Genomic DNA, 124,674 nt, shown 5'->3' on the forward strand with positions numbered 1-124,674 from the left:
TAGAGTGCACGTCTATACGCGCACACCCTGAGTTGGAGACAATATCTTTTTCTTATTTTATAGTTTTATTGCTTTTTGATTTAATAAAATATCCTAATTTGGGTGATGAAGACTGGAATGACAGGAGAGTTAGTAATTAATGTCTTTTTTAATAAATTTTGGGGTTAACTAAAAAAAAAAAAAATATATATATATATATATATATATATATATATATATATATATATATATATTCTGTTTCAATGAGAATGTTATACTCAAAAAACGTTATTTATTTAAATAATAGTTGAGTTAAAAATATTTTTGTTGCATTGTTGGGTTATTTTTAAGCTTTATTGGGTTATTTATTAATAACTCAACCAGTTGGGTTAAAAACTTAGAATTTCAACAGTCAACTGATTTAACTGACACAGAAGAGCTGTATTATTATGTGTACATAATGTTTTTTTCACGTTATAAAGTATATTTAAGCTCTAACGCAATGATGTTTTTTTTATCAAATGATCTCTTCATGTCGTGTTTTTTATATATTTTTTAACCAGCTACAAATGCGCGCTTCATAGCCGATCTAAATTAAACCGATAACACGCTTAAGTTTTCGGAACTTAAAATGTAATGGAAATAAAGCATTTTCAATATTTTTGAATACTGTATGTTCTTTTTTACACAGCCATAATTATAAAATGATTAGTAGTTCTAGTAATAATAGCAATAGTAACACAAGAATGGAAAAAATAACATTTAATCAAAATAACCCAATGTATTGGGATAAATTTTAAAAACCCAATGCATTGTGTTAAAATAACCCATAGTTGGGAAGGTGCTATAATAACCTGGTTGGGTTATATGTTGGGGTATTTTTAACGGAAGTATATTAACTGAGTAGATTTAGACTACAAAGAATGTTTCCAATTTCATTGGTTCCATATTGGACCATCTAGCCTACTAACGTTCTGGGAACGTTCTGTCTCTATTCGCTGGGATATCATGTCAGGTCTGCTTCAACACATCCTGATTGTTCAATCAGTTTAGTTCGTTCAAAGAGAAGATGAGCTTTTTCAGAACAGCGACTCATTCAGTACAGGGGCGTGTTCGCTCAGACGCGTGCTTCAAAATAACGGAACAAATAATGTAGAATTAGAAAGGGCAGTTTCCTATTTCATCCGCTAAATTGGTCTACCAGGCGAACAGCACTAATTGAGAGCGTGTTTGTGTAGGAGTGTGAAAATGAATCAGCCTCAGTTTAAGCTGCTGGACACATTTTTCACATAATCTCCGTTTACAGACGTTGAAGTGCCACAATTGATGACTCACTAGTCACTATAGCCTAGTCTCTCTCTCTCTCTCTCTCTCTCTCTCTCTCTCTCTCTCTCTCTCTCTCTCTCTCTCTCTCCTCTCCCCCCCCACCCCCCCCCCCCCCCCCCCCCCCCCCCCCCCTCTCTCTCTCTCTCTCTCTCTGTATCTCTATATCTCTGTGGTCCACCCAGGGTCGTCGTTTTTGCTAAATAGTGCTCGGCTGTTGAAAGGCGTTCTCGGAATACGCTTGCGCTGTAGGCATTACCAACCAGCTTTCCTGCCAAATACATGTCCTAGATGCAGACTCATTGCGCGGCGTCGGATGCTGTGCAGGTGGGAGAGCAAAACACGCGTGAAAACAGATAGGAGCGGGCGAAATGACATGGACAGGTCTTGCAGAGGGATGCAAAAGAAAAGCCATCGGTAGACCTCTCCGTACATATTCTTACGTGCCACATCCATCCGCAATATCACACCTTTACTCTCTCCGGCTGATGCTGCTGCTGATGTCTCTGCAGGTAGGGCTGCGAAAACACGCAGTTTACGCATTGCATTCATGTTGTGATTGGTAGGGGGTATTTTTCAACTGAACTTTATAATGCTCCAGTGTTATGTTTTGTTTTGACGGATTGGTGTACTTTTAATGCCTTTAGGAAAAAAAATGTGGCGGTTTATGTCGCAGTACGCTGCTTTTAAGGACGTCAGTGAGCCGTGAGGGAACAGTAACGACCCGCCCTTTGCAAATATCATAGCAGAAAGTCTTTAAGTGTGCCTCTGTGACAAATGTGTCTAAATGCTCTGTTTTGAGCAGGTATAGATTAGGAAGTGTTTACACAAGACTCAGCTTCTCACGTATCAAGGCATGACTGAGCAAATAACAGCAATAACATCACAGGGGAGGTTTGGCATCTGTGCATTAGCCCTGTTCTTGGCTGTAAATTATGAAATCTTGGTAAGGTGAACATGGCTATTTTTGTGTGATCTAGCTATGATTGAAACTACGATTAGCCTAACTATGATTATTGTTGAGCACTGCACTGTCTGGTAGCCTATTTAATATTGAATGAATGAATAGGCTACACTCAAAAATATATATAATTTTGCTCGTTCAAACTACTTATTTAAAATGAGCTTAAACAACACAATTCTTGAGATTTCGTTGGGACAACTTATTTTTGTATGTTTAATCCACATAAATTTGTTAAAAGTGTTAAGTTAACTTAATTTGTGTGATGTGTGGAACCCTGCATTTTTTACAATGTACAATATTTGTATATATATATATATATATATATATATATATATATATATATATATATATATATATATATATATATATATATAATATATATATTCAGAGATATAGTCAGAGATCAAGATATATGCATATATATATAGTACACTGATTTATAATATAGGCTACTTGTTTACTGATATAATGGCATGACTGCTTGTTAAAAATGCTACTGCTTTAAAGAAGTTGTATGCCAAACAAAGCACACTATTTGTACTTATGCACTACTATCTCAATCTTCTTGTGTGTATGAACTTTCTAAAGACATTTTTTTCCATTCACCACTAGAGTCAGGGTTTATACTGTCATGGAAAACCTTGAAAAATAATGGGAATTTGACATGGCATTTTCCCGGCCTGGAAAAATTTTGGAAAAACAAATAGGTCATTAAGATTTGACAAATTTAACTGATATCTTGTATATATTTTAATAGACAATATTGGTTTATTATTATTATTATTTAATTTCAAATATAGTCTATCTTTTCATGTGATGTTCTTTGCATGGGGTAAAATGGAAAGAACAAAGATAATTATACAAAATAATTATAAAAAAAAAATTAATTATTAATTATTATAATTATAATTATTAACAAAATAATTATTTCAAATAATTTTTACAAAATAATGGCAAATCTTTAAATAAAATTTTTACATGATGAGTTAATGCTGACCAATAGTATCTTGATGCAGCCTTTATGATGCAAACTGAGATTGCATGTCTCAGAGATGCAACGTCAGACACAATACACTCATTGGAGCTGGTGACGTCACTGTGAGGGGTAGGGTTAGTGGTGGGGTTAGGTGAGCCCATTAAAAAGCATTGCATGCAGCTCAGATTGCACTGCACCAAGTCTGCAGCCAGACCCATCTCATGCTAATGGCACTGCACATGTGAGTGGCGTCCTCTAATGAAGCTCCTGAGTCCACATTATTCTTCAGTCTTTACCAGACACTTGTTTTTGATGTTAAGTTTTTTGGATGAAATAGCATTTCTAATGTAATGTAGTGTTGTGATTCCATTTGTTAATCAAATTAATTTCAGCTTTTAAAACTAAAATCGACAGTCAGAATTGAGTAATTGTAGTACTTTGTATATTTCATTTTGCTTGTGTGAAACTTTCATTTAAAAAAAATAGTTGCTTAATGGTCAACCTCCTTCCAAGTGTTGTTTGTCATGTTTCATCTGTCATTTTGTCAAAGGAATGACTTACAGGTCTTCAAGCCATTTAAATCTATCATTTGTTTTCAGTGATTTCCCAGCATTAATGTTCTAATATTTTTGTGTATAAATTGCGCTTAAGGGTAGGCTTAGTTGTTTTTACTGTTTTCTGTCCTTGGCCAATCACACGCTCTCAGATTATTTGATCTGTGTAAGCATTATCAATACATTTTACATAGATCTAAAAATCAATATAAACTCAATGCTCAAGCATAATTGAGTACAGCCCATTTTGAAAATGAATAGTTTTTATTAATTTCTCAGTGAATATAGGCAATGTATTTTGGTGCATTTAAACAAAACAGATTTATTATACAGATATATTTATTAAACTAATATTTTAGTCCCCATACATATTTAGAAATTGAAAGATAATTGAATAAATAAGAATTAAATTCAAGCAAAATATTGCAAAAAAAAAATAAAAAATAAAAATACAACCTACAAAATTTTTCAACAGAATTTTTTATTTCAATTTTTTTTTGCTTCTCTTTATTTTTCCTCTTTTTTAAAATTTGTATGTAACATTTTTCTATTACATACATTTGGGTGTACTAGTTTTTGGACAGTTATTGTAAGTTATTTTGTTAGATAAGCTCCAGATTTGGCTTCAGTACTGACTAATCTATTGAACAGTTGAAATCAGAATTATTAGCCCCTCTTTGATTTATTAATTTATTTTGTTCCCCAAATGATGTTTAACAGAGCAAGGAAATTTTCCACAGTACATCTGATAATATTTTTTTTCTTCTGGAGAAAGTCTTATTTGTTTTATTTTGGCTAAAATATAAGCAGTTTTAAATTTTTTAAAAACCATTTAAATTTATCAAAATTATTAGCCCTTTTAAGCTATATCTATTGTTTTCGATAGTCTACAGAACAAACCAACGTTATACAATAACGTTTTACCCTATCCTGCCTAGTTAACCTAATTAATCTACTTAAGCCTTTAAATGTCACTTTAAGCTGTATAGAAGTGTCTTGAAAAATATCTGTTAAAATATTATTTACTGTCATCATAGAAAAGATAAAATAAATCAGTTATAAGAAATTAGTTGTTAAAACTATTGTGTTTAGAAGTGTGTTGAAAAAATCTTCTCTCCATTAAATAGAAATTAGGGAAAAAATAAACAGGGGGGGGGATAATTCAAGTGGTTCAATAATTCTGACTTCAACTGTAAATGCACAAACATACTATTGTATAATGCTGAGCACTGTAGATTGTCATGTATTTTACGTGTGCTGTGCATAAACAGAATTTATCTCTGCAGAGTTTAACTTACTGCTTTGTTTTCTACTGCAAATTAAATTATCCATATGCTTTAGGTCCACATTTCTTAGAGTTCAGATTAATCACAGTACAAATGCATATCTCATTAAGGGTGGCAAATGGAGCCTTTTATACAATCACAGCCCTATTGTAAATATTGCAGATTTTATTGATTGTGAAAAAACTCTGTTTATAGTTCTGTTATAGACATTAGCATCTATATGTAAATCTGTTCACAATCAGTGTAGAATCATTTAAGTTAAATGACAGTATCAGGGCCCTATCATACACTCAGTGTAATAACGTGCAAGGGGTGTATGGAGTGATTTGTTGCTATTTTCAGACCAGCCCAACTGTAATTTTCATGTTTTGTATTGCGCTGTTTAAATAGCAGATCCATTTGTGCCACTCTGTAGACTCATGGGCGTGCTGGTCTAAAAAGGAGGTGTGTTAAGGTGCATTGTTGGCACGTTGCTATTTTGAGGAACTGAACAGCACCATTGACCAACTAAAAGCCTGTCTAGCGCAGTCCAGTGCAGAGCACGTTAGTTATGCGCCTATGCAGGTCCAAATGCTTTTACATTGCTTAATACGCACATGATGTACAGCAATACACAAATATCTTTACATATGAAAACAATTAAAGGATTAAAATGTTAAAAAAAAAAATTATTTTCTGCTAAAATATATAAACCACTGTCTCCGTGCCTTCACCTCGAGGAGCTTTTTTCAGTTCATTCATGACAATTTGAATTTGTATAATGTTATTATTATTAGCAGTAGTATTTATTATTTGCATATTTATGTTTGTTTTAATAAAAACAAGTTTAGATTTGTCCACCTGTCGGGTTTTGGAGACGTCTGCATCACCATATGGGGCATAAGAATAGGACGTGTGTTTGGATCTAACTCATCTTTTTGTTTTTGACCACACTTCATTATTATTATTGTTCATTTATTTGTTTGCTGGAAATTATAACTGAATTTAGAAATAGTTTTGAAACAAATCTTTGCAGTTAACAAACTAAATTAAATATGTAGGCTAATGGATGTCTTCAGTGGGGTGTGTACAACACTGTTTCCTTACTCCACAACAGTAAAGGAGTAAAGTAAGGAGTAAAGTAAAGAGGTCCAATGGAGGAGGCTCGTTCTTTATCCTCGCTGCAGATGGTCTGTTTAACTGTTCTCTCACTAGTGAAGTGTTCAGTTTTTCCACCAGTCTGCCATGTAAATAGCAACAGACTTTTGGTTTATGCATAAAACACAACCATAACTCATTAAGAGAATAAGCACAACCCTGTTAGACCATGTGCTGTGGCACAAACTGTTAATTTTCCATCCTTAAAATATCAAAAGTGGATTCGGACATGTCCTTAATGCTTTTGCGCCATTCGCTTTAGACTTCGTGCCTAGATGGTTAAAATTAAGTCCATAGTGTTTAAAAAAATATATTTATGAAACAACTTCAAAAGCAGATCTGTCAACATATTTTGCAACCAACTTTTAAGCTCCAGTTGAGCCAGCTAAAAAGACAGTGGGAAGGATCCAAAACCCCATCCAGTGACAGTCATGAAACCCAGGACTGGTCAATAAGCCAGTTCTTCTGTGGACCTCTGTGCAATGAGTCTGGTCAAGGTTCAGATAGTTGCACTGAATCTGATTCCAATGAAACAGATTACATTGAAACAGATTGCTGTACAGTTTATTTGCAGTTTTGATTACTATTACTATCTTATTATTGTTTATAGATTTGCATATTGATTATGGCATCTGCTGTATCAACATATTGATCTAAATGGGTCTGAAGTGTTATCATTTTTCTCGGCTAAAGGCATCATAGCAGCATTGCATGCACTGTTGCAGAATAATAGCAGGATAAACAAAGAAAGCTGCATTTCAAGACAATACTGTGGATGTTTTTGTATGTAAGTACTAAAGGAATCACATACAGATGCTTTGTGCTGGCTGTTGGACTAGCTTTGTACAGTTTGATTAAACAGCAGAGTTAAAATGGGAAAAATACAGCATGCACAATTTTTATGTTGCTAGAATCATAGAAATCTGGTTCATACTTTAAAACAAATCTAAGTTAAGGTGATTTAGCTCAGATGTCATTCTTTCCTGTCATAGCTCATCTGCATATTTTTACTAATGTTAAGATGCTGATGTGTCTGTGGTTTAAAAGATGGACCTTTGAGGGTCATTTGCTATAGATTCATCCAGACACACATGGATTGTTGTGTCCATGCACAGAGAGCAGAGATCAAAGGTGATTCTAAACTGAATTTCCCTAGAGGCACTGAGGGATTTTTTTTTTCTACTCTTTTTCTGACTGTTGCAGGCCATTTTTTTTAAATAGGCTCTTGTTTGAGAGCAGAGTGAAGCCTCGTCCCAGTCTTTTTAGGCAAATGTGTGGAGAAGCTGAAATGGAAAATGTACCTCCCTGAAGTGTTCTTTGACCTGCAGTATTATTGGTTTACTTTGATTACTGCTCTTTCTGTATGGACATCACGCACTTTCTAGCTTGCTTCCTTGGGGGTTTTATTGTATGTTATGTTATATTATATATATTTTTTACACATATGTCCTTTTTAAGAAGGACATTCATCTTTGTGAATAGCTTTTTCCATATTTTATTATGCACAATAATAACCATTATTTGTTATTTGCTTACTGCAAGGTGGTAATAACCACCAAAATCAATACCACCAATAGAACAAAACTATATTTCATAGTATCAGGAATTTGTATTCACAGTAATGTTTAAGTACATTTTAAAATAGATATTATTCCAGAAGATTGATGAAAAGAGTCATAACAAATACAGAAAAACAAATACAGACCATTTTTTAAAATTATTTGGACCTTGTGGAATATAGTACAGGGATGCACGATATTGGATTTTTGTCAGCATTTTTTTATCCTTTCGACTGAGTTTATGCTGATATTTTTTCTGGTTGCCTGTTTTTAAGAAGTGTTAGTGTTTAGTTTAATTTACAGAGTCAGATTTATTCCCCATAAGTGTTAGCTTCTTACAATAAATTAAAATCTGACTCATGATTTTACGCAAATTGGTGCTTTGTTTATAGATACAACTAAAATTTGTTTATTAGGCTAGTGTTTCCCAATCCTGTTCTTGGAGGCACACCTACAGTTCATATTTTGTCTTATCTGACCGATTAATTTCAGGTTTTGGAATCTCTTCTAATTACTGATTAGTTGATTCATGTGTGTTTGATTAGGATGATTTAAAAAAAATGTTGGAGTGCCTCCAGGAATAGGGTTGGAAACACTGCAGGCACTAGGACGCAGTGGCAAAGTCCCTTTAAGGCAAGCAATTTCACTCAGCAGCCATCTCTAAAATGCCTGCTCAGGCATTCTGTCAAATTTTCCAAAACTGTTGGCCAAGCCTACGATTACACTACATATTTGGAACCACCAATAAAATTAAACAATAACTCTCTCACAAGTTTCATTTCTAAACATCCGAATCAAACAAAATCTGCATATCTTCAGGTTGCCCAAACTAATGCGCATGTGCACTCAAAAGGAACAAGATCACAACACCAACCTCATTTATGGCTGTTCTACACATGATCATCCTCTGGATAATGATCATCAGATCGTGCTGCTTTTCTGAGGTAATTCACAACTTGTTCTTGATAGTGAATCTCCTCCAGAAATGACAGTGACTCTTTTTACAAGTTTGTGGGCGTTTAAGTATTTGCTGTCATGTGATGTGTGTTTGACAGGACGGAGTGTACCTCGTGTTCATTTCATGCAGATCACAAAACCAATAAAAAAGAAGCAAGTATTCGCTGAGATTCCAGTGCGTTTGTTGACCACCAAACTGTCGTAAAAGCACACGTCTGATCCAAGCGTCTCCATGGAGAAACATTAGCGACCGATGATTGGCTCCTGTACTAGTAGGCGGGGCTTAATTCCCAATATTGACAGTTAAACTGTTCCCTATATTCAAAACTATATGAGTGAGACGTCTTGTGTATTCTATAGTCTTTGGCAGAGGGAAACTGCTCAAGAGCCATGTTTTAAGAAAAAGGATACTTAATTCATCCAATAGGCCAATCCTTTTTCATATATTTTGATTAATATATAGAGCAAGCATATTATTACATAACATCATGGTATTTGTGTATTTTACTTTCAGTTTTCTAATCTAGGGTTTACAATGAGATTCAGTCATGTGACTGGGCAGGCATTAGGACCTGGGGGTGGCTGTTAGTCAACAGAGGCTGTAGCATTACATACAGTATGACTGTTTACCTTATTGAGGGATATGCTATTCTGTTTTTGCATTCGCAGTTTCAAATGGGTAATCAAAAACCGTTGACCTAAATCATGATTAGATCGCTGACCTGATCTTACTACAACTCAGCGCTTCTCAGGAACATCTTACTCAGACTCATGCACTCTGCGTGTGAGTTTGCCATGCCCACTTGATGATGCAGTATACATGGAATATTTAACTTTTTATTCAGTGATGGTATACAGTAGTCAACATTTGAAGTGGATAAAAAAAAGTTTTTCTAAGATAAATAAGTGTGTTGTTGAATAGTTTTATGATAACTTTGATGAAAGATTTTGAACCAATGTTGACTAATATATATATATCGCTATACTCCACAGCCCTGGTGTTCAACCATGACTAGATAATGCAAGGTAGTATATATGAAGTCTGTTTTACTTTTTTTTTTACAAATGTTTTTCACTGTACTCACAATTCTGCTGTATAGAGCAGTGTTTCCCAACCCTGTTCCTGGAGGCACACCAACAGTTCATGTTTTGGATGTCTGCCTCATCTGACCCATTAACTTCAGGTTTTGGAGTTTCTTCTAATGCAGAGTTTCCCAACCCTGTTCCTGAAGGCAAGCCAACAGTACACATTTTCATTCTCTCCCTAATCAAACACACCTGAAACAACTCATCAGAACATTAGAAGAGACTCCAAAACCTGAAGTTAATGGGTCAGATGAGGGAGACATCCAAAACATGAACTGTTGGTGTGCCTCCAGGAACAGGGTTGGAAACACTGGTATAGAGGAATATATTTCTGTTACAATCTCTTCAAGTTAAACTGAAATTTCATTTTTGCGATGAAGACAAAAAAAGTGCCAATAAGAATTCAAATATGGATATCCCTAGATATAGCTTATTAATAACAGTATAGCATGTGGAAATGGCATGCTGTGAGCCTCAAACACCTTTATTTCCTAGTTCTTATGTAAATTCTGTGAGTGTACAATCCTAGTAAAAAAAAACTAATCTAAAACAAATGCTCACCCTGGTAAGATTACAAATATATATATAGGCAGTAGGTTTTTATGTTCCTCTGTGTCGAGTTTTTGTTCACGGATGTTTTGTTTTTTCTAAACGCTACCTAAATGTTCAAGTAGCTAAAACTCGATCATTCAGAGGCAGGAGCCGGCGGATGTGCTACAACTTCAATTCAGCTCCTTCACGGGACTCGACACTTGTAAACATTCGCTCCATTGAGCTCGTGGCTCTCAGCAACCCACACTCGTCACCCCTACCAAGCGGACAAATCACTGTGCGGCGAGGGGTATGCGACCGTGCGTAGGATGCGCCAGACCATATTCGTGTGCTTGATGTAGAGATATAAATCAACCTTAAGCAGGCAGCCACTGAGGAACAGCATCACATCTGCTTATAGCTTGTCAGAATGCAAAATGCAGGATATATGGATTAAATAAATGTATCCTGCATTTTGCATAATGACAAACTATATACAGATGTTATATTGTTCCTCAATGGCTGCCTGCTTACTACACTTCAATGCTACACCTAATAGGCACATGTTCTGTTTAAATCTATTTTTTGTTAGTTTATATTGCACATTGTAAAATTTGCTGTGTATATCTGTGATGAGGCAACAGACCCAGGTTTCTTTGTAATGAGGAAACAAACAGATGCACACTGCTAAATATAAGGGTTTAATACATATTTTTGTTTTTATGTACATGAAAACTACAAAATACAGCTGTGTGCCCAAATGAGACAATTTGTAGGGTTAGAAATGTACATGTAAAAGTGTTTCTTGATTGCTTTTGCACTTATCTAACCACGTCTCTACTGTTTATATATTAGAGAACCATATAACACACTGTACCAATGCATTCTTTGGTACCTTTACGTAGTTATGCTATTTAATTTTCACACAGTTCACACAGTGCTACTTGTGATTTGTTTATCTATTAACATTTGTTTATGTATTGTGATTCTAGTATTTTTACATGCACACAAAATTCAAGCTATAATTTTGTGACCAATTCAAAATTTAATTAAAGAAATTTACCATCAGTAAGATAACTGAAAAAAGAAAATGCTCATTTTTATTCATCAAGAATGCATTAATTGCTCAAAATAGCACATTTTGTACAGTCATGCTGTTTAGTAAACCAAAGTTTACCTGTTTTAATCAGTGTGTTTAAAGAACTGAAGGTCTTCTCAGATGAAGCCGATTCCAGGGTTTGGAACTGTAGTTTTTAGGCAGTGTGTGCTGAGTTTTGTTTGATGGTTGTGTGATATCTTGAAAGTGAAGCAGATTCACACATACTAGGAGTCCAACATGGCCTTGGGCGGTTATCCTCATGCATTATTTTTCTTGTGTGGCCTTTCAAGTCAGCAAATTTTTATCCCTACAAGCAGAGTAAATTTTAAACTTCTTTCACAGCCTTTTTTTCCATCAGTTCTTACAGATCTCAAGGTTACTGGAATATTTTAACCATTCAATTCTGAAGTTGTACAGCAAAATTTTGTTTATTCGAACCGTCAACATGCATGCAGAGGTCATGTTCTTGTTTTTTTACACACCTTTTACTCTACTAAAATGATCAGTAGTCATATTCAGACGAAACAACTCTTTGTTTAGGTGGAAGCATTGAGAGTGATTTAATGGATTAAAGACGTACAGAAATGTTACAACTAATTAAGTGCTTTGACAAGATTTAAATGTCGATTATGACAGGCTGTAATAAAGGACAATCCACTTGCCCTTTGCAGCTGATGTATGATATGACTTTTCAAGATCATTTTGACCAAAAAATGTGCATTGTGCGTGCAAGAACTAACGTGGGATTGATATTATGTGACATTATGAGGTTTGCTTTGCCATTTTTTTATTTAGTCTGTACTAAAGATTAACCGATCTGTTTTTTATTTTATATAATTTATTTTCATTATATTTGAGCATGTTATGTTACCATTTAAACAATATTTACAACACCTAAATCTCCAGGCTTGCATATATGCAAAGGTGATAGACACTTTTGAGCTTTTCTTGCAGAGCTCATCAGTTAAATATACAGTTGAAGTCAGAATTATTAGTATCTCTCTTTTTTTTCTTTATTAACTTTTTCCCAAATGATGTCTAAAAGAGCATGGAAATTTTCGCAGTATGTCTGATAATATTTTTTCCTCTGGAGAAAGTTTTGTTTGTTTTATTTTGGCTAGAATAAAAGCAGTTTTTAATTTTATAAAAACCATTTAAAGGTCAAAATTATTAGCCCCTTTAAGCAAATTTTTTTTGACTGTCTACAGAACAAACCATCGTTATACAATAGCTTTCCTAATTACCCTAACCTACCTAGTTAACCTAATTAACCGAGTTAAGCCTTTAAATGTCACTTTAAGCTGTATACTATTATGTTTATAAATGTGTTGAAAATATCTTCTCTCTGTTAAACAGAAATTAGGGGAATAAATAAACAGGGGGGCTAATAATTCTGACCCCTTGAATTATTAGGCCCCCTGTTTATTTTCCCCCAATTTCTGTTTAACAGAGATTTGTTTCAACACATTTCTAAACATAATAGTTTTAATAACTCATTTCTAATAACTGATTAACTGATAACAAAGGCATTTTTTTGCTTCAATACTGTTAAAACCGCCAAATATAGTGTTATTCAACTATCTTGTGAAACTGTATTTATATCGCAATATTTATTGCAGAAAAATTAAATATCGCGATATCAGTTTTTCCAATATTGTGCTGCCATACCTGCATATATGAATAAGCATTCTAAACATATTTTATGTTTTTTAAACAGGAAAATTTGCTTGTATTCTCAGCAAGCTCACCATAGTGAATCAGACTACAGTTGTCACCAAAATGCTGCGTTCATCGTTAAATATCTTTTAGTGCATTTTGGCTTTAATAAGATTTCTTTAAGGAAATGGCAGCTTTATTCCACAAACATTAAAAACAGTGAGGTCCATGCCCTTTTTCTTGCTCTGTCCTCCAGTTGTTAAATTCACACACCTGACTTACACCTAGGGATGTGCTGATTTGGAAAATTTGACCCAATCATTTTAGCCAATAATGATAACCTTTTTATTTTGAGTCTGATAACAGATTAAATATAATTCTTGTTGCATTTTTTTCTGAGCCTGATGTGACTCTAAATCATCATACTGGCAAAAATGTACTTTAATAATGACCACACTGATGTGATCTTATTGCTAGCACTTCATGCAACACATGAGTTATTACAGCTGTGTAATTACAGGTCATCTTATCTGCAGGACACATCACTCTGATTTTTCCATATCAGATCAATGCAGATAATTGCATGTTTAGCTTTGATATGTCTGTGACATTCAGATAATATTGTCCATCCTCAAAATATATACATATAAAATCTGCAGTGTTTATGTCAATGATTCACAAAGGCTCACCAAAATTGGACAATAGAAGATTGAAAAAATTTTGCCTGGTCTGATAAGTCTTAACATTTGGATGGTAGGGTCAGGATTTGACGTCAACAATATGAAAGCATGAATCCATCCTGCCTTGTATCAACGGTGTAATGGTGGGGGATATTTTGGCACACTTTAGGCCTATTAGTACTATTTGTGCATCGTGCCAATGCCACAGCCTACCTGAGTATTGTTGCTGATCATGTCCTTCCCTTTATGACCTCAGTGTACCCATCTTCTGGCTACTTCCAGCAGGATAATGCACCATGTCATAAAGCGCGAATCATCTCCGACTGGTTTCTTGAACATGACAATGACTTCACTGTAATCAAATGGCCTCCACAATCACCATAACTAAATCCAATAGAGCACCTTTAGGATGTGGTGGAACGGGAGATTTACATCATAGATGTGCAGCCAACAAATCTGCAGCAACTGCATTATGCTATCATGTCAATGTGGACCAAAATCTCTGAGGAATCTTACCAGTAGCTTGTTGAATCTATCCCACGAAGGATTAAAGCAGTTCTAAAGGCAAAATAGGGTCCAACCCGCTACTAGTAAGGTGTACCTAATAGTGGCCGCTGAATGTATATTAGCTTCTATAGCGATATTTAGTGTTTTCACTGATTATTTATTAGCAAATTAGTTCTAAAATCTCAAGCTGTTCAACATCAAGTGATTATGTCAAATAATTACAATGTACCTGAATGACATGAATGACATTTTTTGGGGTCAACTATCCCTTTAACGAAGTTCAAAGAACAGGTTTAGCCCTGAATAACTAATCTGTTTACTGTAGATGCTTGAATGTTAATGACCTGGATGGAAGTTTTCAGTTTCCGTCTTGTGCTTACTTTAATTGTAAAAGATAAAAGGTTTCTTTTATCAAGCCAAAACATTCTTTACACTTGTTTTGAAGCATATAGCAGTGGTTTGTTTGCTCTCTTTGTTGTTTATCAAGGAGTCATTAACTTATAGAGGCTGCTGTAAAAGAGGTTTGGCCATAATTAGATTCAAAATAGTCTTGCATAGAATTATAATGAAGGTTCTGTAAGAAACTGCAGAAAAAATAATAGAAAGAATCAGGCTGAAAGAAAAGTGCTTGTTGTAACAATCTGGAGCTAGGCAAAGTTTTTAGAAGTTGTAATTAATTTGGGGGAATTTGCAGGACTAGGTCATGTTTCCAATATGAATACATTTTAATAGACATAATCCTCTGAGCTGGGTTGCTGAGCTGGGTTGAGAAAGCAAAGCTGGCAGAATATTAATACAGGGAAAACTGACAACAGAGACTTGAACTGACCATGCATAATAGGCTTTGCTGAATGACTATATTAATAATCATTAATATCCCAATCTGCTCTGTAATTGCAAAGCTGATGGTGTGATGTTGACTTTGCTGTGCTGTTTGTTTTTATTATTGTGAGTAGAAGATTCATCAGGATGAGAGATCTTTGAACGTCACAGTTCATTTCAAATCTCAACAGGATATGTATTACACGATATTTAATGGCAAAACGATATTTCATGACAAACTGCAGTTAATTTCAAAAATCTGAGGTGCAATATGATAGACATATTTATAAAGAGTTGTGTTGTGCAAACTTAAAAGTGCCATTGAGAACATCAGCACTGCTACATCAGGCTTCAAACTACTTATTCACAGAGATGTCTGTGTTCTTCACTAAATTCAAATGATATTCTTAGAGGTGATTGCGGGGTTGATTCGAAACCTATCCACATATAATCAATCCTACACTAACACTGCACATGAATAGATAAACAGTGCATGTTTTGCTTCACTTTGAAGCATTATATCCAACATTCATCAAACATGTTATAGATGTATTGATAAAAAAAATTATGTCTCCCTAAATATCATTGTCATTTCAACACCCAGTCCTATGGGTCATCTTTATCTTTACTCATTTGGTTTAACAAAGGCTAGCTAATTAGCTGTTTGAGTAAAGCTCCCTTGTTTGTCTTTAGACTTGTTGGTTTACATCCTATGCTGGAGTCTGTTGTGAATTTGCAGAAGATACAAAACCAGGAGGATTTTCGGATATCTTTAAAGCAGAATCCTTTAATAAGAACTTACCATCGCTGTGGTGTTCATCGAAAAATCTCTGTACTACTGCAGCTAGCACTCAGTTAAATACACAATATAGTGGGCAGTGCTTATTAGTGGAAACAGAAACTGCCATCACCGGTTTAGTACATTAATCTTGTTTTCCAATCCTTGCCTGTAAGTATCACCTGGGAATTTGTTAGACAAAAGACACAGTCATGCCTGGAACTGACAATATTTTAACAATAATTTTAACAGATTTATGTGTGTTCAGCATCAGATAAGACAACGTTAGAATCTGTTAGATTTCATTGTTGGGAAAACTGGGATTGAAATCGGTGACATAGCGCTGCAAGTGGAGTGATGACATGTCAGTGCCTCATTATTATTCAGCGACTGAGTTTTCTTATCCTATGAGAAGACCATGCTTCTTAATTATTCACGAGAGCATGTGATGCTTTCCAGCGACAGCTGTGAGACCCAGGAGTAGTTAAGCTTTTATGAATAGGGCTAGACTCTGGCTGCGGCCGGCCGTTTGGTTGGCCATCAGCTTCCGAGACAACCAAGCTGTTTGTGTGTAGCAAGCATTTTTGTTGGAAGAGTTATGAGAATTGGAGAATGGTGGAGTTCATGTCTTATCAGTTCGTTACAATTCTGACACATTACAAGACTGGACAAAAGTGAAGCAAATGCAGAGAGAGCATGATGGATGCCCAACTTCTGTGAGAGAAGTCATGTGTGTCAAAGAAAGCGAGAGACCAAACGTTCTTCACACTCTCTCTGCTTACGGTTCATTTTTGTCCAGTCCGATGCCTAATAATTCGTCCATGTTTTCTTCCAGAGTACCAACAGAGCTAATAGTTGGAATACATGTGCAAGTGCAAGGGACCTGCTCCACCGCTGACCACTGTGTCTGCATTTAGACCCAGGAATTAAGGAGGATATAGGTCTGATTTTTAGTCTGGGTTGCTGTGTGAGTCAGCTGACAGTTACTCGCGCCCCTGCTTTCCTGGTCGCGCCCAGTCTCCTCCCTTTGGTCCACACCAAATTATGAAGCATTTTTTTTTAATTTTCTGAGGTTGACCTGAACTGAAAGAGGGGTGGGCAGGGGTTATGACCCTTTAAAAGAGTTTGGTCATTTTATTAGGCTATCACTTTCTTAATGTATTAAAACATAGCCCTATATAGCTGCCAACTCTCACGCATTCGGCGTGAGAGCAACGCTATTGACAGTTTTCTCACGCTCTCACGCCACACATCCATTTTCTCATGCAGAGAGCAATTTTTTTTCCTTTATAATAAAGATGGTTTTAAATACTTTTTTTTGTTATATAAAGATGTTATTCTCTGTGTGCAACCGAACCAAACACTGGTGAAAGCAATGTAATCAAAAACAAACTGACACCCATCATACTGATGCGAAGACCTACCTTGCTTGATGCTGATGCGCTGCTCGCGTTCCTGCTCCGGGTGTGAATCCCAATTGTAAACATTCATGCCAAAAAAAATATGCGCTGCTCACGCGACGCTCATTTACCTTAGCTTGAGGATCCCGACTGGAATGTCCACAAACATAAGAATCAAATAACATACAATTGAAGTCAGAATTATTAGCCCCCCTTTGAATTTCTTTCCCTTTTTTAAATATTTCCCAAATGATGTTTAACAGAACAAGGAAATGTTCACAGTATGTCTGATAATATTTCTTCATCTGAAGAAAGTCTTATTTGTTTTATTTTGGCTAGAATATAAGCAGTTTTTAATTTTTTAAAAGTCATTTTAAGGTCAAAATTATTAGCTAATTTTTTTTCAATAGTCTACAGAACAAACCATCATTATACAATAACGTGCCTAATTACCCTAACCTGCCTAGTTAACCTAATTAACCTAGTTAAGCCTTTAAATGTCACTTTAAGCTTTATAGAAGTTTCTTGAAAAATATCTAGTCAAATATTACTTACTGTCATCATGGCAAAGATGAAATAAATCAGTTGTTAGAAAGGAGTTATTAAAACTATTATGTTTAGAAATGTGCCGTTAAACAGAAACTGGGGAAAAAAATAAACGGGGGGCTAATAATTCTGACTTCAACTGTATGTTTATGCTACTTTGTATGTTTATTTTATATTGCATTTGCATGTAGGTAATAACAGGCATTGGTGTAATGTTCATCATGAAATTGTTTGCTTGAAACTTGAACCTACTATTTGTCAGCTTCCATATTCGCTCACCCATTTTCGTTCGCTCTTTGCTGACGTAGTTTGCTTATGTTATTGATGTATCACCTTTTTCTTTGTAAATATTTACTCTTGTAATACTTGTTTACCTGAATTGTTTTTATGCAAATGCAGCTGTAATTCATTATTTTTGTGTATAATTGTTTTAATTGTCAATGTTTGATGTCTTCTGACTGCTTTGTTTGGTCATTTTTTAAAATGAATGTGAATGATATGTCAAGTGAATGATCACAAAGCATCTGGGAGTGATATCATTGTATTATTAGCAATCCAGCTTTCACCCTGCAGATTATAAAGCTATAAGCCTTGTGTCCTGGTTTATTCTAGGAAAGAAATCTTTCTCTGCGTTGTTGCTCCGTCAGCTCAGGGCTGATGTGAAGAGAGAGAGAAATCAGTCGCTGTGTGAACGGTCTGTTTGCTGTTCGCTTTGATTGTATATTTGGCTCATTTTCTGCTTGTCATTGCCATCTCATGAGAGAATTACTAATGTTTGGCAAACTGATCTCAGTTTAGGCCAGCTGACAGACACATTATTGTATATGTTTTGTACAAGACCTACAAAAGCTTAGATTGTGTGAGAATTACACAAAAGATGGGCCTTTCCTTTGTTGTGATTCTGCATGGCCTCTCCAAGTTCTCACGATCCACAGTTCATTGTCTCAGCGTTGAGCATGAAGCTATGACTATGGCGTGTGTGTATGGGTTTGTGTATTCAGCCTGCTGTGTTAATTCATGAGCACTTGAAGGTCGCTCCACATGAGAGCTGCTCTGTCTGGGATTCAGAGCTCATGCTCAGTAGATTTTGGGGATGTGTGCTGGTTAAACCAGCCTCTGGCAGAGATTAGCCAACTGTAATGTAAGCCAGCTTAATGCAGGGAGCCTTGAGACGATAACCCCTGCCGCTTCAAACAAAACAAACATGTTCTGCCGCTTAAATGCCCAAAAATTCTATTTAATGTTTGATTGATACTAGGACTGCACAATATATTATTTCAGCATCAATATCGCAATGTGAGCATTTGCAGTAAACACACACTTTGTAGTAACTTCAAAAACTTATCAAAATTTTTTATCATTTGCATATACAGTGCATCTAGAAAGTATTCATAACGCTTCACTTTTTCCACATTTTTTATGTTACAGCCTTATTCCAAAATGGATTAATTCAGTATATTTCCTCATAATTCTACACACAATACCCCATAATGACAATGTGAAAAAAAAAAATTTAAATAGATTTTTTAAACCTGAAAAACCACATGTACACATGTACAAAAATCACATGTACACAAGTATTCACAGCCTTTGCTCAATACTTTGTTGATGCACCTTTGGCAGCAATTACAGTCTCAAGTCTTTTTGAATATGATGCCACAAGCTTGGCACACCTGTCTTTGGGAGTTTTTTCCAATTCCTCTTTGCAGTACCTCTCAAGCTCTATCAGGTTGGATGGGAAGCGATGGTGTACAGCCATTTTCAGATCTCTCCAGAGATGTTCAATAGGTTTTAGGTCTGGGCTCTGGCTGAACCACTCAAGGACATTCACTGAGTGTTGTTTTGCCACTCCATTGATATTTTGGCGGTGTGCTTTGGGTCATTGTCCTGCTGGAAGATGAACCGTCGCTCCAGACTGCGGTCAAGAGCACTCTGAAGCAGGTTTTCATTTAGGATGTCTTTGTACATTGCTGCATTCATCTTTCCCTCTATCCTGACTAGTCTTCCAGTTCCTGCTGCTAAAAAATATCCCCACTGCATGGTGCTGCCACCACCATGCTTCACTGATGGTATTAGCCTGGTGATGAGCAATATGTTTTTTTTCCAAGCGTAAGACCTGTCATTCACTCCATAGAGTTCAATTTGAGTCTCATCAGACCAGAGAATTTTGTTTCTTGTAGTCTGAGAGTCCTTCAGATGCCTTTTGGCAAATTCCAGATGGGTAGTGGCTTCCGGCTGGACACTTTACAATACAGGCCTTATTGGTGGATTGCTGCAAAGATGGTTGTCCTGCTGCAAGGTTATCCTCTCTCCACAGATGAACGCTGGAGCTCAGACAGAGTGACCATCGGGTTATTGATGGTCAGCTTAGATGGCCGACTAGCTCTGGTGGTTCCAAACATCTTCCACTTACGGATGATGGAGGCCACTGTGCTCATTGGAAATTTCAGAACAGCAGAAATTTTTCTGTAACCTTCCCCAGCCTTTTGCCTCAAGACAATCCTATGCCGGAGGTCTACAGACAATTCCTTTGTCTTCATGCTTTGTTTGTGCTTTGACATATACTATCAACCCTGGGACCTTATATAGACAGGTGTATGCCTTTTTAAATCATGTCCAATCAACTGGATTTACCACAGGTGAACTCCAATTAGGCTGCTGAAACATCTCTGGTCTGTGGAAACAGAATGTATCTGAGCTGAATTTAGATCTTCATGGCAAAGGCTGTGAATACTTATGTATATGTGATTTTTCAGGTTTTTTTACTTTTAATAAATTTGCAACAATTAAAAAAAATCTTTTTTTCACATTGTCTGTTTTAAGTATTCATGCTCAACAATCAGGGCCGGATTAACCAATGGGCATTATGAGCACAGGCCCATGGGCCCGTGTGCACTTGGGGCCCCATGCGAGGGAATGCTGATTTCTATTTATAATTCTATTCTATTTATAATGCCGAGTGTCTATTTAGGCTGCAAGTGTCTATTTAGTGCAAATAGCGCACCTCCTTGAAATAAATTATTTAAGCAATTTTTACCTATCAGGATTTGATTGACAGAAACAAGATAACTAAAGAGCGCCACTATTAACAGCTTGAGTGGCATAGTTTTTAAAGCACATGGCGACTTGTTTTGATGCGCTCGATCATCAACCCGGTTTGAATCCAGCGTCTGATGAACTCATTCTTCTTTTTTCCCATTACATATCAGATTGGAAATACATTTTTAATAGAAAGAAAATATTTTTAAAAAAAAATAATGAGCAGTGTATTGAAAAAGTCACAAGTGCCTTGTGGGTATTTAATAAAGTTTAGCCTATTTTATGTGCATAAACAGCATCTAAATAGTCATTTTAAATATTCCATAAACAGTTATTGTCCACCTGGTGTTAAATGTTAGCGACATCTTAATATAACTAATTTGTATTTACAATGTTAGTCGCCCTGCTTCACCCATATTCTTCGACCTCATGGCTCCATTCTAGAACATTTAACTGGATGGCACATGCCTTAATAAAGGTGCCTCCCTCTCTGTTAAAAAGCACATTTTGCTTAGACAACTATATATTTTCCTCTTACCAAATAGTCGCCACCTTATATGAGGATTATTAGTATCATTATATTTAAAGCTCTGTCAGGTTGGATGGGAAGCAATGGTGTACAGCCATTTTCACATCTCTCCAGATATGTTCAATAGGATTTAGGTCTGGGCTCTAATTTAATAAGATTTAAGTGAGTGTGTGATACTGTATAAGCTATTATGTTAATGAAAAAATACTATAGTAAATACTATAGTGTTTGGAAGCATAGATAATTACTTGAATTAATTTTAAACTAGGGGGTCATGGTGGTGTAGTGGGTTGCATGATCACCTCACAGCAAGAAGGTCGCTGGTTCGAGTCTTGGCTGGGTCAGTTGGCAGTTCTATGTGGAGTTTGCATGTTCTCCCCGTGTTTGCGTGGGTTTCCTCCGGGTGCTCCGGTTTCCCCCACAGTCCAAAGACATGTGGTACAGGTAAATTGGATAAGCTAAATTGTCCGTAGTGTACTGTATGTGTGTGAATAAGTGTGTATAAGTGTTCGCCAGTGATGTGTTGCAGCTGGAAGGGCATTCACTGTGTAAAACATATGCTCGATAAGTTGGCGGTTCATTCCGCTGTGGCATCCCCTGATTAATAAAGGGACTAAGCCGAAAAGAAAATAAATGAATGAAATTTAAATTAGTAATTATATTGTTGCTGTGGTACAACACAACTGAAGCAATTACAAATTCAATCGGCTTCAGTTTTCTACGCCATAATTAAACACCATCACAATGCAGCAGTTTACACTAACGTTACAGTATTTATTAGAGTTTATCAGTTTACAATGCTACGATATTCTGTAGCATTCATTAACAAAGAGTTTTACACATTATACACTACTATGTGGTTTAAAAAACTTGTTTATTATAAATTAATATTGTTTTTCACCATGCGGATATCTTCCAGACATCACACAACACATGAAAGCATACAAAAGTGTGGACACATAATCTACGTTATTATTTAATTATTTTTTTTAGGTGGGAAAGAACTGCTCTACAGTAATAACAGTCTAGTTTTGTTAATTTTTTCACCCAGTTTCTTGAACTTTCTTCCCTTTATAGGCAAAATCTTTTGGAAGTCTATAAAAAAGCTGTTCAGCGTTTCTTATTTTTGGCCGATTTAAAGCATTATAAACAACATAAAACAGAAACATTTTGACATTCTGATAGTGACTCCTATGTAGAAGAATCACTTCCTGCCCTCCATCTGAAATTCAAGCTATACAGTGTTATTTTACATTTGATAATTATGTATGTACCGGATTACTTTTAGAATTCGGGAAAACCATAAAGCACTGTTTATTTTTATTATTATGTTATTATTATTATTTATTTTATTATTATGTTTTTATTGTGTTTAATTTGTTATGATTTGAAAGGTGCATTCATGTGGTCAAAATGGAACCGTTTTTCAGAAATCAAATTGAGTATTTTTTTAATCAAAAAAAAATAAACAAATGAATGACGTGACCAGGTGTAAACAGACCCAAAGTGTCCAATCCTGCTTCTGGAGTGCCACTGTTCTACAAAATGTAGCTCCTACCCCAATTAAACACACCTGAACCAGGTAATCAAGGCAATATTAGGAATACTGGAAATTTCCAGACAGGTGTGGTGAAGCAAGTTGGAATTAAAATTTGCAGTTTATAATTACTACACTATATAGTTCCGGTGAGAATATGTTGTCCGCCTTTTAAAAGGGAAGTCAAAGGAGCAGAAAGGATACAATAGTTCTTTATGAACCGTCTGTAGAAGTTGGCAAAGCCCAGAAATCATTGTAGTTCTTTGAGGGTCTTCGAAGTTTCCCATTGAGAGATGGCATCCGCTTTGCCTTGCTCCATACTGACCCCTTCGGCTGTGATAATGTATCCGAGGAAGAGTTCAGCCTTGAGTAAGAGTTGATTTTCTCAAAGATGTTGAAGGACTTGTTGAACATGATATTGATGTTCTTTTAGGTTATGGGAATAGATCAGGATATTATCGATATAAACTATCGTGAAATGATGGAGGAAGTCTCTGAAGATTTCATTCATGAAATTTTGGAAGATGGAAGGACTGTTTGCTAGGCCATAGAGCATGACCTGATAATTATAATGGCCGGAAGGGGTGAGGAAAGCCGTTTTACATTCTTCCTCTTCTCGGACACGGATTAAATTATAGGCACTTCAGAGATCGAGTTTGCTGAAGATGCACGCTTCTCTTAGCTCTTCTAGAGCAGCAGGAACCAGTGGTAATGGGTAAGCAAACTTTACAGTTGCAGAGTTCAGCACTCGATAATCGATACAGGGCCTTAATCCTCCGTCTTTCTTGGGCATGAAGAAGAAGCTGAATGCAGCTGGAGAGGTGGATGGTCTGATGAACCCTTGATGGAGAGCCTCGTCGATGTATGAATTCATCACCTCGTGCTCAGGACGGGAAAGAGGATATATTTTTCCGTGCGGTAGTATGGTATTTGGCAGCAGGTCAATGCTACAATTCCAGGACTGGTAAGGGGTTAACTGGGTGACTCGTTCCTTGCTGAAGACGTCAATGAAAGAGTGATATACGGAGGGAATAGTGAGGCTGGATGAAGAATTAGGAGCTTCAAGCAGTGACACAAGCAGTACTCTATTCCAGGATCTCGCCTGTATCTCAGTTGATGTGGGACTGATGTCGTTTAAGCCACAGCCTGCCCAGGATAGCATCAACGTTGGCATGAAGGAGGATAAGTAAGGTAAGCTTCTCTTGATGTTCGAGGGGAGAGAGAATAATCACTTCGTTCGTATGTCAGAATTTCTGGCCATCACCTAATGGTGAGCTCTGAATGGTGGTAATTTGGTACTGAATCTCATTTTGAACAGAGGGAATACGATGTTTGAAGATTAGGTTGGAAGAAATAAAGTTTCCGGCTGCTCCAGAATCCACCAGCACATGTATGGGCAGAGTACAGGAGTTCACAATTAATTCTGCTTACATACAGTATGTGGTATATGAGATACAGAGGGTGTGAGCATAACCTTACACACCATTAGGCGAGGCAGACAAACTAGGCAGACTGTGGGTGAGTGGATTCTCCACAGTACAGGCAGAGCTGGTTACGAAATCGCCTTTGACGTTCGAAGGATTCCAGATGGTATGCGTCCGTAATCATTGGCTCTTCAGTTTCCGGCGCTGGTGATGGAACACTGGGAGGTAACATTGGGTTAACAGACAGGCAGATAAATGTTGTGATACGCTGATAGTTTTCTTGATGAAGGTTTCTAAATTGGAGGTTTTAATCCCTTATGATAAGCCGCTAGCAGGGCCACTTAATTCCACCCACTACTGGCAGCAAGTGATCTGAACTGCAGTGTATACTCATGGATGGTGAGGTTTCCTTGATGAAGGTTAATCAGTTCGTCGTGTACTGACAGAGAAGTGAGTGGGAATGCAAATACCTCTTTGAAATTGCTTATGAACGTTTGTGAAGTGACCATCACCGGACTGCTGGCATTCCATAAAGCATCTGCCCACTGTAGAGCTCGACCTGAAAGCAGGAATATCATGAAAGCAACTTTCAAAATTTTGTTAGGAAATTGGAGAGCATTAGCTTCCATATACCGTGAACATTGAAGGAGAAAACCATTGCAGGTGCTCGGTTCGCCCGGGTAAGTCATGGGTCGAAGTGGGGTGCTCGTGATGACCACTGCGTTGGAAGTGGCGCTCAAGGGAGCGGAAGGCAGCGTTTTGCCGCATGGTATGGACTATACCAGCGAATGAGTCTGAAGGGCTTCTGGTTAGCACAGCGCTAGCTTCCATGACTGCATTGTTTTCTTCTTGGCCTGTATTCTGTCACGTTTTTTTTTTAGGGGTTTTCACCTTTAATGGACAGGACAGTAGAGAGTATTGACAGAAAAGCGTGGGGAGCAGAGAGAGGGGAAGGACCGGCATAGGACCACGAGGCAGGAATCGAACTCGGGTCGCCGTCAGCACCGGAGTTCACGTGTCGAAACACTAACCACTACACCACTGGCCCCAACTCTTTTATCAGTTTTATTCAAAACAAGTCACTCAATCAAAGCGAGTAAGTGGGAGAGTGATGTCAGAGCTGTTAGCGATCTTCTTCACAGCTTCTAATGTAAACATCTGATGTTAGCGATCTCACATATAGTTCATTCTTGGGAACATCAGCAGGTGAGTATACAGACACACAGGTCATCAGGTAAATGGCAGATCTTCTAGTAAACACCATATGAGAGTAATCACTTCCCTTGATCACTGTGAAGGATCTGAAGGCACATAAGGAACATCCATGGAAGAAGAGGAGAAGACGATGGAGCGAAGGTGAGGACAACCATCCGACTTCAATACCGGCTGATGAGTGGAAAAATGAGGTGCGTTTATTTGGTGTCCTTTATGATAGGGAACAGGTGTAGGTGAATAGAAGGCCAGTGATGGTTCGCGGGACTGGATAGAGGTGGTTTGTGAGGGAGAGCGGTGATTGGGTGATTTGCTGATCCATATTGATTGAAGCATGAAACTATAAGTTAGTATGCATATCTTCTAAATTTGACTTTATCATTGTTTTTGACCATATTATCTTAGATAAAGGATTCTCAATGTCGGTCCTGGAGGTGCGATGTCATGCAGATTTCAGCTCCAACCCCAATCAGACACACCTGGGCTAGCTATAATCAAGCTCTTACTAAGTTTTCTAGAAACATCCTTGCAGGTGTGTTGAGACAAGTTCAAGCTAAAATTTGCCGAACACCAGACCTCCAGGACCAAGTTTGAGAAGCCCTATCTTTGATTATTGTAAATAAACATGTTGACAGAACCTCATATTGATTTCATGGGAACTTTAAGGTAGTCTGCACAATACTGGAAACACACGCTAAGCGATATTGTTGTTGAGCATTGCTAAAACATTGCTATAGCTGTTTTGATATAATTTATTTAATGGATGATTTTAAAATAAAAAGGTAAATATATTTTTCAGATAAAATTTTTTGTAATTCAGACATAAAAACTAGAGCTTTAAAACACTATGGGTGTATGAAAACCTTAGCAGACTTTGATTGGCTGTTGTCATCTTCCTCTCTTGCCTTGACCTCCACCATAATTATTGATTTTAAGCTCTGGGTTCAAATTTAGGCTGCTCTAGCCAACAGCAGAACAGCAACTGGAGGTTATAAAGATAGTAAGGCCCTATCTGATTGGTCAAATTTAGATTAACAACCAATGTATATAATAAATGTAATTTATGACACAAGTTAGCATTATCATGATAACAATACTCTTGTGCATTCTCTGATGAGATGTTGTTGATGTGAGCATTGACTTGTCAGTAAATTCAACTGAATCACCAACTGTTCTATAGGCTGAGGACTTGAATGTCATCTATTCATTGTTTGAAGTTAGACGTAATATGTGTCAGGTAATTTGTGCGCGCTGTGATTTTAGCTTGTGGAAAGGTCATCTCTCTTCACCTGGAGTTCCAGAGGGAGTAATTACAGACCGATGTGACCACCCACGTCTCTCTCTCTCTCTCTCTCTCTCTCTCTCTCTCTCTCTCTCTCTCCAAACACATGCTCAGCTGAGACGCATGGGTCCCTGCCCTTGTTTATCGATTTTTATCCTAACATTTTTTAAATCATACCAGTAACTTTTCTGCTCTGCAGTGGTTCTGTCTCTCTGAAGTCCTGAATCTGTGAAGCTTTTTAAAAACATAGTTCACTTTACTTGCCTTAAACCTGTATGGATTTCTTTCATTACTTTCAATGTTTCATTAACATTATCGTATGGCTATCCACATGTTATTTCACAAACGAGACATAATCAGGTTGATGTACAGATAATCAGATCCATGTACAGTAAAGCTGCTCTCCTGCTTTAAACCTGAGAAAGACAACAGGATGGATATGCATCCGACTTATGAGCATGTCTTAGAGCTGTATTCCGCCTCTATTATCAGCTGGTGTCATATGGGAAGAGAGGGAACAGGAAGCAACGGGAAAGGCCTTTTTGAAGTTAGTTATGAAAGATGTTTCATTTCACCTATAATGACAGTAATCACAGAGCCTGCCTTGTAAATATTTGTAATGTTTTACTTGTAGGACAAAGCCGGATGCTGAACATGATATACAGTTGAAGTCAGAATTATTAACCCCCCTGAATTATTAGCCCCTCTGTTTATTTTTTCCCCAATTTCTGTTTAACGGAGAGAATATTTTTTTCAACACATTTCTAAACACAATAGTTTTAATAACTCATTTTTAATAACTGATTTATTTTATCTTTGCCATGATGACAGTAAATAATATTTTACTAGATATCTTTCAAGACACTTCTATGCAGCTTAAAGTGACATTTAAAGGCTTAACTAGATTAATTAGGTTAACTAGGCAGGTTAGGGTAAATAGGCAAGTTATTGTATAATGATGGTTTGTTCTGCAGACTATTGAAAAGGGGCTAATAATTTTGACCTTAAAATGTTTTTTTTTTTTTTATTAAAAACTGCTTTTATTCTAGCTGAAATAAAACCAGTAGAAAAAATATTATCAGACACACTGTGAAAATTTCCTTGCTCTGTTAAACATCATTTGGGAAATATTTAAAAATGAAAAAAAAAGAGGGGCTTATAATTCTGACGTCAACTGTATTACATTTCTGTTAAAAAAAATGAATGAAATAAAATGCAGTGAATAGTCAACATAAAACGATTCAATTTGCATTTACTGTAATGTGGGATTGGAATTGGGATTGGACGTGAAGATTGGAATCATATCCCTTTACTTTGGCCATTTAAATGTGTCTCAGCTAAAGTAATACAAATGCTCAAATACTGTAACAGTAGTTTTTCCTCAGGAATTTACTTTTGCTTAGTATTTTTTTTTTTTGGAAATGTGTACTTTTACTTAAGTATATTTTAGTTCTGTATCTGTAGTTTTACTCCACTATTTTCCATGAACTCACAGTCACTACTTTATTTTTTCTTGTCTACAGTGACTGGCTAAGTAGCATAACCTAATGCATAACCTAAGCATCACAGCTAGATTTTTTTTCCCCCACAGGTTACACAGATTTAAAAATCTATTGGTGATCAGTGCATCACTAATCAAAATAAACTATTTGGCTCGTAAAACTGCTTATAACATTCAGCTGAAATACAAAAAAAAAATTAATGTAACTTGTATCTACTATCCTTAAGTTTTTTAGAAGAGCACTTTGTACTTAAGTACTTTTCTGACATAGTATTTTTATTTGTAGTTGAGTTTTATTTTAGCCAACACAGGCTCATTTTGAAAACGTAGCTCTATTTCTAGAGATCGTGAATTATGTAGCCAGAAGTATGTATGGCTTCGTTTAATATGGGGGGGTATCTTTTAATATGGAGGGGTTTCTTTTCACGCTTACCAGCTGAGCACTTGCCTCCAAATGGATGGCTTTCCTGCTGTTTGTCGAGTAGCTTCATAGGTATGTCGGCGGACTTGAGATGCAGAGTAGAGTGGACCGCGACGATGGGGTTTGAGTGCAGTGAAAAACAGTTCAAGAAACCAGACGAGACAAAAACAAAAGCTAAAAAATAAAATAAACAAGTAAATAACATGGTGAGAATGTGGTAAAGTCTAAAAATGTGGTAAAAATCAGGCGAGGGCTTTTCTTTTGCTGGATTACTTTTTAAAACACTGTCGGTTGGATTTTGGGACGGGGGTGGGTGGGTCAATCAGTGCTTTTAAAATACTACTGGTTGGGTTTAGGGTAGGGAGAGGGTGACGGGGATCAGTCAGTTGGTCGGTCAGTAAGTCTGCTTGTCGACAGCAGCCTCTGGTGGATTTACGTGAGGACAGCAGGTGCGAATGGCACTCACGAGAGAAATTTGAGATCTGAAAAATTATTCAAAGATGATTCCTTGCATGGATAAATATAATTGAAATAATTATTTCTTCACCAATAAATCTCTCAATGAGAATGCTACAAAAGGTTGCAAACTGGTACTTTTCAAAGTATGTGTTTTTTTACTTAAAAGTTCTGAATAAGAATGCATGTTTGTCAGTTTATGAGGTAAACAGTGTATGGATACCTAAAGTGTATCCACTGGTACCTAAAACATAAAAGAAAAAATCATAATTGTACCATTTGAAGCCATTTAAAAGGAATTGCCCTGGTAACGATCTTTGTGTGTTTGTAGATTACAAATGTTTTAAATGACTTAAAAAATATAATTGATTTTTAAATGAATGATTTTACATTATTGCTATATTTTTAGTTTAATAAAATACTCTTAAAATCAAATAGCAACTGTTAGTATAGACCAGGGCTGTCCAAACTTGGTCCTGGAGGGCCAGTATCCTGGAGAGTTTAGCTCCAACCCTAATCAAACACACCTTAACCAGCTAATCAAGCTCTAACTAGATATACTAGAAACCTCCTGGCAGGTGTGTTGAAGTTGGATCTAAACTCTCCAAGACACCGGCCCTCCAGGACTGAGTTTGGACACCCCTGGTAAAGACAGTCAGTATCACTTTTGCTCAAAATAATACAACAATCTAATGTGTTTATATGAAATGAACTGCCCCTGAATCAGTTTGGGATTTGAAATTTGAAATTTAGTTTGAAATTTACTGTCACCTGTTGTAATCTTCATACACTTTTTATTACTGTTTCAATTAATCTAGAATGTAATTATTATGCTGTAACACTTCTAGAAGCTAATTAGGAAAAGGCATTCCTTTAAAAATGACTGTGTAAAACATATGCCAGAGTATTTCGCGGTTCATTCCGAAGTAGTTACAGTTTTTTCCAACTGTATATATTTATTATATTTATAGTATAATTTCACCAGATGACATAAATAGTCTATTTGGAAAGAATTCGTAACTTTAGATACAGTCAGGGGCGGATATAGCAATTTGGGGGCCCCAAGCAACTCCAGCTATGGGGCCCAAATCCTGAAATGCACCCTTTCCACTTTTATTTTTTGCAGTTTTTTTTTTTTATATCACTCAATCTTCTTTTTCTAATCCTAATCTAAATCTTTTACCTTCTAATCTAATCCTTACAGATTGCTGGTAAACTCACAGATCGCTAACGGACTACAAATCTGCCATTATGGACTACAAGATCCAGTCATGCACCACACACACTCACAACCGGTTCCTGATCATGACTGATTGCATGCACACAGCCTGAGGATTGTAAAAGACTGGTTACATGGACTATTTATATAGCGCACACACACACACACACATCAGTGCTGAGTCTCTTTGAACTGTATAGTTAAAATTACGATGCGTTTTTCCTTGCGTTGCCCTGCTGTGTTTTAGACCCTTCCTTGTTTTGTTTGTTTACCTTGCCTGCTGCCTGCCTATTCTGACTATCTGCCTGTTTATCGACCACGAATCTGAATTTCCTGTATTCCTGCATAGTGTGTATTAAATTATATTTAATTATGCAAAAATGTGTTTGTTTGACTCTCAATATACAAAATATGATAGAAAATGATGTTACATATTTTCTATATGTTTATAGGTATAATTTATACTTCTAAATATATTTATTGGTGGCCCCCAGATTTCCTGGGGCCCTAAGCGGGTGCTTACAGTACCTCGCTTATTGGTTAAATCCACCCCTGGATACAGTGAGATGATTTGTAAGGGAAGATAAATATAATAAACCACATATAATAAATCACAAAAATTGAGAAATACGGTTGTGGTGGGGAGAGCGTGGCTGAACACCCGAAAGGGGGAGAGTGAGAGTGGAGACACCGGCGGCTGGTCAGTAGCCCAATCAGAAATAATTAATAACACCTGTTTTCTCTAGTGATTGGGTCGGAGAGACGCCTTAAGGGAGCGAGAGAGACCAGTCGAGAGAGAGAGAGAGCGAAGCAACAACCACCTTGAGGAGTTGTTGTTGATGCCCGGAAAAGAAATAAAAATAAAGAAATATTGTTACTACCTTACGCCGACCCTGTCTTCTTCTTCCCTCACAAAGAACCGTACAACAGTGGTGCCGAAACCCGGGAAGAAGAAGAGATCTCGCTGCCAAGATGACCACTCCGTCCACCAGTCCATTTGCGGAAGTGATCCAGGCGCTCGCGGTCCTCCACCGTGAACAGCACCAGGAACTCCTGGATGTCCGGGCTGAGCAGGAAGAGAGATTTAAAGTCCTGGTGGAGGCCCAGCGCGAGGACCGTGAGCTCGTCCGGAGTCTGCTGGACCGGGAGATCCAGCCCGCCGTAACATCAGCCACCCACCCTCCCATAACACTACACAAGATGGGGCCCACAGATGACCCGGAAGTCTTTCTCGACTTATTCGAGAAGATGGCTAAAGCGTGTGGGTGGCAGCGGGCCAATTGGCCGGTACGAGTCATCCCGCTGCTGTCGGGCGAAGCCCAGACCGCCGCACAGCAGCTACCGGCCGAGGATCTCCTGGACTATGCTCACCTGAAGCGAGCCATACTTCAGCGGGCCGGCCGCAATCCGGAGGAACAACGCCAGCGCTTCCGGTCGCTGAAGCTGGAAGAAAGCGGCCGGCCCTTAGTATTTGCCCAGCAGCTCCGTGACGCCTGCCGCAGATGGCTGGTACAGGATGACCGGACCATCGCCCAGGTCGTGGATGCCGTGGTACTGGAGCAGTTCATAGCCCGCCTTCCTTCCCGAACATCGGAATGGGTCCAGTGCCACCGGCCAGACGATCTGGACACGGCCATCCAGCTGGCGGAGGATCACCTGGTAGCGAGGTCCAGGGTCGGCGAAATAACCTCTCTCTCTCTCTCTCCCCCTGTCCCATCTCTGTCTCTCTCTCCTCCCACTCCCAGGCCCAGATCGCGGGGACCGCCCATCCCGGCGCCCAGGAGGCGAACCCCAGGCCCGGACCCTCAGCGCTTCACGCCTCGCTGGGGCGCTTATCGGGATCGGGAGGGGGACGCCCGAACTATGGGCGGGTTTCAGGCCCCGACAGGTCTCTCTCCGGCCCAATCGGTTGGTCCTGCTGGCCCCGGGGGTGTAACGGGAAGGTCTGGGCCGGCGTGTTGGCATTGCGGGGAGGAGGATCATGCCCCTGAGAACTGCTCCGTAATGGAGGTGGGGGCATTGATCCGCCTGCCCGACGCGCCAGCCGTCGCCCCCGGTCGCAATGGGCTGTATCAAATACCAGTGAGTATTAAGGGGGATACCTATCAGGCCTTGGTGGATTCAGGCTGTAACCAAACCTCCATCCACCAATGCTTGGTGCAACGCTCGGCATTGGATAAGAGCCGCACGGTGCAGGTAAGGTGTGTGCACGGAGAGGTAAGACACTATCCGCTAACGGCTATGAAAATTCAATTCAGGGGGAAAAAGCATAATGTGGAGGTAGCGGTTAATCCACACCTCAAACACCCGCTAATCCTGGGGACGAATTGGCCTGATTTTAACAAATTACTGGAAATCTTAAGCGCGGGTGTGTCTTGGAAAAATAAATCGCTGAATAGGGGGCGGGTCGCTCAGCTGGGGGAATCCCAAGTGATGACGTCACGCGCTGACTCAGGGGCAGGGCCGGGAATTTCCCGGTGGAAAGACTTTCCCCTGGAGCAGTCGCGTGACGACACGCTGAGACATGCACTGGAAAGAGTGCAGGTCATTGATGGGAGAATCCTCCAGCCTGATCGACCCCTGTCCTATCCGTATTTTAAGATTATTAATGACAGGGTGTATCGAGTGACCCAAGACACTCAAACAAAGGAAGATACAACCCAATTATTAGTACCAAAGAGCCGCCGGGAAATGCTTTTCCAGGCGGCTCACTCGAATCCCATGGCCGGACATTTAGGTCAAGCGGCCACTCTAAATCGCCTCATGACCCGATTCTTTTGGCCGGGCATTCACGGGGATGTTAGCAGATGGTGCGCTGCATGCCGTGAATGTCAACTGGTGAACCCACCGGCCACATCAAAAGCGCCATTGCGCCCTTTACCAATCATGGAGATCCCCTTCGAGAGAATTGGTATGGATCTCATCGGGCCATTAGAGCGATCCGCACGCGGGCACCGCTTTGCATTAGTCCTAGTGGATTATGCAACGCGATACCCGGAAGCAGTAGCGCTCCGGAACATCTCAGCAAAGAGTGTTGCGGAAGCTCTGTTTAGTCTGATCTCCCGAGTGGGGATCCCCAAGGAGATCCTCACTGATCAAGGCACCGCGTTCATGTCACGCACACTACGCGAACTTTACGGATTATTGGGCATTAAATCGATTCGCACCAGCGTCTATCACCCACAAACAGACGGGCTGGTGGAAAGGTTTAATCGCACGCTTAAATCAATGATCCGTAAATTCGTTCACGAGGACGCGAAAAATTGGGATAAGTGGTTGGAGCCCTTATTATTTGCTGTGCGGGAGGTTCCCCAAGCCTCCACGGGGTTTTCCCCCTTCGAGCTTCTCTACGGCAGACAGCCCCATGGGGTTTTGGATGTTGTTAGAGAGGTTTGGGAGGACGAGCCTTCACAAAGCAAAAACGAAATTCAATATATCCTGGACCTACGAGCAAAACTCCACACACTGGGGCGGCTCTCTACGGAGAATTTGCTCAAGGCCCAGGAGGAACAACGCAGGCGATATGATAAGGGCACTAAACTACGAAAATTCACAAAGGGAGATAAAGTCCTTGTACTGCTGCCTTCTTCCAGTTCCAAATTACTCGCCAAGTGGCAAGGGCCGTTTGTGGTCACACGACGAGTTGGCGATCTTGATTATGAGGTGGTGCGAACGGACAGGAGGGGAGCACGTCAAATTTATCATATTAATTTATTAAAACTGTGGAGGGAGCCGGAGGAGGTGATGCTGGCGGCACTTGTTACCAGCGAGGATGACCTGGGACCGGAGAGTGTTAGCCGGAATGGGGCAAACACCCTGGTCGCCGGGGGTGACCATCTTTCGCCCGCTCAGCTCACCGATGTCCGGCGCCTCCAAATTGAATTTGCAGACGTGTTCTCCACCCTACCCGGGCGCACTAACTTAATTCAGCACCACATCGAGACCGAACCGGGCGTGGTCGTAAGGACCCGACCGTATCGCTTGCCTGAACACAAAAAAAAGGTGGTTCAGGATGAATTAAGAAAAATGCTGGAAATGGGTGTAGTAGAAGAATCCCGCAGTGACTGGGCCAGCCCGATCGTTTTGGTACCCAAAACAGATGGGTCGGTCCGGTTTTGTGTGGATTATCGCAAATTAAATGCTGTGTCGAAATTCGACGCGTATCCAATGCCGCGGGTTGACGAATTGCTCGACCGGTTAGGCGCTGCTCGCTATTATTCGACATTGGATCTGACAAAAGGCTATTGGCAGATACCCCTAACTCCTTTATCCCGTGAAAAAACGGCCTTCACGACGCCGTTTGGTTTACACCAATTTGTGACGCTTCCGTTCGGGTTGTTCGGGGCACCGGCCACGTTCCAGCGCCTGATGGACAAAATACTGGCCCGTCACTCGGCATATGCCGCTGCCTATCTGGATGATATAATCATATACAGTAATGATTGGCAGCGGCATATGCAACATGTGCGGGCGGTGTTAACGGCGCTGAGGCGGGCCGGGCTTACGGCCAACCCGAGGAAGTGCGCGGTTGGGCGTGTGGAGGTGAGGTATCTGGGCTTCCACTTGGGCCATGGGCAGGTGCAGCCCCAAATTGATAAAACTGCAGCAATTGCAACTTGTCCAAGACCCAAGACCAAAAAGGAGGTAAGACAGTTTTTGGGTCTGGCGGGATATTACAGACGGTTTATACCAAATTATTCGGACCTCGTCAGCCCCCTGACTGATCTTACTAAAAAGGGGGAACCAGATACTGTCCAATGGTCGGAGCAGTGCCAACAGGCCTTCACCGAGGTTAAGGCTGCACTTTGCGGGGGGCCGCTATTGCACGCTCCTAACTTTGCTCTCCCCTTTCTTTTACAAACAGATGCATCTGAACGGGGTCTGGGGGGCGGTTCTCTCCCAGGAGGTTGAGGGTGAGGAGCGCCCGGTGCTGTACATCAGCCGGAAACTGTCCAACCGGGAGGCTAGGTACAGCACCATAGAAAGGGAGTGTTTGGCGATACGGTGGGCGGTCCTCACCCTCCGGTATTATCTCCTGGGGCGAGAATTCGTCCTCTGTTCGGACCATGCTCCCCTCCAGTGGCTCCACCGCATGAAGGATACCAACGCGCGGATCACCCGTTGGTATCTCGCTTTACAACCATTTAAATTCAAGGTGGTCCACAGGCCGGGCGCGCAGATGGTCGTGGCTGACTTCCTCTCCCGGGCGGGAGGGGGGGGGGGGGGGCCGCAGGCCGGACGGCTGCCCGGCCTGAAACGGGCGGTGGGGGTATGTGGTGGGGAGAGCGTGGCTGAACACCCGAAAGGGGGAGAGTGAGAGTGGAGACACCGGCGGCTGGTCAGTAGCCCAATCAGAAATAATTAATAACACCTGTTTTCTCTAGTGATTGGGTCGGAGAGACGCCTTAAGGGAGCGAGAGAGACCAGTCGAGAGAGAGAGAGAGCGAAGCAACAACCACCTTGAGGAGTTGTTGTTGATGCCCGGAAAAGAAATAAAAATAAAGAAATATTGTTACTACCTTACGCCGACCCTGTCTTCTTCTTCCCTCACAAAGAACCGTACAACAACGGTACAGAAATGACATTGTGTAAATAAAATATACAGCGCTTTTAGATTTTCTGGAGGTCTAGCAATATTCAGATACACACATTTAGTAATCCAATGTAAAACATCACTGTATGTGTCGTTTCTTGTGCCTGAATACTTTCAACTTTCAAAAACACACATAAATGATAAATGAGGTTTTGTGTAACTTCATAGTTAGTGTCTTCAAAAGTGGCTTCTTGTGAATGTTATAAAATGTTACCAAATTTTCACTTTTCACGAATAGTCAGCCTGATGACAGTGAAGTGATGGGACACAATTCCAAAATCATAGCGCAGGACAGATACATATATGTGTGCGCTCATCACTCACATACACTCATGCATGCACACACACCCCAAGGCTGGAGTGCTGTTAACTGGTGAATGAAAAAGGTCTGGGAGAGGCTTTCACATAGCACAAATTGAGCTGCCACTGTCAGCTAAGGACAGATATGATGGAGCCTCTGGCCTAGATACTGGCAGAAGCTGGATGAATGTGTGTGAGTGTATGTAATGTTTAGCAGTGTACAGATTTTATAATGTAAAACATAAGAAAAAAGGGGTTCAAAAGTGTTTTTTGCTAGCAAATATTTCTTAGGATTTGTGTAATTTGCAAAGTTATTGTCTTTGTATTGGTTTCACTTTATTTAAAACAATACAATAACATTTCAATATTTCCCCTGATAGCATCATTTTGTAGGTGAACCTGGACTTTTTGAATCACAACCCACCGATCAGAAAGATTAATTGCACGTTTCTTTTAGCTTAACAACCACATCCTGAAAGGCAATTTTAGCTTCAATCTTTTCATACAGAATACTGTAGCATCTTCTTAAGCTTATCTGAAATGCAAGCATCCGACACAACGCACCTTCTTTTTTTGGAATGATGCATACAGCTTTTTTGGCATTTGTCCTTAAGATCAACATCACTGATCACTATATCTCACATGAAAAGTGAAGTGGATGGAGAAACAAATACCTCTCTCACACAGTAGATGATCCCCAGTGCAGTTCTCTTCAGTGGCATTTAAATGTTTAATGTTTAATAACGAGCACGGGGAGAACATGCAAACTCCACACAGAAATGCCAACTTGCCCAGCCGGGACTCCAACCAGTGACCTTCTTGCTCTACAGTGCTAACTGCTGAGCCCCTTACAATCTTGTCCTATTGGTTAATGTTAGTTAATGTATTTATTAACATGAACAAACATGAACCATACATTTATAACAGTATTTTTTCATCTTTTTTAATGTTAGTTAATGAACCGTATCCTTACATACACTGTAACAAATAAATCCGTTTACGGTAAAAACCCAGCAGCTGTGGCTGTCAGTATTTTACCGTTAAAATTACAGTACAAACCGTATAAGTAATTTCTCACTTTTACAGTAAACTACCGTATTTCATTAATTTATAGATGTAATATGTCTGTATTTTGAATTACCAACATCTACACATCTTTTGTTACACAGATAGACACGTTAACAAAGCCATATGCAGGTGGTGATGAGAAAGTTACATAATGAACCAATGCTTATCTACTTTTCCCACAAGCAGAAAAGTGTATCAGTGTATAGAAGATGCTCAGTGTCATTCACACAGCTACTAAACACCAGTTTGGTAACACACATAAATTAAAGTCATGAAATAAACATTGTTTATCAACATTAGATGTAACATAAATCTCTAATGTACATAACTGATGGGGAAACAACTAAAAAGATCCATAGTAATGTCAACAAATTTCTCTGTGTTTCTGTGTCTGCAGTGAGATATTTGGAGGTGTCTGACTCTGCACTGACTTTCATCTGGAGCTGAGCTGTTTTTTTTTTCCTGGATCCCCAGTGTTCTGATCCTGAGCTCCTACTCTGATTATTAGGAACAACCTGGAGACCCCTTACTCATCTACCTCGACATCTCTCTTTACCCTGCTGCTACCTCTGCTTAACCTAACCAAGATAGATGACCCTGGGAGGTGAGCACCTGTATCTTTTTCTCATATATCTGACATGCATTCGACATCTCATTCTCTTTTCCCTTGTATGATATAATATGTTCATTGTACATCCATCTGTAAATATTACCCATAGTTTTCTATAATTGCACTTTTAACTTCTACCTATATCCTGCACATGCTGCTATTGCATGGCTGGTTAAGCCGCCTTTCAACTGCACACGACAAACAACAAGCGACAGACTAGAAGTCAGTCTTTTCCAATGGAGAGTAGTCTTGAAGCTGTGTGGAGTTCCGATCATCTACGTATGCGGAAAATTCGGATCCGATTTGAGCTGCGGATACGTTGAAATATTTGAACTCCTGCAACTAGACCGTATGTGACCGGCCGACCGGACATAATGTATTACAGTGTTGTCCAAGCAGGTCCGTGTGCTCGAGATGAGAAGAAGTAATTTTTTTGTTTTGTTGTTTTTTGAATCAAAAAAAGTCCATGTTAAAAAAACATTAAAAAATTTAAAAAATATTTTTTTTTTTATGTTGTCGCCACATTCCCTCCAAAATTTTTTGCGGTCTATGAGATTCTAGTGGTCATTCAATAAACCATGGCGAACGAACAGAGAATGAAGGCTCTTGCTTTTGCACTCCATCTTGCTTTTTTCTTCCATGGTTCCTGTGTGACTGCCACAAGGGGGCATATTCCTTTATGCCACCTTTCCACCTCACACGACATTCGGACATGACTGTCGGAATACTACGGTGGCCGGCAGTGGTGTAGTCCTAAAAAAAAGGTGGTGTACTATTACCCACCCAACCCGCCCATGCTGTTTTATCATTTTACCTGAACGTTTCAGTGAGACATCATTCAGTTGACTTTGAAAAACTCACAAAATTTTCTCACAGCTGCTGTGGTCGTCAGGGGGTGGGGAATGGCACAAAATATAAACAAAAATGCACCAATTGCAACAAATTAAGATGAGAGTTAAAACCCATTTGGTATACAGTTAAGGGATGCGAATACATGCAAATTAGGGAAGTCTAATCAGCAAAACAAGTGAGTATACTGAGGGTATACGCAAGTATTGATCCTCAGAAGTCATAATACCCAAACAGCTAGTGGAAAAAAGTAGACATACTGAGTATTCGTGCGTATAGCCCCGACTACACCACTGGTGGCCGGGAAGTACAAAACAACACGAAGCTCAAGACAAATTTACATTTTGGAAAACATTACCTATCATAAGACACATTTACATAGGAAAGACGATTTTACCAAGGACAAATCAAATTTAGAGACGCAAAACACTTTTACCAGTCCCAAAACAAATTTACAATGACAGATTCTTTACGAAAAGGGAATGTACCACACACCATAAGTGATGCGGTTAAAGGCGTTGTTGCCGTTGGTGTTGAGCGCGGTAAATTCGTGTTGTGGAGTACATGGAGTAAATAAAGTTTATGGTGACCGCATGGACTGCGGTCGAGGGATATAGTACCCGTTTTGTGGCAAACATAATTTTGGAGGGAATGTGGAGACAAAATTAAAAATAATATTATTTTATTACTCATTAATAAACAGAATGTTTTTCTAAATATAGACTTTTTTCTGTTTAAAAAAAAAACAAAAAAACTCCTATTTCTCATCTCGCACACATGGACCTGCTTGGACACTGGAATATATCAAATTCGGTCTGCCGGTCACATACGGTCTAGTCACAGGAGTTCAAATATTTGAATGGATCCGCAGCTCAAATCGGACAAGTCAGATATCAGACTAGATATTAGACTAAATATACAACACTAAAAAGTGTTTGATTGGTTAGATGATTTAATGAGAAATTGAAGTACGAGTTGACATAAATAATATGTTAGTTAATAAAGTTAATCCATTGAGGCGGAAGTGACAAACTCATTCTTTTCTTAGAATTTGTTAGCAGTGTTTTAACTGTGCCTTTTCTTGTATTGTTTTGCAGTGTAAATACACACAAATTTTATATCTTATTTCTTCATTACATTTTTGACCTCCAAAATCATTGATCTCTGTAATTTAGATAAAGGAAGCACGAGAAAATAAAAGAGAAAAGTCTCCGGATATTTATTTCTGATACAACTCCTCTCTGCTGGTGGACTCATCGTAGAGGAATTCCAACTGTGTGATACACAGAGAGCAGAGAAATGTAAATGTAAAAAAACTTGTTGTATAAATAGGATAAATAGCATAAGGTTATTTTGTTGGTTTAATTAAAAACAATGTATCGACCTGTTCTGTGGGATAGGAACCTTAAATGACTTCTGTTGTGATCTGGTGTTAGAAAATAATAACTTGACTTTCAATGGGGGTGGGGTGCCCTTATATAACGGTAGGGGAAACACTGTTGTGCCTTACTGAATTAATCTGCTCCATCAGATTGCAGCTGGAATTGACTCTTATCCTCAGGCAATCCTTGTGATATTAATTCTACTTCAAGTGTGAAAGGTTGGCTAATATTTGTTTTGATTGCAACTGCTGTGCATTGTGTGTTATAATTAAATAGTGAGGAGAATTAGTAGACGTGGACTACACCACAATAAGGCCTAATCCCAATTCTACACATTAGCCTTGCTTTCCCCTTGTCCCAATTCTCTTTAGCTTAAATGCGTAGGGCAAAGGGGAAGGGCTAGATACCCCTTGAAACAGAGATTTTTCAGGACCACACTCGAAACCAAGGGGTAAGAAAATTTCCCAGAATACACAATGCACAAATTAGTTTTTTTTTTGTTATTTTTATGAATTTTTCATTCATTCGAGATGAATCTGTTTGCTTCAATTACACACTGCTAATCTTAATCTTAGACACTCGTATCATTTTTAACTGACTAATACTGATATAATCAGGGTTTGAGAGGTATTGCTATAAAGTACATGAACATACTGTATTCACCAAACAGTGATAGACTGATAGCTAAATATTGCCCTATCCTAACAAACCATACAACAAATGTAAAGCGTATTTTAGCTTACTGGTGATGTATACATTTCAATATCAAAAAAAAAATAAATCCCATCCCCTGTCTCCTGTTTACCAATCTTCCTCCCTTTCGTGCTTCCTTTTCCTTACTGCGACATAGCCGTCCATATTTATTAAAGATTAATATATATATATCTACCGTTTTACTAAATGTAAAAAGAAAGTCATGTGGTTTTGGAAAAGCATGAGCATGATAAATGATAGCACATATTTCATATTTTTGTTGTTGTAATTGATAGTCATATTTTTGTTGTTGTTGTTGTTGTTGTTGTTGTTGTAAAATTATCCAAACATCATAGGGGAAATACTTGATCAAGATGAGGTGGTGACATCCGAGGTTTGGGATTAAAAATGATATAACTGGACTCATCTGAGTTGTATTTAGTGGACAAGAGACTATGAAAAAGCAGCGGAAAGTGAGCTGTTTTGGTCACCACTGTTGGTATAATATTGTGAAATTCAGATGTTTTCATTAGTGGTGGTCTTTTTCAAATGTACTTGAATCTTCCTCTTACATGTCAGTTGATCTGCTGCTATTACATCATCTAAACATTTGTTCACTTTGGTATTCGTCTGCTGGATCTGCCTTTGATATCTTAAGAGTCATGTTCTGTTTGAAACGCAATGTGTCCTTAGGAAAAGTAGTGGAAATAATGAGAAGAGCACAGATACGTGAGGACAACAGTGTAGCTGGAGCAAGATTAAAACAAAACCTCTTCCAGTCTTGCAAAAACAGATAAAGTGTACTGATTTGAAGCCAAATGTCCTTGAGGCTAGGTTCTGCTTGAGAATCATTTTGTAATTAAGGCAGGATTAAGAAGGTTTTACCTTGTAGCTCACCAAAAGTTCAAATAATTAGCAAGGCATGACACAGGCAATTTTCTTCACATGCAGATAAAAAAACACTTTCTTTCTTGTGTTCATGATTAAATCACATACATACAGTAATATGTCATGTTAAAGATGTATTTAATTTTATTTTTACTACTTTTAGTATCCAGCCCTCTGTAGGAATTGTTACAGCTCGACATCATGTCCTTGACCTACTGAGCAACTGTACCATTTCTCCTCATTATTTTGACAAATATAATTATTTCTGTTGCTACAAGGGGGGTTATTGGCTGATCCAGTTACAGTGAGTCACAGGTCATTCTTGATTTGCCAAAGGCAGATGTGAGTGGGTGGGTGGAGGGAGGGAGGGTAGATCCATACCATTGATTAGCAATATTAGAGAGATATGCTAATGTATCTTTATTTGCAGCTTTTCTCAAAGCTTCCCAAGACTCCAGTTAAAATAAAGACAAAAAGCTTTCTTTTAATAGACTGACCTCATGGGAAATCAGGGTGGTATAATATCCAGAGGGAATAAATAGTACAATCATGTACATGCAGTTCAGCTGTAATTCTGAGAATGATAATCTGTCGAAGCAGATTAATTCATATTTTTGTGTCTTCCATGTTCCAAGGAGAAAAAAAAGCATTCTAGACATGAAATATTGACAGGCTTGTCTCAAAAGCTTGAATTTGTCCTAGATTGTTAGATGATTTACTGCACTGTAAATTCTAAATCCAGTTTCCTGGTAAATCACAGTGTTATATAGTACACAGTCAACCATGCTGAAATAAAAATAGTGTAGGTCTTATTTGGAATTTATTCCAAGTAAATTACATAAATTAATTGCATCCCGGGCTCACTGAAAAATGTGCCTCTACCTACATTCAGTGCCTTGCCCTGACAACTTTGTCAGTTGTATCTCTGTTTAATGTCTTTTTATTGGTTGTGTACCTGTAAGCACATGGTTTCGTATTTATTTTTTGCTGGCCATGTGCTCTCATTGTCCGTCCTTCTTTTCTTTTTTTTTTTAACTGTTTTTTATTAGAACAACACAAAATCAGAGATACATCAGAAATAGTCAGTAAGGATACAGATAGATACTTAAAAGATTACAGAGAAAATGAAAAAAAGGGTACATTTGCACAGTTTTATTTTAAAACAATAGATATATGAAGTTATATATAAAAATATATTAAAATAAATAAATAAAAATAATAAGAAAATAAAAGAAAAAAAAGGGGGGGGGGGGGGGGAGATGTCTCAAATACTTATCGTGCATGTAATGTAGCTGTTTATTAAATCTATGTTGTATGTTTAAAGTTACTCATGTATAACTGTTAGAATTGGGTTCCATCTTGCTTCAAATATATTCCTCTGGAGTCTAAGGCAATAGGTTATTTTTTCCATTTCATAAATTTCTCTAATTTTTTTTATCCATTGGTCATACGTAGGTGGGTCTGATCTGAGCCAGTTAGACATAATACATTTTAGTGCTTTAGTTTCTTTAGTGCTAGTACATCTTCGTTCCCCCATGCTCTCAGGCACCATACCTAGGACTGCCACAGTGGATCAAAGGAAATATCAATACACAATATGTCTCCAAGTACCCTATAGATATCATTCCAAAATTGCTGCAGTTTTGAGCAGTACCAAAAGATATGAGAGTGGTTCCCTAAAGCATTACCACATTCTCTCCAGCATCTAGATGAGCCTATTTTTTTCTTTGCTACAATTTGTGGGATGCGGAAATATCTTGTAATGATTTTCCACTTAAATTCTCTCCATACATTTGAGTTTGTGACTCTATGGTCTTCTGAGCATATATCAATCCAGTTTTCCTGTGTAATCACTACCTGCATTTCAGCCTCCCATCGTTCTTCATATGCAAAAGTATTATATGAATGATATGACTTTTATGTAGTTTAGAAATAATTTGCTTGCCAGTAGTCCCCATCTGTATTTTCATCATGAACTTCTCTATTTCATTTGGATTGATGATATTCTCCCATTCTTTATGTTTTGTAAGATAATCTCTTATTTGTTAATATCTGTAGAAATCTCTTCTTGGTAATTGGAATTCTTCTACTAATTTTTCGAATGATTTTAAATTGTTTTTGTGGATAAGCTGATATATGAAATTTAGTCCATTATTTGACCATTTTTTAAAGCCAGTATCTAACACTGATAGTATGAATGCATTTAGCGTACTTATACTAGATAATGGGGAAACTGAATGATTGATTTTTAAGGAAATTTGTATCTTTTTCCATTTCCATTTTTAAAGTAACTCTTGTCCATTTGCCAATTACTACATTACCACTGTTGGAGTCTGTAAAAAGGAGTGACAGAGACTTTTCTCCATGTTTAACCAACGTGTATCTATATTGTCCTTCAACCATGCTTCTACTGGTTTTAGCTGTGCAGCCAATAATAAAGTTTAAGATTGGAAAGACCTATCCCACCATCCTCTTTTATCAGCTGTAGTGTTTTATATTTTATTCTTGGCCTTTGCCCTGCTCAAATAAATTTTGAGATCTGCCTTTCTAGTTTCACCAACATATTTCTGGGGATTTCTATGGGTAGCATTTGAAAGAGGTAAAGGAGTCTGGGTAATATATTCATTCTAATACTTTCCATACGGCCAAAGAGGTATAGAGGGGTATCCGACCATCTTTGTAAGTCACTTTGGATACATCTGATTAATTTAGGATAGTTTGCTTCATGCAAGTCCTGTAGTAGAGTAGGTATATGAATCCCTAGATATGTAATGCCTTCATTGGGCCATCTAAAGCCACTCGGTTTTATCACCCTTTCTGGTCTTAGATTTCCAATATCTAATGCTTCAGTTTTATCTATATTCACTTTACAGCCAGAGTATCGTCCAAAATATGAGATAATTTCTTCTGAGTTTGGGTATTGTTAGTTGTGGATTAGATAAGAACAGCAGTACATCATCAGCATAAAGTGAAATTTTATGCTCTTCTTCACCTATTTTAATACCTGTTATCACCTCACTTTCTCGTATGAGCTGTGCTAGTGGTTCAATGCGTCTACATCCTCGTTCTTACTTAAAGAGCCTTGATTTATGTCCATTAACTCTAATTGAGGCTTGTGGGTTGGAGTACAGGGTATTTACACATTTAAGAAAGTTGGGACCAAAATTAAATTTCTGCATAGCATGGGTCAAAAATTGCAAGGAGACTCTATCAAATGCTTTGTATGCATCCAATGATATAATTGCGGTATTTTCTGCTTCTGTGGAAAAGAAAGTAAAATCTTTCATACTGGGAAATTTTTGTCTTCATATATCCACTAGTCCTGTTTCTTTAAGTTTCTTTAAGTTAACTTAAGTCCAATTAGCTTCTTACTCATTTTAGGAAGAGGGGAACCTGGAGATGGATGTCTGTCCATATATTGTGATATAGCATAATTAAAATCTCCACCCAACAAAAGGATTCCTTGGCTATGTTGTAGTATCGTTTTAAAAATTTGTTTGATATAATCTGGATCGTCTTCATTAGGGGCATAGACATTCATAAGTAAAATCTCCAAGCCATCAATTTTACCATTTACTAGAATACATCTACCTTCGGTGTCTTTATGAACAGTAGTAGATGTAAAGCATAGGCTTCTATGAACTATAATGCAGACTCCTCTCCTATTTCCAGATTTATGAGATGAATAGAAAGCTTTGTCTGCCCATGATTTTTTAAGTTTTTCATGCTCTATCTGATATGTGCGTTTCTTAAATAAATGCTATCTGACACTGAAGTTGTTTTAACTGATGAAGTGTCTTCTTTCTTTTGATAGGGCTATGAGGGCCATTTACATTATAGCTTATTATCTTAATTTGACCCATTGACCTGTTTAGGACAGTGAGGATGGTGCTGAAGGCATGGGGAAGTCAAGGTGGAAAATAAATCATGTAGTGTGTATATAAGAGTAAATGTTCCTCTTGGGGAGGGAAGGGGTTGAGAATAAACAAAACAAAATTAAAGAATACACATTAATAAAATAAAATATAATAAAAGCAGGCTGCTTTAGTCTTTGGAACCAATAATCTCTGAAGAACAAAGCATGAACACTACCCAAATAGAACATGGGATTTAACAAGAAGAGAGAGAAAGAAAAAAAAGGTCTACCAAAAAGGGAAGTCTGTGTTAAACAGAGTTTCTAGGAAACCGTTATATGTCAATAACCAACTATCCTAACGTTTCTATAACAGTCGTCTAATCTAGCACAAGGGTTAGATGTAAATACTCTTAGACTCCAACAGAAACCTTACTCACATTGGTTTGAACAGATTATTGCAGTATTAGGCTCTATGAGGACGGTACAATTATTATCCTACCATAAATATACGATGAGCATGGCAGTACTCCGTTTTCGAGTCTACAGACAGACCAAAAGGCCATTATGTACTTTTGATAGCCTACTTTCGTTTGTTTACTCACATTGCTAGTTATTCGTTATTTTACATACTTTCCTGTCCATTAAACGCTCGCTAATGAATCCATTGTCCGTTAAGTTACATCCTTGCCGTTTCTATGTTCATCACAAAAGCCATGGCCTGCTCTGGGTCAGTAAATTCCTTCTGATCGCCCTTGAAGGAGATCCGTAGCTTGGCTGGGTAGACGAGTCCGTAGCGGATGTCTGGCCGGTTGTTGGTGTGCTTTTTACTTCTGTAAAGGCTGCTCTGGCTTTTGCAACCTTTGCTGTGAAGTCGGGAAAGATTGCTATTGAATGTCCGTTAAACTTCAAAGGTGCCATCTCTCGCACTTTCCTTAGAATCTCTTCTCGATCCTGATAGTGCATGCGTACAATGATTGCTCGCGGGTTTCCTTATCACATTCAAAAACAGGTCTAACGTTATCTGTAAGAAACTGAAAATATCAAAAGAAGTTTCTCAGAATGCATTACTCTACGGAGACTGTGGTGTTCATTTGTGCATTCTAAAACAGGTATAATCCTGTCTATCGCTGATGTTATTTACAGCTGTTGAAAACTAATGGCGGATGGCTGCTTCTCACTCAGGACTGTTATTATGCTAATGAGGGAGAGCTCGTCACTAGTGGGTGGGGCGATGACATGTACAAAGTGAGAATTTCAATCAAAGTGTTTCTACAGACTGTTTGTATCAAGTGTGATTATACAGGATATCATTTATTCATTTATTTTTTTTTACCATTAGAGGCTGGCTATATTCACTGTTCCCACACAAGTGTCATTTTGCATAATAGCTTCCCTTTAATGAAGACTTTCACACGTGGTTCTTTGCATAATACTATGTTATCACCTCAAAAATGTTGACACTTCTTCAAAAATACAATTTTGTAAACTTAGAATGGTTAGCTGGTGCAGTGTTGCACTTGTGATGCTAAGCACAAGTCATGTGAAATAGGGTTTGATGAAAGAGATTTAAGGGTTAGTTCATCCAAAAATGAAATTGTTATTAATTTCTCTCCATCATGTCATTCCAAACCTCTCAGACCACTTTCTATGTGAGATTAGCTTTAACTGAATTTAGAATGATGTTACAGCTTTGTTATACATTTTGACTAATACTGATGGGCTGCTGCGAAACACCAGAATACAGATTGTACAATGGACATTTTTCTTATTTAACATTAATTGACCAATAATATTGGTGTCTTTATTTAGCCTTTTTTCATGCTTAAACAGGAAAAATTCAGTAAAGAGAGTAGTAGCAAAGGACTGCAAGTCTAGAATGTCACCATTAATGTAGCTGCGTCATTTGTCTGTGCACTTAATCACTAGGCTTCTCACACTGAGTTGTCATTTTGTCATTACTGGATTGCAAATTATGCAGTCATGTCTGACAAATTTATGAATATTGCTTGATTTTAAGTATTTTGAAGATCACCAATTGCTTTGGAAACTGATTAAACATATTGTTTTAGGCTTTATTAAATCTTTATGAAGTTGATGAAAAATCTTTTTTAGGCGTAATTATAGGCATAGTTTGCTAAATTTGCAATGTGAAGGAATTAGTTGTCTTGTCTCCCTCTGGTGGACAACACAGGTTGCAGCTCGCCATTTAATGTTGGCAACATTTCTTTTCCAATCTTCTCTTGAACAGTTTTCATACATTTTGGCATGTGTCATTTATAGACAATAATGACAAAATGTTATCAAAATAATTTGAATTCATCGAACCATTAAATAATTGAACAATATCCTCTAAACCACTTGATGACTTAAAATTCTTTTGATTAATTTTTGTTGTCTAGGGTCTCTAGATGACACATAGAAAATTTGTTATGGATTTGACAAATTTTGTAGGAGGAATTTGAAAAAGCAGATTTATCAAAAAGATATATATATATTAGGAGTCCTACATTGCATTCATATACATCTTACGTCTTAGGAGAACCTTAGGAAAAAATCATTTTGGTTATAACTTATTTATTATAAAAAAATGTAGCCATTTTGTGCACAACATATTTTATTAATCCACATATTTTTAAATCCTTTACATTCTTATAAAATACGAAATCAAAATAAATTCTCACTTTAATTAAACTTCTAAAAATATTTAAACAAATGTCACCTTCTGTCCTTTTTTTTCTTGGTATGTGAATTATGTAAAACTTCCTACAACAAAATTAACAATTTGCTATTTTTTCTCTTCTTTTTTGCAAATCTGAAACCAAAAATGAAAACAACCATAGAAAAAAAATTACCTACAAAAAAATCAACAAACATAAAGTAATCATTTCTGGAAAAATGTCCTCTTCTGTGGCCGTGAACCGTCTATTATTTAAGTTCTGCACAAATATCTTGTCTTCATTATTCCCAGCAGATCCCAGAAAGCTTTATAGAAATCAACAGTTACACCATCTAACCCTGGAGCCTAGCCATTTTTCATGCTCATTAAAGCAGTGCACAATTTTCCCAAAGATAGTTGGCTCCCTATAGCCTCCTCCTGCCTTTGACGTAGGCCTCTGAGAAACTGTTGCAGGAGCTTGTGGTCCTCTACATACTCACAATTAAATAAATCTTTGTAGTAACCAGCGGTCCTTCTGCGCACATGAGCAGGATCATTGAGCTCTTTCCCCCAAGACAGTGAATGATTCTACTTTGCCCATTTTTCATTTCTAGGCTGAAGAAAAACTTGATTGGAACAACAACTTCAGGGAAAGTGTGAAAACAAGATCTGATCAATACTGTCACGATTTCAGGATGGGAAAAAAATGAGGACTCAAATGCAGTAAAATAGGGTTTTTATTAACTATGAAATAAAACAAAAAGACAACAAAAACAACCCTGAGGGAGAAAACATTAACAAAAACAAATAAACAAACAAACGTGACTGAGCAGGCTGGCAGGGAACAGGGCTGGGGTCCATTCTTCATACCTCGCTTAAATGATCTAAGATGATTTGGCAGATCCCGGATCTTTTAATATTGATAACTGATCTCTGGCTAATTTGGTTCTTCAAACAAGTTCGTGAATCAGATTAAAATGTCTGGATAAACTGATCTGAGATTGCTGCGTGTGTTGTGAAGGACAGATCTATCAATCCTCGAAATCATGATTAGCAATGCAATGATTGGCTGACAGCATAGCAGCGTGATTAATATCATCTGATTAATATCATCTGATTAATATTTAATTATCCATGTGAGCAAATTTATATAAAATATGAAGTAAATGGTTTGGTAAATATGAAACGCAATAACTTTACACATTTGTTGTGGGCTGCATTCTTTATACTTTCATGTGTACATCAAATCACCGACAAGTGATCTGTCAAAACATGCATAACTGCATAAATTATTATTCCTTTATAAAAAAACAAACAATGAAAAAACAGTTGAACATTGTGAATGTCTATTATCTTACAGAAATTGTACTAGAGCTGTATCGGTACCTTTAAATGGTACGCATTTGTATCTAAAAATGCCATATAAATAATGTTCTCTTTGATTCCCTTGGGTAGAACCACACCGTTTTTGTACTTTTATTTGCTAAGTTTTATTCAGATATATTTTTAAACTTATATGTATATAAACATAAATAATACTAATTATTTAATTATTAAATATAAATGTGTACATATAAACTTTTTTTTAATAACTATTTTACTTTTTTCCCAAGTTTATATAATCTATAGATTACTACTGTAAGAAAATGTCAGCATTTGGTACATACTTTCAGTATTACCTTTGCTTGAACAGACCGGATCTAATCCTGTTTACATGAAATAAACCTGCTCCCTAGCAGGTTTGAGCTACTAGAACTGTTGCTATGACAACAACTCTCGGAAGAGTTTTGAAGAACGAAACGATCCTGGATCGTGTCAAATCGTCAATAACCAAATCCAGCTAGTTGAGTAATCCACGTACGAAGAACATACCCCTGGACAAGACTATACAAGGCAGGACAATAAACAATGACAAACTGGCAGAGGACAGCAGATATTAGGAGACTATAAATGAGAGCAAATTAAGAAACAACAGGTGAACAGAATTAACAAAAAATTGGATAACAAGGAGGGTGGGACTAGACAATATACAGGCAGGAGACCTGTAGGGAGCCGGCAGGGTAGGAGACCTGTGAGGAGGCAGCAGTGCTGGAGACCTGTGGGGAACCAGCAAAAAACTTAAGCCTAACACAACATACAAGACAAGACAGAACTACTTCGTCACCAAACAACATGCTTCAAAAGTGGGATTTTGCAATCAGCATCTTTTTTACTGCTGAAACTATCTGGCCAGTTCTCCCTAATTCACATTTTGTTACTTTGTCACTGATAAATGGGGAAAGGTTTAAAATAACAACTTTCATTGCTGGATTTACAAGCAGAAAAACATTGATGGGCTTATCAATGATCTCAATTCCTTTTTCAACAACTTTTCATTCAACAACAACTTTAAAAAACTTTCATTCACTTTTTCAGTTGTCTCTAGAAACAGCACAACTCAATCTTGATGTCAATTTTTTTTTCACCTGTACCCCACAACCTGTCCAAGCAGAAGACTACATTCTTCAGGAGAAGATTCAAAACAAATCTGTGAGAAAGATTCTTTTCTGTGGCCTCTTGTAGCTTCATTGCATTCTGGAGAGATATTCTAGAAGGGTCTCGGCATTTGGCATTATAAGCACAACATTGTGAGATGAGCTGAGTCTGCTATCTGTCGTAGTGTGACACCATCTGTCAATGTGTCCAGTGTAGTGTGCATTAACAAGCTTAAAACAGCAAACAAGTTGGTCGAGTTTGACTGTTTTTTTATAGTATTTTTATTTTTTTGCCCCGCTCAAACAGAGGCAATCATTAACAGAGACCTTAGTAGGCTATTGTGTATTGTGTCACTCTTTATCGACCCACCACCCTTTTTCGACATCTGTCACTGTTCTGGCCACTACCATTTCACTGTTAAATTTGGAAGTGTTAATCCGGGGCAATGATGCACGCATACACATCGTGCTTTTTTGTTTGTAATTTCTTTTCTTTTTTACTGTGTGTGTAGCTATTTACACATTTGGAAGAGACAGACTGGGCTGAATTGCACTGGAGATTTTATGAGTTCATTTTGTGTTGGATATGACATGAATTCACTGTTTGTATAATAATACATCACTCTTATTCAGGGTCACACTTATCTCACATTGGTTTGAGTATTCATTGACGTTCCTTTAGGAGACTGTTTTGATTGTTGTCATTGAGCTGCTGCTTGAGTCATTGTGTCTACAGATGAGACTGATGCAACAGTTACTCACTGTAAACACAGTTTCATATGCTTTATAATTGCAATACATTGAACATCCCCAATCAGTCCTGTTAGTGATGTCTCCAAGGGCAGATTTTTTTTCAAAAACAGAACAGTTTTCAGAGTTGAAGTTCAGTTTAGTTCAGTGTAATCCATCATATATCTATATATCTATATATTTCTCTCTCTCTCTCTCTCGTAGAGCATGCTGGGAGTGAGTGCGTTGTGAGTGAGCGTGTGTGACTCGGGTGTTTGAGTGCCTTGCTTTTCAAACTTTTTCCTTTTCTCTTATACTCTTTGTTATATGGTGTAGGAGTTTATTCTTTTCTTCTTATTTGCTTTGGTTTTTCGGGGGGAGGGGATTGGGTTGTAGGGGTTGTGGGGGTTTTGGGAGTGGGGAGTATGGCTGGGGCAGGTACAGGTGCGCGGGGATTGAGCTCGCTCACGCGTCGTCACGGTGTGAAAGTGGCGTCTGCAGTGAGCGTGGAGAGCTGTTGTTTAGCTGTTGGTGAAATTGTGGGACATGAGAATATTTTGTCTGCATCTAAAATGAATAGTGCAATAGTTATCTTTTTAAGCACAGTAGAGAATGCAAATGAAGTGGTTCAGAAAGGAATTACCCTTACAAAAAAACCCCACAGGAATCCTGCAGGAATGTTGTGCAGATTTCCTACAGGATTTTCAGCTCATTTTCCTGTAGGAATACCTGCAGGAAATTTATGCAGGGATTATTCCTGCAGGAATTACAATCCTACAGGTCTATTAAAATATACAGTTCCAGCAGGATTATCGTGCAGGACAGATATGAATTTAGAGAAATTTCACAATGAAACAATGTATTTTCACAATTTTTTATTAAAATTGTAAAAAAAAAAAAAAAAAAAAGAAAGAAAAAAAGAAAAAAGTAGACCAAAGCAGAATCCAATTCACAGCAGGCTGCATTTACTCCATTTCCCTAAAAAAAGTAAAGAAAGTAAGTGGTATAGTTGGTGTAGGGGAGAATGCAGTCTTTACAGTATAAAAAGCATTACAGCTATGAATCCCCATAAACAACCAATGCATCCTTTTCACAAGACTGTTAAAATGTGTTTAACAGTCATCAGCATCCTATATACCTTAAAGTTTTTAATATTTAGATTTTTTAAATGTATGTACATTTATATGTATTTATGTATAATATAATCTTTGCGTCAAATTACAAAAAATAAATGATCGCTTATGCGAGGAGTATTTAATGAAGTGTCTATGGGGACAAGATCGTAGATCTGACATCATTCCCTCTTCAGGCTGCCGTTACCAGTCTCACACTATTTTATTTTCCTTTTTCTGTAAGTCTTGATAACACCATCCTGGGGTTTTCCTTTTATTATTTCAGCAAAAAGAATTGTAAAAAAAATTTTTTTGTTGTATTCTCCAATTCACAAATGTGATAATACAAGTGTGTGTGCGTGCGTGCGTGCGTGCGTGTGTGTACAAATTATTACCTTACTCGTAACTTGTGCTCATCATTTAATTTTTCCGAGTGCTGCCCTGATAACTTTTATTGGTACATCTGGAAATTTCTTCTGTGCTGTGTCTGTAAAATCCCCTCTCCTGAATATCCTCCTCCTGAGAGTTTCTTTGTTCTCTAAAGAGAAGTAAATACTTTAAAAAATACTTAAAAAGTTGAAAATACATATCTTCAATTATGATTAGGCATGGGCCGGTATAAGTTTCTTGTGGTATGATAACTTTGGATAAAAATATCACGATATTGTGATTACTGCTCTAAAATAAGTTATTTTTAAATATCCGAGTAAAAAACTTAAACTTAAACACAATATATTTTATTTTAGAAAAGATTTAAAATATTTTGTAACAGTAAACATGTCAGGCTAAATAATTACAATAAATCATTGACTTCTGCTGTCTTCATTAGTTTCAAAAACACAGATTACTTTACAACACATAAAAACCTTTACAAATACCTTAGAAACAGTTTAAAACTGTGGCTGGTGAACTTTCATCCTCATCGGCAACATCCACAACATCTCCAGGTTCAAAGTTATTTTTCAGTAGGTTCTTTTTAGGAACAATGTCAGGTCGGTGGCTCCTCCCTTCATTCCACTAGGAGCCATGTTTTGCCCATTTTCTAACACAGATAGATAGATATATAGACAGACAGATAGACAGACAGACAAACCCACACACACAAACATATATACACACAAATATATATCATTCATTTATCTGGTTGATTCAGCTGACTGTATCCATGACAACAGTTTTACCTTATGTCAACCTGCCAACAGGTAGTTTGCTGTCCGACCGGCGATCAAAATGATTTCTGAGGTAACAAAAAACGACATTAACATCAATTATAAGCAGTAAATGATAAAAATATAATTAATATAGCCATTTTTTTAATTAAATTTTGATATAGGCGCCGGCGGTAGTAGGCCTGGGTATATTACGTTAGCAATATACTAGTATTGTTAACGTGATCTCGGCTTTAAAAGGAAAAAAAGCATTTGTTTTGGTGTTACAAAGCAATTTACTGATTTAACGTTAAAATAGATAAGTAATTATAGCATTTTAACGATAAAATAACTTAAGAAAAGTACTTTACCTTCAGAAGACGGTTGGTGACAGTTGACTGACGTGCATTCGAATCGGCGACGTGAAGCGAGTCATCTCAATGAATCGGATCTTTTCTCTGAATGATTCATTTTTCCGGAGTTTATAATGTAAACTACATTGTTACGCCAGTAGGTGGCAAAAACGAGCGTCTTTTTAAGTGTGAAAGACTATCTGTATGAACCTGTAAAGCAGATTTATTAAAAACACACACATTCCACAAAGAATTTATTTTCTTAAAGAAAAAAGTATGTTTATAAATAATGTTTGTTTTAATTTGTTTAACAAAGTCCATTTGCCAAATAATACACACACATATTAGTAGTAGTCATTATTAACTTAAATATAATATAGACCTTTACATTATTGGCAGCAATGTATTATCTAATTTCAATTTTGCATTTATATCTTATTTTATTTAAAATGTTTATAATAATGTACTAATTAAATTTACTCTAACACTGCAGAAAACACATTACGTTTACCAATCCAACTAACAATAACCCTAACCTGCTTTTTTAAAGGATAAAAATAGAATAAAAAGTGTACTTAAACGAAGAGGCACCAGTTCCAGCTGCCACAAAAAAGCAATGGACACAGAATAACATAGGTTGCTCAGGTCAAAAAGACAGAGAATCAGGGATAACAGCAACAAACATTTTAAAAGAAAAAGGGATAGACTCTGTTGAACTCATAAAATGCACAGACATACATTCAACATGTGTCCACCTCACAGACAGGTCTTGCAGTTTTTTATTTTAATTTTTTGCATCCAACCAAACAGATGTTAGTTGAATTCAAATAGCTGAATTGACATTTTAATAAATGAAATAAAAAAGTATAGAAATAAAACGTAAAAGTGTAGCGCTTGTTTGTTTGCATATATGCATAATTTGAATGGTTTAGAGTAATGGTTGATTTTTATAATTGCCTATAATCTATTCGTATACTTTTATTTATGTATTTATTAATTTTTTGTTTGTTTGTTGTATTGTTTATCTGTTAGAACTCATATTGTAATGCTACCAACAGCAAGTGACAGAATTTCTTTCTTTCATTCCAATTACAACAAATAACTCCTGCAAGTCCTGCAGGAATGATAAAATCCTGCAGGATTTGTCACTTGCTTGGATTCATTGTAAAACCTGTAGGAAATTCCTGCACATATCGTCAATGTGTCCTACAGGATTTTATAATTCCTGCAGGACAGCAGCTATCCTGCAGGGAAAAAAATTAAATCCTTCAGGATTCCTGTAAAAAGTACTGCAGGATTCTAAAACCTGTAGGAATTGCCTGCACATATTGTCATTTTGTCCTGCAGGATTTCATAATTCCTACAGGATACCAGCAGGTTCCTGCAGAAAAAATGAAAATCCTGCAGGATTCCTGTAGGCTATTTTTGTAAGGGTATACTGGATGGTGTCCTTACTCTAGTTATGCCTCTTTCATTGCCGTCAAAACGAGTCACTATCTCGAACGTCCCACCATTTATTAGTGATGAAGTTTTAACACAAGCACTGTCTCGCTACGGTAAGCTGGTTTCCTCGATTAAAAAAATTCCAATTGGTGGTGCTTCCCCTTTACTGAAACACGTTGTTTCATTCAGACGCTCTGTTTACATGATTGTAAACAATGACGCTGATCTAGAGCTTACGCTTAATTTCCGAGTGGATGACTTCGACTACGTGGTGTTCATTACCACGGACAAGATTAAGTGTTTTGGCTGTGGAAAAATCGGTCATTTGGTCCGTGTTTGTCCCAACAAAACTGAAGAAAACAATCGCCCCGCTAATGCGGGCGGCGCAGCTAATGGTGACGAGCAACCGGCCGATGAGCCCGCCGAGGTGGAACCTGCGGTGGTGGCAGCGAACGGTCATGATGGCGATCACAGTGTGGATCCTGTGGAGAACGCATCGGTTTCAGTGGAGGTGGAAGCGCAAAATGCAAAAGATGTGGAAGACGAGGAAGCCGAAGGTGAGCCAAGCGATAAACAAAATTTGGAAGTTGTTTTGGGGGATGTTCGGGAGGTTGACGGTGGGCAAAATGAAACAGACGTGGAGAAAACAGTATTTAAGGTGCCATTAAAAAGGAAAAAGTCAGACAATGTGCATGGTTTTCGGCAAGTAAAAAAAGTTGATATGGAAGATGAACTTGAGTCAGAGAGTGACAGCGAGCTCTCTGATTCAAGCCTTACACTGTCTCAGAGTGAGTTTTCTAGTCGTAATTATGGAGTAGATGACATCAAACTATTTCTAAGGTCAACGAAGAATAAGAGGGGCGTCTTAGTAAATGAATACTTTCCAGATGTTGAGCAGTTTGTGGATAAAGTTAAAGGTTTTATGGCTGAAGGTTGTTTTTCAAACAAAGAAGTGTATCGATTGAAAAAAATAGTGCGAAAACTCAATGCAGACCTGAATGATGGAAGTGAAAAAGCATAAATTTATGAAGATGAACCACAATAGTTTGTGTTTCTTTTTCTTTTTATGTTTGACTATGGCTGAAGTGTGCATAGCATCATTGAATGTGAATGGTGCACGAAATTCCAAAAAAAGAGCTGAATTGTTTGGGGTTATTAAACAGAAAAACATAGATGTTATTTTTATTCAAGAAACACACAGTGACATTAAGAATGAAGTTGATTGGATGCAAGAATGGGATGGGAATGCTGTTTTTAGTCATAACACCACAATCAGTGGTGGAGTGGGTATTTTATTTACAAAAAATTTTTGTCCAGTATCTTTTCAAGTAGAGGAGATTGTGAAAGGAAGATTTTTGAAAATAAGAGCAATCTTTGAAAAATACATTCTCATTTTTATATGCGTTTATGCTCCAACATCACCAATTGAAAGATTAGTGTTTTTAGATATGCTTAATACTGTGCTACAAAAGTGCAATTCAGAAGAATATTTGTTTTTAGGGGGAGACTTCAATTGTACAGAAAGTCTTATTGACAGGAACCATATTGAACCTCATATACCTTCACGTGAACGTCTCATTAAATGTATTAATATGAATGATTTATGTGATATTTGGAGGCATTTTCATGAAGGACAGAGACAGTATACATGGGCTCATGCTCATGATAATTTTCTTTCTCTTGCGAGATTGGATCGTTTTTATAGTTTTAAACATCAGTTGAGCATTTTTAAAAGCTGCATAATTTCTCCAGTCAGTTTCTCTGATCACCATATGGTTTTATGTTCCTTCTTTTTAAATGAAGTTAAGCCCTGCAGTGCATATTGGCACTTCAACACCAATCTACTATGCAATAGGGATTTTAAGGAAGTTTTTAAGTTTTTTTGGGAAGATTTTAGAAAAACAAAGGATTCATTTCGAGATTTAAATCAATGGTGGGATTTTGGGAAGGTCCAAATCAAACAACTGTGTCAACAGTACACTCGTAATGTCACCAAAGAGTTAAATAGTTCCATGAAAGCCTTGGAGACAGAGATAATCAATTTGCAGATTCTGGCTGATTCAACAAACAATCATAATTGTATAGAAACAATTTCAAATAGAAAAACTCAGTTGGCAGACCTACTGGGGTTGAAAACACAAGGGGCTTTAATTCGTTCACGTTTTTTAAGAATTGAACAAATGGATGCACCATCTAAATATTTTTTTAATCTTGAAAAAAAAAAATGGCCAAAAACGTATTTTACATGCGTTACGCTCTGAGATGGGGGAAATTTTAATTAGACCTGAAGAAATACGTAAAAGAGCAAACAGTTTTTATGAAAATTTGTATAAAAATGAGTTGGATGCAGAGTGGGACTCAGAGAGTGTTTTTTTCAGAGGGTTGAATCAAATGACTGAGGAGGCAAATGATGAGATCTCTGGTGTTTTAAGAATGGAAGAGTTGTATAAAGCATTACAAAAAATGGAATCTGGCAAAGTACCAGGAATTGACGGTCTTCCAGTTGATTTTTATAAATTTTTTTGGACCGAGGTGGGTGATGACCTCTTGCAGGTGCTTAATGACAGTTTAGCATCAGGCAGGCTTCCATTGAGTAGTCGTAGAGCGGTCATCACACTCCTTCCCAAAAAAGGAGACCTTTTAGAAATGAAAAATTGGCGCCCTGTCTCACTTTTATGTGCTGACTATAAATTGTTATCAAAAGTGTTAGCTAACAGGTTAACTAAAGTAATAGATTTAGTGGTGCATCCAGATCAGACTTATTGTGTCCCCGGGAGGTCAATTTTTGATAATATTACCCTTATGCGAGATATTTTTGATGTCTCCAAGTTGCTTCATTTAAAAATTGGTCTTATATCGTTAGATCAAGAAAAAGCTTTTGATAGGGTTGAGCACCCTTATTTGTGGAGAACATTAGAAGCTTTTGGTATTTGTCAAGATTTTATTGATAAAGTGAAAGTACTTTATGGTGATGTTGAAAGTGTGCTGAAAATAAACGGTGGCTTATGCGCTCCTTTTAAGGTCTGTAGGGGTATAAGACAAGGTTGCTCATTATCTGGAATGTTGTATTCACTTGCCATTGAACCTTTGTTACAACAACTAAGAAAAAAAGTTTGTGGGTTGAATTTACCTGGATGTAAAAATAATGTCACACTTTCTGCCTATGCTGATGATGTAGTTGTTTTTATTGACAAGCAGAATGATGTGCAAGTTTTAATGGAAGTCTTAAAGGATTTTAAAAGTTTGTCATCAGCAAAAATTAACTGGAATAAAAGTGAAGCAATTTTAATTGGTAATTGGTTAAAAGATAGGCCAAACCTTCCTGAGGGCTTGATCTGGGGAAAAAGTGGTTTTAAATATTTAGGAGTGTATTTGGGTGATGAAAGTTTAACTCAGAAAAACTGGGAAGGGGTTGTGGATAATATAAAGGGTAGACTTAATAAATGGAAATGGTTAATACCCAAAATGTCGTATAAAGGAAGGGTTTTAATAGTGAATAATTTAGCAGCTTCCAGTCTCTGGCATAGGCTAGCTTGTTTAGATCCTCCTTCACAAGTATTAACAGAACTCCAAGGCCTTTTGGTCAATTTTTTTTGGGATAACTTGCATTGGGTCCCACAGAGTGTGTTGTATTTAACCAAAGAAGAGGGTGGTCAAGGTCTGATACAGCTAAGAAGCAGAATAGCAGCTTTTCGATTACAATTTTTACAAAAATTTCTGTATGGGTCTTCAGTGTATGGATGGCGAGCAGTGACATGCTCAATTTTACACAGTGTTGCAGGGCTGGATTTGGATAAAGCCTTGTTTTTAATGGACCCCCTCAAATTAAATGTTAATAGACTGCCAATATTTTACAGAAATCTTTTTAAGGTGTGGAGTTTGTTTAATTTGCAAAGAAATAGTACATGTTCTCTCCACTGGTTGTTGGAAGAGCCTCTAATATATGGAGCTCGTTTCGATCTAACAAAGGACAGTTCTTCATTTCATGGACTTAACGAAGTGTTGCAGAATTCAAAGATTTATACGCTTGGACGTTTGTTGCATATTGCTGGAGTGGACTTCAGAAAAACGCAAGAAGTGGCCGATGTTTTAAGAATTCGATCCTTGCGGACTGTTGAATATATGTTACAGAAATGGAGAGGACTGGTCAGTGATGAAGAAAAAACTCTGCTAAAAGACAATTGTGGAAAAGTAAATGATTCTGAATCAGAGGATTTTTTTCCGGTTTTCACGTTGCTCCCCAAGTTAGAGGATTTTAAAGGACCCTTCCTGGACTTCAAAAAAACATTGTGCTTGGGTCTATCTATGGTTACTGGCAAAGATTTTTACAAAGTTTGTGTTAAAGTTTTTAATAAAAAAGAACTGAACGATAAAATTGACACACCTTGGCGTGAAGTGTTGGGTGTAGAAGAACATGTTAAACCTGAATGGAGGTCACTGTATAAGCCACCGTTGTCTAAAAGGTCAGGAGATATACAATGGAGACTCCTTCACTGTGCTATTGCAGTCAATGCTTTTATTTCAGTTATTAATCATGATGCCATTGCTAACTGTCCTTTTTGTTCAAAAAGAGAAACAATTTTTCACGCTTTTATGGAATGTAACAGACTGAAACCTTTATTTTTATTTTTGGAAAATATTTTTACCTCCTGTAATGAAATGTTTTCTGTGAGAGTTTTTATTTTTGGTTTTAATTTGTTAAAAGAAAGAGGTTTAAATGTCAACTTCTGAATTTTGTTTTAGGGCAAGCTAAACTAGCTATTTATATGAGCAGAAAAAACAAGGTTGAAAGATTGTCTGGGGAAGATGTGGTGGCAATGTTTGTAACTTGGTTGAAATCACGAGTTCTGATTGATTATTGTTTTTATAAATCTACAAAAGATATGTTGGCTTTTGAAATGAGGTGGTGTGAAAGTGGGGCTTTGTGTTCAGTTGTTGAAGAAGAGTTAGTTTTTACTTTATTTTAATCAATGTATTTATATATATATTTTACATTTTTTACATCCCTTGTGAGTTGATGAAGTGACGATGATTAATTATTTGTAATAAAAGGCACTTTAAATTCAATTCTCTCTCTCTCTCTCTCTCTCTCTCTCTCTCTCTCTCTCTCTCTCTCTCTCTCTCTCTCTCTCTCTCTCTCTCTCTCTCTCTCTCTATATATATATATATATATATATATATGTGTGTGTGTGTGTGTGTGTGTGTGTGTGTGTGTGTGTGTGTGTGTGTGTGTGTGTGTGTGTGTGTGTGTGTGTGTGTGTGTGTGTGTAGTCCTCTTTTATATGCGCTTTCAGTGTCCAGTTTGGCCAAGTTTAATAACAGAATTAGTGTACCAGGCAAGTCATGTCAGTTATCTTGAGGCAGTGGTTCATTCCCTTTCCTTTACTACTATGGGACTGCAGGCACTAATGAATTGCATTGTTTGTTTGCAGCCAAACAGCACTGTTTTTATACACAGGCTCCCTGACCCAAAATCCCTGCCAGCTTTAAAGAAGGGGGGCAGATCTAGACTGATCATGTCTGCTGTGTTTGGCTAACCACCCGCAGACAGGTCTGCAACTATAAATCTTCCCAATGCTGAGGGTGATGAAGGTCTTAACTCATCAGTTTTCACTATTTGTTGCAAAGAGATATTGTAGGGGGAAACAAATAGGCACCAGAATTGTGTCATATGTATTAGTAACTATGTCTTGTTTAGTATAGAAATTTACATAGATAAATCTCTATCTATATATCTGTCTGTCTGTCTGTCTGTCTGTCTGTCTGTCATCTTGATGGATAGGGAAATGATATGAAGAAAAATCTGTTACCACAAGACAAAAAAAAAACAATGAATTATATTGTTCTCTAAAGAGAATTATGTCTGCAAAATTGTTGCAAAAATTTAAAATGTATTGAATTTAAACAAACAAATAACATTTAGTAATTTTCAACTTAATTTGTTTGTTTAAATCACTTAACTTAAAAAAATGAGTAAATCTAAGGAATCATCTTTTAATTATTTTTTTGCGTGTGCATGCGTGTGTTTGTTTGGTGCTGTCTATGTTTGTGTATGTGTGTGAATGAGAGACAGTGTGGTGCTGCGTGTCCATGTAAGTGTGTGCTTATACAGACAGCTTGTTATATCCACCGCCCAAAATACAACACTGTGTATGGAAAGCATCGTCAATGCACTGTGATGCACCGAAATATCGAATTGAACCGAATCGATGGCATGATAATCGTAACCGAACCGAACCATGAGATCAGTATAGGTTCACACCTCTACAAACAAGTGATTGCATGACTATACAAAGTAGAATAATATAATAAGAACATATCAGCTAGCAACATGAAGCAGCAGAAGGAGATGTTTCTAACCTCTAAAAATTAATGAAAGTGAATGGGACCAGAAGTCTCAAGCCAAAAGGATTCAAACAGGTGCGCCTGCTCGTACGCGAGGAGAATAAGGTGAAAAGAAGTGACTGAAACTGCAATTCATTGACTGGCCACTTGGGGCTGGCTTCAGAAGAGTTGATTTCATAGATTCCCAATGATAAAACGGCCAACTTCATAGCAGAAAAAGAAAGTTTATGCCTGATGAAATCAGTTTTATTTGTATGTAGCTAATATTATGCCTCATGACAATAAGGGGTAAATTATTTTATAACTCATGTCCACTTCAGCCTAGACAGATGGCAGCACAGGGCAGATATGCACGAGTCGTTAGGCCTAAAAATCATATTGGTCCAATTTAAATTACAAATGCCAGAGCTGTTATATAAACTAAACATGATTGGCCGTATATTAAAAAGGGGATGAGTTACCCTGTCCTGTCTGATTTTTTTTTTTAAAGAACTTCATGGGACCTTTAAGCTTTACATTCTTTAGTTGAAACAATTACACCGAATTTTATCCACACATATTTCTGCAGAATATCTGAATAACAAAAAATAAATAAATACACTGCTTCTCTAAACTGATTTAAATAGAATTATGGCAGGGTGACATGATGGCTCAGTGGTTAGCACTGTTGCCTCAGAGCAAGAAGGTTGCTGGTTCGAGTCCTGTCTGGACTGTTCATGTGGGTTTTCTCCGGGTGTGCCGGTTTCCCCTACAGTCTAAAGACACGCTCTATAGACTAATAAATTGGCCGTATTGCATGAGTAATTATATAAAAAATAATACTTTATTTTTTCATTGGAAAAATAATTTAATTACAGTAAATATTTGCTTTGTAATTAATTACACCCAACACTGCTTAAGAAACAGAAAGCTGGTGTCTGGTGCATATGGTCTGATAATTCTCAATTTCTGCTGTGATAGTGAGTTCAGTAAACTCAAATGGCCTATACAGTCACCTGATTTCAATCCAATAGAGATGTGGTATTTGCTGGAACTGGAAATTTACATCCTGCATGTGCAACAACTGTGTGATGCTGTTGTGTTAATATGGATCAAGATCTGTGAGGAATGTTTCCAACACCCTGTTGAATCAATGCCATGAAATGATTAATGCAATTCAGAAGGCAAATGAGGTCCAATCCGGTGCTACTGCCTAATTTAGGCCAATGAGCATATACTGTATAAGTGGGTGAACCTTAAAAAAACAACTGTAAACCAGAATTAGGTGTTTTCTTTTATAAAATGATTTGATCGTTGCTGCTTGCTAATTGCTGGTTTATTTATTCATTTTGTTGATTGGCAAGTTGGTGGAGGCATGATTTCATTTCACGGTGACTAGTATTTTGTGGCGATATCTCTTTTCTCTACCAGTTTCTTTTCTTATAAGGAGGTTGACATATTACTGGCACACAAAACCATGACACTAATAAGGAATGTGATTCTCTCACATGCTTTCTGAGAGCAGCAGTAGAGGTCATGCTGATATGTCCTTGTTGGTAAACCTCTGTGTAGGAGAGAGAGCTGTGAAAACCTGCTGTTCACACAGAACAGTGTGTGTGTGTGTGTGTGTGTGTGTGTTGTGTGTGTGTGTGTGTGTGTGTGTGTGTGTGTGTGTGTGTGTGTGTGTGTGTGTGTGTGTGTGCGTGTGTGTGTGTGTGTGTGTGTGTGTGTGCGTGTGTGTGTGTGTGTATGTGTGTGTAAAAGAGAGAGACAGAGAGAGAGCGAGAGCTTGATGGTTGAAAAATGGCATGGTGTTCTGCTCTGTATCAGCAGTCTTTTTGCCAGTTCCTCTAATTTCATAAGTGACCTTCAGCACGTTTTTAGGCTGTCTTTTCCTTCTCCTTGTCTTTTTCTAGAACAGGTGAGCTTTCACAGTCATGCTGGTTTCAGGCCATGCTGTACATACGGCTGATTCCTTCTCAGGGTTATTTTCAAAAACTCATTTGCATAAGTTTCTGTAAGCACAGATTTTAGCAATCTGAAGCTCTGTACGGTTGAATTTGTTCTCTTTACTCCACAAAAATAGATGGCTCTAAAGCCTTCACAGCACATTCATCGAAGCATTTGTTGCTCTACATAACTGATATCTATTTTTTCTTTTTATTGCTAATACTTTTGCCTTCTTGGTTTTGAATGTTCTGACTGCATCAAAGTGCTTGATATCTGAAAAATCTGTATATATAAAAAAGGTTTAACATAAGCAGATTTTGGGCGGCACGGTGGCTCAGTGGTTAGCACTGTCGCCTCACATCTGGTTCGAGCTCCGGTCAGTTGGCATTTCTGTGTGGAGTTTGCATGTTCTCCCTGTGTTGGCGTGAGTTTCCTCCGGGTGCTCTGGTTTCCCCCACAGTCCAGAGACATGCGGTACAGGTGTTTTCCAGTAGGGGTTGTGGCTGAAAGGGCATCTGCTGTGTAAAACATATGCTGGATAAGTTGGCGGTTCATTCCACAGTGGCGACCCCTGATAAAAAAAAAGGACTAATCTGAAGGAAAATGAATTTAAAGTAGATTTTGCCATTTGTCTGTTTGAAACACTAAATTGTAGTGGGAAGTCATGGGCAATCGTAGCTAGTTATCACATTACAGTTAGTGTCATCCAATACGATTAAACCACAAACGACAACCTTTTCCAGTATTATTTTTTAAATTTTTTTTTTTTTTTTTTAAGTAGAATGTATTATTGTACAGAATATATTTTGTCAGAAATTGGCTCAAAACTGATATGAACTAAATAACTTTGACATTTTTCTTTCATGATTTGAATATGTTACCGTCTACTTAGTTAAATTATGTGAATGTCTCTGAATATGCTATGTGTTTCATCTTAAAATTAGAGGAATTAAATTAATAATTGAAATTGCTACAGGCAGGCAGCACAAATATCAATTGACACCATTATTGCACATGAGTGTTTTGGAAGCATTTTAAACACAAAACTACAGTGGCCGAGAGAGCTTAACATGCTGCAATTTAGGAAAACACGTGCAAATACAATAAACGGCAGCAAACTGAGAAAAGATCTTCATCAGTTTGACAGCACACGAACTGCAAATCCTCACAAACGCAAACACATTTTAAAAAAACGTGCTGCATTTTCACACAACACAATGGAATTGTTTCAAGGAGACCCTAAAACGTGATGGACCTGGCTATTTAGGTAATAGTTATTTAGGCAAATAAACACTAAAGACACAGGAATCAGGTTATTAAAATAAACAAACAAAAAACTCAAAGAACAAACAGAAAAAAAAACCTTTCAAAGATCACCTACAACTTCACTGGGAAATAGTTACGGCACAGCGGCATCCATAACGATTTTGGGTCCCCTTAAAACATTTCTGTTGTGTTGCGTTCGCTTTGTGTTGTGAGAAAGCAGCCCGTTTTATTAATTTGTTTGCATTGTGTTAAAAATGCAGTGCTTTTTTAAAAATGTGTTTGCGTTGTGAGGATTTGCAGCATGTGTGTTGTCAAACAAATAAAGATCTTTTCCTAATTGCTGGTGTTATTTGTAATTGCACATGTTTCCTTAAATTGCAGCATGTTAAGCTCTCTGGGTCACCATACAAAACTAATAGGTGAGGTTATAGTGAGATTGTTTACTTGCAGAATTCAGTTGTGGTCGTATCCATGTGATACAAATCAAATATTTGCAATTTCTCAAATAAACACTTTTAAAATCTCCAGTTAAATGCTCTGAAGACCAAAATCATCCAATGTAATGGTGACATAAACCCTACATTAGTACCTGCCATTGTGGTCCTTCTAAAGACAAGCTGTATAAATAAGATGCATCAAATCAAACTCTGTTTACTCCTCCATTTGTCCTGTTGTTTGCTGTTGTTGAAGCATGAAAAGAATGTCAGAAACATTTAAGGGATAGTATACCACAAAATGAAAATTCTTTCATCATTTACTCACCCTCCTTTTGTTTCAAACCTGAGTTTCTGTTTAACACAAAAGAAGATATTTTGGAGACTACTGGAGACTGCTAGTCATTGACTTTCATAGTACATTTTATTCTGAATGAATTGATGGCTGTCCTTTTCCAACATTCTTCAAACTATTTTTTTCTTGTGTTTAACAGCAACAAACAAACAAATAAAAAAATAGTTTGAAGCTGTTATGAAGTACTGTTTCCTTAGCAGCAAGTTACTGTAAATGTCATGTGATTTTATTAATTTGGTCCAGCTTCAGAAAGTCTAGCTAATTGTGCATGCATGCTATTGTTTAAAAGCTCTGTGCTGTAGGTTGAGCATGGATCTGCCAGTTAGCTGTAAGCTACTATGGCAACTACAATGAAAGAAAAGGCAGGGCTGTTCATAGGGACTGAGAAGTGTTTGCTTTTTAATTTTTGATTCATCAGGAGTAGGGCTGAACAATATATATCATTTGAGCATTGATATTGCAGTGTGTGTATCTGCAATAATCACATTGCAGGATTAGATTGTTTATTAAAGATTATTACTTTTGAAATTATTTATACAATGATGACCATGTCATATTACATTTGATTGTTCAATTTCTGTACTTGAATGCGATTTGAGTTCCCAGAAAACCATAAAGCACTCTTTATTTATTTATTTTTGTTTGTAATTTATTTTAATTTATGCAGATGCTCTGTATAGAAAAAGACTTGATCATCCCAGTCAATCGAAACTAATCCAATTTTTCCAAATAGAGCTATTCAAACTATCTGGTGAAATCATATTCATATCGCAATATATATCACAGCAAAACTAAATATCGCAATGTCAGATTTTTCCAATATTGTGCATCCCTTATCAGGGGTCACCACAGCGGAACGAATCGCCAAATACTCTGGCATCATCTTTTATGCGGCCGAACACCCAAATACTCTCTCATTTATGCACACTCATCAACTTCTACCAATTTTATTTACCCACTTTACCTATACATGTATTTGGACTGTGGGGGAAACCGGAGCACCCGGAGGAAAAATGTTACTAAATGTTTGTCACAATACATTGACCATTGTGTGTGCAAGAACAATAAATTTGTGCTCTAATACACTGCACACATTATTGATCTTCTTTATATACAAAGCAGATGTGTGACCAGTTGCTTTGTTATCAGACACTAAAGAATGTTAATTGCTAGGTTTTTCTGTGTGTAAAGCAGGTATGGAGAATAAAGCGGTGGAGAAATTAAGTGGCTTAACGTAGAGGAGCAATATCACATGAGTAGCACTGCGATATGGCTGTATATTGGCACTGGTGGGATATTTGCATTGACACGAGGCCGCAGGCCGAGTGCCTTAGTGTCCCACCAGTGATGAAATACAGCCATATCGCACTGCTACTCATGTGATACTGCGTTTATACAACAGTTTGATGACATAGTCGTGTATATAAAAAGAAAATCAAATCAAACACAGAGAAAATCAAACACGGAGAGTCTCACAAATCTTTTTGTATGAGGAACTACTTTCTTCCACCCTTCCTTCACATCTTCAGCTGAAAGTCAGACTAGCAGAAACCATTTCTACTTTACCAATGTCATTTTAGAGCTAGTATTTAGTAGACAAAACAGGTGATTTCGCTTACATTTTAAGATTATATGCCTGAAGGGCATGAAATGCCATCAGTCTAGAGACATTTACCAGTATTTCTCTGCTGCAATCGGGAAATCACAATAATTAACCCCAAAAAAGCCAAAGCAACGCAATCACTACCAGATTACTGTTGTGTTTGTGATAAGGTAAAACGCTAAACACATGCAGGCATTTCTTCTTTCTTTCTGTTTACTGGACTAGTCTGCAGTAAGGAAAACAGGATATATATTAGAAACAAACAGATGGTCAACCAAAAGGTAACTCATGGTTATACAAAGAGTGGCCAACACAAAATACATACATTCCCGATATATGCATCCCATCTCACACACAATACACTACAGTTACTATGGTATAAAAACTGCAACAAAAAAAATAAAGAGATTGACTTAGAATGTCACTCACCAATTTTATAATATTTTGATCAGCTATAGTTTAAAAATAAGCTGATCTTTTCTACTCTTAAGGACTTATCAGTCTCTGTCACCATTTTGTGGATGGACAATGTTAACCGGCTTTGCTCTGCTCAGTATGACAGGCTGATGGATATCAGAAATTATACATATTTAAAATAGGCACTGTCCTTATAAACTGCAATGTAAACAACAAAATTTTTGCCTATAAAAGCCTCAACAGTACATTATGTTGTCCAACAGTTGCAGTATTTGTCAAACTTTAGTGAGTTTATTGATCTGCTGACACTCTACAGTATGTGGGCAGAGTAATACACAAGGGTGAGGAGACTGTACTGAGACTGACTGTACTGTACTGACTGGAGTGCTGATATTGCAGAAAATCGCATGGCTATCAACCAACCAGATTTGAGAACCAGAAAGAACTTTTGTATAAACATGTATAACATGCTTTATAATATGATAATGTTATAATGATTAACTTGCCACTACAAAGAGCTCTTCCTTATCCACTACAGGATCAATGAAAGGAGACACTATGATTAAAGTCAGAAACATGAGTTGATGAGCTCTCCTTTCTCTTTATTCCATTCATTTATTAGAAAAATCAAACCAACTAAACCCATGTAAACACAGTTTAAATTTGTTAGTGTTTTCTAAAAATTAGTAATACTATTCCTTTCTTTTCAAAGTACATTTATTTAAAGTTAATTTTCTTAATTCAGTGGTTAAGTGAAATAAACTCAAAATCAAATTCCCTTCAGGTGAATATTAATGGTATTCTGGTTACCTAAGTGGTAGCTTGCACTGGTCTATTGGTTAGTTTGCCAGCATAAGTTGCCTTAGTGACTGAGCTGTAAGTCTGATTTATGGAACAGTATTCACAATGTATTAATAAGTCTGACTAACCATAATAGCCTAGTTTCATGGAACAGCCCCCAAGTCACTAAAGACCTGAATATGCAATGACGATTGGTAATCTTTAATTTTCATATGCATTTTATAGAAATTATGCTTCCACATACTTTTAAGGCAGTGCCTAATTTGAGCCGGATCTTGCCGGATCCTGTTCCAGAATATGTGAGCAGCAAAAATAAATAATGGCATAGTGGCCTACCTACTGTAAGTAATATTTGAATTTTCAAAATGGCAAAGAGGCAGTCCACGAGTAAATCTGATAATGATACTGGTCAAAAGAAATCTGGAGAAGATGAAACTGCACGAATGGATCAGGATAGCGAGAGACAGAAGCAAAATGATATAAAGCAGGGGTGTCCAAGCTCCAACTACCTTCAACATACTTGCCTGGAAGTTTTAGTATACCAAGGAAGAGCTTGATTAGTTAGTTCAGGTGTGTTTAATTGGGGTTGGAACTAAAATGTGCAGGTCACCGGCCCTCCAGGATTGAGTTTGGGCAACCATGATTTAAAGTCAGCCAGAAAACATGACAGAGGAGGTAGCTGTGGGCTCGTCTTGATGATTTGTCTGAGTGAGTCATTTAATTATTATTTTTCATGAATAGAGATTGTTCATACGTTTTATGTTTGTAGCTACGTGTTTTTATTATCCATGACTGATCAATAACGTTATATGGCACAAAATATTAAAACACCGTTCAGAAATGTGATGCTCTTTACCGTTTAATGACGTTGTTCCAGGAAAACTGAAATTGTTTGGTGGATGTCAGTCACAGTAACTTTTATTTCCTGGTTCATTTACAAATTAAGCACTGCTTTAAAGTGATGTTGTAGATTAGTGGAAAGGAAATAGTTACTGGCTGACTCTTTGAGATGTGTGTGCTGTTTGCAAAATCAATAATGGTAAACAATCATCCCTCTGGGATCACACTGTTAGGTCTGTCAGTCCAAAGTGTTGATTGATTAGCCTGACTCACCTGTGCCAAGAATATGTTTCTCTCTCATTGGGATTTCTCCAGGAGGGATGCTGGCTGAGTCAGTTGCCTAGAGAGGGGAGAAGTTGGAAATTTTCACAGTCAGGCATTTGTCTGCAGCCTGAACACACTATTCTAATGGGCCTGGGGATGGGGATTCACCACAGCAACTGGATACTGCCAAAAATAATCTGTGAAGCAGTGTTTGTGCACTACCTTCATGTGATTTTTTTTTAACATCTAACTATATGGAGTTACTGTACTTATTTAGAAGCAAAGAGAGTATATTTTTTCATTCATTTTCTTTTCGGCTTAGTCTCTTTATTAATCAGTGGTTTTACACACATACACTAGGGCCAATTTAGCTTGCCCAATTCACCTAGACCGCATGTCTTTGGACTTGTGGGGGAAACCGGAGCACCCGGAGGAAACCCACGCAAAGACAGGGAGAACTTTTGTTGAATGATTGTGCTACCCACTGCGCTGCCTTGACGCCAGAGAGTATATTTACGCATATGTGATTATAACACTTGTGGCAAATTGTTCTTTTTAGGAACAGTATTTTTGTCTAGTGTTTCAGTAAGCAAAATTACAACTCTTTAAAACAAGGCAAATTCACATATATATTTAAAAAAAAAAAAAAAAAAATCTAAAGTTAAAAGCAGTCAGCTGTAAAAAAAAAAAAAAGAAAAAGTAAACATTTATATAATTAATGAATAATAATTATTTAAATTAATTTATAATTATGTTGAACAATTTAATTCTGAAATTGCTTATTAATGAAATGGATATACATCCTACTATTCATATAAAACCACAGTGGTCAAACATAGTTAACGCGTAGAACAGTACATGCAAAGTTAACCAGCAGTTACAGAATGAATTTATAGTGTACTCCAACAAAGTGATCTATATGTATATGATACATTTTTAATTAAGTGAAATTGGAAATTTAACTATGCAGTTTGAAAACTGATTTTTATTGACATATTTAGTTGCTTTACACAATATATTGTATTAAGAGTCCCACTTTCCTACTCATAATTTGACAAACATTGTGGAACATGGTGTAATTTTGAGACTACTTTTTGGGTGAGCAAGAAGTAGTGGTAAATTCAAACAGATGCTGGGTTTCCACCTGTCCTTGTAAGAAATGTCTTAATTTTAGCTTGATTTGGAAAGATGAGTTGTGCATTCAGCCTGCTGAGGGGGATGCAATCAAAGGCTGCGGTAGAGCAAAAGCATGTTCCTCTCTCTACTAAGAGTTCCGTATATATATATATATATATATATATATATATATATATATATATATATATATATATATATATATATATATATATATATATATATGTATGTATATATATATATATATATATATATATATATATATATATATATGTATATGTATATATATATATATATATATATATATATATATATATATATATATATATATATATATATATATATGTGTATGTATGTATATATACATGTGTATATATGTATGTATATATATATATATATATATATATATATATATATATATATGTATATATATATATATATATATATATATATATATATATATATATATATATATATATATATATATATATATATATATATATATATATATATGTATGTATGTATGTATGTATGTATGTATGTATGTATGTATGTATGTATGTATGTATGTATGTATGTATGTATGTATATGTATATATATATATATATATATATATATATATATATATATATATATATATATATATATATGTATGTATATATATATATGTGTATATATATATATATATGTATATGTGTGTGTGTGTTTTCATATGCATAAACATTTAAAACTAGAGAGATACACCTTTAATTGAATGTTTCAATGAAAACTGTTTTCCTGCCATTGCTGTTTTCAAAGGTTTTGTTTGTTTTTCTGCAGGTTGTGCTTGAGTGGGCCCTGCTGGGAGAAGTAATGATTTGTATGTAGACCCTACTCTGTTCCAACAATGAGCCACCAGGAGGCACCACGTGGCCAGGAATTGAGAGAGGCAGCTGAGGCAGATCTAGAGCGTAGGGGCCCAGAGGGTCAACAGCCCCCCTCATCCCACCGTAGGCGCCACAATAATGGAGATGGCAGCTCCCGCTCCAATCGCTCCCGCAACCATGGCACAGAGAATAATCACTACCAGTCCCAACAGCAGGGAGCTCCACGTTACCGCAGATGTGAGGGATCTAATGGAGGGACGAATCGCACACATGCAGCGAGGAGGCCAGAAGGAGAAGGCGATACAGAGCTGCAAACCATTCAGCAGCCCATACCAAGACCTGCAGTGACACGCTACCGCAGACAGGGGGACAATGAGGCCCGACTCCGGGCACAGCAACAGAGACAACGTCAGCGGGAGAGGCAGCAGAGAGATGCAGAGAGAGCCGAGCAGCACAGACTGGAGCAACAACAGCAACTCCTCTCCCCTACACAAACCATGGCCACCAGAGAACCAGAGGAAGCTGAGGAAGATGAAGGAGATGGCAGCAGTGCTTTAGCCCGATCTGCCAGCACTGAGAGTGGCTTCCACAACCACACGGACCGGGCAGAGGGGGATGCAGTCATGGTCCTGGAAGCAGAACCTGAAGATGAAAACACTTATGGTATCCCGCTTCGTCCAGAAGCAGAAGAGTACACTGAGAGTGCAGAGTCAGAGCAACAGCATGGTGGTCCTGCTTATCTCCAACCCCAGTATCCACCTCAACCACCCCCACTACCTCGAGAGCCCCTACCTAATGCAGAGAGACCTCTTGATGCAGAGACGCTAAACCCAAACTACTCCAATTATGTTTACACACAACCCATGTACCATAGTCCCACCGAAGCTGGAGAGACCCATGAAGGAGGAGCAACAGAAGATGAGCAATACTCTGAGCCCTATGTTGATTACACCCTTCAGGAGCATGTTTATGAAGAAATCACAGATGCTCCCTTATCTAGAGCTGAGGGACAGACTCCGCCACAGCAAAGGCCAGAGTTCAGACTATTTGAACGTGACTTGTATCAGCAGCAGGAAGCTGTTGGGTCCAGACTCCACCACTATGATGAGCGATCTGACGGAGAGTCAGACAGCCCTGAAAAGGAGGCAGAGTTTGCCCCATATCCCCGCGCAGACAGTTGCGAGCAAGATGAAGACATTGACCAGATTGTGGCAGAGGTCAAAGAGAGTCTGAGCTCACAGAGCCTGGATCGTGTTGCCATGGGCTTGAACAAAGATGGGGATAAAGAAGAAGATTGGCCTGAGTCAGAGTCCCATGGTCAAATGAACGACAACAACCCCTTGGAGCTAGTGAGTGAAGGAGAGCCTCCTAGAAGTCCTTCAGAAGAGCCAGCTCCAGTCATCAGGAGCAGTCGTGAGAAGAGAGATGCAATTTCGCTGGCTATTAAGGACATCAAGGAGGCGATAGAGGAGGTGAAGACAAGGACGGTCCGCTCGCCTTACACACCAGATGAGCCCAAAGAACCTATCTGGGTAATGAGGCAGGACCTGAGTCCTACGACAGAATCTGACCTACAGCCATCTTTGGGAGCTGATGTAAGTATGAGCATGATAGATTTTTTTGCTGCAGTGTTGTTTTTTTTATCAGTTAATAGTTTGTAGCCTCAACAGTATTGTTGTTTTTGACACAGTTTTGTTTCAGTAGCATTGTCTTTTTGCCTAGTGTCTCTTAAAGGGATTAAATGACGTGTTTCATGTTTATCTTTAGTTTTATGCATCTTTTTGTGTATGGATAAGATCTGCAGAGTTGCAAAGCTCAAAGTATCCCACAAAAGGATTTCTTCCTGTCTAAAAGAGAAGGCTAACCTTGATCTGCCAAGAATTTTTTTTTCTCTCATATAGATGTGCATATTTGCATAAAGCTGTGCAACTGTCAATGAAAGCTAAGAAAGGAGATGTGGTTTCAGGAATTCATTAGTGTTTTTGCCACCATATTGTAGAGATGTTGTGTGTTTCTTTGCAAACCAGGAGGTGTGGTTTCTGGGGTCACATTAGTGATGTTGCTGCCATATTGCAGAGATGTTGTGTGTTTCTTTGCTAACCAGGAGGTGTGGTTTCAGGGGTCACATTAGTGATGTTGCTGCCATATTGCAGAGATGTTGTGTGTTTCTTTGCTAACCAGGAGGTGTGGTTTCAGGGGTCACATAAGTGATGTTGCTGCCATATTGCAGAGATGTTGTGTGTTTCTTTGCTAACCAGGAGGTGTGGTTTCAGGGGTCACATAAGTGATGTTGCTGCCATATTGCAGAGATGTTGTGTGTTTCTTTGCTAACCAGGAGGTGTGGTTTCAGGGGTCACATTAGTGTTGTTGCTGCCATATTGTAGAGATGTTGTGTGTTTGTGTGTTTCTTTGCAAAATCACACAATTTGGTTAAACCACCATCTGAAGTTGGTCAATACCAACTGCTTATGGTCCAACTAATTATCTAGAATAACATTAAAGTACAATAAAATTGTTTTTTATATTTATCCCATGTACATATATATTTATTATATATTTACATTTAGAGGCTGCTGTGTGGTTAGCATTGTCGCCTAAAAACAAGAACGTCACTGGTTCAAGTCCTGGCTGGACCAGGTGGCATATCTGTGTAGAGTTTGCATGTTCTCTCTATGTTCCTCTGCTTACTCTGGTTTCCCCCACAGTCCAAAGACATGCAGGATAGTGTATGAGAGTGTGTGTGTGAGTTTATGGGTGTTGTCCCAGCACTGGGCTGCCCTCTTTAATTTTTTTGTTCTTTTTCAATTATTTCCCAAATTATGTTTAACAGAGCACATATATGTTTTACAGTATGTCTGATAATATTTTTTCTTCTGGAGAAAGTCTTATTTGTTTTGTTTCGTCTAGAATAAAAGCAGTTTTTAATTTTTTGAAACAATATTAAGGTCAAAATTATTAGCCCCTTTAAGCTATATTTTTTCGATAGTCCACAGAACAAACCATCGTTATACAATAACTTGCCTAATTACCCTAACCTGCCTAGTTAACTTAGTTAAGCCTTTTAAATGTCACTTTAAGCTGTATAGAAGTGTCTTGAAAAAGATCTAGTGAAATAGTATTTACTGTCATTATGGCAAAGATAAAATAAATCAGTTATTAGAGATGAGTTATTAAAACTATAATGTTTAGAAATGTCTTGACGAAATCTTCTCTCTTTTAAACAGAAATTGGGGAAAAAAATAAACAGGGGGGGCTAATAATTCAGGGGGGCTAATAATTCTGACTTCAACTGTATGCCAGAGCAATTGGTAGTTTATTCTGTTGTTGCAACCCCTGATAAATAAGTGACTAGACCAGAGTAGAGTGAGTGAGTAATTGCACTTTTTAGACATTCAGCAATATTTTTTAAACATTGTGAAATAGTGATGTTCATGCTGTTGATTAGAGTAAAAGGATAAACAAGTTTACTTGCCAGACCTTTTTTAAACGCTTATTTCATGTGCAGCAAATGACAAAAACAGTCTTACATGGAAGTCAATTGGGTTATTGTTCCCATCAGATGCAACTGGGTGAATCGTACCATTCCTCTCTTCATGACTTCATCACTCTATCGCTGCTGTTTTCTGGAGAGGGCATGCTAGTCTGTGTCATGAATGGTGCCTACCACGGTACCGGACAAATTGCATGTCACTAGAAAATGAAGACTGCTCTCGTAGAACAGCTCTTATTTTCAATGGCTTGGAGTGCTCATCTGTATTCTTTGAGTGCTACACATGGCCAGAATGTTTAAATGCAACTGTATTGCTCCTCAGCCACAAAAGGCATTTTTCTGGACAGAGCAGAGATGAAAAAGGATGAGCTGTCAATATAAGAAACGCATCAAAACTTCCATACTTGTACTCTTTGCATCATTTCTGTTTTATTCCTTTCCAATTATCTAACACAAGTGTTACCGTCTATGATAGCATAATGAATAGATGTGACTCATGTGTGTCCATTGTTAGTATTAAATTAAAGGTATCATCCTCAAATATGTTTGAGATTCTTAATGTTGTTTTCAATTAATTTAAAGAGCCCTTTTTATGCATTTTAAAAGGCCATATTTTGGTTTTGAGGGTCTCCAACAACAGGCTGATATGCATGTAAGGTCACAAAACAGTTACTCTTATAATATGCTTTCATTTTTACCTAATTACCCCAATGACTCCCATCTGATTTGTTCAGCGATTCAATTCTTTGCAAATCCTCCTTTGCGTGACACTAATCTGTGGTCATTGGTCCGATGACCCAGTCTTTTGTGATTGGTTGACTGCGTTTCGCATGAGATGGAAAGTACTAAACACCACGGCTTATCAATATTATTGAAGTAGCCAGAGTAGAGCATATGTAAGAGGATTGCTTTAAAGCAATGCAGTTAAACACCAGAATATTGCTTTATTCTTAACCATAACAACAAATAATAACATGTTGCGGTACACGTTGCATTTTCTAAGATGTTTTAGATACGATATGTGAATATCCTCATAAAGAGGTAACCAGAAAAATATAGTACAATCCAAATAGAGCAGTTACAAGTTACAAAACGCAATTAAATACATATTTTACAAGGTAGAAAATGAGGTAACTTAGCAGGTTGTGATCTGAAGGAAGATGCCACTGGTCCATACGAACTGTGTACTGACAAAGCCCATATCAAGTTCCGAAAAAGTCTCACACATATCTTTGTTGCTGATACTTCCTTTAACAAACGGCTATCAAATTCTGCGTTGGGGAGGCGGTTATTGTATTAATCATCAAAAAAAAAAAAAAAAATGGCAGAAACAAACACAGCACACGGTTTAGCTTGGCTATACTTTGGTATTGTTGTGAAAATCAACTTCAACTCTTTGTTCTCCACAGCCGCATCTCTAGCCATGTCAGAGAGTGGTCACTCATCTTCAGTCAAGATCAGTCCCATCCCTGACACTCCACTAATGTTTGAAGGAAAGGACAAGTTCAAGTGTTACCAGATCTGGCACCTCATATATGGAATGTTTGAAATGGCAAAAGATTTGAACTCATAAATAATTGACTCTGAGTCAATTTTTTTTCTTTTTTTTTCTTCTTGAGAATTAATAGCACTTGCAGATTTAAACCTCAGCTGCAGTTGAAGTCAGAATTATTAACCCCCTGAATTATTAGCCCCTCTGTTTATTTTACAGCCCCCCAATTTTTGTTTATTGGAGAGAAGTTTTTTCAACACATTTCTAAACATAATAGTTTTAATAACTCATCTCTAATAACTAATTTATTTTATCTTTGCCATGATGACAGTTAATAGTATTTTACTAGATATTTTTCAAGACACTTCTATACAGCTTAAAGTGACATTTAAAGGCTTAAATAAGTTAATTAGGTTAACTAGGCAGGATAGCATAATTAGGCAAGTTATTGTATGAGGATGGTTTATTCTGTAGACTATCGGAAAAAAAAATAGCTTAAAGGGGCTAATAATTTTGACCTTAAAATTATTTTTTTTTAATAAAAACTCCTTTTATTCTAGCTGAAATAAAACAAATCAGACTTTCTCCAGTAGAAAAAATATTATCAGATGTAGTGTGAAAATTTCCTTGCTCTGTTAAACATCATTTGGGAAATATTTAAAAAAGAAAAGAAAATTCAAAGGGCAGTTAATAGTTCTGATTTCAACTGTAGATGTTTTCATTCACTTAGAGCTGTGTTACACACTGCACGGAAGCTCATTTTCAAAAACCCATAGGGGCTCTTTAAATAGATTAAACATTTCATAAATTTGCTCAATTATAGCTGATTAATTCTGACTAAGTCATTCAGTCATTGTCTATTACCAACACATTACAGACAATAACTTGCCTAATTACCCTATCCTGCCTAGTTAACCTAATTACCCTAGCTTAAGCCTTTTAAATGTCACTTTAAGCTGTATAGAAGTGTCTTGAAAAATATCTAGTTAAATATTATTTACTGTCATCATGGCAAAGATAACATAAATCAGTTATTAGAAATGAGTCATTTAAACTGTTATGTTTAGAAATGTGTTGAAAAAAATCTTCTCTCCATTAAACAGAAATTGGGGAAAAAATAAACAGCGGGCTATTAATTCTGACTTCAACTGTATATATAGAGAGAAGACACTGTTCATTTGTGTGCTGTGTGAAAGGAAAATGAATATGCACAGCAAACGCTCCACCTGCTAGCTGCTACAGCTCTGCCTATGGTCTGCAAGCGCATGTGGTGTGAAAAAGAGTTTTATCCAAAAAGGATGTCTAGTTAAGAAGATCTGTAAAATCACAATTAGAGCCTATTGATTTTATGTACAAGATAGGCTTATCAATTTATAATATAACTAAAACCAAAAAAAAAAAAATTCAAAAGGCAGCTAGTTTGTAATTTATTTTATTATTATTAATAGTACTATTTAAAAAAAACACAGTTGTCTTATTATTGTCTAAACTGCCAGTAGCCATTTAATTAATATTATTTTATTGTGTGCTGGTTTATATATATACTGTATATAAATACACACAGCAGGAAAAATAAGTATTGAACACGTCAACAAGCCTGGCCCCCCCTCTGGCCCTCCTAAATTTGAACATTTATTTTTGTCTCAACTAAAACGCCACGGAAAAGCAAGATTAGCCATTGGTGGTAGACGGAGGTATGACTGAGGCCTTTCTTACGCTCTCTCTGTCGCAGACACTCGCTCTCTCTGCTTTCCCTTGACTTTCGTCAGTGACGGTGCACTCAAAAAAATTAAACTACTTATTTAAAATGAGCTGAAACCACACAATTCTTGAAATTTCATTGGGACAACTTTAAATTTGTTAAAAGTGTTAAGTTAACTTATTCAATTTGTCTTGGGACAACATGAATGAATTTTGTGGAATCCTGTATTTTTTACATTGTGCTGCGCGTATCAGTTTCCCACATTTGTCAGAAGTTAAGCCCCAAATTGACACAGGTAATAAGAAAAATTCAACTTCAGCCATGTTCATGTTGTAAAATACTATCAAAATGCCCACTGTTGATTATATTAGACTTTTGTTTTCAATAGCCATTTTTAAACATTTAATATAGGAAGTCCTCGGCTATGGAGAGGCTATTATTAATCAGAAATCGAGTCTACGTAGTTTAACGTCAGGAAATGCAGTCTTGAATATACAAACATCGGCAAGTACCGGAAAACAGATGTAACACATTAATCAAATGTAGTTTTCTCTGTAGTTAAACTGTAGTTTCAGTAATATTCAGCTCGTTTAGTTTTGCATTCATTCATTTTTGTTTGCAGTAGTGACATAAAGCACGAGTCTTCAAACACTTGATTTTTTAAAACACTTTTTAAACATAATAGTTTAACAAATTTTCTAATGACAGAAACTTGAGAGATTTAAAAAAAGTCATTTTGAGTCGTGTGAGCAAAATTACTGCTACTGTGTATGTTTACCATGAGGTATCATTTCATGACGCTATAGTATTGTTTGTAATTGTCACAGATGAATGACGTCAGTGTCATCATGTTCGTGCAGTCTGACATGCTATAATGGTTAGGATTGCACAGTGTGAGTTCATCATTAATGTTCAATGCGCACTTAATTAATCAATAATATCATAAGCTTTAACTTTGATCCAGTGTTATTTTAACACACTTTGTGGGAGTGGGATGAAATATTTTGTTAGAAGTTAATTTTGCTCTGAAGATTTTGCTGTGTATCAAATTGTGTATCAAAAAGTGTCCTTTACTGGAGAGATATGAGTTAAAGGGTTATGTAATTTTTCAGTTGGAAATTATGAAAGCAACAAACATTAAACAGGACCAATAACCTAGATTTATTAACTTATTGGTACACTATTCCCTAATTTTATTGAGTTAACTTTATTAAATTTGCTAAAGTATACAAAAAAAACACCTGTAGATCTCTAGTAAAAAAAAATCTATTTAGCAAAATAAAAATGTAGGAATTTATTTATTTAGGAATTTGCCTTTATTTTTCATCCTAGATTAAGGTGTAGGAAAGATGAAAGCCTAATGTTACAGGAAGAAAGTCAGTTCCTTTTGGAATTTCTTGAAATCTTTAATTATTAAATAAAATGAAAATGGCAATTATGAACTTCAGCAACTATAGTTGCTGTTAGGCTTAAATGGGTTAAAAGCATATACTGCCACCTGCTGCACTTCACCGTTATGACAATTGACTTAAAATAACCAGGACGTTAACATGAAAAGCATGTAAGAGTAAAGAAAAACATGATTTTTTTAGCTAAACGTTTTATAAAGATGATTGTCACATTCTGAAAGGTGTCTCTTACTTAGCATGTTTAAAATGGCAATAAATGGGGAGTCTCATTGTATAAAAGTATCTGTATCCAATTTGAATTCAGTTGCTTTGGCTCTTTTTTATATCAGAAAAATCCTCAAAGCTACTTGTTCTCCCAACAAACAACTGTCTGTCACATAAATTCCATGAATTGCTAGGTCCCAAGTATTTCTATTAATTGATGTTATGTTAATGAGTAACTTGGTAAATATTACGAATGCTTTTCTCAGCATAATGGAGCACAAACAATTCTGTTAACATTATGAGAACATCCTTAAGTAACATCCTAAAGATCTTCAAAATTATGATAGCATTCAACCACAAATAATATCCGGAAGAATAAGAAAGTCTGTTATTTTTTCCCCTTGCCACAGTATGATTTATTTAGTGCAGTCAAGAGTAATAGCAGTAAATAATTCAGCAAGGCTCATATAACACTTACATACAACGCTTCTTTACCAGCCCTGTACTAGTACTTAACATTATTACTTTTAAAGTCTATTATTTATTTGACATTTATTTTATATAATGTATACACATATAGATTATCTACATTTCTGGATGTGATTATTAAAAGTCCTGACACTACTGTAAGTGACTGTCGGTAACTAAGTTCATTAGTACTGCTTTTTCCACTTGTCATTTTTTTTAAGTATATATATTTTTAAAAAGAAGCGTTTCCAAGTTATCTCTGGTGTAGTGTAGTGTGTTCATTGTTTCAGGAACAGTTTTCCAGGTAGCCATGTAACAGGATCAGTGTTGACCTCTGTTGTCTAGTGCCATTGTGAATTTATCAATGTGAGTTTAATGAGAGAGCAAGACGCTCGTCTGTTCTCTTCTCTCATCCTCTGGTTCAAAGAGCAACCCTTGCTGTAAGCACTTGATTTGAGTGGATCTTGGGGAAGAACATTTTTCGCTGCAGCTTTTGATATGGAAAATTTCTGGATGTATCAGGTAGATTGTCAGCATGGTGATGAGGTGAGGCGCTCATGGGTTAATCAAGTAAATGGTTTATCTTTCTGTTATTCACATATGTTTATTCAAATGTGTATGATAATGAAATACACATGTATTTAAAGTTATATGGTCTTGCAAATAATGCATTGTATAAAATGCATGTCCATTCTTCACATCTGATGATATTGTGGTGGACTGCAGTATTTATACATTCTGACAAACAATAAACAGATAATGTCTATCATTATTTTACTTTGGTACTTTCTGGTTATTCAGGGTACGAGTCACTCATTTTCTAGTATTTGACATTTCAGACTGAGACTTGGCTTCTTCGGAGAGATACATATAGTACTTATCACATATATTACTTTTCATTACTTTGGGAACTGTTATCTGTTTTGTTGTTTGCCTTGACCTAGTGTCTGAATCTACCTGACAAACTATAATTGTTAGTCACATTTGTGTATATGTTTTTTTTATTAATTTATCTGTCTCTTGTCTCTTTAATCTATCTTATTGCTTTGCTTTTAAAATAATACAAATTTTACTTTTAGTTATTTATTCAGATACTTCAACTTTAATCTGTTCTAACAAAATGTAGTCTAACTATCAATGCAAGTCTCAAAATGTAGTTTTTATAATTGATTAGAATTTTGGTACTTTAGAGAGTCTTTTAAAAAGGACTGTAAAGCTTGCAGTATTAATGAATGTGCGTATTTTGTCCAGTCTCCAGGATCAGGCTCCACCTCCCCACAAGGGGCGGAGTCATCCAGCCATCAAATGATGTCACAAGAGGGGAGTGACAGCTTTGAGTCTCCATCTCCAGCTGGTAAAGAGGTAGGAGGCAATAAATCAACTTCTGACACTGTTAAAGGAACATTATAAACATTTTACAAACCACAGCAAATCATCCAAGATTCTGTTATAATAGGTTCTATAAAAAAGTTTTTCAGAGCTTATAAACTGTGGCTTTGTCATCATTGGCACCCAGTTCTTCATACACAGAACGAGTACCATGTAATCTCTGCATTTTCATAAAACTGGCCAATTTTTATTATTTTTACCAGTCGATTATAATCATTTGTTGATGAATTGGTGTATATTGGTACTATTTTCTTTTAAATTACATAAAATATAATATTTTCTTATTATACAGTATAATGTTTTATAATTTATATATATATATATATATATATATATATATATATATATATATATATATATCTATATGAGCAATATCACACAAGTAGCAGAGCGATATGGCTTTACATTGGCACTGGTTGATATACAGCCACATCGCACTGCTACTCGTGTGATATTGCATTTATGCAACAATTTGACAACATAATTGTGTATATAAAAAAGAAACTCAAACACGCAGAGTCTCAAAAACCCTTTTGTATGAGGAACTTTCCTCCGCCGTTCATTCAAATCTGCAGCCTGTCAGAACAGCCAAAAACCGTTGCTACTTCACCAACATCACTTTAGAGCTAGTATTTAAATGATTCTCTAGCGTAATGTCTAAAGTAATGACAAAACAGGTGATTTTGCTCACATTTTAAGATTTCACAATAAGTAACCCTGAAAAAGCCAAAAACAAAGCAACCACCAACAGATTACTATGGTATAAATACAATAATACAAAATACTAAGTGAGAGTGAGATCAACTTAGAATGTCACTTACATGTGCTATAATGATTTGTTCGGCTGTAGTTTTAAACTTAAGCTGAGAAAATGCTGTTTTTCTCCCTTAAGTGCTTATTATGCGGTCTCTGTCACCATCTTGTGGCAGAATGTAAACCGTCTTTTGCTCTGCTCAGTATGACAGGCTGACGGCCGCCTATATGCTTTATCTCTGAAATTATAAATATTTAAAATAGGCACTATTCTTATTAATAAACTGCATAGTTGCAATTTTAAAAAGCCTCAAAAATGCATTCTGTTGTCCAATAGCTGCAGCTCTCATAGGATGTGACAACGTATGTCATTCCTAAATATAACAACCCATGCTTATTCCTGATATGGGATTCTGGTCACCTTGGTCAAAACTTCTTTAAAATGTATGTATACAAATATTTTAGTGGTTTCATTAAAATGTAGCCAGAATCATGTATTAAGGATGACCCTAGGTAGAAAGAGAAATGTTGAAGAATGCTTTATTTAACCATGTGTGTTCTTGTTTTGTGTGTGCAGTCAAGGAGAAGTCTTGCTTCATTCCCAACATATGTGGAAGGTAAGACTGCCTATAATTTTCCTTGGTAATACTTTTCAATTTATTATTTGTTAAGCATTACCTCTACATTATAAGACATTAGTAAAAGTTTAGAATACAGCTACAAATGCTCTATTCTTGACGTGTAAGCATATTTATAAACTTTGTAATAATTGTACTTTCATACTTTGTTACTAATTATTTTTTCATTACTAAATTAAGTATTGTATTTCTTACAAACATTTGTATTTAAGAGTAGTTGGTGGTTTTTAAGATCATTCAGAATAATAAACTATTTAAATCAACGTTTATATATCTTATTATTCAGGTATATAGTAATGGTTACTCTGTATGTTAATAAATGCTTTATTAACAAAACTTCATCCAGTTTTGTTACTTAATCTAAAGTGAGGTCTTTGTAAATCTCTTATAAATAACAATTAAAGGCTCAGTTATATTTTAAACTGAAAAAAAATGAATGAGTAATTCATAACAAAACAATATTTCACGATACACAAAAAATTAAACCGAGCCTGTAATTGTTGTTTATAAGGGGTTTATAAAGCAGAAATAGTCCTCATTTCATATTTGATCATAAAACTGGATGAAAATGGGTTAACAAAACATTTATCAACATACAACGTAACTGTTACTAAAGGCCTGATTAATAATATATATACCAATAATATACTTAATAACTCATTCTGTATCATCTTAAAAACCATCAACTACTTTTGAATACAAATGGTTTGTAATTATTGCAATACTTAAATCAAGTCAAGATTAAATCAAGTCAAGAACACAGCATTTGTAAGTGTATTTATAAACTGTCTACTAATGTATTATAATGTAGAGTTGATGATTAACAAAGGATGAAATAACTATTTACTAATGCTTAATAAATGATTTATAGTGTGTAGTTATTATAAAGTGTTACCGTTTTTTTCATTGTTTCTAATTCTTTCTATTCCTATATTCTGTAATCACAGTTCTCCCTTCCTAAGTATTTTATTTCTCTTAGTACCAGGGCCGTGTGACCCAGAGGACCTTATTGATGGTATTATCTTTGCTGCTAATTACCTGGGATCCACCCAGCTGCTCTCAGACAAGACACCCTCCAAAAATGTGCGCATGATGCAGGCTCAGGAGGCTGTGAGTCGCATTAAGGTGAGCTGAAATGCATCTGCTACTCTGAACTGCTCTATAATAAGTGACCCTCAGTTCTGTAAACTTACTGCAACAAATTTACTTAGCAACATTTGCTTAAAGATCATCATAAATGTTCCTAGAAAGCAATGCAGAGTTGTGCTTAGAGTTGTTGCATATAGTGTGTATATGTATTACACAAGCATTTTATTCCTCAGATACTTGACGAATTAATTTTTGCAGATAGAAAGTCTTAGTTTGTCATTTAAATTGAAGTGTCAGTTCACAGCAGATTAAGAGAGATGGTTCTACAACTGTGGGATGGTTGTAAAAGTATGTGTGTTTGTGTGTGGTCCTTTTGCAGTAATAAAATGATTCCGTAGTCAAATGCCATGATTCTTGTTGCTAAAGGACCAGCAACATTTGCCATCTCCTGCCTGCTCATCCTCCTGTGTCATTATACAGTCATTCGCTCCGTCACTTGCATTACTCAGCATTTTTTACCTCCACCTAAAAAAATGCAGTAAACCCAACACATGTGCCATTTAGTCTTCCTCCAGCATATCCCTTTGTATAAATATTTTGTGTTGAACTGTTAAATTACAGATTGTGTTGTGTATTCCAATTTTGGAATAGTTGTTTGCAAATTAGTCTACTTATGTGGTCACTGAACAATAATGCCCCAATCCCAGTTCTATTTTTGTACCCCTACTGTACATCTACCTCTTCCCCTTCCCCTTGGCCCTTGAAACGGAGTGTAAAAGGGAAGGGCTTCAAAATGTACCCTTAAAAAATAGAACACTACTACAACACCTGCACACATCATCATATGTCATCACGATCTCTTGCTTCACATGAGATCAGACAAAGGTTGACTGCTGTAGTTATTCCAGTTGTGTTCTTTTTTGGTATTTATCTTCAGGAAATCACTGAAGGAAGCTGTCATGTTGTCATGACAGTCATGCTGTACTGTGCATTACAGTGGTCATATTCATCTATGTAAACTCACAAAAACTGCATTAACATTATAGCAGACACTGTAAAAAGCTCATTCCCAACCACTAGACTTTTCTGACAGGGTATTCGAGTGTCATCGAGCGTCAGAATGTTGTAGGACTGCTATACAGGAGTTATTATTATGGATTATAGATCGCGAAATTTAGCGTTTTTTTATTTTAGCTTTTTTTTTTTTAAACATGACGGTAAAAACAGTTCCCTGACTTGCCACTATCACTTGCTGCTTGATGCCCCAGGAAGAGTACCCAACCATCACTCCCTTGGGGAAGATGCGTTTAACAGGGGTTACATTTTTGAATCCTGGCTGGTAGAGAAGAGTGCCAATAGGCCTGGTGTAGCTCAGCCTCTTGGCTAAATGGACGTATTCAAGGTTCTTATCATCTGTCCAGACCAAGAAGGGGTGCGGCACTCCTTCCAACCAGCAAAAGCACCCAAAGCCAGCCTGACTGCCACGAGTGAGGAACATTAAATGAAAAGGTTTTGGAAAGTGACCAAGTGCGATGGTACAGATGAAGGTAAGAGATCCAATGCAGAGAGATAAAGGGAGGTGTTACATTGGCTCTCGTGGGCCCATTGAAGACCAGATGAGTGACAGCAGCATTCTGGATCATCTGTAGAGGTTTAAGTGTGCAAGACGGAAGTCCAGCTAGAAGAGAATTGCAGTAGTATAGCGTTGAAATGATAAGAGCTTGGACTAAATGTTGTGCAACATGATCCGTTAGGCAGGGTTTAATTTTTCTAATGTTGAAACATGCAAACTTGCATGATCGAGCTGTGTTAGCATTGTGCTCTTTGAAGGACAGCCGATCATCCAGGATTACGCCAAGGTTCCTTACTGAATTGCATGGTGTAATAGTAGATCCAAGTTTCCAGTTGGAATGAGAAATTGTGTTCAATGTGTGGAGTTTTTTGCCAGATAAAGCTGTAGGTGAAGTTTTTTCCTCCAAGCCGAGATATCCTCCAGGCAGTGCGATATACTTACAGCTACCATTGGGTCTTCAGGATCCAATAAAAGATAGAGCTGTCTGTCATTGGTATAACAATGCTAAGAGAAATCATGTAATTGGATAATGGCTTCTAGTGATGTGGTGTAAATAAAATATAGAAGGAGACCAAGAACACATCCCTGAGGTACCCTTGTGACCAGCTGATGAGATTCGGATACCTCTCCTCTCCAGGCAACCCTGAATGATCTGCCGGTGAGGTAAGACTGCAGCTAGCAGCGTGGGGTTTCAGTGATGCCCATTGAGTGTATCGTACCACATCAAAAACAGCAGACAGGTCAAATAAAAACAGAATAGATTATTTAGAATCTGATTTGGCATTTTGCAGGGCTTCAGTGAGTGAGAATAGTGCAGTCTCATCCAGTGCATCCAGTAGGTTATTGTGTGTAAAAATGTGGAAATTTGGTTAAAAACAACCTTTTTTAGTGTTTTGGCAATAAAGAGAAGGAGAGAGACTGATCTGTAGTTTTTAACCATTGAGATGTTGAGTGTTTTTGAGCAGCTGGTTTACCTGGGCCTGATTAAAAGTAGTTATAGCTAAAACTGTTTAGATGGCACTTTTAAACATCCAATCGCTTAACAATGTCACTTCTAGTCAGCGATTTTAGCAACACAAATTGCCTGGAGTTTATGCTTTTAAATGAAACTTGGCTAGATGACAGTTGTAGTGCAGCAGTCCAAAATGAAGCAGCTCCTCCTAACTTGTGTTTGCAGAGCTAATAGGAGAGGTGGAGGGATTGCTGCTCTGTTTAAAGATGTCTACGTGTGTGTGAGCAAGTGTCATTTGGTGACTATTTGCCCTTTGAATAGATAGTATAGCACTAAAAGGTGCTCTTCGCATTTTACTGATCATTATCTACAGACCTCCAAAGATTCAACTTTTATTGATGATCTTACAGAGCTGTTATCAATAGTAACCTCTGAATTTGACTATTTTACTACTGCTGGGGATTTTAACATTCACAATGATAATCCAGAAATCAATGTTGTAAAAGAACTCATGACTGTATTAAAGACTTTTGATCTGACTGAGCATGTACAAGAACCCACACACAATTGTGGTCACACTCTTGATCTACTTATAACTAAGTTGTTAAGGATGTCACACTATCTGATCATTTCTGTATTTTATTTGATATATTGATCTAAACTGCTTACTAATGTCTTAAAATGTAGACTTAACGCTTAACAAATAGTAAATGAACTATTTGCTAATTCTTATTAAATTATTTATAGTGTGTAGTTAATATAAAGTGTTACCAATTTTTTTTTTTCACTTGTGATGTATTTATGGTGTAGGCTCAATAGCAAGGCACGCTTGCTCATGTTGGGGTTGTCAATCTCAACCTGCATCTGTACGAAGTTGTCGAAGAAGGGGCCGGGTGAAAAAGTGTTTTGTATTTGAACTGCAATATCTAGTTCAACCACTGGGTGCCAATCTTATGTGATCTGAGCAACCCAGGCTCATTCTGAAAACGTAGTCCCGTGGATGTTTCTGGAGACCGGGAAATACGTCCCAGGAGGTACGTATTTTTGCAGTTTTTGTTTTCGCGAATCCGCAAGAGGCTGCTGTGTGCACTTTTTCGTATCTCAAATGTCTCTCATGAGCGCCTTTCACGCCCACACTGTTCTCGCCTAAACACACCAGAGGCCACTGTCGACCGACCGTCCGTCTGACTGACTGAATGATTGACTGGGCGACCGGTCAATCGACTTACCCACCCTCCTCCTTCCCTAAACCCAACCAATTTTACTGATTGATCCGCCCACCCACTTACTTCCCTAAACCCAACCGATGATTTTACAAAAGCCATCCAGAAAAAGAAAAGCCCTCGTCTGATTTTTACCATGTTTTCGGATTTTCACCGCATTCTCAACCCTGTTTATTCACCCGTTCATTTTTTGGATTCTGTTTTTGTCTTACCTGATTTCTGGAACCGCTCTTCCCCGGACTCCAACTCGGTCGTCGTGGTCAACTCCTCTCTGCGTCTCAAGTCCGCCGACGTACACGGTGAGCTAACTGGACAAATTGGTTGCAGCGGGAAAGCCCCCCACACGGAGGTAAGCGGTCAGCCGGTAAGCGCCAAAAGGAATGGCCCGCAGCTCTTGCTTAAAAAAATGAAATGCAGCCATACGTACCTCCGGCTACATAATTCGTGGTCTCCAGAAACGTCCATGCGACTACGTTTTCAGAATGAGCCTGTGTTGGATCTGAGGTGATCGTGTTAACCACTGAGCCACTGTGCCATTAAAAATTTAATAAATTCAAATTTCAATGTAATACTAACTATGTAAGAGTTTGGGGGGGGGGGGGGGGGGGGGATTGAAGCTACCAAATTCCAGTAAATGTGCTATCATGACACCATATCCTGTTTTTCTAGCATCAGAAAAAGAAATAAAAGCAAACTAATTAGAAAAAAATAAGCTTGAATCATGCATGTCAACATTAGAATGTAAGAATAAGGGATATGCCCACCATAATAAGGGATATGCCTTATATCCCCTGGTGGTTCGGCGGAATGGGATGTGTATAGGGAGGATCAACTCTTTAATGTTTATTGCCACCCTTCAGAGAAAGACTGAAAATATGGGAGAAATACAGGAAAATACCTTTACTGGATGATGGCGGGATAGAACTTTAAAATACAGGAGAATCCTGGGAAAAATGTGAGGGTTGACAGGTATGACATGAATATATATGTCTGTGTGATATTAACTACCTAAAGTGGCAGAAACCGTCTTTGGTGAAAATGATTGTAAATGTGATCAGACTTAATTTTATTCACATGGAGAGACTGATGTTTATGACCTATATTGCAGCCAGTCACCAGGGGACTACTGAAATGTACTGGCTTGCCCAATGCAGAACATGTGAAGCATGTGAAGTTGGTTTAAAACCAATTATTTCAAAGCTTCACGAAGGAGTGCTACTTTTCATATGCAGAAAGTACGTTAAATGTGAAAGGTCTTGCTGAGCTCTGCTTTCTCTAACAATGTTCCTGTCTCTGTTTGTTCCATGCTAAGCAGACGGCCCAGAAATTAGCCAAAAACAAGAAGAAGGTGCAGTAATTGCTCATCAGTTGGAGTTTTGTTTTATTTTTGTTCTTCATCTTCTCTTTTTGCCTGGTTTCAGCACTTCAGTGTTTTCATATTTCGTGTCACTCTGACATTCTTCTGAATCCAGCAACAAGTCATGTACCTGTGTTCATCTGCACAGTCTGTTAACCATTGTTCATTCCACACCAAACATGACCTCAGTTTTTATCACTTGGGGAAGTCATGGAAAGAGTTAAATCCAGGAAGTCTAGTTTGCTGGATGCAGAAAATGCAAGTGATCTTTCTTCTTCTTTGTATCTTATCTATTTGATTCTGGTACTGTGCTGTGTTAGTGACTGTTTTCGAATGTGTTTGTGAGGCATAGCATGCTTTGCACCTCTTATTCAGCCAACCTGCACTTGGAAATCTTTTAATCTCTCTCTCTCTCTCTCTCTCTCTCTCTCTCTCTCTCTCTCTCTCTCTCTATCTCTCTCTCTCTCTCTCTCTCTCTCTCACTCACTCTCACAATACTGAATTCCTTCGAATGAAGAACAAAACTAACCAAACTAACCCCATGCCAACTTGCAATAGTAGCTGACTTATCAAAAACTCCCAAGCTGTCAAAGTTACACAATGAAAAAATAACTAAATAATAATAATAATAACTGGTTTTGAAGATGCCTAATGCTAGATGCTTGCCAACTTCTTCATGGCATCTCTGGGCCCTGTCAGATTTCTCTGTCTCTCATTATTATATTACATTATATTATATTATATTATATTATATTATATTATATTATATTATATTATATTATATTATATTATATTATATTATATTATATTATATTATATTATATTATATTATAATATATTATATCTGTCTTATATATGTTATATATTATATATATATATATATATATATATCTTTCTTCAGGCTCCAGAAGGTGATGCTCAGCCCATGACAGAGGTGGATCTCTTCATTTCTACTCAGAGAATCAAAGTGCTCAATGCAGACTCACAGGTACTCTATCACCTACAGCAGGGGTTCCAAAACTTTTCAGCCCATAACCCACAAAATAATGTGGCTGCCACTGTCTTTGGAGGAAGTTATAAATATACAAACATTGTGCGCACCGACACACACACATCGATAAACCAATCCAAACACTTGCATATTGATACCACAAAATAACACAAGGTTTTAACAAACAACCACACAGTTTTTATAGTATTTTATTAGTTTGTTTAATTCCAACATAAACTTCACCTAATGAGATGGGTGGGCACAGTGCTTGGAGCACAGAAAGGTTTTGGACCAGACGTGTGTTTTTATAATAGTTTCTGCAGTTGTTATGTGGGCTGTGGGTTAGCTGGACTCTCAGTGAATACTTGCTTTACAGACATCATTCATTCATTAATTTTCCTTCGGTTTAGTCCCTTTATTTATCAGGGGTCACCACAGCGGAATTAACTGCCAACTTATCCAGTATATGTTTTACGCAGCAGATGCCCTTCCAGCTGCAACCCAGCACTGGGAAATATCCATACACTCGCACATTCACACTCATACACTATGGCCAGTTTAGCTTACTCAATTCACCTACACCGCATGTCTATGGACTTTGGGGGAAACTAGAGCACCCAGGAGAAACCCACACCAACACGGCGAGAACATGCAAACTCCTCACAGAAACGCCAACTGGCCCAGCCAGGGCTCAAATCAGCGACCTTCTTCCTATGAGGCAACAGTGCTACCCGCTGAGCCACCATGCCACCCTTGCTTCACAGACATGAGAAATATATCTACATAAAACTGTATTAAACTAACACGTGGTACAGTGTGCCCCTTCAAACTGTAATGATTGGATGTGGTGACCAGGGTTGGATCCAAATGCAATTTTATTTAGAATCGTCATACAGACAAGGTTCAACACAGGGACATATGTGAGCATACAGTTAATCCATACGCGTAAACGGAAAACGGACAAATGGTTGAAGCAGGTGGCAAAACAAATATAAACAGTGAAATAAATAAGGGTCAGAACAGGATTAGACATTCTAAGAAATGCTTACTGTACATGATGCTCACTACAGTAAAACAAGACTCTAGATGAGTGTGTGTGCTGTATTCATAGTCCAAGTAGTCTTCATGAGCTTTAGCTGTGTGTGTAATCAAGAGGTAACCTGTAACTGGTGTGTAAGTGCAGTGCATGATGGAATATGTAGTTCAAGTGAATGACAGGGAGTGTTGTCCAAACACAAAAATGGAAAACAGGCAAATGGTCAAGGCAGGGGGCAAATCAAACATAAACAATTAAATAGATAAGGGTTAAAACAGAATTAAACAATCCAAAAAACGTTTACTCTACGTGATGCTCACTACAGGGAAACAAGACTCAGCACTGGATGAGCGTATGTGCTGTATTAAAGTTGCAATTAAAACCAATTTAAAATTGATTTTGTTTTTAAACAATGAAAAATTACACATAAAAATATTTGAAATATGAAGATTTATTGAATGTTGATAGTTTTAATTACTATTTCTATCTTCTACTCATTCACAGGAAACCATGATGGACCACCCTTTAAGGACCATTTCCTATATTGCTGATATTGGGAACATTGTGGTGCTGATGGCCAGAAGGAGAATGCCTCGCTCTGACTCTCAGGAGAACATGGAGGCCTCTGACCCAGCCCAGGATGAGAAGCGCCAATACAAGATGATCTGTCACGTCTTTGAGTCTGAAGATGTGAGTTGTTGTCAGGGTGTAATTTTTATTACTAAAAAAACATTTATTCACTTCATCTTTTGCTATTTATAAAACTACTTGTTACTTGTTTTTTTATAACATTCTATAATGCTGCGGTTGTGGTTTATAAAAGCAATAAGCCACACTTTATTATATATCATAGTTAAAGGGAGTTTAACCATTTTCTTTTACACTTTTATACTTCTGTAACATTATTCACAAGACTGTCATGACGACTTTATTATCATGACATGACACGTGAATATGTAGGAGATTGTATGCATTTCTATGACAACTGTCATTAAGTGTCATTCACTTGGTTATATCATTTTAAATGCAAAGGTGACTTTGTTATCAAGACAACAAACCTGTCAGTGTCTTTGTCATGATAAGTTAAAATGAGCAAAACAACAAAATCGGTCAGTTGACAACTTGACATTCCCAAGATAACATAACATATATCTGTCATAAACATGATTATCATGAGGCCATTATAATTGTATCATGCACAATGACAGTTGTCATAACCATGCAATTTCCTTAATATTCGTGACATTTTCTGTTCCATTATAGTCTTATGAACACTCCCTTCAAGTAAAGTGTTAGCTACACTCCCTCCACATTTAAAGGAAAAGTTCACAAAAAGATATTTTTTAGCCACCCTCGGGTGAAATTTCTCTTCAGCACAACAATTAAGGTTTGGCTGAAATTACAGTATGATTCTCAGTGATTAAATTTACCAAAAAAACTAATAAAATAATCAAACAAAACAAATGAAAATTAATAGCACTGGCCCCTGAGGGTACACTATGATCCTATGAAGTAAACATTTGGTCTGTGCTTTTCAAAAGGAGAGCTGGAAAGCCTCTGAATATGAGACTGTGTCCGGTGCTAAAGGGGAGAAACAATAACTTGACAATAACAATGGCTTGGCTTGGCTTGGCCTGGACTCACAAGCACCGAAAACAGACCAGCACAGGATAGAGCACAATGGGAGAATAAATAGGGAAAGCAAACTAACAAACTGATAACAGGGCAAGTGAGCATAATGATTAATAATTGGATAATAAGGTGGGTGGGACTAGACAGGAGAGCACATGGCACAAAGAGAAAAAGAGACAAGCCATGTGCCATTGTCAAACAGGATGAGAACACACAGCCAGTGAGAGCATGTTCACATGTAACACAAAAGCACACAGCCTGGGCGACGCAGGCACTGAAGCATGCTCTGGGGCTGAAGCCAAAATTCATGGACACTGATAGACCAGATGGTCCACAAACTGTTGATATGAAAAGCCTCCCAACCTCTGCATCTGCATCAAATAAAAAAAAAAAACATGTCACCAAATAAACTTGGGTGGCTATTAATATACCTGGGTAGCCCACCCGGGTAAAGTCTATGTGTTGTTTTCTATGTTTGTTGTGCTGGATGAAAGTCTCTTCACATTCCCATAGTAATGATTAAAGTAAATGATCTAAATGTATTCATATGTGTTTTTATATTTTGGGTAAGGCATATGACTAAAAAATGTTTGTCCAATAAAAAATTTGGGGCCAAAAGTTATGATAGGTAGCCCAAACTTTTTGTCAACAAATGTGGATTTGTATATCTGCAAGCCCTGTTAACACAGATAGATGGTCATTTGTGCATGTCTGAAGGATGACACCATGGTTGCAATATTTATTTTATACAGGTACAAATGTTTTAAAACTATGTTAGTCACGCAAAGTGTTCTTTTACAAATGGGCTATATGGGCAGAAATGTTCAACATTTGTAAGACCCATTTTTTCAATTGTACATTTTTCAATTTCATAATGTACCTTTTACAGCATCGATAATGTAATTTAATCAAAATTTAGGCAGTAACATAGACTTTACGCATTCATTTAGTTCTTCAAATGTTAAACAAGATGAAAGGCTGTTTAACCAAGTGTTGCTAGGAGCAGCAAGCACAGTTAAAACGGAATAAAAAAGAAAGAAAAAGTGGTCTTGGTAACGTAAGTACAATTTAAAAAAACAATATAGATGACAGGATATTTCTGTTTGTAGCACTCTTTTTTCTGTTATTTAATTGATTACCAAAACATAAATAAATGAATAGTGCCCTAGCCAGTTTCCCTAACCAGCTTTGGCGAGTATTTAATTAGTATAATTTCTGTTCCTCGCCAGCCTGTCAACACTTATGTAGAACAAAGTGCTTGTCTCCATATAGACATCAGCAGAGACAAAGCAAGCCTTGCATACATTAAATATTGCACATTGACAAGTTTTGCTTGCTACACAGCTGAAAATGTGCTAGATATAATAGTTTTTCAAAAGGTTTTTAAGTTTGAAGTTGCTGTATTATAACGTACTATAAAGTTTTGAAACTGGTGAATGACAATCTATTGTTATAAGATTGACTATGGTCATCTATTCGGTGCACATTCATGACTTCAGGAGCAGTGGTTTGGACAGCAGGAAGGGACATGTGTTCCCAATGCTCTAATGCTAAAGTTAACTCTATCAAACCTCTTCAGCTGCACGAGTGGTCTTCGATGAACCGAAAAGAGCACATGTCACTCCGCTACTCACCCGTTTGCACTGGCTCCTTCTTATCTGCTCTCACTTCTGTAGATTTATGTGCCCTCCAGAAACTGTTCTGTGAATGAACGTCTCCTCGTGGTTCCATCCCTAAGAGGGAAGAAATCACTTTCCCGAACTCTCGCATTCAATCTGCCTAGTTGGTGGAATGAACTGCCTAACTACATCAGAACAGCAGAGTCACTTGCTGTCTTCAAGAAACGACTAAAAACTCAACTATTTAGTTTCCACTTTCCTTCCTAATCTGCAGCTGCCTCTCTGTCTATACCACTAACTGTACTCTCTCAAAAAAAAACTTACATTACTAATGCTTTGCTTCTTACACTTTACACACCTGAAACTTGCCTATAGCACTTATTCACTGTTGCTCTTATAGTTGTGTAAATGGCTTCCTTGTCCTCATTTGTAAGTCGCTTTGGATAAAAGTGTCTGCTAAATGACTAAATGTAAATGTAAATGTAGTTGTCTAAGGGTTAGGGAGTTGAAATCTAAAGTTTGGATGTTCATTTCCCAGTCCCGGCAGAAATTAAAGGTATATGACCTGGACTTTGTATATGGCCTCCCGCATTTTCAATACCCAGCTGAGTTGCCCTTGAGCACCTAACCACTAATTGCTCCTCTATAATAGCTGCCCACTTCTCCTGTTGTATGCTCACAGGGTGTACTTGTATGTATGTGTTTACACTCCTACCTCATAATATGTGTGCACACTTGGGTGGGTCAAAAGCAGAAGACCAATTTCAAATGTGGGTACATACTTGACAATATTCGCTTCAGTTCACTTTCCTCCATGAGAATAGATCTTTCTTCTATTCAGCTGCGGAGGCTTTTTGACTTTAAAGGGGCTGTATATGTGTAGGCATGAAGCCAAAAGGCATATATGCATCTGTCCTGTGGGATGCCACACTTGTTACCTATTGACCCATGCATGTAGCTGTTTTCTAATGTTGTAATGTCTTCTAAAATGGCAAGATAAATCAGACAGTATTCAGACAGTGTTTTATTCCTCTTTTTTCTCAGGCTCAGCTCATAGCTCAGTCCATCGGCCAGGCTTTCAGCGTTGCTTACCAAGAGTTCCTGCGTGCCAATGGCATCAACCCAGAGGATCTGAGCCAGAAAGAGTACAGTGACCTCCTTAACACACAGGATATGTACAACGATGACCTTATTCACTTTTCCAAGTCTGAGAACTGCAAAGATGTATGTGGGCATGCCCCATGAAAACTGAAGATTACTGTAATATTTGGCTTGATGATGCCAGTTTTTCGTAGTTTTTTAGCGTTGATTAGAGTGTGTGATAAGTGTGTGTGTATATATGTTCACTACAGGTTTACATAGAGAAGCAGAAGGGAGAGATTCTTGGGTTGGTGATTGTAGAATCGGGTTGGGGCTCTATCCTGCCCACTGTTATTATAGCAAACATGATGCACGGCGGCCCAGCAGAGAAGTCTGGCAGACTGAACATCGGAGACCAGATCATGTCCATCAATGGCACCAGCCTGGTGGGATTGCCCCTCTCCACCTGCCAGAGTATTATCAAGGTACAGCTGAGCTAGTATCAAGTCAACATTCCAAAAATTATATAGTTTTACAAAAAATTTATTTGTAACCAGTTCTTTCACATTTTGATTATGCCATAATTATATTGCTCTAATGTTCAAGGGATTGAAGAACCAATCTAGAATAAAGCTCAACATTGTGAGATGCCCACCTGTGACCACTGTCCTCATTAGAAGACCAGATCTGAGATACCAGCTGGGGTTTAGTGTACAGAATGGCATTGTGGGTATCAATTCAAATATATTCTAATATGAGTATTATATGTATAATAGCAAATGTTTTTAGATAAATCAACACTCAAGTGTATGTTTGTGTAAGTATATATATATATATATATATATATATATATATATATATATATATATATATATATATATATGTATATATATATATATATATATATATATATATATATATATATATATATATATATATATATATAGAGTATGACTATATATCAGCACTGCTGTGATTTACTACAGTTGTGATTTGCCTGTGCAACAATCATAGCAGTGCTGCTATTCAATTTGTTGGCACCCCTGAAATTTTTCTAGAAAATCAAGTATTTCTCACAGAAAAGTATTGCATTAACACATGTTTTTCTATACACATGTTTATTCTCTTTATGTGTATTGGATCAAAACAAAAAAGGGAAACGAATTTGAAATAATGAAAGAAATAAAACTAAATTGACAATGTCACACAAAACTCCAAACATGGGCTGGACAAAACTATTGACACCTTTTCAAAATTGTGGATAACCAAGATGGTTTCAGGCATGTGATGCACCTTTTAACTCACCTGGGGCAAGTAACAGGTGTAGGCAATATAAAAATCACACCTGAAAGCTGATGAAAAGGAGAGAAGTTCACTTAGTCTTTGCATTGTGTGTCTGTGTGTGCCACACTAAGCATAAACACCAGAAAGAGGAGAAAAGAACTGTCCGAGGACTTGAGAACCAAAACTGTGGGAAAATATACACAATCTCAAGGTTACAAGTCCATCTCCAGAGATCTAGATTTGCCTTTGCTCACAATGAGCAACATTATCAAGAGGTTTGCAACCCAGGGCACTGTAGCTAATCTTCCTGGGTGTGGATGGAAGAGAAAAACTGATGAAAGGTGTAACACAGGATAGTTCTTATGGTGGATAAGCAGCCCCAAACAAGTTCCAAAAAAATTCAAGCTGTCCTGCAGGCTCAAGGAGCATCAGTGTTAGCGCGGACTATCTATTGACATTCAAATGAAATAAAACTCTATGGTGACTCAGTAGGATGCCACTGCTGACACCGAGATTATGTCAGCAAGCAAGACTTGTGGACAGATGAGACCAAGATAGAGCTTTTTGGTAAAGCAAAAAAAAAAAAAAAAAAACGAAAAAGGCCTACAAAGAAAAGAACACAGTACCTACAGACAAATATTGTGGAGATTTAAAGATGTGTTGGTGTTGTTTTGCTTCCTCTGGCACTGGGCGCCTTGACTGTGTGGAAGACATCATGAAATTTGAAGATTACCAAAGGGATTTTGGGTTGCAGTTTACAGTAGGGCCCTGGGTCAGAAAGCTGGGTTTGCATCTGAGATCTTTCAGCAGGACATGACCCAAAACATACTTCAAAAGCACACAGAAATAGATGACAACAAAAGTCTGGAGAGTTCTGAAGTGGTTTAGCAATGAGTCCAGACCTAAATTCCATTGAACACCTATGGAGAGATCTTAAAATTGTTGTTGGGAAAAGGCGCCCTTCCAATATGAGAGACCTGGATCAGTTTGCTAAGAAAGAGTGGTCCAAAATTCCGGGTCAGAGGTGTAAGAAGCTTATTGATGGTTTTAGCAAGTGACTGATTTCTGGTTATTTTTTTCCAGTTATTTTTAAGTTAAGGTTGCCAATAAGTTTGTCTAACCCATTTATGCAGTTTTGTGTGACATTGTCAAATTAGCTTTTTTTTCTTTAATTTTTTTGTTTTGTTCCAATACACACAAAGGGAATAAACGTGTATACAGTAGCACATGTTTTAATGCAACACTTGTAGCATTCAAAATGATTATCTAATAAAATTTAGTTTATTTGTAATGTAAAGTTGAAGTCAGAATTATTAGGTTAGGTTAGGTTAATTAGGCAAGTTATTCTATAGCAATAGTTTATTCTGTAGACAGTCTAAAAAAATTGCTTAAAGGGGCTAATAATTTTGACCTTAAAATGGTGTTTAAAGAGTTAAAAACTGCTTTTATTCTAGCCAAAATAAAACAAATAAGAAAATCTCCAGAAGAAAGAATATTATCAGACATACTGTGAACATTTCCTTGCTCTGTTAAACATAATTTGGGAAATATATATAAAAAGGTAATGATTCGCACTCATCAAGTAATTGCTTCGTACTGTTTTTCTTTTTACATTCTTCGGGTGACTTCAAGACTCAAACATTTCGGCACAATGCCTTCCTCAGTGAGGAAGATTGACACACCAAAAAAGTTTCTTTAAAAACCGCAAGCGCACAGGACAAATTTCAGCAACTCTACGCAAATATATAAAAAAGAAAAAAATTCACAAGGGGGTAGGGGTGTGGGGGGACTAATAATTTTGACAATAATAAAAATTTAAAATTTAAAATTAATTACAAGCAAAATAGTTTTGTTTACATAGAATCTTAATTACAGCCATTTAAATAACCCTTCAAATAAATAAGATTGCTCAGAATTGTATTTCTTGACTGATTACATTAGTTTCTTTAATAGAGAATTAAATGTAAATGTTTCTGATGTGACATTATTATAGTAACCCAAAAATGGACCATACAGATATATATATATATATATATATATATATATATATATATATATATATATATATATATTACTTTTACAAAATAAATATTATACATTTAAATAAATACTTTTAAAATATTTTATTTCAACTAGTAGAAAACTGGAAGTAAAGACATTAAAAAAACGAATACAAATGACTAAAAGAACAAAACACCTAAAAACTTGTATTAAATATTATATTCTGCTCTGAAATGGAAGTTTAATGTTTTTTTTTTTTCTTCTTTTCTCTACAGATTTGCAGTCTGATGAGAGGAGGGATAGCAGAACGGGGCGGGGTGCGTGTCGGCCACCGGATCATTGAGATCAATAGTCAAAGTGTTGTGGCCACCCCTCATGAGAAGATTGTACACATTTTGTCCAATGCAGTTGGTGAGGTAAGTCTGGAAAACACAACCAGTTCCAAGCTGTCAACTGCCTAACAAAATATTATCCACATTACTATTTCTCCAGTTTTCTCCATGGCCCATCTTATTTATATAAGGATCATCAAACTATGGGCTAAAACTACACCCTCTTTAGCTCTGTTTTACGCAGAACAGCAGAAATGTTTTTGGACTATTTCTTTTAAGTATTAACCAAATATATGTATATTTGTATATATAACAAAAATGAATGTGATTTTTGTATGCAAAGTTCACATTTTTGCACCCGAGAGTGAAACTTTAATTAAAATGAATTAAAATATGAAGAATATGTTATATTAGGAAGAGGAAAAGTTAGAATTTAACTCACAAACTGCAATTTATAACAGGATATGCATTTTATTTTTCAAAAAATGCATAGAACAACAAAAAGCTCATAGGAAATAAAATATAAAGTGACTACAGTATATTTATATGTAATATATTGGCTTTTTTCTCTTATTCCTCAAATATTTTTTTTCCATTGTATTGCAGAAAATACAACAGCACATTATTTAATTTGTTCCTCATGATTTATTTGTGTTTTTAAATAAATAAATATTCAAATTTTGGTTCTTGCAACACATTTCAAAAAAGTTGGAACAATAAAGCATTTACCACTTTGTAATGTTGCCATTCCTTTTCACAACACCTAAAGTATGTTTTGGGACTGCAGACAGCAAGTGCTGAAGTGTTTCAGGTGTAATTTTGTCCCTTTCTTCCTGCAAACAAGTCTTAAGATCGGGACTGAAGGCAGACCAGTCAAGTACCTGCATCCTCTTCCTCTGCAGTCAGGACTTTGTAATTTGTGCAGAATGTGGTTTTGCATTGTCTTGTTGAAATATGCATGACTGTCCCTGGAAAAGAAGGCAGCATATTGTGCTCCAAAATCTTTATGTTCTGTTCAGCATTAATGCCATTACTGAAGTGCAAGTTACCTTTGCCAAGGGCACTGACACAACCCAATACCATGACAGACCCTGACTTTTGACCTTGTTGCTGGTAACAGTATGGATGATCCTTTTCTTCTGTGGTCCAGAGCACATGGTGTCAATTTCTCTCAAAAAATATCTGAGATACTGATTCATTTGACCACAGTACATGTTTTCAGTGTGATGGTCTATCCCAGATGCCTCCGAGGTCAGAGAAGTTGACTGCGCTTCTGGACACTGTTAACATAGGGCTTCCTTTTGACACAATACAGTTTTCATTGCCATTTGTGAATGTAAGTACGTATTGTGGTACTTGACAAAGGTTTGCCAAAGTAGTCCTGAGCCCTTGTAGGGATATATATATATATATATATATATATATATATATATATATATATATATATATATATATAGAGAGAGAGAGAGAGAGAGAGAGAGAGAGAGAGAGAGAGAGAGAGAGAGAGAGAGAGAGAGAGAGAGAGAGAGAGAGAGAGAGAGAGAGAGAGAGAGAGAGAGAGAGATGATTGATTCTTGATGCAGTGCCACCTGAGGGATCAGTGATCACAGTTGTTCAGATTAGGTTTGCGCCCTTGTCCTTTACCCACTGAATTTTTTTCAGATTTCTTGAATCTTTTAATGATGTTATGCACTGTTGAAGGTGAAATATCCAAATGTGTTCTATTTCTATGAATTCTAAGAATTATCTTTCTTTGAGAGACATTGTTTTTAAACATTTTAATAATTTTCTCACATATTTGTTGGCAAACTGGCGATCCTCTGCCTATCTTTACTCCTAAAGAACTAGAGCTTTTGGGATTGGTGCTTTTGTACCAAATCATATGCTGTGTCCCAATTCGCATACTTATACTATGCCCTAAAAGTATGTACTTTTTTGTGAAGGAAAAATATATACTTTTGAGTGTGTAACAGAAGAGTATGCAAGCTTTGGGACATACTACTTCCTCATTAACAGATCGTTGTGTTGCTGAGCCCTGTCACTCATCCACACATCATCCACATTTCTGTCATATTTAATTTCTTACTTTACTGGAGAAGCAGCAGCAGGATAATCTCCCATTCACGAGTTTTTTAAGCAGAGAAATCTCCTCAGGTCTTTGGATAATTCTGCATTCAGACATTAATGTCCAAACACGTCTTTATATAAGTTCAGTATTGTTGTTGTAGATGAAATATAACACAGAAAATGCGATTGCAATATTTTCCAGTGGGCTAGATATTAATTAACAGTCATACAAACATATTTACCAAAGCTTCTCTACTTGACGGTTGGTCTCGCGCGTCCATCATTTTTGTAGTTTATTTACACTTTTCACCCACATTTGTAGTTCTAAATGAATTCACGTCCAACGTGCAATGTACTGTGGGCAATATCAGTTAGAGATAGAGTATGGATGTAAACCATAAAAGAGTAAATAGTAAACCATCCATGAACCTTTGACATACTCTTTTCAACATACTACGATTTGGGACATACTGATTCTATTTTTAAATACTATTTAGGACGAATAGTATGCGAAGTGGAACGCAGCAATAATTACAATCACCTTTTGACATCATTTTCAAATCACATAATTATTTAACCAATTTACCTGATTGCTTGCTTTAAACTGCTCTTGTCCATACTTTTTTTGGAATGTGTTGCAGGTCTGAGTGACAGGAAATGATGTATGAAATGAAAGTGACCAGACAAAACATGAAATTATTTGTCTTTATACTGTATTGTCTGCAATGAAATACAAGTGCTAACTTTTTCTGATCTGGGGTTGTACAAAAAAAAGTATTTTGATTTAAAATTTGAAGCACATTTTTATTTATTTTTGATAAGGTTGATAAAAATGATTTTAAAAAAAAGTGTGATAAATACTATCCATCCCTGTGTTAACCTGACTCTCAGTCTTTTCCTCACTCCTCGCAGATTCACATGAAGACTATGCCAGCTGCCATGTACCGCTTGCTAACAGCCCAGGAGCAACCTGTTTACATCTAAAACTGCGACATGATCTCAATCTGTTGTCACCAGATATAACCTTAATCTTGATGTGAAAGTGTCAGGCCTGTGAACTGGTTGAATCCACTGAAGCTCAGCTCAACATGCTTTTCCGTGAGGCTTCAGTTGGTCTTCATCTGTTGTTTTCTGTTGCTGTGAGTGAGTATGCTGTGCTGTGTCATTTCTCTTTCTCTCTGGGCACTTGAAAAGAAGCAAACATAGAGTCAGAAATATTGAATGAGCCCCATCACAGGAGAAGGTGCCCTTCAAAATTCCTATCCATTTGTTAAATTCAAACGCTCTATCAGATGCCAGATGTGAAGAACCAATGGTACTAATATATACTTACAGTATGCTGTAATACTATTGAAAATCATAATCAAAATGTATATATCCTTGCCTAATTTCTGAGTTCAGACACTGATTCATCTTTTATTCATTCTTAAAAGAGCCATTGCTAAAAAGTGGTGTAATGCAATGTGTAGGGATGTAACCATTCACTTCGATTCAGCACGATTCGTGACACGGAAAGTTTTTCTAACAGAATGAGACGATTTAGAAATGAACAAGTTTTTGTTATTTCTCAAATGCTTCACATTTCTTTGTAAAATAAAAATATGTTTTGTTTTTGTCAAATAACAAAAAATGGATTGCATTTCATTTTAAATGACATCAAATTAAATATTAATACAAATAACACAAGCAGCTTTAATTTAAACAAAGGAAAATAATAAAATCATGATGATGATGATTACTATTGTTATTATTAATAATAATAATTATTAATAATAATAAAATGAGTGGCTTTATTTTAAACAAACTAAGATGTTGTCTGTTCTATTAATAAATTGGATTAGATTTTTTTAAAGAAACATTAATGTAAGATTTTCTGGTGCAATACTCTGTACTTTTGCAATAAGTAAACATTGCTCTGTTTTCTATAAATCTCAATATATATATATATATATATATATATATATATATATATATATATATATATATATATTTTTTTTTTTTTTTTTTTTTTTTTTTTTCCTTCTTTTTACAAAATTTTAAAAAGCTTATTAAAACTGAAGAGAGAGAGAAACCTGAGAACACATTTGCTAAATGATCAAATTTCTTTCCCAAGTTGTCAACTTGGCACTTTTCAATACTTGTCATGTTTACTGTGATTGATTCATAGATCAGTGTTTCCCAACCCTGTTCCTGGAGGCACACCAACAGTACATATTTTGGATGTCTCCATTATCTGACCCATTAACTTCAGGTTTTGGAGTCTCTTCTGATGTTATGATAAGATGATTCAGGTGTGTTTGATTAGGGAGAGTTTGAAAATGTGGACTGTTGGTGTGCCTTCAGGAACAGGGTTGGGAAACACTGTCATAGATGGAAGAGAGCATTCAGCAAGTAGAGATGTGCGCATCTGTAGAATAAATCAAGTCAATGACAGTAAACATAGAACATGAAGTAGTACATCGAACTGACAACATGGACCAGACATTTGGTTTTTTTTATAGGCCAGCACTGCTCTGATTTAAAGGAGGATGGAGCTTCCTCATTATCAATATCCATGCTCATTTTTGCTTTAACCTATTTGTTATGACTTGTTTGCTGCTAATCAAGTCTGCTGTAAACACAATGATCCCTGCTGTTCAACAATTCATTCCACATTCCAACCACTTTGAGTCGTCACATATTTAAATCGGAACTGGCTTTTGGTGAATAGTTACATCCCTAGCAATGTGTGTACATTGTTTAAGTAAAAAAAAAAACGAATTGCTTTTGAATACCATACATTATTGTTGCTTGTATCTGTCCTGTCATTCTAGAATGCAGTGTTCTTTATTTATTTATTTATTTATTTTATTTTTTTACTATGTTTATTGTTCTGAGCACCACACCGGTATCAAATCCCATGTTAGAGCACCAAATGGATACCTCTGATTTGTGTCCAACTTATGATAAATTTTTTTGAATGTCCTTCTCTGAATAAGTGCTTGTTTGTGCTAACATTAGTGTTACAGTAGGATGCATTCCCTGCATAAACAAATAACACTGGCTAAGAAACTCAACAAAGTGGAGCATACATTTCACCACTAGTCATTTTAAAAATGTTACTGCAGAGCAATTCAGGCAGGACACAAAAAAACGCTTTCGAATAGTACAGCGTGGGATACTGCATTCACTTGAATCAGAATAAAGCCCAGGTTGAGTGATCGTTGAGTGGCATATCCTATGCACATAATTGAGATTAGTGAGGAAAAGTTAAGACGATTCCCACGCCGTTTTGGGGCCCCCAGAGATACTATTAGGAGCGCACCCGCTCTTCACTTTTATTTGCGACGCCCACAAAATCTTTTTGTAAGGCCTGTACCATCCAACACCCTTCCCGACACCATTATGAGCAATTATACTTCTGCATTCTGTCTGTTGCTGTGTTCTACATTTCCGAAACGCTAGTTGGCATTGGAGTTTCTGTGGTCCGCTGTGTTGAGTTTCTTCGCCAGGGTTTTGAGTTACGTGGGAAATGCATGCAATGCTTCTGTAACATTATTTAAAAACTTACAATCGTTCAGCAACTTTAATTAAAGAAATAAACACAAAATAAGCATCCATCCAGAGCTCCCTTGCGGTACTTGAGACTTGCTCTGCTCCCATGGCTCTTGACCCTGCCCACAATCATCAACTACCAAGTCTACCAATCTCAGATCTAGCACTCCGTGTAATTGCAATATGTAGCTACATTTTTTGAGAGGTGGTATGGCAAAGGGTCTGTGACTATGTGTATGCACTTGACGCAAAGATATAAACGTACAAAATTTTTAAAGATACAAATTAAGTCTTTAATTAGGCTTAAAACATATGGGAGATGTTCGACTTGAATCATGGCGCTAAACAAGCGACATGAAGGGCTTGTAGTTTGCTGCAGTCATGCCATATCACATGGAGTTATCAATGATGACCACCCAATTTATATTAAAAGTAGTTTAGACTGATATTTGAGTTGATCAATAAAAAATTGTATTGAAATATGCAGCTGAATACAGTAAAGAGTCTGTAATGTAATGGTCCAGAATAAACCTATAAACACAACCTAGTCTAAACAAACAAATAATAGTAAGTAACAAAAGTGTTATTACAATAAAAGAAAATATTTGTAACATGTTAAAAGCACATCAGGCAATTTTTGTTGCTAGAGGGCATGTAGTTTGAGGGCATGTAGTTTGACTGGGTATGGAATCATGAGTTGTCGGGATTCCTACAGAAAGATTGTTCATGGATGCACTAAAGATTGAAAACTTATTGTCATGAGTGAGGGTGAAATCCATCAAAGTGAAACAAGACCATTTATGCAGTTGCTGATAAGAGACACAAAAGCAAGGAAGCTTTTATTATGCCACATTATACTGCTTCCAGTTTTTCTGGTCATGAGCCCGTGGAGAAGCAGGGATGTTTTTTTCATAGTAAATACATTTTAGGGTTGTGTTATCATGCTGCTATGTGCAGTCTAATAAAATGCATGACCTATTAAAACATTTTTTGGTGTTTCGATGTTGGCATGGTGACACAATGACATTGTCACTACTAAAAAGGCTTATTTGTTTGCATTTGAACATTCTTTGAAACAGTTGCGATACTGTACTGTATATACATAAGTCTGCAAACATATATTATAATTGTGTTTCTTGTGTATTTGCTGCAAAAATCGTACATATTGTGCCTTTAATAAACAGGATTTACCCGATGAAGATGGCATAAAAAGTATTTGAGGATGTCAGATAAACCCGAAACACATTAAATCGAGCTAATCGTAAAATGGAAAATTTCCGCTCTGGAAAAACTGTGCTATCTGAGCCAATCTTCTCAAATTTTGACCCAGCATGCACTGATTCAAGTCAGAATTGAATTTCTCTGCGCATAAAGTCCAACACAGTTATTCCCTCTTTCTTTGGGTGGGGTTTTGACAATCATACCACCGAGTTACATCGAATGGCAGGGGTGCTTTTAGCACGGCATGGACGAGTCTTAACTTTTATAAGGGATATCTCTTTGTGTTTGAGACTTTCCTATTGGACACTGCATGGGTCTTATAATATGCACAAACAGTTTGTAGCACTTCAACAGATAAATTTGACACAGACATTAAAAAGGGTTGGTTTCCTGGATGCAGCAAGTCCTGAGAGTATAGAGGCTTGGATACGGAAATGGTGTTCCATACATCACAACTTAACGGTTAGCAGATCAAACCAAAAGGAAAAAAAATGAAAAATAGTTATACACACATCAAGCTGTGTGTGACAGAAAGTCATTTGGTGTGCAAAATTAAAAAGGAGTTTGCCTTACCATACTTTTGCTATTATTATATATATATATATATATTTTTTTTTTTTTTTTGGAGCTTGTTAGCTATCGAATGTTAGATTTCACTTTCATTTTAAGGTGCAGCTGATAGTTTGAAGAGTATGGCAAAATTCACAATTTTGAACTGGGTTGCCACTTGTTTTAATGATTGCTGATTTGCTATTTAAAAACTGTATTCATGTTGAAAACACCACAGTTTTTTAAATTTTGTGAAAAGCATAATAAATATAGGCAATGTATTATTAAAGAGCCCCTATTATGGGTTTTTGAGAATGACCTTCCATGCAGTGTGTGTAACAGCTGTTGTGAAGTGAAAGTGAAGTGAAATATCCAGCTAAGACTTAAATCTGAAAGTGCACCATGTTTAAAACTATTGATTCATCTTTAAAAGAGTCGACTCATAGTGGTTCAACAAATCGTTGCGGTAACGAGTCTTTAGCTGTGTCGGCATGATGTTGATACGGAATTCAAGCTCCGCCCATTTGTTGTGCGTGCAGACTCTGGAAAATTAGCAGATCCCGGTTGAATCAAGTCACATAGAGGCTGTGCTCTGAAGTGTGAGGAAAGATTATTTTTCCTACCGAAAGATGAAGCTATAAAGAGTCAGTGGTTGAAGTTTATTTTTGAAAAAATACCTCAGCATTATAGCCCCAGCCTTGTGCTGTGTTCCTGTCATTTTTCTGATGAGTGCTTCAGCAATCTATACACTTACAACAGTGGATTCGTCTGTTGTTTGTTAAAGGAAGGATCAGAAAAGACTATTGATGTATGGGACTTTGTCAGAGCTTGATAGGAACTTTATCGTACACAGTTCATGGATCAGTTCCTTCCTCCATTTCACAAGTGTAAGTAACTTAAGTGCAATTAAAATGATTGTCTTCTTGTTTTCGCTAGCATGCAAATTATAATTATGTTTTGTTACTTGTAACAGATCCACACGGCTTGTACTGTATCTGGTTAACTCTTTATTTTCTCATATCGCGTCTAAGAGCATGTTGAAAGCGTGACGCGTGATGCTCTGTTTACGGATTTAAACACGTTTGTGAGCTCGCGATCCACTGCCGTTTGTCGTTGCTATGTCCACCGTCAGCTGTTCCTACACACAGTGGTCAAGTTTCAAAATAGTTCAGCTTTTGCCACTGTGTGGATTAATACTGAATGTGTGTCATGGTTAAAAATAGAGCAATATGCTGGTGTTTAACTGCATTGCTTTAATGCACTCCTGCATTAGGCTCACACATAGACTCTGCACTCTGACTACTTCAACAATGTTGAATGTTAAGCTATGGTGGACATTTCTCTCTATCTCACGCTGAACGCAGTCAACCAATTCCAACAAACTGGGTCATCGAACCAATCAGCGCAGATTAGCATCGCGCTAAGGAGGGGTTTAGGAACAAGTGAATTGCTAAATGAATCATATGGGAATCGCTGGGAAAATTAGGTAAAAATAAATGCATATTTTAAGACAGTGAAATTGTTTTTTGACCTTGCATGCATCAGACTGTTGTTGGAGACCCCAAAACCAAAACATGACCTTTTTTAATGCATAATAGGGGCTCTTCAATCATACTATTTTAGTTTTCTCCAATGACAAATGAAATCAATAAAGGGTAAGACATTTCTAGTGTTAAAAATATTTATACTTGAAGTGAATTAAAGCAGTTTTTTTCTTGAAATCCAACAGTGCTGGATAAAAAAAAATGTTTCACTACATTCAGAAAACAATTTGTTTTAATGTCAATAATATTAAAAAGCATAAGTGATACTAACTGAGCATCAAATCAGCAAATTATACTTATTTTTGAAAGATTGCGTAACACCAAATACTGGGGTAAAGAAGCTTAAAATGCAGCTTAGGTGACACATAAATAAATAACAAAAAAATCTAATAATATTTTGAATATATATATTGAACATAGAAATATTCTTTCAAATGAATTATTCCACAATTTTGACTCATAGTAAAAGTACATCAATGAAAAAAAAATTACATTTTACTATCAAATGTCAGTTTGACAACTTAATTATTATTTTATAGTAATTTCTGGAACACAAAGTTCTTTTTTTATTATGGATAAAATGATAGTTTATTTAAGCATTACTTTTGAAAATTTTTATAGAATACATATCTATAGGTAGGTGATACTGAATCATGAACATTTATTTCACTTGCATCAATTTAATTTAGTCTCTCTTAAACTTATAACTACTCCACCAAGAAAAAAAATGTTTGGATTGCATTTCTAACTCCTAATGTGGCTAGTTAACACAATGCCATAAAATATATTGATTCTCATTTAACATGATTTATTTAACACACCAACAATGCTGTGTGTGTGTAAGCCATTATTTAAAACAGTAATTTTTTTTATTACTTTAACAGTCATTATTTAAAACAGTAAAAACATGGTCAACCATTTGGTAGAGGGGCAGTCAAAAGGTTTAACTCAAATTCAAGCATAAAATTCTGCATGTTTGTTTGGAGTAGGACCTTCAAATGACTGTGACTTTGTTAGTCTGTGGTGGGTAATTCAGTGGGAATATCTAGTTTATATGCGAAGTAGAGCGCATAGAAGCAGTAAATGAAATGCCTTACAGAATGATGATGCCATATTTTGTGTTTTGGATATATCTTGGGGTATCATTGGAGAATATTTGGCATTACTTGAATGAGACACTTAACAAATGAATCTCATTAAACGAACACATACCTTAAAGTCAGGGAGTCAATAGAAAGCGTCCTAAAAATGAGCCATTATTTTGTACTTTTACTGATCTATTTTATTTGTTGTAAATGACTGCATTTTTAATTTTTTTATTTTTATGCACAGAAAAGCTTACCCGCTGTTTCTGTCAGAATCGGCTAATTAAAGATGCTCATATCGCTAACGTTTCTTCATTTTAATACATTGTTTTAAAAATTATATGTAAATCTTGTATTCACATTTTCAGGATGGATTTGATGTATTCCATTTGAAATTTCAGATGAAGCTGTTATAGTTTTTCTTTCAACTGTGTTTCTTCAGTGTGTTTTTCACTGTTTATGGTAACACTTTACAATAAGGTTACATTGGTTAAATGTAATTGCTAACAGGAGCCAATTATGGACAATACTGATCATAGTTCAACATCTACTAATGCATTTTTACTGTAACATTCAAATTCTTGTTTGTTAACTAGTTAATGAACCCTGACTAACAAAGAACAACTGTATTGTCATCAACTAACAATATGAATAAATAGAGTAATAAATATAATTTCTGTTGTTTGTTGATGTTAACAAACATAAACTAATATAACCATGTTGTAAAGTGTTACAGTGTTTATTCAGGTTTTTTGTTTTTCACTTAGCAACAGAATGTCTGAACAGAACCAAATATACTAATGTATTTGCCCTGGTACCTTTAAGCTGGATTTACTAGAACAACTCTGGGTTTCAGTGCTGAAAATTACGGTTTTCTATGGAAACTCGAATGCTTCATTGTTTATTTATTTAAATCAGAATTGTTAGAAGTAAAGGTTTTACAATTTTCACAGGACGTAATTACACAATCCCAACTCGTAAAAGAACATTTGTACATTTTCAGAGAACTAGCACTTGTAACGTGACCACTTTACCACATGAGTGCCACAGATTTATTTAGGTGTTGATATTTAAAAAACAAAAAAAAAAAAAAAACAATTCAGAGTCTGTGTTAATGGCTCCAAATTGAACACCTTCATCAACTTGAAATTATGATAATTACAGCAGCTCAGAGTCGCGATTCATTAGTTCATAAGCTGTCTCACAATTCAGAGTAAATCTGAATTTGACAAATTAGAACTGTGAAAAACAAATCTGTTGTTCTGGGGGAAAACAGACTGAAATGTGAGCTAAAAATGAGTAGTTCTCTGAAAAAATGTATGGAAAGTTAGAACTGTGAGTTAAAAGCCACAATTATGTTTCATATTTGTTTTATTCTGTCTCAAAGGCAATCTTTCATCAACTTGCCTGCTCAGACAAGCATTACCACTTTATTTGTTCAAGAATCTCAGCTAGCCCTAGCACACAGGTGTCAAATACAGTTCCTGGAGAGCCACAGCTCTGCAGAGATTAGCTTTAACCCTAATTAAACAAAACTGATCAAACTAAATGAGTCCTTCAGGCTTGTTTAAAACCTACAGGTAAAGCTGCGATCACACTATGCTTGAGCTTGTGAAATTATGTCGTACGGCAAAGGGGAGGGATTATACAAGATGATTAGACGTTTAAAAAAGCGAGCGATTGGTCCATGTTTTAAATTCTGTCCAGAGAGGTCATGTTTTGATATTCGATTGGTCTCACGCAGTCATGTGATGCGATTTCACAGGTCAGAGTTCACCATGCTTGAACTTTCCAACGCAGCGAACTGCAAAACTTTGTGCGATCGTGCGATTCTGCTCTGACGCATTCGCTTGCGTATGAATGGAAGTCTATGGGGAGAAAAGTCCAGTGTGACCGCAGCTTTAGTGTGTTGAAGCAGGGTTGGAACTGAACAGTGCAGAGCTGCGTCCCTCCAGGAACTGGATTTGACATCTGTGTCCTAGCATATTTCTAGTATTACATATTTGAGACTGTCTAAAGTTTGACAGCCATCGATCAATCAAACAAACAGAACGTTAGCTGGAATTTCTTTATTTCCAGAAAACACACTAATGTTTTATGCTTGCATATTTTTCATCAAATATCTGATACAGCACTGTAGATTTGGCCTACATCACAATACATTGACATTGCTGCAGTTTTGAGTCTATATTACTACTATTCATTACTGTATTTAATGGCATTATGGCCACACAGGGAGGGTGTCATGCTTTTTTTTTTTTGCACTTTGTCAAGCATAATATTTTTTGAATGCTCTGCTATTTATTCTTGTGAGTGTGATGGTGCGTAATTACAAGTGACTTCATTATGAAATAAAACAAGCAAGAGACACTTTCATATATATATATATATATATATATATATATATATATATATATATATATATATATATATATATATATATATATATATATATATATATATATATATATATATATATATATATAGCATAGGTCTCAAACTCAATTCCTGGAGGGCCGCAGCTCTGCTCAGTTTTGCTCCAACCCTAATTCAAACACAGCTGATCCAAATAATCTAGATGTTCAAGACTATTACTGTCTAGTAGTCTTGGACACTTTGGCTGTTTCTCAATATGTGTTCTTCGGCGATCTTGCTTCCTTGTGATCTCGTGTAAAGCCATCATCAACCGCTACAGTTCAAATCCAAAACTCAAGACCGCAAGAATGGAAGATGCGTGAAAGTTCCCAGATGTGTTCTTGTTATCAAGGATGCACCGATGCAGACTAGAGCACTCGCTCTAGAAGTCTCAGAAGTCATTGCGACTGAATAAAGAAGGTGGGAAGCGCAGCGTTTTATATACAGTAGATTTATTATTAAAGTTCAGAGATATAACTTATTTATCTCAGGAGTTTCCCTAAATGAGACGGCGAAAGTGAACATAACCATGAAAATCCTAATAAAGGCATAAACACATTGAGGGTGTTTATTTTCCTATAAATATTTCTGTAAAAGCTGAAATTCCTATTAAAATCTTATTTATTTGTATTGTGCAAGTTATATTTGTAAGGTTTTTCTGCATATATATATACATATGTTTATATATACAGTTGAAGTCAGAATTATTAGCCCCCCTTTGATGCCCCTCCCAAATGATGTTTAACAGAGCAAGGAAGTTTTCATAGTGTCTCTGATAATGTTTTGTCAAGTCTTATTTGTTTTATTTCAGCTAGAATAAAAGCAGTTTTAATTTTTTTCAACACAATTTTAGGGACAAAATTATTAGCCCCTTTAAGCTATATTTTTTCTCGATCGTCTACAGAACAAACCATCGCTATGCAATAACTTGCCTAATTACCCTAACCTGCTTAGTTAACCTAATTAACCTAGTTAAGCCTTTAAATGTCACTTTAAGCTGTATAGAAGTGTCTTGAAAAACATCTAGTAAAATATTATTTACTGTCATCATGGCAAAGATAAAATAAATCAGTTATTAGAAATGAGTTATTAAAACTATTATGTTAGGAAATGTGTTCAAGAAATCTTCTCTCCGTTAAACAGAAATTGGAAAAAAGAAAAAACAAAAAATTGTTGTATAAATGCTGTAATGTTTAATTAATTTTCCGTTAAAAAGGCGTGAGGGTCATGTGACCATCAGGAAGAATGCAGCATTTCTCGTTTCTCACAGGACGCGTTCTGTGTTGTCGCGGTTTCCCAAGTTCGTTCATCCAAGGTGACCTGGCAAGACCGGTCTTCACAAGAAGGCAGGTCCGTTCTCTTCATTCTTGGAATTGAGAAACAGCCCTTAATCAGATGGATTACTTTCATTATTTGGATCAGCTGTGGGAATAGGGTTGAAGCAAAACTGTGCAGACCTGTGGCCCTCCAGGAATTGAGTTTGAGACCGTTGGCATACAGTATATCCCGTAACTATATATCGTCAACAATTTTGAAGGTAAACTGTGCAAAAGCCTTTGACACCTGTGTACTATTTATTGTTATCACTGGCAACTTCACACCATGGCTGATTCCACAAACTGAAAAAAGCTCCATTAGATAATACTGTTCATCTCATTGGTTATTTCACTCCAAAATATCAACTAACTCACCCTCATATCATTCAAACTAGCTGTTATTAAACCTATAATTAATCTAATTTGACTTATTTTTAACAGTTTTAATCGTCAAGGGTCTTGTGTGAACTTGAGTGAAAGGAAAATAACCTATCAAATTTCATTCTATATGTGTTTAGAAGATGAACCAACTTGTTGCAGGTTTGGAAAAACATGTTTCTCTGTATTTTCATTTTGGGCGAACCAGTCTTACGTTTTCAAGCTGTACTATTTAATAGCTCAAACTTACACCTCAATGTACCTCCAGTGTTCCAGACTTCTGCACTGTACAGAACAGGATACGCTGTGTTCAAAGCTTTAGTGAGCGCTATTGAAATGACACAAGGTTTAAAATATCAATGTACATATGTATCACAGAGTATCAGATGGATTCAGTGGATTACCACTTCAAGACCTTAGTTCAATTCAAAGCCTCAGCAGAGTATGTGGTTCATGCTGAAGTAGGCAGCAAACTGTGGGTTTGATTAGTATTTACGATGCACTTGCTCTGAATGTAATTACACTTCTGTGTTTGTCAATGTCTGAAAGTAAAAAGACTTTCTGTAAAGCAATAGCAATGTTGATTTATTTGCTAGCTTTTCTGTGATTGAACTATTTAGGCACATTCCTTTACCACAGCGGGATGTTTGTAACAGTATTTATGACATTAAACAAAATATTGAGAGCATATTGATCTAGAATGTCTCTTTAATCTCACTCACGCTCAGTATGGTCTTAAGATGAATTGTTGTTCAGCATTTCCTCTTTAAAGAAACACATCGGAGCAGATAGTTTGCTGTATTTACTACAGTTTATCAGTTCACTAGAGAATAATACAGTATACTGTTACATTCATTATCTCTTTCAGACTTCAGCTTTGTTCCAAGTTTCAGGGAAAAAAAGTGCATAGCCTTTGTTCTAGAGCCTTCCATAAATGAGATTAAATATACATGTCAACATTTTGTTTTGTTCTTTGGTCCATTTCAGTGCAGTGGTCGAAACCTGATGTGGTGTGGTGTCCTCCACAGCCATATCACTCTGCAGCCCAAGACCAGTTACTCACTGAAGCTAAGTAGGGCTGAGCCTGGTCAGTGCCTGGATGTGAGACTACATGGGAAAACGCTACGGTTACTAAAGTAACCCTTCGTTCCCCGAGGGGGGGAACGGAAATGCTATGTGGAAACTTCCACTATGGGGATTTCGTCAGAATCCAATCATCTGAAAGAGTATAAAAACGGGCCAATGAAATGCCAATGAGTTGGCAGCGTCAGCGTGCACAGCTGGCGTCAATGACAATCAGTCATGCTATAAAGACGCAGCCAGTGCCATGCTCGACATCCTTTTCTAGCTGAAGAGACTTTCACGCTCAACAGCTAAGGGACAATCGTTGTGGCGAAGGAACATAGCATTTCCGTTCCCCCCCTCGGGGAACGAAGGGTTACTTTAGTAACCGTAGCGTTCCCCTTCGGATGGGGAACTCCAATGCTATGTGGAAACTTCCACTATGGGGAAATCTATGGAAAACGCCACAACGAAAGAACCTTACTGCGCCCCTGGCGAAGGGTGTGCCACGCAGTAGAGCAAGCGCACCTACAACGCCCCGAGACACAGTCTTCCAACGTGTCCCCTGGCCCTCACTTACCTGTTCAGAAACGGTTATATTTTTCGGGGAGTCGCAATAACCCTGTAAAAAGGTTTTGATACGACAGTACGTTGGGAAAGCGTTCAGTCCCGATAGGGAGGACGCTGCGGAGCTCACCTGCTACCCAGAGGGGAGACCTGGTGACAATCTATGGACCAGCCCAGAGATGGGGGGGTCCTAGCATAAGGATGGTTAGCGGGGAGGGAAGACACGAGCCTGCCCTAAAAAGGGGGGACTATACCGTGGCTGTGTGAACGTATGGGATCGCCAGCGGGGATCACACATAGCAGGCACCTATACCCAGAACGCGGGCTGACCAGCGGGCATGCCGACAACGTAACGGGCCAACACCTGACTCCTCCGCTGAGTCAGGTGCTGGGGGCCTCGGAGGAACTCTGCAGGGTTCGCCAAAGAAATGGGGAACTAAACTGACAAAGCTGAAAAAGCGCACGTATCTCCGGGTTAGGGAGAGTGGCGCAGCAAGCGTGTTTCGACACCTCAACCGAATCGTTTCCTCAATCACCAAGGGTTGCCTAATACCCTTGAGGAAACCGGCTCCACTCGCAGATTGTAACCTTGCAAATGTATTGGGTGTCACCCAACCCGTAGCTCTACAAATGTCTGTCAGAGAGGCGCCGCGTGCTAACGCCCAGGAGGATGCGATGCTCCGTAATGGAGTGCGCTCTCACCCCTGGGGGACACGGCTCACCCTGGCCCAAAGGCGAGGGAGATGGCATCCACTACCCAGTGGGCCAACCTCTGTTTAGATACGGCACTTCCCATCTGCCGACCACTGTAATGGACAAAGAGCTGGTCAGAGGATCTAAGGCTCTGAGTGTGGTCCACATATATTCGCAAAGCGCGAACAGGACACAACAATGAAAGGGCTGGGTCTGCCTCCTCCGCGGGCAGCGCTTGCAGGCTCACTACCTGATTGTTAAACGGCGTGGTAGGAACCTTGGGCACATAGCCGGGCCGGGGTCTCAGGACAACGTGAGAGTAGGCCGGCCCGAATTCTAGGCACGAGTCACTGACCGAAAATGCCTCCAGGTACCTAACCCTCTTAACCGATGCCAACACGACCAGCAGAGCTGTCTTCAAGGACAGAAATCTCAAGGATACTGAGTCGAGTGGTTCGAAGGGATCCCCACGTAGGCTCGTAGCACTACCGCGAGATCTCAAGAGGGTATGAGAGGGGGGCGGGGGAAAACATCCGCCTCGCACCTCTGAGGAACTGGATGATGAGGTTATGCCTCCCCACGGTGCCGCCATCCACGCATCATGATGAGCGGAGATGGTGGCCACGTAAACCCTCAGTGTGGAGCGCGACAGCCTTCGCTCCACCTGTCCTGAAGGAAAGAAAGCACAACACTGATCTGGCAAGATCGGGGTCTTCTCGGCGAGAAGCGCACCACTCAGTGAATAGACTCCACTCCAGGGCGTAGGCATGCCTCGTAGAGGGTGCACTAGCCTGAGTGATGGTATTAACCACCGCCACCGGTAGGTTACCTAAGTCTTCCTCGTCGCGTCTTATGGACCCCACGTGGAGGTTCCACAGATCTAAGCGAGGGTGCCAGATGGTGCCCTGTCCCTGAGAGAGTAGGTCCTCTCTCAAAGGGACTCGCCAGGGGGGGCGTCGCGAGGAGGGAGAGTTCTGATATCCAGGTCCGGTTGGGCCAGGGGCGCAACTAGCAAGACCTGCCCCTCGTCCTCCCTGACCTTGCACAGAAACTGCGCGAGTAGGCTCACTGGGGGGAGTGCATACTTACGCATGACTCGGGGTGGAGTCGCCATTCTCCCGGGGAAGGAGCTGCCGTGAGAGCCTGTTGGCCGCACGGTTGAGCCCATCCGGGGTGTGAATAGCAAGCAGCGACTTCAGCCGCGTATGACTCCAGAGGAGCAGACGGCGAGCGAGCTGAGACATGCAGCGGGAGCGTATACCCCCCATCCGGATGGAATACGCTACCGCGGCCATGCTGTCCGTCCTGACCAGCACGTGTTGCCCCCTCAGCACCGGTAAAAAGCGGCGCAGAGCGAGAAACACTGCCAACAGCTCTAGGCAGTTGATATGCCAATGCAGCTGGGTTCCCCTCCACAGGTCCGCAGCAGCATGCCCGCTACACACGGCCCCCCCACCCCATACTGGAGGCATCTGCCGAAACGACAGCCTGCCTGGACGCCTGACCTAGGGGCACACTGGCCCGTAGGAAGGAGGGGTCCTTTCCAGGGGGTGCGGGTGCGGTGACACAGCGCAGTGACAGTCACTCGGTGTGGGCCCGTGTGCCATGCGCGTCTGGGGACCCGATCGTGAAGCCAATGCTGTAGTGGTCTCATATGGAGCAATCCGAGCGGCGTGGCCGCGGCTACGGATGCCATATGCCCCAGGAGCCTCTGAAATAATTTCAGGGGGACCACTTTTTTTCCTGTCGAACTCTCTCAGACAGTTCAGCATTACCTCGGCGCGCTCTCGTGAGAGGCGCGCCTCCATAGTGATCGAGTCCAGCTCCAACCCGAGAAAGGAGATGCTCTGCACGGGGGCGAGCTTGCTCTTTTCTCGGTTGACCTGAAACCCCAACGGGCGGAGGTGCCGGAGCACCTTGTCTCTGTGCATAATCAATTGCTCCCGAGAGTGGGCTAAAAATCAGCCAGTCATCGAAATAATTGAGCGTGCGGATGCCGGCGAGCCGAAGGGGCGCGAGGGCACCCCCCGCGAGCTTGGTGAAAACTCGCGGAGACAGAGAGAGCCCGAAGGGGAGGACCGTGTATTGCCACGCTCGACCTTCAAACGCAAACCGCAGAAACTGCCGGTGGCGTGGAAGTGTGGAGATATGAAAATACGCGTCCTTCAGATCTATTGCTGCAAACCAATCCTGAGGACGAACGCATCGCGTGATGCGCATCTGCGTAAGCATTCCGAAGGTTCAAAATGTGCAGATATAGGATTAGCCATAGCCCACCGCTTTTTTTTTTTTTTTTTTTTTTTTTTTTGGGGCACGATGAAGTGCGGGCTGTAAAACCCGCGCTCCATCTCGGCTGGAGGGCCGGCTCGATTGCATCCTTCGCCAGGAGGACAGCAATCTCCTCTCGCAAGACAGGGGCGGACGCAGGACTGACCCTGGTCGCCCGTGAACCTGGGAGGCCGTTTAGCGAACTGAATCGCATAGCCGAGTCTGGTCGTATGGATGAGCCATTGCGATGGGCTGGCCCGCGCTAACCAGGCAGGCAGAGCCCCCGCAAATGGTCCCACCCGCACGATCGCTGACGTGCCAGCGGCGGGGCAGCGTGGAGTGAGTGGGCTCATCCGGGGAGCGCTGGGGTCCCACAGGAGAGGAGATGTTCTCGTCTCGCACTCAAACTCCAGGAGAGGGGCTGGGAGTGGAGAGAAAGGAGACCGTTCTCTCGTGCTCCATGAGCCATTGGCGAAATGCACCGATCCTGCGAGCTGGAAGGCATAGCGTCCCAGACTGGCAGTGTTCGGGCTGTCACATCCGGAGGAGGGGAAAAGTGCTCTTTCACTGAGGATTTTGATGGCGTTTTTTTTTTTTTTTTTTTACGCCTTTAAATAACGTGCCCCGCCCTCCAGCGGGGAAAGAGCAAATTCCCTCCTCCCCAGATGGCCCGCCTCAGGGACGCTTCGCGGTCCGTTTTACCGAACTTAGCGGCGCCCTGGGCGGGGGACGCTGGTTGCCGGCGCGATGCTCGGCGCAGCCGCGTGGCCGGAGGCGCAGGCGGGGGCGGCGAAGCAAAGCTGCGGGCGGGCGTCCTCGGCGAAAAAGCAGTGGATGTGGATGGCTCGGCGGGGGGGAGCGGTCATACAATCCCGCCGATAGAGACCTCGCCCATCGCCTCCGACTGCTCTATCACCGGCGTGAATTCCTGGGCGAATTCACCGCCAGTGTCGCCGAACAGGCCAGCCTGGGATATGGGTGAGTTAAGAAAGCGAACTTTGTCAACGTCACGCACATCACCAGGTTTAGCCTGAGGTGGCATTCCTGGATCACGGATGTGATCATCGTCCTTCCCAGGGCACACACAGCCGACTTTTTTTTTTTTTTTTTTTGTAAGAGCATAGTCGGTTGCGGTGCGGAGCGCATGCTCAGTCCTGGGTCAGAACCATCCTCGCGCAGCCGGGCCAGCGCCTGCGCTTGGTAGCGCTGGTAGGTGGCCATAGCGTGCATGGTGAGGGGGAAGGCGCACGCAGCACACTGCGTGAGCCTACTGTGCCCATCCAGGAAGAAGGGGATGGGGAGGCTTAGAAGGTCTCGCCTTCATCCTCCACATCACACCCCTCTAATCGGTCCGGCCGCGGAGCTGGGGGATAAACCATCTCCAGAGCCACGGCCGAAGCAGCCTGGGGAAGCACAGCCGCAAAGTCTGCTTCTGGATTCGACGCCGCGCTCAAAGTCCCGGAGGGAGCGAGCGGGTTCGAATCCTCGTCAGACCTTGACAGCCCAACCTCCAAGGATGGTGAGGATGGAAGCGCACGCAGATCGGGCAGAAAAAAGTGCCCTCAGGACAGCGTGAGCTTACTGTGCACTTCCGGGAAGAAGGGGACGGGAGGCTTTGAAGGTCTTGCCTCCTTATATCCTCCACATACACCCATCTAGTCGGTCCGGCCGCGGGGCTGGGGGATAAACCATCACCAGACCCACGGCCGAAGCAGCCCGAGAAAGCACGGCCATCACGTCTGCTTTTTAGATGCTAACGCCGCGCTCTCCTCCCCGGAGGGAGGGAGCGAGCGGGCTCGCATCCTCATCAGACAATGACAGCCCATCCTCCGATGCAGCGATGGACATCTGATCCCCGGTGTCATCAGGTGAGAGAGCGACCATCCAAGGACGGAGCGCTTCTCTTCACCTGAAGCTTGGATGGAGCGCGTGGAGGAGCGAGAGGTCCACGGCCCGGGGGCGGCGGATTTACTCTCACTGAAACCCTCAGATCTGCCCGAGTGCCAACCGCAGTGCGGGGGACAACTGGGGTGGGTGGCTCTTTTGCAAGAGCGAGCCGCGATCTTAACTGCGCAACAGACATGACATCCGTGATGGCATGCACTGCCCGCGAGCACCGCATTAACATGCTGGACCCCCAGACATGAAACGCTGTGCTCGTGCCCATCATCCGGGGATAGGAAACCACCGCATCCAGAAACGCACGGTCGGAGTGACGTCTTGAAAAAGACGCGCTGCACGACCGTGTTGCTCTTTTAGGAAAGCTTTTTTCCTATATACAAACCGCTCTTGGAGGACCGGACCCAAAGGACGCCAGGCAAGGGAGAAATACCCAGCTCGACCATCTGCCACTGCGTATACGCGCTCTGGACCGGGAGAAGCTGCTTCTCGATCTCTCTCTGTAGACACAGGTTGGAGATACCCTCAAAGACTCTCTCAGAAGCTTCGTGAAAGGCTCTGAAAGCGAAAGGATGTCGAGCATGGCACTGGCTGCGTCTTATAGCATGACTGATTGTCATTGACGCCAGCTGTGCACGCTGACGCTGCCAACTCATTGGCATTTCATTGGCCCGTTTTTATACTCTTTCAGATGATTGGATTCTGACGAAATCCCCATAGTGGAAGTTTCCACATAGCATTGGAGTTCCCCATCCGAAGGGGAACTAAGTGGCTGCTTGAAGTGCTGTTAGAGAGGCCAGCAGGGGGCGCTAAACCTGTGGTCTGTGTGAGTCCTAATGCCCCAGTAAAAAGTGAAGTGGAACCTAAACTTTTAGTGGGCGCCGTCTTTCGGATGAGACATTAAACCGAGGTCCTGACTCTCTGTGGTCATTAAAAATCCCATGGCACTTCTTGTAAAGAATAGGGATGTAACCTCTGTGTCCTGGCCAAAGTCCCTTAATCGGCCCTTACGATCATGGCCTCCCAATCATCCACATCCACAAAATTGGCTTTATCACTTTATCACTGTCAGAACGCAGCAGCACGAGTGGTCTTTGATGAACCCAAAAGAGCACATGTCACTCCGCTACTCACCCGTTTGCACTGGCTTCCAGTTGCTGCCCGCATCAAATTCAAAGCTCTGATGTTTGCTTACAAAGTGACCTCTAGCTGTGCTCCTTCGTATCTGCTCTCACTTCTGCAGATATATGTGCCCTCCAGAAACTTGCGTTCTGTGAATGAACGTCGCCTCGTTGTTCCATCCCAAAGAGGGAAGAAATCACTTTCCCGAACTCTCACATTCAATCTGCCCAGTTGGTGGAATGAACTCCCTAACTACATCAGAACAGCCGAGTCACTTGCTGTCTTCAAGAAACGACTAAAAACGCAACTGTTTAGTCTCCACTTTTCCTCCTAATCTGCAATTGCCTCTCTGGCTATACCACTAACTGAGCCCTCTTTCTCTCTCTCTCTCTCTCTCTCTCCAAAAAAAAAAAAAAAAAAAAAAAAAAAAAATTTTCAACTAATGTTTTGCTTCTTAGACTTTTACACGCCTGAAACTTGTCTATAGCGCTTGTTCACTGCTGCTCTTATAGTTGTGTAAATTGCTTCCTTGTCCTCATTTGTAAGTCGCTTTGGATAAAAGCGTCTGCTAAATGACTAAATGTAAATGTAAATGTAAATGTCTCTCCAATCCACCTATAGCTGCTGTGCTGTGGTTGCCGTTGCATCATCCAAGTGGATGCTGCACACGGATGGGGGTGTGGAGAGACCCCCTCATGATTGTGAAGCGCTTTGGGTGTATGGCCATACACAATAAATCCGCTATATAATACACATTACATTACAGTCCAAAGACATGCGGTATATGTGAAAGTGTATGGACGTTTCCCAGTACTGGGTTGCAGCTCTGCCGCACAAAACATTTGCCAGAGTAATTTGCTGTTCAATCCGCAGTGGCTTCCGCTGAAGCTGAAGTATAGTAAGTAAATAAACCCTTTGATGCAACCCTAAAGTGACCATCACCTGGAATTCCACAATTAAGTTGTTTTTGATCATCACAAATCCCTTTTTAAAGCTTTTCTTTCTTGCGTTTGGAAAAATAAATTAAAAAAGGGACACAATGATTACACAGATGGGTCTAAAATGCACTAAGCATAGACAACAGAAAGAGGAGATGATAACAGAGCGTCAGCGTGAACTGTCGACATTTAAATGAAATGCTATGGCAGGAGACCCAGGAGGACCCCACTGCTGAAACAGAGATATAAAAACGCAAGACCACAGTTTGCCAAAATGTACTTGAGTAAGCCAAAATCGTTCTGGGAAAACGTCTTGTGGACAGATGAGGCCAAAAAAACGAAAACGAAATGAGGCCTACAAAGAACAGAACACAGAACCGACAGTCATATATGGTGGAGGTTCAAAGATGTGTTGGTGTTGTTTTGCTGCCTCTGGCACTGGGTGTCTTGACTGTGTGGAAGGCATCATGAAATTTGACGATTACCAAAGGGATTTGGGGTTGCAGTTTACAGAAGGGCCCTGGGTCAGAAAGCTGGGTTTGAGTCTGAGATCTTGGGTTTTCCAGCAAGACAATGAACCCAAACATACTTCAAAAAGAGCACAGAATTGGATAGCAACAAAGCGCTGAAGAGTTCTGAAGTGGCCAGCAATGAGGCCAGACCTAAATCCCATTAAATACCCGTGGAGAGATCTTAAAATTGCTGTTGGGAAAAGGCACCCTTCCAATGTGAGACATCTGGAGCAGTTTGCAAAGAAAGAGTGGTCAAAAATACCAGGTGAGAGGTGTAAGAAGCTTATTGATGGTTATAGAAAGTGATTTCAGTTATTTTTTTCAAAGGGTGTGCAAACAAATATTAAGTTAAGGGACCAAATAATTTTGTCCAGCCCATTTTTGTGTGACATTATGTCAAATGTGCTTTGTTTTCAACCTTTTTTGTTTTGTTCCAATAAACACAAAGGCAATAAATGTGTATAGCAAAACATGTGTTAATGCAATTTCAGGAGTGCCAACAATTTTGACCATGACTGTATGTAAATACTTGTTATAACTTATTTAAAAAATATATTGTTTATACTTATTAGATGGTACAGCATACTGTAACTTTCATAATGGACAATGAAACTGAAACACCTGGTTTTAGACCACAATACATTTACATTTACATTTACATTTAGTCATTTAGCAGACGCTTTTATCCAAAGCGACTTACAAATGAGGACAAGGAAGCAATTCACACAACTATAAGAGCAGCAATGAACAGGTGCTATAGACAAGTTTCAGGTTTCAATAATACATTAGTGTAGGCCTCCTTTTGTGGCCAATACAGCCTCAATTAATCTCTAGGATGACAGATGCAAGTCCTGCACAGCAGCCAGAGAGATTTTAAGCTCTTCCAAAACAACCCAAAAAGGCTCAATAATATTTGGGTCTGGTGACTGTGCAGGCCATGGGAGATGTTCAACTTCACTTTTTCATCAAACCACTGTGTCATCAGTTTTGATGTGTGTGTTGGTGCATTATAATCCAATGCAATATACAGTGTTTGAACCATAGGGTGCACATAGTCCTGCAAAATTGTTCTGTAGACTTTGGCATTGAGACGCCCATCTAGCACTTGGGCCTAGGAAATGCCATGATATTGCAGCCAAAACCATCACTGATCCACTTCCATGCTTTACTGTAGGCATGCAACAGTCTGGGTAGTAAGCTTCTTTAGGGCTTCTCTACACCATAAATCTCCTTGATGTGGAAAAGACAGTGAAGACGGACTCATCAGAGAACAATACTTTTTCAAAATCTTCGCTGCTGGCACCATTGAAATCGCAATGGCACGTGTGAGGTTTGGCCATATCAGCCGGCCATGTAAATTGACCTGATAGAGCTCTCAACAAACAGTTTGATAGAAACAGGATAGTTGAGCTGCTCATTTAATATTGCAGTGAGTTAGGCAGCTGTGGTTTTATATTTTTTTACATACAATCCAGGTTAGCATCCGAACATCCGTTCAGCTTCCTCTTGCGTCCACAGTTACTCCTGTTGGATGTGGTTTGTCCTTCTTGATGGTATGCTGACATTACTATGGATATTGTGGCTCTTGATACATCACAAAACTTGCTCTCTTGGTCACAGATGGGCCAGAGTGATGTGCACCAACAATTTTCCTCTTCTGAACTCTGATATGTCACCCATAATGTTGTGTGCATTTAAATATTTTAAGCAAAATTGTGCTATTACTCTGCATATTCCACCAGTATGAGCAGAGTGTGAAGATTTAATTAGCAGTCAATGAAGATTGGCCTGCAGGCTGGACATAATTAGCCATGAAACCTCCAACACTAAATCAGCCAATGTTTCAGTTTCATTGCCCAATTGCTGTAATTACCTCATATAAAGATGTTGGGATTTTATATTAATATTTTACATATTTAGC

The 124,674-nt window shown here is 38.0% G+C and overlaps 1 protein-coding gene and 1 long non-coding RNA gene across 3 annotated transcripts; one reads left to right on the forward strand and one right to left on the reverse strand.

The window, feature by feature from the left end:
- Positions 1–1,546: 1,546 nt before the first annotated feature.
- apba1a (amyloid beta (A4) precursor protein-binding, family A, member 1a) lies at positions 1,547–103,226 on the forward strand. 2 transcript variants are annotated; one of them, XM_056458523.1, is made up of 14 exons: positions 1,547–1,814; positions 37,819–38,025; positions 71,823–73,464; positions 81,886–81,996; positions 83,354–83,393; positions 84,394–84,539; positions 89,567–89,599; positions 90,510–90,596; positions 92,140–92,325; positions 95,931–96,110; positions 96,239–96,451; positions 96,573–96,692; positions 99,527–99,667; positions 102,563–103,226. In XM_056458523.1, the coding sequence occupies exons 3-14, from the start codon at positions 71,890–71,892 to the stop codon at positions 102,632–102,634; spliced, it is 2,904 nt and encodes a 967-aa protein (XP_056314498.1). In that variant the 5' UTR covers positions 1,547–1,814; positions 37,819–38,025; positions 71,823–71,889; the 3' UTR covers positions 102,635–103,226. The 2 variants fall into 2 exon arrangements, with proteins under 2 accessions (XP_056314498.1, XP_056314499.1); XM_056458524.1 differs by lacking the exon at positions 89,567–89,599.
- Positions 52,488–54,341, reverse strand: LOC130229627 (uncharacterized). Its single transcript, XR_008837863.1, has 5 exons — positions 54,190–54,341; positions 53,852–53,907; positions 53,549–53,712; positions 53,066–53,208; positions 52,488–52,536 (listed from the first exon to the last, which is right to left on the reverse strand). It is a non-coding gene; the product is annotated as an uncharacterized LOC130229627 (long non-coding RNA).
- Positions 103,227–124,674: the final 21,448 nt, after the last annotated feature.

Source organism: Danio aesculapii, chromosome 5, assembly GCF_903798145.1.
Source record: "Danio aesculapii chromosome 5, fDanAes4.1, whole genome shotgun sequence".
Classification (NCBI taxonomy): Eukaryota; Metazoa; Chordata; class Actinopteri; order Cypriniformes; family Danionidae; genus Danio; species Danio aesculapii.

Coding starts and splice junctions, on each gene's coding strand:
- apba1a (XM_056458523.1), top strand. CDS start 71,890: ATGAGCCACCAGGAGGCACCACGTGGCCAGGAATTGAGAGAGGCAGCT. Junction 90,597..92,139: donor TGCTCAATGCAGACTCACAG/GTACTCTATCAC, acceptor ACTCATTCACAG/GAAACCATGATGGACCACCC. Junction 96,111..96,238: donor AGTCTGAGAACTGCAAAGAT/GTATGTGGGCAT, acceptor TGTTCACTACAG/GTTTACATAGAGAAGCAGAA.